Source organism: Lepisosteus platostomus, unplaced genomic scaffold, assembly GCF_059453375.1.
Source record: "Lepisosteus platostomus isolate fLepPlt1 unplaced genomic scaffold, fLepPlt1.hap1 Scaffold_29_H1, whole genome shotgun sequence".
Lineage (NCBI taxonomy): Eukaryota > Metazoa > Chordata > Actinopteri > Semionotiformes > Lepisosteidae > Lepisosteus > Lepisosteus platostomus.
The window spans coordinates 2,629,028-2,773,206 of record NW_028291657.1 but is presented as its reverse complement, the minus strand read 5'-3'; the positions used below and the strand labels follow the sequence as shown (position 1 = coordinate 2,773,206).

At 43.7% G+C, this 144,179-nt stretch overlaps 1 protein-coding gene across 1 annotated transcript; it reads right to left on the bottom strand.

Moving 5' to 3' along the window:
* Positions 1–89,148: 89,148 nt before the first annotated feature.
* Positions 89,149–135,950, bottom strand: LOC148635288 (uncharacterized; the record flags this gene model as incomplete). The annotated part of the gene is made up of 3 exons (XM_088623619.1): positions 135,480–135,950; positions 135,186–135,329; positions 89,149–90,198 (listed from the first exon to the last, which is right to left on the bottom strand). A coding segment is annotated over exon 3 (1,015 nt), but the record flags the coding sequence as incomplete, so codon positions are not given.
* Positions 135,951–144,179: the final 8,229 nt, after the last annotated feature.

The following is a 144,179-nucleotide window of genomic DNA, read 5'->3' as shown; positions in this document are numbered from 1 at the left end:
GAACCAGGATCATCTACAAAATGATCCAGACAGTCCACCACCTAAAAAACACAGCAGTTTCCGGAGGGGAGAACCAGGCACCCGCCAGCCTACGACGGAAGACAGAGGAACTCAAGCACCTCATAAGACCGGCCAACCCAACCGCACTCACATGTTTGAAGCTAGTAAGCAATGCCAAAAACTGGCTCCACACCTCATTGCAGATCCTCGAAGAGCACTACGAGGAAACTCTCACACATCTGTCCAGACGACTGGAGGACCTGGAGCTTCCCCGCTGGGAACAAGCTTTCGCGGTTGCCTCCAACTGGGCAAAGAAAAATTATGGGAGGAAAATACAGAAGGACACGTTGGACCATACACAAGCTATGGTTACTGCTACACTTAGCAACAAGGAATCCACTATCCCCACGTCTCCAAACAGATTCCAAATACTCGACACACTAATCAGGGAAGAGGTAAATGGCTCGGAAGAGACATACGTAACCCAGGCAGAATCCCATCCAGAACCAGTGAAGAGACACTGGGAAAGCAGACATCCAACCCAGAAATCTGGCCCCATGAGAGCCAGAGCATACACTCCGGAAATAGATGACTTTCCTCCGATCCCCATGCCACAAAGGATCCGAAGAGAGCAGAGAAGACAAGAGGGAACCTTGAGAAACACCCTAACTGGAATCTGTATCCCAAACAGCACCACCAGGGTACACCTCTCCCAGGACTCTAGCTCTGACCCTAACCTCAGCCCTAACCCTAACGCTTATACTGACGTTAACACCAACCCCGACACCAACCCTAACCCTAACCTTATCCCCAACCCTAATCCTAACCCTGACATTAACCCCGATCCTAACCCCGACCCTGATCCTAACCCTAACCCTAATACTAACACTGACATTAACCCTGATCCTAACCCCGACCCTGATCCTAACCCTAACCCTAATACTAACACTGACATTAACCCTGATCCTAACCCCGACCCTGATCCTAACCCTAACCCTAATACTAACACTGACATTAACCCTGATCCTAACCCCGACCCTGATCCTAACCCTAACCCTAATACTAACACTGACATTAACCCTGATCCTAACCCCGACCCTGATCCTAACCCTAACCCTAATCTTAACCCTGACATCAACCCTGATCCCAACCCCGACCCTGATCCTAACCCTGACTCCGACCCCGACTATTACCCCCCCACACCACCACCAGCCCAACCAAGATACAGACCACACCAACATGACAAGACCACAAGAAAGCTAACGGACTGGAAGCTGGAAACCCACAAACGCTGGCTCTGCATAGGGGACTCCAATTTATCAAGAATACCCCCCTATGAAAATCCAGATCTACAGATAGAAAGCTACCCAGGAGCATCATTTTACAATGCAGCAAACCTCCTACAACACACCCCCCGCAACACAGGAGTGGAGAAAATCATTCTGTCCTTTGGAATCAATAACAAGGCACAAAAAGCAAAGGAAACAGCCATCAAACAACTACAACAGATGCTACGGGAAGCTAAGGGAACCTTCCCATCTGCAGAAATATACATCCCACTGATGAATTACTCCAGAGACCTGGAACCAGGATTCAGGAAAAACCTGGACACAATAAACAATCACATACAGCAAAACATGCCATACCTCCCCAAACTGGAAGAAGCCCTTTTCAAGACAGAAAGAGATGGAATTCACTGGACCACCGCAACAGCTCAAAAAATGCTAGACCACTGGTCACAACATTTAAACTGGTAAGCCCCAAAGCCGCAGAACAAGATGGGGACAAGAACAACAAAAACATTGTAAATCTAAGCAACAACTTCCACCCCACAACTGAACAAATAAACCTCCTCAATAAGGGCTTATCATTTGTCCCCACAGTAGGGACAAAGAAAGGTCAGAAAACCCGACTGAAAAGTGAAATCCGACAATACCACCGTCGCCTTAAACTGACTGCCTTCTTTGAGGATAAAGACACCGACACAGAAAGGGTTCCCTTCCTGCCTAAATCCAGTTGGGAACCAAGGGAAAACCAACTGCCACCAGAAATCCAGGAAATAATCCAAGAGGACAACACAATTCTACAAAAACTCCGACCATACAGGGACTCACACAACATAACAAAGGAGGAAACCGTAGCCTTAAAACATTTAAAGGAAAACAAACATATAGTCATAAAACCAGCAGACAAAGGGAGTGCAATAGTTATCATGGATAGAGAACAATACATTGCAGAAGCACACAGACAATTAAATAATCAGGAACACTATACTACTTTGGAAGAACCGCTGTACAAACAAACAGCACTAGAAATAGGGCAAATCCTACAAACTCTGGTTGAACTAAAACACCTAACAAAAAAACAGGCATTCTACCTAAGAGGAGAGGAATCACCACGACCGAGGATCTTCTACCTCCTCCCAAAAATTCATAAAGCCCCAGAAACATGGCCACTCCCCTACGAAATTCCACCTGGGAGGCCCATAGTGTCCGACTGCAACAGTGAATCCTACAGAATAGCAGAATATCTAGACCATTTCCTCAACCCCATTTCTAAACACCACCCAAGTTACATCAAAGACACCTATGACTTTGTAGCCAAAGTCAAAAATGCTACAATACAACAGGAAGCCTTCCTGTTCACCATTGACATTGACAGTTTATACACCAACATTGAAACTACGGAGGGACTGAAAGCAGTCCAGGAGTGGTTTCTCAAATACCCTGACCGCAACAGACCAGAAACCCAAATTCTGAAGCTATTGGAAATTAGCCTCAACAAAAACGATTTTGAATTTGAAGAGCATCACTACTTACAAATAAAAGGAACTGCTATGGGGAAGCGCTTTGCTCCGGCCTATGCTGACATCTATATGGCCCATTGGGAAGCCACAGTATTCCCAAAATGCACACACAAACCTACACACTACTTCAGGTACCTCGATGACATCTGGGGAACCTGGACGCACGGCCCACAGGCCTTTCAAGAATTCATTAACACCCTCAACACACACCACAGGTCCATTAAACTCAAATACACCAAGCAGGAAAACCAGATAGATTTCCTAGACACCACCACGTACAAGGGTTCCTCCTTCAACAACACAGGCAAACTGGACATTAAGGTATATTTCAAAGACACGGACACACACGGCTTACTGCACAAAGACAGCTTCCATCCAAAACATACTTTCAAAGGACTGGTAAAATCACAACTCCTACGCTTCCACAAAATCTGCACACAACAACAAGACTTTGAGGAAGCCAAACACACACTCTTCCAAGCTCTACGCCTGAGAGGATACACACGAAGTTTCCTCAGAAATGTGGCACAAACATTTCTAAACAGAAAAACACCTGATGACAGCAAAATAATACCCCTCATCACAACATACTCCCAACTCAGCGTAATAACCAACCAAAAACTAAAGTCTACATTCACCACGATATTAGAAAACACAAACCTACTGAGGGAACACAAAATCATATCTGCATATAGAAAAAACAAAAACCTACAGGATTATTTAGTCCAAAGCAAACTAAAACCTGTACAAAACAGATCAAATACACCAAAAGCCAAACACTTCAAACAGAAAACAACGATCCAAAACAACAAAACCAAAGAAATTTTCCAGTTGCAAAGGGCGCTCTCAGAAAACACCAATAACGCTGTCTATGGCATCCAGTGCAAAACGTGCGGGGTGACCTATGTGGGGGAAACAGGTAACTCCATCCGAACCCGACTGGCACAACACAGGTACAACATCCGGAACCAGCGGGAAAGGAGGACTCACCTGGTGGCACACTTCCTACAGCACGGGCTGGAAGCGCTGGAGGCCACAGGACTGGAGAGCAACCCCAACTGGACAGAGATGGAAAGAAAGAAAAAGGAAACGGAGTGGATCAAAAGACTTCATACTACCTTTCCACAAGGCCTGAACATCAGAAAATAAACTGGGAGGGTTTCAGTCGTTGGAAGGAGAGTGCAACACTCCTTGTCCCAGATGGTCCCTTTTTAGAGAAAATCTGGGAGAAAGAGCTTTGTTCCCCTACCCTAACTAGCCAGATCCTACAGGGACTGGAACTCTTCACAGTCACTGTTTCAGCACTCAGGCAACAAACAAAAGAAGACCTAAAACCAATTGAAACTTTCACAGCCCACACACCAGTCCTACCAGGAAGGAAAACAAAAGACCCTAACGGCCTATTGAGAGGTTAACGGCCCATACATAATCCTAAGCAGGAAAGCAGAAACCCATTCACCCACTGAAACTGCACCTACAAACACAGAAACAAAAGGAATAGGATTCAAACCACCCCCCTGGGAGGAACTACACTCACCGCCCCTTTGAAAACAAGATAAAAACAGGCCAACAGGGACACAGTGCCCCATAACAACGCCTGAAGAAGACCCAGGCAGGTCGAAACGTCGCGACACAAAGAAAAGCAAGATTGCCTTTTCACGGAGCCACAGACTCTACAGAGGTAAATTGCCTAACAGTGGAAACCTAACGGTGCCAACGAAGCTTTAGGCATTTTACTGGTAAGTATGGATCGTTATGGTATGCGTCAACCCAGAGTTGACAACGCACGCTGCCGTACGGTCACTCTCCACACCGCCGCCCACACCGCCTACACACCAAACCACACCACATCAAACACATCAAACAGACAGGATACCTTCCAACTAGGAACCAGGATCATCTACAAAATGATCCAGACAGTCCACCACCTAAAAAACACAGCAGTTTCCGGAGGGGAGAACCAGGCACCCGCCAGCCTACGACGGAAGACAGAGGAACTCAAGCACCTCATAAGACCGGCCAACCCAACCGCACTCACATGTTTGAAGCTAGTAAGCAATGCCAAAAACTGGCTCCACACCTCATTGCAGATCCTCGAAGAGCACTACGAGGAAACTCTCACACATCTGTCCAGACGACTGGAGGACCTGGAGCTTCCCCGCTGGGAACAAGCTTTCGCGGTTGCCTCCAACTGGGCAAAGAAAAATTATGGGAGGAAAATACAGAAGGACACGTTGGACCATACACAAGCTATGGTTACTGCTACACTTAGCAACAAGGAATCCACTATCCCCACGTCTCCAAACAGATTCCAAATACTCGACACACTAATCAGGGAAGAGGTAAATGGCTCGGAAGAGACATACGTAACCCAGGCAGAATCCCATCCAGAACCAGTGAAGAGACACTGGGAAAGCAGACATCCAACCCAGAAATCTGGCCCCATGAGAGCCAGAGCATACACTCCGGAAATAGATGACTTTCCTCCGATCCCCATGCCACAAAGGATCCGAAGAGAGCAGAGAAGACAAGAGGGAACCTTGAGAAACACCCTAACTGGAATCTGTATCCCAAACAGCACCACCAGGGTACACCTCTCCCAGGACTCTAGCTCTGACCCTAACCTCAGCCCTAACCCTAACGCTTATACTGACGTTAACACCAACCCCGACACCAACCCTAACCCTAACCTTATCCCCAACCCTAATCCTAACCCTGACATTAACCCCGATCCTAACCCCGACCCTGATCCTAACCCTAACCCTAATACTAACACTGACATTAACCCTGATCCTAACCCCGACCCTGATCCTAACCCTAACCCTAATACTAACACTGACATTAACCCTGATCCTAACCCCGACCCTGATCCTAACCCTAACACTAACCCTGATCCTAACCCCGACCCTGATCCTAACCCTAACCCTAATACTAACACTGACATGAACCCTGATCCTAACCCCGACCCTGATCCTAACCCTAACCCTAATCTTAACCCTGACATCAACCCTGATCCCAACCCCGACCCTGATCCTAACCCTGACTCCGACCCCGACTATTACCCCCCCACACCACCACCAGCCCAACCAAGATACAGACCACACCAACATGACAAGACCACAAGAAAGCTAACGGACTGGAAGCTGGAAACCCACAAACGCTGGCTCTGCATAGGGGACTCCAATTTATCAAGAATACCCCCCTATGAAAATCCAGATCTACAGATAGAAAGCTACCCAGGAGCATCATTTTACAATGCAGCAAACCTCCTACAACACACCCCCCGCAACACAGGAGTGGAGAAAATCATTCTGTCCTTTGGAATCAATAACAAGGCACAAAAAGCAAAGGAAACAGCCATCAAACAACTACAACAGATGCTACGGGAAGCTAAGGGAACCTTCCCATCTGCAGAAATATACATCCCACTGATGAATTACTCCAGAGACCTGGAACCAGGATTCAGGAAAAACCTGGACACAATAAACAATCACATACAGCAAAACATGCCATACCTCCCCAAACTGGAAGAAGCCCTTTTCAAGACAGAAAGAGATGGAATTCACTGGACCACCGCAACAGCTCAAAAAATGCTAGACCACTGGTCACAACATTTAAACTGGTAAGCCCCAAAGCCGCAGAACAAGATGGGGACAAGAACAACAAAAACATTGTAAATCTAAGCAACAACTTCCACCCCACAACTGAACAAATAAACCTCCTCAATAAGGGCTTATCATTTGTCCCCACAGTAGGGACAAAGAAAGGTCAGAAAACCCGACTGAAAAGTGAAATCCGACAATACCACCGTCGCCTTAAACTGACTGCCTTCTTTGAGGATAAAGACACCGACACAGAAAGGGTTCCCTTCCTGCCTAAATCCAGTTGGGAACCAAGGGAAAACCAACTGCCACCAGAAATCCAGGAAATAATCCAAGAGGACAACACAATTCTACAAAAACTCCGACCATACAGGGACTCACACAACATAACAAAGGAGGAAACCGTAGCCTTAAAACATTTAAAGGAAAACAAACATATAGTCATAAAACCAGCAGACAAAGGGAGTGCAATAGTTATCATGGATAGAGAACAATACATTGCAGAAGCACACAGACAATTAAATAATCAGGAACACTATACTACTTTGGAAGAACCGCTGTACAAACAAACAGCACTAGAAATAGGGCAAATCCTACAAACTCTGGTTGAACTAAAACACCTAACAAAAAAACAGGCATTCTACCTAAGAGGAGAGGAATCACCACGACCGAGGATCTTCTACCTCCTCCCAAAAATTCATAAAGCCCCAGAAACATGGCCACTCCCCTACGAAATTCCACCTGGGAGGCCCATAGTGTCCGACTGCAACAGTGAATCCTACAGAATAGCAGAATATCTAGACCATTTCCTCAACCCCATTTCTAAACACCACCCAAGTTACATCAAAGACACCTATGACTTTGTAGCCAAAGTCAAAAATGCTACAATACAACAGGAAGCCTTCCTGTTCACCATTGACATTGACAGTTTATACACCAACATTGAAACTACGGAGGGACTGAAAGCAGTCCAGGAGTGGTTTCTCAAATACCCTGACCGCAACAGACCAGAAACCCAAATTCTGAAGCTATTGGAAATTAGCCTCAACAAAAACGATTTTGAATTTGAAGAGCATCACTACTTACAAATAAAAGGAACTGCTATGGGGAAGCGCTTTGCTCCGGCCTATGCTGACATCTATATGGCCCATTGGGAAGCCACAGTATTCCCAAAATGCACACACAAACCTACACACTACTTCAGGTACCTCGATGACATCTGGGGAACCTGGACGCACGGCCCACAGGCCTTTCAAGAATTCATTAACACCCTCAACACACACCACAGGTCCATTAAACTCAAATACACCAAGCAGGAAAACCAGATAGATTTCCTAGACACCACCACGTACAAGGGTTCCTCCTTCAACAACACAGGCAAACTGGACATTAAGGTATATTTCAAAGACACGGACACACACGGCTTACTGCACAAAGACAGCTTCCATCCAAAACATACTTTCAAAGGACTGGTAAAATCACAACTCCTACGCTTCCACAAAATCTGCACACAACAACAAGACTTTGAGGAAGCCAAACACACACTCTTCCAAGCTCTACGCCTGAGAGGATACACACGAAGTTTCCTCAGAAATGTGGCACAAACATTTCTAAACAGAAAAACACCTGATGACAGCAAAATAATACCCCTCATCACAACATACTCCCAACTCAGCGTAATAACCAACCAAAAACTAAAGTCTACATTCACCACGATATTAGAAAACACAAACCTACTGAGGGAACACAAAATCATATCTGCATATAGAAAAAACAAAAACCTACAGGATTATTTAGTCCAAAGCAAACTAAAACCTGTACAAAACAGATCAAATACACCAAAAGCCAAACACTTCAAACAGAAAACAACGATCCAAAACAACAAAACCAAAGAAATTTTCCAGTTGCAAAGGGCGCTCTCAGAAAACACCAATAACGCTGTCTATGGCATCCAGTGCAAAACGTGCGGGGTGACCTATGTGGGGGAAACAGGTAACTCCATCCGAACCCGACTGGCACAACACAGGTACAACATCCGGAACCAGCGGGAAAGGAGGACTCACCTGGTGGCACACTTCCTACAGCACGGGCTGGAAGCGCTGGAGGCCACAGGACTGGAGAGCAACCCCAACTGGACAGAGATGGAAAGAAAGAAAAAGGAAACGGAGTGGATCAAAAGACTTCATACTACCTTTCCACAAGGCCTGAACATCAGAAAATAAACTGGGAGGGTTTCAGTCGTTGGAAGGAGAGTGCAACACTCCTTGTCCCAGATGGTCCCTTTTTAGAGAAAATCTGGGAGAAAGAGCTTTGTTCCCCTACCCTAACTAGCCAGATCCTACAGGGACTGGAACTCTTCACAGTCACTGTTTCAGCACTCAGGCAACAAACAAAAGAAGACCTAAAACCAATTGAAACTTTCACAGCCCACACACCAGTCCTACCAGGAAGGAAAACAAAAGACCCTAACGGCCTATTGAGAGGTTAACGGCCCATACATAATCCTAAGCAGGAAAGCAGAAACCCATTCACCCACTGAAACTGCACCTACAAACACAGAAACAAAAGGAATAGGATTCAAACCACCCCCCTGGGAGGAACTACACTCACCGCCCCTTTGAAAACAAGATAAAAACAGGCCAACAGGGACACAGTGCCCCATAACAACGCCTGAAGAAGACCCAGGCAGGTCGAAACGTCGCGACACAAAGAAAAGCAAGATTGCCTTTTCACGGAGCCACAGACTCTACAGAGGTAAATTGCCTAACAGTGGAAACCTAACGGTGCCAACGAAGCTTTAGGCATTTTACTGGTAAGTATGGATCGTTATGGTATGCGTCAACCCAGAGTTGACAACGCACGCTGCCGTACGGTCACTCTCCACACCGCCGCCCACACCGCCTACACACCAAACCACACCACATCAAACACATCAAACAGACAGGATACCTTCCAACTAGGAACCAGGATCATCTACAAAATGATCCAGACAGTCCACCACCTAAAAAACACAGCAGTTTCCGGAGGGGAGAACCAGGCACCCGCCAGCCTACGACGGAAGACAGAGGAACTCAAGCACCTCATAAGACCGGCCAACCCAACCGCACTCACATGTTTGAAGCTAGTAAGCAATGCCAAAAACTGGCTCCACACCTCATTGCAGATCCTCGAAGAGCACTACGAGGAAACTCTCACACATCTGTCCAGACGACTGGAGGACCTGGAGCTTCCCCGCTGGGAACAAGCTTTCGCGGTTGCCTCCAACTGGGCAAAGAAAAATTATGGGAGGAAAATACAGAAGGACACGTTGGACCATACACAAGCTATGGTTACTGCTACACTTAGCAACAAGGAATCCACTATCCCCACGTCTCCAAACAGATTCCAAATACTCGACACACTAATCAGGGAAGAGGTAAATGGCTCGGAAGAGACATACGTAACCCAGGCAGAATCCCATCCAGAACCAGTGAAGAGACACTGGGAAAGCAGACATCCAACCCAGAAATCTGGCCCCATGAGAGCCAGAGCATACACTCCGGAAATAGATGACTTTCCTCCGATCCCCATGCCACAAAGGATCCGAAGAGAGCAGAGAAGACAAGAGGGAACCTTGAGAAACACCCTAACTGGAATCTGTATCCCAAACAGCACCACCAGGGTACACCTCTCCCAGGACTCTAGCTCTGACCCTAACCTCAGCCCTAACCCTAACGCTTATACTGACGTTAACACCAACCCCGACACCAACCCTAACCCTAACCTTATCCCCAACCCTAATCCTAACCCTGACATTAACCCCGATCCTAACCCCGACCCTGATCCTAACCCTAACCCTAATACTAACACTGACATTAACCCTGATCCTAACCCCGACCCTGATCCTAACCCTAACCCTAATACTAACACTGACATTAACCCTGATCCTAACCCCGACCCTGATCCTAACCCTAACACTAACCCTGATCCTAACCCCGACCCTGATCCTAACCCTAACCCTAATACTAACACTGACATGAACCCTGATCCTAACCCCGACCCTGATCCTAACCCTAACCCTAATCTTAACCCTGACATCAACCCTGATCCCAACCCCGACCCTGATCCTAACCCTGACTCCGACCCCGACTATTACCCCCCCACACCACCACCAGCCCAACCAAGATACAGACCACACCAACATGACAAGACCACAAGAAAGCTAACGGACTGGAAGCTGGAAACCCACAAACGCTGGCTCTGCATAGGGGACTCCAATTTATCAAGAATACCCCCCTATGAAAATCCAGATCTACAGATAGAAAGCTACCCAGGAGCATCATTTTACAATGCAGCAAACCTCCTACAACACACCCCCCGCAACACAGGAGTGGAGAAAATCATTCTGTCCTTTGGAATCAATAACAAGGCACAAAAAGCAAAGGAAACAGCCATCAAACAACTACAACAGATGCTACGGGAAGCTAAGGGAACCTTCCCATCTGCAGAAATATACATCCCACTGATGAATTACTCCAGAGACCTGGAACCAGGATTCAGGAAAAACCTGGACACAATAAACAATCACATACAGCAAAACATGCCATACCTCCCCAAACTGGAAGAAGCCCTTTTCAAGACAGAAAGAGATGGAATTCACTGGACCACCGCAACAGCTCAAAAAATGCTAGACCACTGGTCACAACATTTAAACTGGTAAGCCCCAAAGCCGCAGAACAAGATGGGGACAAGAACAACAAAAACATTGTAAATCTAAGCAACAACTTCCACCCCACAACTGAACAAATAAACCTCCTCAATAAGGGCTTATCATTTGTCCCCACAGTAGGGACAAAGAAAGGTCAGAAAACCCGACTGAAAAGTGAAATCCGACAATACCACCGTCGCCTTAAACTGACTGCCTTCTTTGAGGATAAAGACACCGACACAGAAAGGGTTCCCTTCCTGCCTAAATCCAGTTGGGAACCAAGGGAAAACCAACTGCCACCAGAAATCCAGGAAATAATCCAAGAGGACAACACAATTCTACAAAAACTCCGACCATACAGGGACTCACACAACATAACAAAGGAGGAAACCGTAGCCTTAAAACATTTAAAGGAAAACAAACATATAGTCATAAAACCAGCAGACAAAGGGAGTGCAATAGTTATCATGGATAGAGAACAATACATTGCAGAAGCACACAGACAATTAAATAATCAGGAACACTATACTACTTTGGAAGAACCGCTGTACAAACAAACAGCACTAGAAATAGGGCAAATCCTACAAACTCTGGTTGAACTAAAACACCTAACAAAAAAACAGGCATTCTACCTAAGAGGAGAGGAATCACCACGACCGAGGATCTTCTACCTCCTCCCAAAAATTCATAAAGCCCCAGAAACATGGCCACTCCCCTACGAAATTCCACCTGGGAGGCCCATAGTGTCCGACTGCAACAGTGAATCCTACAGAATAGCAGAATATCTAGACCATTTCCTCAACCCCATTTCTAAACACCACCCAAGTTACATCAAAGACACCTATGACTTTGTAGCCAAAGTCAAAAATGCTACAATACAACAGGAAGCCTTCCTGTTCACCATTGACATTGACAGTTTATACACCAACATTGAAACTACGGAGGGACTGAAAGCAGTCCAGGAGTGGTTTCTCAAATACCCTGACCGCAACAGACCAGAAACCCAAATTCTGAAGCTATTGGAAATTAGCCTCAACAAAAACGATTTTGAATTTGAAGAGCATCACTACTTACAAATAAAAGGAACTGCTATGGGGAAGCGCTTTGCTCCGGCCTATGCTGACATCTATATGGCCCATTGGGAAGCCACAGTATTCCCAAAATGCACACACAAACCTACACACTACTTCAGGTACCTCGATGACATCTGGGGAACCTGGACGCACGGCCCACAGGCCTTTCAAGAATTCATTAACACCCTCAACACACACCACAGGTCCATTAAACTCAAATACACCAAGCAGGAAAACCAGATAGATTTCCTAGACACCACCACGTACAAGGGTTCCTCCTTCAACAACACAGGCAAACTGGACATTAAGGTATATTTCAAAGACACGGACACACACGGCTTACTGCACAAAGACAGCTTCCATCCAAAACATACTTTCAAAGGACTGGTAAAATCACAACTCCTACGCTTCCACAAAATCTGCACACAACAACAAGACTTTGAGGAAGCCAAACACACACTCTTCCAAGCTCTACGCCTGAGAGGATACACACGAAGTTTCCTCAGAAATGTGGCACAAACATTTCTAAACAGAAAAACACCTGATGACAGCAAAATAATACCCCTCATCACAACATACTCCCAACTCAGCGTAATAACCAACCAAAAACTAAAGTCTACATTCACCACGATATTAGAAAACACAAACCTACTGAGGGAACACAAAATCATATCTGCATATAGAAAAAACAAAAACCTACAGGATTATTTAGTCCAAAGCAAACTAAAACCTGTACAAAACAGATCAAATACACCAAAAGCCAAACACTTCAAACAGAAAACAACGATCCAAAACAACAAAACCAAAGAAATTTTCCAGTTGCAAAGGGCGCTCTCAGAAAACACCAATAACGCTGTCTATGGCATCCAGTGCAAAACGTGCGGGGTGACCTATGTGGGGGAAACAGGTAACTCCATCCGAACCCGACTGGCACAACACAGGTACAACATCCGGAACCAGCGGGAAAGGAGGACTCACCTGGTGGCACACTTCCTACAGCACGGGCTGGAAGCGCTGGAGGCCACAGGACTGGAGAGCAAGCCCAACTGGACAGAGATGGAAAGAAAGAAAAAGGAAACGGAGTGGATCAAAAGACTTCATACTACCTTTCCACAAGGCCTGAACATCAGAAAATAAACTGGGAGGGTTGCAGTCGTTGGAAGGAGAGTGCAACACTCCTTGTCCCAGATGGTCCCTTTTTAGAGAAAATCTGGGAGAAAGAGCTTTGTTCCCCTACCCTAACTAGCCAGATCCTACAGGGACTGGAACTCTTCACAGTCACTGTTTCAGCACTCAGGCAACAAACAAAAGAAGACCTAAAACCAATTGAAACTTTCACAGCCCACACACCAGTCCTACCAGGAAGGAAAACAAAAGACCCTAACGGCCTATTGAGAGGTTAACGGCCCATACATAATCCTAAGCAGGAAAGCAGAAACCCATTCACCCACTGAAACTGCACCTACAAACACAGAAACAAAAGGAATAGGATTCAAACCACCCCCCTGGGAGGAACTACACTCACCGCCCCTTTGAAAACAAGATAAAAACAGGCCAACAGGGACACAGTGCCCCATAACAACGCCTGAAGAAGACCCAGGCAGGTCGAAACGTCGCGACACAAAGAAAAGCAAGATTGCCTTTTCACGGAGCCACAGACTCTACAGAGGTAAATTGCCTAACAGTGGAAACCTAACGGTGCCAACGAAGCTTTAGGCATTTTACTGGTAAGTATGGATCGTTATGGTATGCGTCAACCCAGAGTTGACAACGCACGCTGCCGTACGGTCACTCTCCACACCGCCGCCCACACCGCCTACACACCAAACCACACCACATCAAACACATCAAACAGACAGGATACCTTCCAACTAGGAACCAGGATCATCTACAAAATGATCCAGACAGTCCACCACCTAAAAAACACAGCAGTTTCCGGAGGGGAGAACCAGGCACCCGCCAGCCTACGACGGAAGACAGAGGAACTCAAGCACCTCATAAGACCGGCCAACCCAACCGCACTCACATGTTTGAAGCTAGTAAGCAATGCCAAAAACTGGCTCCACACCTCATTGCAGATCCTCGAAGAGCACTACGAGGAAACTCTCACACATCTGTCCAGACGACTGGAGGACCTGGAGCTTCCCCGCTGGGAACAAGCTTTCGCGGTTGCCTCCAACTGGGCAAAGAAAAATTATGGGAGGAAAATACAGAAGGACACGTTGGACCATACACAAGCTATGGTTACTGCTACACTTAGCAACAAGGAATCCACTATCCCCACGTCTCCAAACAGATTCCAAATACTCGACACACTAATCAGGGAAGAGGTAAATGGCTCGGAAGAGACATACGTAACCCAGGCAGAATCCCATCCAGAACCAGTGAAGAGACACTGGGAAAGCAGACATCCAACCCAGAAATCTGGCCCCATGAGAGCCAGAGCATACACTCCGGAAATAGATGACTTTCCTCCGATCCCCATGCCACAAAGGATCCGAAGAGAGCAGAGAAGACAAGAGGGAACCTTGAGAAACACCCTAACTGGAATCTGTATCCCAAACAGCACCACCAGGGTACACCTCTCCCAGGACTCTAGCTCTGACCCTAACCTCAGCCCTAACCCTAACGCTTATACTGACGTTAACACCAACCCCGACACCAACCCTAACCCTAACCTTATCCCCAACCCTAATCCTAACCCTGACATTAACCCCGATCCTAACCCCGACCCTGATCCTAACCCTAACCCTAATACTAACACTGACATTAACCCTGATCCTAACCCCGACCCTGATCCTAACCCTAACCCTAATACTAACACTGACATTAACCCTGATCCTAACCCCGACCCTGATCCTAACCCTAACCCTAATACTAACACTGACATTAACCCTGATCCTAACCCCGACCCTGATCCTAACCCTAACCCTAATACTAACACTGACATTAACCCTGATCCTAACCCCGACCCTGATCCTAACCCTAACCCTAATCTTAACCCTGACATCAACCCTGATCCCAACCCCGACCCTGATCCTAACCCTGACTCCGACCCCGACTATTACCCCCCCACACCACCACCAGCCCAACCAAGATACAGACCACACCAACATGACAAGACCACAAGAAAGCTAACGGACTGGAAGCTGGAAACCCACAAACGCTGGCTCTGCATAGGGGACTCCAATTTATCAAGAATACCCCCCTATGAAAATCCAGATCTACAGATAGAAAGCTACCCAGGAGCATCATTTTACAATGCAGCAAACCTCCTACAACACACCCCCCGCAACACAGGAGTGGAGAAAATCATTCTGTCCTTTGGAATCAATAACAAGGCACAAAAAGCAAAGGAAACAGCCATCAAACAACTACAACAGATGCTACGGGAAGCTAAGGGAACCTTCCCATCTGCAGAAATATACATCCCACTGATGAATTACTCCAGAGACCTGGAACCAGGATTCAGGAAAAACCTGGACACAATAAACAATCACATACAGCAAAACATGCCATACCTCCCCAAACTGGAAGAAGCCCTTTTCAAGACAGAAAGAGATGGAATTCACTGGACCACCGCAACAGCTCAAAAAATGCTAGACCACTGGTCACAACATTTAAACTGGTAAGCCCCAAAGCCGCAGAACAAGATGGGGACAAGAACAACAAAAACATTGTAAATCTAAGCAACAACTTCCACCCCACAACTGAACAAATAAACCTCCTCAATAAGGGCTTATCATTTGTCCCCACAGTAGGGACAAAGAAAGGTCAGAAAACCCGACTGAAAAGTGAAATCCGACAATACCACCGTCGCCTTAAACTGACTGCCTTCTTTGAGGATAAAGACACCGACACAGAAAGGGTTCCCTTCCTGCCTAAATCCAGTTGGGAACCAAGGGAAAACCAACTGCCACCAGAAATCCAGGAAATAATCCAAGAGGACAACACAATTCTACAAAAACTCCGACCATACAGGGACTCACACAACATAACAAAGGAGGAAACCGTAGCCTTAAAACATTTAAAGGAAAACAAACATATAGTCATAAAACCAGCAGACAAAGGGAGTGCAATAGTTATCATGGATAGAGAACAATACATTGCAGAAGCACACAGACAATTAAATAATCAGGAACACTATACTACTTTGGAAGAACCGCTGTACAAACAAACAGCACTAGAAATAGGGCAAATCCTACAAACTCTGGTTGAACTAAAACACCTAACAAAAAAACAGGCATTCTACCTAAGAGGAGAGGAATCACCACGACCGAGGATCTTCTACCTCCTCCCAAAAATTCATAAAGCCCCAGAAACATGGCCACTCCCCTACGAAATTCCACCTGGGAGGCCCATAGTGTCCGACTGCAACAGTGAATCCTACAGAATAGCAGAATATCTAGACCATTTCCTCAACCCCATTTCTAAACACCACCCAAGTTACATCAAAGACACCTATGACTTTGTAGCCAAAGTCAAAAATGCTACAATACAACAGGAAGCCTTCCTGTTCACCATTGACATTGACAGTTTATACACCAACATTGAAACTACGGAGGGACTGAAAGCAGTCCAGGAGTGGTTTCTCAAATACCCTGACCGCAACAGACCAGAAACCCAAATTCTGAAGCTATTGGAAATTAGCCTCAACAAAAACGATTTTGAATTTGAAGAGCATCACTACTTACAAATAAAAGGAACTGCTATGGGGAAGCGCTTTGCTCCGGCCTATGCTGACATCTATATGGCCCATTGGGAAGCCACAGTATTCCCAAAATGCACACACAAACCTACACACTACTTCAGGTACCTCGATGACATCTGGGGAACCTGGACGCACGGCCCACAGGCCTTTCAAGAATTCATTAACACCCTCAACACACACCACAGGTCCATTAAACTCAAATACACCAAGCAGGAAAACCAGATAGATTTCCTAGACACCACCACGTACAAGGGTTCCTCCTTCAACAACACAGGCAAACTGGACATTAAGGTATATTTCAAAGACACGGACACACACGGCTTACTGCACAAAGACAGCTTCCATCCAAAACATACTTTCAAAGGACTGGTAAAATCACAACTCCTACGCTTCCACAAAATCTGCACACAACAACAAGACTTTGAGGAAGCCAAACACACACTCTTCCAAGCTCTACGCCTGAGAGGATACACACGAAGTTTCCTCAGAAATGTGGCACAAACATTTCTAAACAGAAAAACACCTGATGACAGCAAAATAATACCCCTCATCACAACATACTCCCAACTCAGCGTAATAACCAACCAAAAACTAAAGTCTACATTCACCACGATATTAGAAAACACAAACCTACTGAGGGAACACAAAATCATATCTGCATATAGAAAAAACAAAAACCTACAGGATTATTTAGTCCAAAGCAAACTAAAACCTGTACAAAACAGATCAAATACACCAAAAGCCAAACACTTCAAACAGAAAACAACGATCCAAAACAACAAAACCAAAGAAATTTTCCAGTTGCAAAGGGCGCTCTCAGAAAACACCAATAACGCTGTCTATGGCATCCAGTGCAAAACGTGCGGGGTGACCTATGTGGGGGAAACAGGTAACTCCATCCGAACCCGACTGGCACAACACAGGTACAACATCCGGAACCAGCGGGAAAGGAGGACTCACCTGGTGGCACACTTCCTACAGCACGGGCTGGAAGCGCTGGAGGCCACAGGACTGGAGAGCAACCCCAACTGGACAGAGATGGAAAGAAAGAAAAAGGAAACGGAGTGGATCAAAAGACTTCATACTACCTTTCCACAAGGCCTGAACATCAGAAAATAAACTGGGAGGGTTTCAGTCGTTGGAAGGAGAGTGCAACACTCCTTGTCCCAGATGGTCCCTTTTTAGAGAAAATCTGGGAGAAAGAGCTTTGTTCCCCTACCCTAACTAGCCAGATCCTACAGGGACTGGAACTCTTCACAGTCACTGTTTCAGCACTCAGGCAACAAACAAAAGAAGACCTAAAACCAATTGAAACTTTCACAGCCCACACACCAGTCCTACCAGGAAGGAAAACAAAAGACCCTAACGGCCTATTGAGAGGTTAACGGCCCATACATAATCCTAAGCAGGAAAGCAGAAACCCATTCACCCACTGAAACTGCACCTACAAACACAGAAACAAAAGGAATAGGATTCAAACCACCCCCCTGGGAGGAACTACACTCACCGCCCCTTTGAAAACAAGATAAAAACAGGCCAACAGGGACACAGTGCCCCATAACAACGCCTGAAGAAGACCCAGGCAGGTCGAAACGTCGCGACACAAAGAAAAGCAAGATTGCCTTTTCACGGAGCCACAGACTCTACAGAGGTAAATTGCCTAACAGTGGAAACCTAACGGTGCCAACGAAGCTTTAGGCATTTTACTGGTAAGTATGGATCGTTATGGTATGCGTCAACCCAGAGTTGACAACGCACGCTGCCGTACGGTCACTCTCCACACCGCCGCCCACACCGCCTACACACCAAACCACACCACATCAAACACATCAAACAGACAGGATACCTTCCAACTAGGAACCAGGATCATCTACAAAATGATCCAGACAGTCCACCACCTAAAAAACACAGCAGTTTCCGGAGGGGAGAACCAGGCACCCGCCAGCCTACGACGGAAGACAGAGGAACTCAAGCACCTCATAAGACCGGCCAACCCAACCGCACTCACATGTTTGAAGCTAGTAAGCAATGCCAAAAACTGGCTCCACACCTCATTGCAGATCCTCGAAGAGCACTACGAGGAAACTCTCACACATCTGTCCAGACGACTGGAGGACCTGGAGCTTCCCCGCTGGGAACAAGCTTTCGCGGTTGCCTCCAACTGGGCAAAGAAAAATTATGGGAGGAAAATACAGAAGGACACGTTGGACCATACACAAGCTATGGTTACTGCTACACTTAGCAACAAGGAATCCACTATCCCCACGTCTCCAAACAGATTCCAAATACTCGACACACTAATCAGGGAAGAGGTAAATGGCTCGGAAGAGACATACGTAACCCAGGCAGAATCCCATCCAGAACCAGTGAAGAGACACTGGGAAAGCAGACATCCAACCCAGAAATCTGGCCCCATGAGAGCCAGAGCATACACTCCGGAAATAGATGACTTTCCTCCGATCCCCATGCCACAAAGGATCCGAAGAGAGCAGAGAAGACAAGAGGGAACCTTGAGAAACACCCTAACTGGAATCTGTATCCCAAACAGCACCACCAGGGTACACCTCTCCCAGGACTCTAGCTCTGACCCTAACCTCAGCCCTAACCCTAACGCTTATACTGACGTTAACACCAACCCCGACACCAACCCTAACCCTAACCTTATCCCCAACCCTAATCCTAACCCTGACATTAACCCCGATCCTAACCCCGACCCTGATCCTAACCCTAACCCTAATACTAACACTGACATTAACCCTGATCCTAACCCCGACCCTGATCCTAACCCTAACCCTAATACTAACACTGACATTAACCCTGATCCTAACCCCGACCCTGATCCTAACCCTAACACTAACCCTGATCCTAACCCCGACCCTGATCCTAACCCTAACCCTAATACTAACACTGACATGAACCCTGATCCTAACCCCGACCCTGATCCTAACCCTAACCCTAATCTTAACCCTGACATCAACCCTGATCCCAACCCCGACCCTGATCCTAACCCTGACTCCGACCCCGACTATTACCCCCCCACACCACCACCAGCCCAACCAAGATACAGACCACACCAACATGACAAGACCACAAGAAAGCTAACGGACTGGAAGCTGGAAACCCACAAACGCTGGCTCTGCATAGGGGACTCCAATTTATCAAGAATACCCCCCTATGAAAATCCAGATCTACAGATAGAAAGCTACCCAGGAGCATCATTTTACAATGCAGCAAACCTCCTACAACACACCCCCCGCAACACAGGAGTGGAGAAAATCATTCTGTCCTTTGGAATCAATAACAAGGCACAAAAAGCAAAGGAAACAGCCATCAAACAACTACAACAGATGCTACGGGAAGCTAAGGGAACCTTCCCATCTGCAGAAATATACATCCCACTGATGAATTACTCCAGAGACCTGGAACCAGGATTCAGGAAAAACCTGGACACAATAAACAATCACATACAGCAAAACATGCCATACCTCCCCAAACTGGAAGAAGCCCTTTTCAAGACAGAAAGAGATGGAATTCACTGGACCACCGCAACAGCTCAAAAAATGCTAGACCACTGGTCACAACATTTAAACTGGTAAGCCCCAAAGCCGCAGAACAAGATGGGGACAAGAACAACAAAAACATTGTAAATCTAAGCAACAACTTCCACCCCACAACTGAACAAATAAACCTCCTCAATAAGGGCTTATCATTTGTCCCCACAGTAGGGACAAAGAAAGGTCAGAAAACCCGACTGAAAAGTGAAATCCGACAATACCACCGTCGCCTTAAACTGACTGCCTTCTTTGAGGATAAAGACACCGACACAGAAAGGGTTCCCTTCCTGCCTAAATCCAGTTGGGAACCAAGGGAAAACCAACTGCCACCAGAAATCCAGGAAATAATCCAAGAGGACAACACAATTCTACAAAAACTCCGACCATACAGGGACTCACACAACATAACAAAGGAGGAAACCGTAGCCTTAAAACATTTAAAGGAAAACAAACATATAGTCATAAAACCAGCAGACAAAGGGAGTGCAATAGTTATCATGGATAGAGAACAATACATTGCAGAAGCACACAGACAATTAAATAATCAGGAACACTATACTACTTTGGAAGAACCGCTGTACAAACAAACAGCACTAGAAATAGGGCAAATCCTACAAACTCTGGTTGAACTAAAACACCTAACAAAAAAACAGGCATTCTACCTAAGAGGAGAGGAATCACCACGACCGAGGATCTTCTACCTCCTCCCAAAAATTCATAAAGCCCCAGAAACATGGCCACTCCCCTACGAAATTCCACCTGGGAGGCCCATAGTGTCCGACTGCAACAGTGAATCCTACAGAATAGCAGAATATCTAGACCATTTCCTCAACCCCATTTCTAAACACCACCCAAGTTACATCAAAGACACCTATGACTTTGTAGCCAAAGTCAAAAATGCTACAATACAACAGGAAGCCTTCCTGTTCACCATTGACATTGACAGTTTATACACCAACATTGAAACTACGGAGGGACTGAAAGCAGTCCAGGAGTGGTTTCTCAAATACCCTGACCGCAACAGACCAGAAACCCAAATTCTGAAGCTATTGGAAATTAGCCTCAACAAAAACGATTTTGAATTTGAAGAGCATCACTACTTACAAATAAAAGGAACTGCTATGGGGAAGCGCTTTGCTCCGGCCTATGCTGACATCTATATGGCCCATTGGGAAGCCACAGTATTCCCAAAATGCACACACAAACCTACACACTACTTCAGGTACCTCGATGACATCTGGGGAACCTGGACGCACGGCCCACAGGCCTTTCAAGAATTCATTAACACCCTCAACACACACCACAGGTCCATTAAACTCAAATACACCAAGCAGGAAAACCAGATAGATTTCCTAGACACCACCACGTACAAGGGTTCCTCCTTCAACAACACAGGCAAACTGGACATTAAGGTATATTTCAAAGACACGGACACACACGGCTTACTGCACAAAGACAGCTTCCATCCAAAACATACTTTCAAAGGACTGGTAAAATCACAACTCCTACGCTTCCACAAAATCTGCACACAACAACAAGACTTTGAGGAAGCCAAACACACACTCTTCCAAGCTCTACGCCTGAGAGGATACACACGAAGTTTCCTCAGAAATGTGGCACAAACATTTCTAAACAGAAAAACACCTGATGACAGCAAAATAATACCCCTCATCACAACATACTCCCAACTCAGCGTAATAACCAACCAAAAACTAAAGTCTACATTCACCACGATATTAGAAAACACAAACCTACTGAGGGAACACAAAATCATATCTGCATATAGAAAAAACAAAAACCTACAGGATTATTTAGTCCAAAGCAAACTAAAACCTGTACAAAACAGATCAAATACACCAAAAGCCAAACACTTCAAACAGAAAACAACGATCCAAAACAACAAAACCAAAGAAATTTTCCAGTTGCAAAGGGCGCTCTCAGAAAACACCAATAACGCTGTCTATGGCATCCAGTGCAAAACGTGCGGGGTGACCTATGTGGGGGAAACAGGTAACTCCATCCGAACCCGACTGGCACAACACAGGTACAACATCCGGAACCAGCGGGAAAGGAGGACTCACCTGGTGGCACACTTCCTACAGCACGGGCTGGAAGCGCTGGAGGCCACAGGACTGGAGAGCAAGCCCAACTGGACAGAGATGGAAAGAAAGAAAAAGGAAACGGAGTGGATCAAAAGACTTCATACTACCTTTCCACAAGGCCTGAACATCAGAAAATAAACTGGGAGGGTTGCAGTCGTTGGAAGGAGAGTGCAACACTCCTTGTCCCAGATGGTCCCTTTTTAGAGAAAATCTGGGAGAAAGAGCTTTGTTCCCCTACCCTAACTAGCCAGATCCTACAGGGACTGGAACTCTTCACAGTCACTGTTTCAGCACTCAGGCAACAAACAAAAGAAGACCTAAAACCAATTGAAACTTTCACAGCCCACACACCAGTCCTACCAGGAAGGAAAACAAAAGACCCTAACGGCCTATTGAGAGGTTAACGGCCCATACATAATCCTAAGCAGGAAAGCAGAAACCCATTCACCCACTGAAACTGCACCTACAAACACAGAAACAAAAGGAATAGGATTCAAACCACCCCCCTGGGAGGAACTACACTCACCGCCCCTTTGAAAACAAGATAAAAACAGGCCAACAGGGACACAGTGCCCCATAACAACGCCTGAAGAAGACCCAGGCAGGTCGAAACGTCGCGACACAAAGAAAAGCAAGATTGCCTTTTCACGGAGCCACAGACTCTACAGAGGTAAATTGCCTAACAGTGGAAACCTAACGGTGCCAACGAAGCTTTAGGCATTTTACTGGTAAGTATGGATCGTTATGGTATGCGTCAACCCAGAGTTGACAACGCACGCTGCCGTACGGTCACTCTCCACACCGCCGCCCACACCGCCTACACACCAAACCACACCACATCAAACACATCAAACAGACAGGATACCTTCCAACTAGGAACCAGGATCATCTACAAAATGATCCAGACAGTCCACCACCTAAAAAACACAGCAGTTTCCGGAGGGGAGAACCAGGCACCCGCCAGCCTACGACGGAAGACAGAGGAACTCAAGCACCTCATAAGACCGGCCAACCCAACCGCACTCACATGTTTGAAGCTAGTAAGCAATGCCAAAAACTGGCTCCACACCTCATTGCAGATCCTCGAAGAGCACTACGAGGAAACTCTCACACATCTGTCCAGACGACTGGAGGACCTGGAGCTTCCCCGCTGGGAACAAGCTTTCGCGGTTGCCTCCAACTGGGCAAAGAAAAATTATGGGAGGAAAATACAGAAGGACACGTTGGACCATACACAAGCTATGGTTACTGCTACACTTAGCAACAAGGAATCCACTATCCCCACGTCTCCAAACAGATTCCAAATACTCGACACACTAATCAGGGAAGAGGTAAATGGCTCGGAAGAGACATACGTAACCCAGGCAGAATCCCATCCAGAACCAGTGAAGAGACACTGGGAAAGCAGACATCCAACCCAGAAATCTGGCCCCATGAGAGCCAGAGCATACACTCCGGAAATAGATGACTTTCCTCCGATCCCCATGCCACAAAGGATCCGAAGAGAGCAGAGAAGACAAGAGGGAACCTTGAGAAACACCCTAACTGGAATCTGTATCCCAAACAGCACCACCAGGGTACACCTCTCCCAGGACTCTAGCTCTGACCCTAACCTCAGCCCTAACCCTAACGCTTATACTGACGTTAACACCAACCCCGACACCAACCCTAACCCTAACCTTATCCCCAACCCTAATCCTAACCCTGACATTAACCCCGATCCTAACCCCGACCCTGATCCTAACCCTAACCCTAATACTAACACTGACATTAACCCTGATCCTAACCCCGACCCTGATCCTAACCCTAACCCTAATACTAACACTGACATTAACCCTGATCCTAACCCCGACCCTGATCCTAACCCTAACCCTAACCCTAACCCTCAGAAATGTGGCACAAACATTTCTAAACAGAAAAACACCTGATGACAGCAAAATAATACCCCTCATCACAACATACTCCCAACTCAGCGTAATAACCAACCAAAAACTAAAGTCTACATTCACCACGATATTAGAAAACACAAACCTACTGAGGGAACACAAAATCATATCTGCATATAGAAAAAACAAAAACCTACAGGATTATTTAGTCCAAAGCAAACTAAAACCTGTACAAAACAGATCAAATACACCAAAAGCCAAACACTTCAAACAGAAAACAACGATCCAAAACAACAAAACCAAAGAAATTTTCCAGTTGCAAAGGGCGCTCTCAGAAAACACCAATAACGCTGTCTATGGCATCCAGTGCAAAACGTGCGGGGTGACCTATGTGGGGGAAACAGGTAACTCCATCCGAACCCGACTGGCACAACACAGGTACAACATCCGGAACCAGCGGGAAAGGAGGACTCACCTGGTGGCACACTTCCTACAGCACGGGCTGGAAGCGCTGGAGGCCACAGGACTGGAGAGCAACCCCAACTGGACAGAGATGGAAAGAAAGAAAAAGGAAACGGAGTGGATCAAAAGACTTCATACTACCTTTCCACAAGGCCTGAACATCAGAAAATAAACTGGGAGGGTTTCAGTCGTTGGAAGGAGAGTGCAACACTCCTTGTCCCAGATGGTCCCTTTTTAGAGAAAATCTGGGAGAAAGAGCTTTGTTCCCCTACCCTAACTAGCCAGATCCTACAGGGACTGGAACTCTTCACAGTCACTGTTTCAGCACTCAGGCAACAAACAAAAGAAGACCTAAAACCAATTGAAACTTTCACAGCCCACACACCAGTCCTACCAGGAAGGAAAACAAAAGACCCTAACGGCCTATTGAGAGGTTAACGGCCCATACATAATCCTAAGCAGGAAAGCAGAAACCCATTCACCCACTGAAACTGCACCTACAAACACAGAAACAAAAGGAATAGGATTCAAACCACCCCCCTGGGAGGAACTACACTCACCGCCCCTTTGAAAACAAGATAAAAACAGGCCAACAGGGACACAGTGCCCCATAACAACGCCTGAAGAAGACCCAGGCAGGTCGAAACGTCGCGACACAAAGAAAAGCAAGATTGCCTTTTCACGGAGCCACAGACTCTACAGAGGTAAATTGCCTAACAGTGGAAACCTAACGGTGCCAACGAAGCTTTAGGCATTTTACTGGTAAGTATGGATCGTTATGGTATGCGTCAACCCAGAGTTGACAACGCACGCTGCCGTACGGTCACTCTCCACACCGCCGCCCACACCGCCTACACACCAAACCACACCACATCAAACACATCAAACAGACAGGATACCTTCCAACTAGGAACCAGGATCATCTACAAAATGATCCAGACAGTCCACCACCTAAAAAACACAGCAGTTTCCGGAGGGGAGAACCAGGCACCCGCCAGCCTACGACGGAAGACAGAGGAACTCAAGCACCTCATAAGACCGGCCAACCCAACCGCACTCACATGTTTGAAGCTAGTAAGCAATGCCAAAAACTGGCTCCACACCTCATTGCAGATCCTCGAAGAGCACTACGAGGAAACTCTCACACATCTGTCCAGACGACTGGAGGACCTGGAGCTTCCCCGCTGGGAACAAGCTTTCGCGGTTGCCTCCAACTGGGCAAAGAAAAATTATGGGAGGAAAATACAGAAGGACACGTTGGACCATACACAAGCTATGGTTACTGCTACACTTAGCAACAAGGAATCCACTATCCCCACGTCTCCAAACAGATTCCAAATACTCGACACACTAATCAGGGAAGAGGTAAATGGCTCGGAAGAGACATACGTAACCCAGGCAGAATCCCATCCAGAACCAGTGAAGAGACACTGGGAAAGCAGACATCCAACCCAGAAATCTGGCCCCATGAGAGCCAGAGCATACACTCCGGAAATAGATGACTTTCCTCCGATCCCCATGCCACAAAGGATCCGAAGAGAGCAGAGAAGACAAGAGGGAACCTTGAGAAACACCCTAACTGGAATCTGTATCCCAAACAGCACCACCAGGGTACACCTCTCCCAGGACTCTAGCTCTGACCCTAACCTCAGCCCTAACCCTAACGCTTATACTGACGTTAACACCAACCCCGACACCAACCCTAACCCTAACCTTATCCCCAACCCTAATCCTAACCCTGACATTAACCCCGATCCTAACCCCGACCCTGATCCTAACCCTAACCCTAATACTAACACTGACATTAACCCTGATCCTAACCCCGACCCTGATCCTAACCCTAACCCTAATACTAACACTGACATTAACCCTGATCCTAACCCCGACCCTGATCCTAACCCTAACCCTAATACTAACACTGACATTAACCCTGATCCTAACCCCGACCCTGATCCTAACCCTAACCCTAATACTAACACTGACATTAACCCTGATCCTAACCCCGACCCTGATCCTAACCCTAACCCTAATCTTAACCCTGACATCAACCCTGATCCCAACCCCGACCCTGATCCTAACCCTGACTCCGACCCCGACTATTACCCCCCCACACCACCACCAGCCCAACCAAGATACAGACCACACCAACATGACAAGACCACAAGAAAGCTAACGGACTGGAAGCTGGAAACCCACAAACGCTGGCTCTGCATAGGGGACTCCAATTTATCAAGAATACCCCCCTATGAAAATCCAGATCTACAGATAGAAAGCTACCCAGGAGCATCATTTTACAATGCAGCAAACCTCCTACAACACACCCCCCGCAACACAGGAGTGGAGAAAATCATTCTGTCCTTTGGAATCAATAACAAGGCACAAAAAGCAAAGGAAACAGCCATCAAACAACTACAACAGATGCTACGGGAAGCTAAGGGAACCTTCCCATCTGCAGAAATATACATCCCACTGATGAATTACTCCAGAGACCTGGAACCAGGATTCAGGAAAAACCTGGACACAATAAACAATCACATACAGCAAAACATGCCATACCTCCCCAAACTGGAAGAAGCCCTTTTCAAGACAGAAAGAGATGGAATTCACTGGACCACCGCAACAGCTCAAAAAATGCTAGACCACTGGTCACAACATTTAAACTGGTAAGCCCCAAAGCCGCAGAACAAGATGGGGACAAGAACAACAAAAACATTGTAAATCTAAGCAACAACTTCCACCCCACATCTGAACAAATAAACCTCCTCAATAAGGGCTTATCATTTGTCCCCACAGTAGGGACAAAGAAAGGTCAGAAAACCCGACTGAAAAGTGAAATCCGACAATACCACCGTCGCCTTAAACTGACTGCCTTCTTTGAGGATAAAGACACCGACACAGAAAGGGTTCCCTTCCTGCCTAAATCCAGTTGGGAACCAAGGGAAAACCAACTGCCACCAGAAATCCAGGAAATAATCCAAGAGGACAACACAATTCTACAAAAACTCCGACCATACAGGGACTCACACAACATAACAAAGGAGGAAACCGTAGCCTTAAAACATTTAAAGGAAAACAAACATATAGTCATAAAACCAGCAGACAAAGGGAGTGCAATAGTTATCATGGATAGAGAACAATACATTGCAGAAGCACACAGACAATTAAATAATCAGGAACACTATACTACTTTGGAAGAACCGCTGTACAAACAAACAGCACTAGAAATAGGGCAAATCCTACAAACTCTGGTTGAACTAAAACACCTAACAAAAAAACAGGCATTCTACCTAAGAGGAGAGGAATCACCACGACCGAGGATCTTCTACCTCCTCCCAAAAATTCATAAAGCCCCAGAAACATGGCCACTCCCCTACGAAATTCCACCTGGGAGGCCCATAGTGTCCGACTGCAACAGTGAATCCTACAGAATAGCAGAATATCTAGACCATTTCCTCAACCCCATTTCTAAACACCACCCAAGTTACATCAAAGACACCTATGACTTTGTAGCCAAAGTCAAAAATGCTACAATACAACAGGAAGCCTTCCTGTTCACCATTGACATTGACAGTTTATACACCAACATTGAAACTACGGAGGGACTGAAAGCAGTCCAGGAGTGGTTTCTCAAATACCCTGACCGCAACAGACCAGAAACCCAAATTCTGAAGCTATTGGAAATTAGCCTCAACAAAAACGATTTTGAATTTGAAGAGCATCACTACTTACAAATAAAAGGAACTGCTATGGGGAAGCGCTTTGCTCCGGCCTATGCTGACATCTATATGGCCCATTGGGAAGCCACAGTATTCCCAAAATGCACACACAAACCTACACACTACTTCAGGTACCTCGATGACATCTGGGGAACCTGGACGCACGGCCCACAGGCCTTTCAAGAATTCATTAACACCCTCAACACACACCACAGGTCCATTAAACTCAAATACACCAAGCAGGAAAACCAGATAGATTTCCTAGACACCACCACGTACAAGGGTTCCTCCTTCAACAACACAGGCAAACTGGACATTAAGGTATATTTCAAAGACACGGACACACACGGCTTACTGCACAAAGACAGCTTCCATCCAAAACATACTTTCAAAGGACTGGTAAAATCACAACTCCTACGCTTCCACAAAATCTGCACACAACAACAAGACTTTGAGGAAGCCAAACACACACTCTTCCAAGCTCTACGCCTGAGAGGATACACACGAAGTTTCCTCAGAAATGTGGCACAAACATTTCTAAACAGAAAAACACCTGATGACAGCAAAATAATACCCCTCATCACAACATACTCCCAACTCAGCGTAATAACCAACCAAAAACTAAAGTCTACATTCACCACGATATTAGAAAACACAAACCTACTGAGGGAACACAAAATCATATCTGCATATAGAAAAAACAAAAACCTACAGGATTATTTAGTCCAAAGCAAACTAAAACCTGTACAAAACAGATCAAATACACCAAAAGCCAAACACTTCAAACAGAAAACAACGATCCAAAACAACAAAACCAAAGAAATTTTCCAGTTGCAAAGGGCGCTCTCAGAAAACACCAATAACGCTGTCTATGGCATCCAGTGCAAAACGTGCGGGGTGACCTATGTGGGGGAAACAGGTAACTCCATCCGAACCCGACTGGCACAACACAGGTACAACATCCGGAACCAGCGGGAAAGGAGGACTCACCTGGTGGCACACTTCCTACAGCACGGGCTGGAAGCGCTGGAGGCCACAGGACTGGAGAGCAACCCCAACTGGACAGAGATGGAAAGAAAGAAAAAGGAAACGGAGTGGATCAAAAGACTTCATACTACCTTTCCACAAGGCCTGAACATCAGAAAATAAACTGGGAGGGTTTCAGTCGTTGGAAGGAGAGTGCAACACTCCTTGTCCCAGATGGTCCCTTTTTAGAGAAAATCTGGGAGAAAGAGCTTTGTTCCCCTACCCTAACCCTAATACTAACACTGACATTAACCCTGATCCTAACCCCGACCCTGATCCTAACCCTAACCCTAATACTAACACTGACATTAACCCTGATCCTAACCCCGACCCTGATCCTAACCCTAACCCTAATACTAACACTGACATTAACCCTGATCCTAACCCCGACCCTGATCCTAACCCTAACCCTAATCTTAACCCTGACATCAACCCTGATCCCAACCCCGACCCTGATCCTAACCCTGACTCCGACCCCGACTATTACCCCCCCACACCACCACCAGCCCAACCAAGATACAGACCACACCAACATGACAAGACCACAAGAAAGCTAACGGACTGGAAGCTGGAAACCCACAAACGCTGGCTCTGCATAGGGGACTCCAATTTATCAAGAATACCCCCCTATGAAAATCCAGATCTACAGATAGAAAGCTACCCAGGAGCATCATTTTACAATGCAGCAAACCTCCTACAACACACCCCCCGCAACACAGGAGTGGAGAAAATCATTCTGTCCTTTGGAATCAATAACAAGGCACAAAAAGCAAAGGAAACAGCCATCAAACAACTACAACAGATGCTACGGGAAGCTAAGGGAACCTTCCCATCTGCAGAAATATACATCCCACTGATGAATTACTCCAGAGACCTGGAACCAGGATTCAGGAAAAACCTGGACACAATAAACAATCACATACAGCAAAACATGCCATACCTCCCCAAACTGGAAGAAGCCCTTTTCAAGACAGAAAGAGATGGAATTCACTGGACCACCGCAACAGCTCAAAAAATGCTAGACCACTGGTCACAACATTTAAACTGGTAAGCCCCAAAGCCGCAGAACAAGATGGGGACAAGAACAACAAAAACATTGTAAATCTAAGCAACAACTTCCACCCCACAACTGAACAAATAAACCTCCTCAATAAGGGCTTATCATTTGTCCCCACAGTAGGGACAAAGAAAGGTCAGAAAACCCGACTGAAAAGTGAAATCCGACAATACCACCGTCGCCTTAAACTGACTGCCTTCTTTGAGGATAAAGACACCGACACAGAAAGGGTTCCCTTCCTGCCTAAATCCAGTTGGGAACCAAGGGAAAACCAACTGCCACCAGAAATCCAGGAAATAATCCAAGAGGACAACACAATTCTACAAAAACTCCGACCATACAGGGACTCACACAACATAACAAAGGAGGAAACCGTAGCCTTAAAACATTTAAAGGAAAACAAACATATAGTCATAAAACCAGCAGACAAAGGGAGTGCAATAGTTATCATGGATAGAGAACAATACATTGCAGAAGCACACAGACAATTAAATAATCAGGAACACTATACTACTTTGGAAGAACCGCTGTACAAACAAACAGCACTAGAAATAGGGCAAATCCTACAAACTCTGGTTGAACTAAAACACCTAACAAAAAAACAGGCATTCTACCTAAGAGGAGAGGAATCACCACGACCGAGGATCTTCTACCTCCTCCCAAAAATTCATAAAGCCCCAGAAACATGGCCACTCCCCTACGAAATTCCACCTGGGAGGCCCATAGTGTCCGACTGCAACAGTGAATCCTACAGAATAGCAGAATATCTAGACCATTTCCTCAACCCCATTTCTAAACACCACCCAAGTTACATCAAAGACACCTATGACTTTGTAGCCAAAGTCAAAAATGCTACAATACAACAGGAAGCCTTCCTGTTCACCATTGACATTGACAGTTTATACACCAACATTGAAACTACGGAGGGACTGAAAGCAGTCCAGGAGTGGTTTCTCAAATACCCTGACCGCAACAGACCAGAAACCCAAATTCTGAAGCTATTGGAAATTAGCCTCAACAAAAACGATTTTGAATTTGAAGAGCATCACTACTTACAAATAAAAGGAACTGCTATGGGGAAGCGCTTTGCTCCGGCCTATGCTGACATCTATATGGCCCATTGGGAAGCCACAGTATTCCCAAAATGCACACACAAACCTACACACTACTTCAGGTACCTCGATGACATCTGGGGAACCTGGACGCACGGCCCACAGGCCTTTCAAGAATTCATTAACACCCTCAACACACACCACAGGTCCATTAAACTCAAATACACCAAGCAGGAAAACCAGATAGATTTCCTAGACACCACCACGTACAAGGGTTCCTCCTTCAACAACACAGGCAAACTGGACATTAAGGTATATTTCAAAGACACGGACACACACGGCTTACTGCACAAAGACAGCTTCCATCCAAAACATACTTTCAAAGGACTGGTAAAATCACAACTCCTACGCTTCCACAAAATCTGCACACAACAACAAGACTTTGAGGAAGCCAAACACACACTCTTCCAAGCTCTACGCCTGAGAGGATACACACGAAGTTTCCTCAGAAATGTGGCACAAACATTTCTAAACAGAAAAACACCTGATGACAGCAAAATAATACCCCTCATCACAACATACTCCCAACTCAGCGTAATAACCAACCAAAAACTAAAGTCTACATTCACCACGATATTAGAAAACACAAACCTACTGAGGGAACACAAAATCATATCTGCATATAGAAAAAACAAAAACCTACAGGATTATTTAGTCCAAAGCAAACTAAAACCTGTACAAAACAGATCAAATACACCAAAAGCCAAACACTTCAAACAGAAAACAACGATCCAAAACAACAAAACCAAAGAAATTTTCCAGTTGCAAAGGGCGCTCTCAGAAAACACCAATAACGCTGTCTATGGCATCCAGTGCAAAACGTGCGGGGTGACCTATGTGGGGGAAACAGGTAACTCCATCCGAACCCGACTGGCACAACACAGGTACAACATCCGGAACCAGCGGGAAAGGAGGACTCACCTGGTGGCACACTTCCTACAGCACGGGCTGGAAGCGCTGGAGGCCACAGGACTGGAGAGCAAGCCCAACTGGACAGAGATGGAAAGAAAGAAAAAGGAAACGGAGTGGATCAAAAGACTTCATACTACCTTTCCACAAGGCCTGAACATCAGAAAATAAACTGGGAGGGTTTCAGTCGTTGGAAGGAGAGTGCAACACTCCTTGTCCCAGATGGTCCCTTTTTAGAGAAAATCTGGGAGAAAGAGCTTTGTTCCCCTACCCTAACTAGCCAGATCCTACAGGGACTGGAACTCTTCACAGTCACTGTTTCAGCACTCAGGCAACAAACAAAAGAAGACCTAAAACCAATTGAAACTTTCACAGCCCACACACCAGTCCTACCAGGAAGGAAAACAAAAGACCCTAACGGCCTATTGAGAGGTTAACGGCCCATACATAATCCTAAGCAGGAAAGCAGAAACCCATTCACCCACTGAAACTGCACCTACAAACACAGAAACAAAAGGAATAGGATTCAAACCACCCCCCTGGGAGGAACTACACTCACCGCCCCTTTGAAAACAAGATAAAAACAGGCCAACAGGGACACAGTGCCCCATAACAACGCCTGAAGAAGACCCAGGCAGGTCGAAACGTCGCGACACAAAGAAAAGCAAGATTGCCTTTTCACGGAGCCACAGACTCTACAGAGGTAAATTGCCTAACAGTGGAAACCTAACGGTGCCAACGAAGCTTTAGGCATTTTACTGGTAAGTATGGATCGTTATGGTATGCGTCAACCCAGAGTTGACAACGCACGCTGCCGTACGGTCACTCTCCACACCGCCGCCCACACCGCCTACACACCAAACCACACCACATCAAACACATCAAACAGACAGGATACCTTCCAACTAGGAACCAGGATCATCTACAAAATGATCCAGACAGTCCACCACCTAAAAAACACAGCAGTTTCCGGAGGGGAGAACCAGGCACCCGCCAGCCTACGACGGAAGACAGAGGAACTCAAGCACCTCATAAGACCGGCCAACCCAACCGCACTCACATGTTTGAAGCAAGTAAGCAATGCCAAAAACTGGCTCCACACCTCATTGCAGATCCTCGAAGAGCACTACGAGGAAACTCTCACACATCTGTCCAGACGACTGGAGGACCTGGAGCTTCCCCGCTGGGAACAAGCTTTCGCGGTTGCCTCCAACTGGGCAAAGAAAAATTATGGGAGGAAAATACAGAAGGACACGTTGGACCATACACAAGCTATGGTTACTGCTACACTTAGCAACAAGGAATCCACTATCCCCACGTCTCCAAACAGATTCCAAATACTCGACACACTAATCAGGGAAGAGGTAAATGGCTCGGAAGAGACATACGTAACCCAGGCAGAATCCCATCCAGAACCAGTGAAGAGACACTGGGAAAGCAGACATCCAACCCAGAAATCTGGCCCCATGAGAGCCAGAGCATACACTCCGGAAATAGATGACTTTCCTCCGATCCCCATGCCACAAAGGATCCGAAGAGAGCAGAGAAGACAAGAGGGAACCTTGAGAAACACCCTAACTGGAATCTGTATCCCAAACAGCACCACCAGGGTACACCTCTCCCAGGACTCTAGCTCTGACCCTAACCTCAGCCCTAACCCTAACGCTTATACTGACGTTAACACCAACCCCGACACCAACCCTAACCCTAACCTTATCCCCAACCCTAATCCTAACCCTGACATTAACCCCGATCCTAACCCCGACCCTGATCCTAACCCTAACCCTAATACTAACACTGACATTAACCCTGATCCTAACCCCGACCCTGATCCTAACCCTAACCCTAATACTAACACTGACATTAACCCTGATCCTAACCCCGACCCTGATCCTAACCCTAACCCTAATACTAACACTGACATTAACCCTGATCCTAACCCCGACCCTGATCCTAACCCTAACCCTAATACTAACACTGACATTAACCCTGATCCTAACCCCGACCCTGATCCTAACCCTAACCCTAATCTTAACCCTGACATCAACCCTGATCCCAACCCCGACCCTGATCCTAACCCTGACTCCGACCCCGACTATTACCCCCCCACACCACCACCAGCCCAACCAAGATACAGACCACACCAACATGACAAGACCACAAGAAAGCTAACGGACTGGAAGCTGGAAACCCACAAACGCTGGCTCTGCATAGGGGACTCCAATTTATCAAGAATACCCCCCTATGAAAATCCAGATCTACAGATAGAAAGCTACCCAGGAGCATCATTTTACAATGCAGCAAACCTCCTACAACACACCCCCCGCAACACAGGAGTGGAGAAAATCATTCTGTCCTTTGGAATCAATAACAAGGCACAAAAAGCAAAGGAAACAGCCATCAAACAACTACAACAGATGCTACGGGAAGCTAAGGGAACCTTCCCATCTGCAGAAATATACATCCCACTGATGAATTACTCCAGAGACCTGGAACCAGGATTCAGGAAAAACCTGGACACAATAAACAATCACATACAGCAAAACATGCCATACCTCCCCAAACTGGAAGAAGCCCTTTTCAAGACAGAAAGAGATGGAATTCACTGGACCACCGCAACAGCTCAAAAAATGCTAGACCACTGGTCACAACATTTAAACTGGTAAGCCCCAAAGCCGCAGAACAAGATGGGGACAAGAACAACAAAAACATTGTAAATCTAAGCAACAACTTCCACCCCACAACTGAACAAATAAACCTCCTCAATAAGGGCTTATCATTTGTCCCCACAGTAGGGACAAAGAAAGGTCAGAAAACCCGACTGAAAAGTGAAATCCGACAATACCACCGTCGCCTTAAACTGACTGCCTTCTTTGAGGATAAAGACACCGACACAGAAAGGGTTCCCTTCCTGCCTAAATCCAGTTGGGAACCAAGGGAAAACCAACTGCCACCAGAAATCCAGGAAATAATCCAAGAGGACAACACAATTCTACAAAAACTCCGACCATACAGGGACTCACACAACATAACAAAGGAGGAAACCGTAGCCTTAAAACATTTAAAGGAAAACAAACATATAGTCATAAAACCAGCAGACAAAGGGAGTGCAATAGTTATCATGGATAGAGAACAATACATTGCAGAAGCACACAGACAATTAAATAATCAGGAACACTATACTACTTTGGAAGAACCGCTGTACAAACAAACAGCACTAGAAATAGGGCAAATCCTACAAACTCTGGTTGAACTAAAACACCTAACAAAAAAACAGGCATTCTACCTAAGAGGAGAGGAATCACCACGACCGAGGATCTTCTACCTCCTCCCAAAAATTCATAAAGCCCCAGAAACATGGCCACTCCCCTACGAAATTCCACCTGGGAGGCCCATAGTGTCCGACTGCAACAGTGAATCCTACAGAATAGCAGAATATCTAGACCATTTCCTCAACCCCATTTCTAAACACCACCCAAGTTACATCAAAGACACCTATGACTTTGTAGCCAAAGTCAAAAATGCTACAATACAACAGGAAGCCTTCCTGTTCACCATTGACATTGACAGTTTATACACCAACATTGAAACTACGGAGGGACTGAAAGCAGTCCAGGAGTGGTTTCTCAAATACCCTGACCGCAACAGACCAGAAACCCAAATTCTGAAGCTATTGGAAATTAGCCTCAACAAAAACGATTTTGAATTTGAAGAGCATCACTACTTACAAATAAAAGGAACTGCTATGGGGAAGCGCTTTGCTCCGGCCTATGCTGACATCTATATGGCCCATTGGGAAGCCACAGTATTCCCAAAATGCACACACAAACCTACACACTACTTCAGGTACCTCGATGACATCTGGGGAACCTGGACGCACGGCCCACAGGCCTTTCAAGAATTCATTAACACCCTCAACACACACCACAGGTCCATTAAACTCAAATACACCAAGCAGGAAAACCAGATAGATTTCCTAGACACCACCACGTACAAGGGTTCCTCCTTCAACAACACAGGCAAACTGGACATTAAGGTATATTTCAAAGACACGGACACACACGGCTTACTGCACAAAGACAGCTTCCATCCAAAACATACTTTCAAAGGACTGGTAAAATCACAACTCCTACGCTTCCACAAAATCTGCACACAACAACAAGACTTTGAGGAAGCCAAACACACACTCTTCCAAGCTCTACGCCTGAGAGGATACACACGAAGTTTCCTCAGAAATGTGGCACAAACATTTCTAAACAGAAAAACACCTGATGACAGCAAAATAATACCCCTCATCACAACATACTCCCAACTCAGCGTAATAACCAACCAAAAACTAAAGTCTACATTCACCACGATATTAGAAAACACAAACCTACTGAGGGAACACAAAATCATATCTGCATATAGAAAAAACAAAAACCTACAGGATTATTTAGTCCAAAGCAAACTAAAACCTGTACAAAACAGATCAAATACACCAAAAGCCAAACACTTCAAACAGAAAACAACGATCCAAAACAACAAAACCAAAGAAATTTTCCAGTTGCAAAGGGCGCTCTCAGAAAACACCAATAACGCTGTCTATGGCATCCAGTGCAAAACGTGCGGGGTGACCTATGTGGGGGAAACAGGTAACTCCATCCGAACCCGACTGGCACAACACAGGTACAACATCCGGAACCAGCGGGAAAGGAGGACTCACCTGGTGGCACACTTCCTACAGCACGGGCTGGAAGCGCTGGAGGCCACAGGACTGGAGAGCAAGCCCAACTGGACAGAGATGGAAAGAAAGAAAAAGGAAACGGAGTGGATCAAAAGACTTCATACTACCTTTCCACAAGGCCTGAACATCAGAAAATAAACTGGGAGGGTTTCAGTCGTTGGAAGGAGAGTGCAACACTCCTTGTCCCAGATGGTCCCTTTTTAGAGAAAATCTGGGAGAAAGAGCTTTGTTCCCCTACCCTAACTAGCCAGATCCTACAGGGACTGGAACTCTTCACAGTCACTGTTTCAGCACTCAGGCAACAAACAAAAGAAGACCTAAAACCAATTGAAACTTTCACAGCCCACACACCAGTCCTACCAGGAAGGAAAACAAAAGACCCTAACGGCCTATTGAGAGGTTAACGGCCCATACATAATCCTAAGCAGGAAAGCAGAAACCCATTCACCCACTGAAACTGCACCTACAAACACAGAAACAAAAGGAATAGGATTCAAACCACCCCCCTGGGAGGAACTACACTCACCGCCCCTTTGAAAACAAGATAAAAACAGGCCAACAGGGACACAGTGCCCCATAACAACGCCTGAAGAAGACCCAGGCAGGTCGAAACGTCGCGACACAAAGAAAAGCAAGATTGCCTTTTCACGGAGCCACAGACTCTACAGAGGTAAATTGCCTAACAGTGGAAACCTAACGGTGCCAACGAAGCTTTAGGCATTTTACTGGTAAGTATGGATCGTTATGGTATGCGTCAACCCAGAGTTGACAACGCACGCTGCCGTACGGTCACTCTCCACACCGCCGCCCACACCGCCTACACACCAAACCACACCACATCAAACACATCAAACAGACAGGATACCTTCCAACTAGGAACCAGGATCATCTACAAAATGATCCAGACAGTCCACCACCTAAAAAACACAGCAGTTTCCGGAGGGGAGAACCAGGCACCCGCCAGCCTACGACGGAAGACAGAGGAACTCAAGCACCTCATAAGACCGGCCAACCCAACCGCACTCACATGTTTGAAGCTAGTAAGCAATGCCAAAAACTGGCTCCACACCTCATTGCAGATCCTCGAAGAGCACTACGAGGAAACTCTCACACATCTGTCCAGACGACTGGAGGACCTGGAGCTTCCCCGCTGGGAACAAGCTTTCGCGGTTGCCTCCAACTGGGCAAAGAAAAATTATGGGAGGAAAATACAGAAGGACACGTTGGACCATACACAAGCTATGGTTACTGCTACACTTAGCAACAAGGAATCCACTATCCCCACGTCTCCAAACAGATTCCAAATACTCGACACACTAATCAGGGAAGAGGTAAATGGCTCGGAAGAGACATACGTAACCCAGGCAGAATCCCATCCAGAACCAGTGAAGAGACACTGGGAAAGCAGACATCCAACCCAGAAATCTGGCCCCATGAGAGCCAGAGCATACACTCCGGAAATAGATGACTTTCCTCCGATCCCCATGCCACAAAGGATCCGAAGAGAGCAGAGAAGACAAGAGGGAACCTTGAGAAACACCCTAACTGGAATCTGTATCCCAAACAGCACCACCAGGGTACACCTCTCCCAGGACTCTAGCTCTGACCCTAACCTCAGCCCTAACCCTAACGCTTATACTGACGTTAACACCAACCCCGACACCAACCCTAACCCTAACCTTATCCCCAACCCTAATCCTAACCCTGACATTAACCCCGATCCTAACCCCGACCCTGATCCTAACCCTAACCCTAATACTAACACTGACATTAACCCTGATCCTAACCCCGACCCTGATCCTAACCCTAACCCTAATACTAACACTGACATTAACCCTGATCCTAACCCCGACCCTGATCCTAACCCTAACCCTAACCCTAATACTAACACTAACCCTGATCCTAACCCCGACCCTGATCCTAACCCTAACCCTAATACTAACACTGACATGAACCCTGATCCTAACCCCGACCCTGATCCTAACCCTAACCCTAATCTTAACCCTGACATCAACCCTGATCCCAACCCCGACCCTGATCCTAACCCTGACTCCGACCCCGACTATTACCCCCCCACACCACCACCAGCCCAACCAAGATACAGACCACACCAACATGACAAGACCACAAGAAAGCTAACGGACTGGAAGCTGGAAACCCACAAACGCTGGCTCTGCATAGGGGACTCCAATTTATCAAGAATACCCCCCTATGAAAATCCAGATCTACAGATAGAAAGCTACCCAGGAGCATCATTTTACAATGCAGCAAACCTCCTACAACACACCCCCCGCAACACAGGAGTGGAGAAAATCATTCTGTCCTTTGGAATCAATAACAAGGCACAAAAAGCAAAGGAAACAGCCATCAAACAACTACAACAGATGCTACGGGAAGCTAAGGGAACCTTCCCATCTGCAGAAATATACATCCCACTGATGAATTACTCCAGAGACCTGGAACCAGGATTCAGGAAAAACCTGGACACAATAAACAATCACATACAGCAAAACATGCCATACCTCCCCAAACTGGAAGAAGCCCTTTTCAAGACAGAAAGAGATGGAATTCACTGGACCACCGCAACAGCTCAAAAAATGCTAGACCACTGGTCACAACATTTAAACTGGTAAGCCCCAAAGCCGCAGAACAAGATGGGGACAAGAACAACAAAAACATTGTAAATCTAAGCAACAACTTCCACCCCACAACTGAACAAATAAACCTCCTCAATAAGGGCTTATCATTTGTCCCCACAGTAGGGACAAAGAAAGGTCAGAAAACCCGACTGAAAAGTGAAATCCGACAATACCACCGTCGCCTTAAACTGACTGCCTTCTTTGAGGATAAAGACACCGACACAGAAAGGGTTCCCTTCCTGCCTAAATCCAGTTGGGAACCAAGGGAAAACCAACTGCCACCAGAAATCCAGGAAATAATCCAAGAGGACAACACAATTCTACAAAAACTCCGACCATACAGGGACTCACACAACATAACAAAGGAGGAAACCGTAGCCTTAAAACATTTAAAGGAAAACAAACATATAGTCATAAAACCAGCAGACAAAGGGAGTGCAATAGTTATCATGGATAGAGAACAATACATTGCAGAAGCACACAGACAATTAAATAATCAGGAACACTATACTACTTTGGAAGAACCGCTGTACAAACAAACAGCACTAGAAATAGGGCAAATCCTACAAACTCTGGTTGAACTAAAACACCTAACAAAAAAACAGGCATTCTACCTAAGAGGAGAGGAATCACCACGACCGAGGATCTTCTACCTCCTCCCAAAAATTCATAAAGCCCCAGAAACATGGCCACTCCCCTACGAAATTCCACCTGGGAGGCCCATAGTGTCCGACTGCAACAGTGAATCCTACAGAATAGCAGAATATCTAGACCATTTCCTCAACCCCATTTCTAAACACCACCCAAGTTACATCAAAGACACCTATGACTTTGTAGCCAAAGTCAAAAATGCTACAATACAACAGGAAGCCTTCCTGTTCACCATTGACATTGACAGTTTATACACCAACATTGAAACTACGGAGGGACTGAAAGCAGTCCAGGAGTGGTTTCTCAAATACCCTGACCGCAACAGACCAGAAACCCAAATTCTGAAGCTATTGGAAATTAGCCTCAACAAAAACGATTTTGAATTTGAAGAGCATCACTACTTACAAATAAAAGGAACTGCTATGGGGAAGCGCTTTGCTCCGGCCTATGCTGACATCTATATGGCCCATTGGGAAGCCACAGTATTCCCAAAATGCACACACAAACCTACACACTACTTCAGGTACCTCGATGACATCTGGGGAACCTGGACGCACGGCCCACAGGCCTTTCAAGAATTCATTAACACCCTCAACACACACCACAGGTCCATTAAACTCAAATACACCAAGCAGGAAAACCAGATAGATTTCCTAGACACCACCACGTACAAGGGTTCCTCCTTCAACAACACAGGCAAACTGGACATTAAGGTATATTTCAAAGACACGGACACACACGGCTTACTGCACAAAGACAGCTTCCATCCAAAACATACTTTCAAAGGACTGGTAAAATCACAACTCCTACGCTTCCACAAAATCTGCACACAACAACAAGACTTTGAGGAAGCCAAACACACACTCTTCCAAGCTCTACGCCTGAGAGGATACACACGAAGTTTCCTCAGAAATGTGGCACAAACATTTCTAAACAGAAAAACACCTGATGACAGCAAAATAATACCCCTCATCACAACATACTCCCAACTCAGCGTAATAACCAACCAAAAACTAAAGTCTACATTCACCACGATATTAGAAAACACAAACCTACTGAGGGAACACAAAATCATATCTGCATATAGAAAAAACAAAAACCTACAGGATTATTTAGTCCAAAGCAAACTAAAACCTGTACAAAACAGATCAAATACACCAAAAGCCAAACACTTCAAACAGAAAACAACGATCCAAAACAACAAAACCAAAGAAATTTTCCAGTTGCAAAGGGCGCTCTCAGAAAACACCAATAACGCTGTCTATGGCATCCAGTGCAAAACGTGCGGGGTGACCTATGTGGGGGAAACAGGTAACTCCATCCGAACCCGACTGGCACAACACAGGTACAACATCCGGAACCAGCGGGAAAGGAGGACTCACCTGGTGGCACACTTCCTACAGCACGGGCTGGAAGCGCTGGAGGCCACAGGACTGGAGAGCAACCCCAACTGGACAGAGATGGAAAGAAAGAAAAAGGAAACGGAGTGGATCAAAAGACTTCATACTACCTTTCCACAAGGCCTGAACATCAGAAAATAAACTGGGAGGGTTTCAGTCGTTGGAAGGAGAGTGCAACACTCCTTGTCCCAGATGGTCCCTTTTTAGAGAAAATCTGGGAGAAAGAGCTTTGTTCCCCTACCCTAACTAGCCAGATCCTACAGGGACTGGAACTCTTCACAGTCACTGTTTCAGCACTCAGGCAACAAACAAAAGAAGACCTAAAACCAATTGAAACTTTCACAGCCCACACACCAGTCCTACCAGGAAGGAAAACAAAAGACCCTAACGGCCTATTGAGAGGTTAACGGCCCATACATAATCCTAAGCAGGAAAGCAGAAACCCATTCACCCACTGAAACTGCACCTACAAACACAGAAACAAAAGGAATAGGATTCAAACCACCCCCCTGGGAGGAACTACACTCACCGCCCCTTTGAAAACAAGATAAAAACAGGCCAACAGGGACACAGTGCCCCATAACAACGCCTGAAGAAGACCCAGGCAGGTCGAAACGTCGCGACACAAAGAAAAGCAAGATTGCCTTTTCACGGAGCCACAGACTCTACAGAGGTAAATTGCCTAACAGTGGAAACCTAACGGTGCCAACGAAGCTTTAGGCATTTTACTGGTAAGTATGGATCGTTATGGTATGCGTCAACCCAGAGTTGACAACGCACGCTGCCGTACGGTCACTCTCCACACCGCCGCCCACACCGCCTACACACCAAACCACACCACATCAAACACATCAAACAGACAGGATACCTTCCAACTAGGAACCAGGATCATCTACAAAATGATCCAGACAGTCCACCACCTAAAAAACACAGCAGTTTCCGGAGGGGAGAACCAGGCACCCGCCAGCCTACGACGGAAGACAGAGGAACTCAAGCACCTCATAAGACCGGCCAACCCAACCGCACTCACATGTTTGAAGCTAGTAAGCAATGCCAAAAACTGGCTCCACACCTCATTGCAGATCCTCGAAGAGCACTACGAGGAAACTCTCACACATCTGTCCAGACGACTGGAGGACCTGGAGCTTCCCCGCTGGGAACAAGCTTTCGCGGTTGCCTCCAACTGGGCAAAGAAAAATTATGGGAGGAAAATACAGAAGGACACGTTGGACCATACACAAGCTATGGTTACTGCTACACTTAGCAACAAGGAATCCACTATCCCCACGTCTCCAAACAGATTCCAAATACTCGACACACTAATCAGGGAAGAGGTAAATGGCTCGGAAGAGACATACGTAACCCAGGCAGAATCCCATCCAGAACCAGTGAAGAGACACTGGGAAAGCAGACATCCAACCCAGAAATCTGGCCCCATGAGAGCCAGAGCATACACTCCGGAAATAGATGACTTTCCTCCGATCCCCATGCCACAAAGGATCCGAAGAGAGCAGAGAAGACAAGAGGGAACCTTGAGAAACACCCTAACTGGAATCTGTATCCCAAACAGCACCACCAGGGTACACCTCTCCCAGGACTCTAGCTCTGACCCTAACCTCAGCCCTAACCCTAACGCTTATACTGACGTTAACACCAACCCCGACACCAACCCTAACCCTAACCTTATCCCCAACCCTAATCCTAACCCTGACATTAACCCCGATCCTAACCCCGACCCTGATCCTAACCCTAACCCTAATACTAACACTGACATTAACCCTGATCCTAACCCCGACCCTGATCCTAACCCTAACCCTAATACTAACACTGACATTAACCCTGATCCTAACCCCGACCCTGATCCTAACCCTAACCCTAATACTAACACTGACATTAACCCTGATCCTAACCCCGACCCTGATCCTAACCCTAACCCTAATACTAACACTGACATTAACCCTGATCCTAACCCCGACCCTGATCCTAACCCTAACCCTAATCTTAACCCTGACATCAACCCTGATCCCAACCCCGACCCTGATCCTAACCCTGACTCCGACCCCGACTATTACCCCCCCACACCACCACCAGCCCAACCAAGATACAGACCACACCAACATGACAAGACCACAAGAAAGCTAACGGACTGGAAGCTGGAAACCCACAAACGCTGGCTCTGCATAGGGGACTCCAATTTATCAAGAATACCCCCCTATGAAAATCCAGATCTACAGATAGAAAGCTACCCAGGAGCATCATTTTACAATGCAGCAAACCTCCTACAACACACCCCCCGCAACACAGGAGTGGAGAAAATCATTCTGTCCTTTGGAATCAATAACAAGGCACAAAAAGCAAAGGAAACAGCCATCAAACAACTACAACAGATGCTACGGGAAGCTAAGGGAACCTTCCCATCTGCAGAAATATACATCCCACTGATGAATTACTCCAGAGACCTGGAACCAGGATTCAGGAAAAACCTGGACACAATAAACAATCACATACAGCAAAACATGCCATACCTCCCCAAACTGGAAGAAGCCCTTTTCAAGACAGAAAGAGATGGAATTCACTGGACCACCGCAACAGCTCAAAAAATGCTAGACCACTGGTCACAACATTTAAACTGGTAAGCCCCAAAGCCGCAGAACAAGATGGGGACAAGAACAACAAAAACATTGTAAATCTAAGCAACAACTTCCACCCCACAACTGAACAAATAAACCTCCTCAATAAGGGCTTATCATTTGTCCCCACAGTAGGGACAAAGAAAGGTCAGAAAACCCGACTGAAAAGTGAAATCCGACAATACCACCGTCGCCTTAAACTGACTGCCTTCTTTGAGGATAAAGACACCGACACAGAAAGGGTTCCCTTCCTGCCTAAATCCAGTTGGGAACCAAGGGAAAACCAACTGCCACCAGAAATCCAGGAAATAATCCAAGAGGACAACACAATTCTACAAAAACTCCGACCATACAGGGACTCACACAACATAACAAAGGAGGAAACCGTAGCCTTAAAACATTTAAAGGAAAACAAACATATAGTCATAAAACCAGCAGACAAAGGGAGTGCAATAGTTATCATGGATAGAGAACAATACATTGCAGAAGCACACAGACAATTAAATAATCAGGAACACTATACTACTTTGGAAGAACCGCTGTACAAACAAACAGCACTAGAAATAGGGCAAATCCTACAAACTCTGGTTGAACTAAAACACCTAACAAAAAAACAGGCATTCTACCTAAGAGGAGAGGAATCACCACGACCGAGGATCTTCTACCTCCTCCCAAAAATTCATAAAGCCCCAGAAACATGGCCACTCCCCTACGAAATTCCACCTGGGAGGCCCATAGTGTCCGACTGCAACAGTGAATCCTACAGAATAGCAGAATATCTAGACCATTTCCTCAACCCCATTTCTAAACACCACCCAAGTTACATCAAAGACACCTATGACTTTGTAGCCAAAGTCAAAAATGCTACAATACAACAGGAAGCCTTCCTGTTCACCATTGACATTGACAGTTTATACACCAACATTGAAACTACGGAGGGACTGAAAGCAGTCCAGGAGTGGTTTCTCAAATACCCTGACCGCAACAGACCAGAAACCCAAATTCTGAAGCTATTGGAAATTAGCCTCAACAAAAACGATTTTGAATTTGAAGAGCATCACTACTTACAAATAAAAGGAACTGCTATGGGGAAGCGCTTTGCTCCGGCCTATGCTGACATCTATATGGCCCATTGGGAAGCCACAGTATTCCCAAAATGCACAGACAAACCTACACACTACTTCAGGTACCTCGATGACATCTGGGGAACCTGGACGCACGGCCCACAGGCCTTTCAAGAATTCATTAACACCCTCAACACACACCACAGGTCCATTAAACTCAAATACACCAAGCAGGAAAACCAGATAGATTTCCTAGACACCACCACGTACAAGGGTTCCTCCTTCAACAACACAGGCAAACTGGACATTAAGGTATATTTCAAAGACACGGACACACACGGCTTACTGCACAAAGACAGCTTCCATCCAAAACATACTTTCAAAGGACTGGTAAAATCACAACTCCTACGCTTCCACAAAATCTGCACACAACAACAAGACTTTGAGGAAGCCAAACACACACTCTTCCAAGCTCTACGCCTGAGAGGATACACACGAAGTTTCCTCAGAAATGTGGCACAAACATTTCTAAACAGAAAAACACCTGATGACAGCAAAATAATACCCCTCATCACAACATACTCCCAACTCAGCGTAATAACCAACCAAAAACTAAAGTCTACATTCACCACGATATTAGAAAACACAAACCTACTGAGGGAACACAAAATCATATCTGCATATAGAAAAAACAAAAACCTACAGGATTATTTAGTCCAAAGCAAACTAAAACCTGTACAAAACAGATCAAATACACCAAAAGCCAAACACTTCAAACAGAAAACAACGATCCAAAACAACAAAACCAAAGAAATTTTCCAGTTGCAAAGGGCGCTCTCAGAAAACACCAATAACGCTGTCTATGGCATCCAGTGCAAAACGTGCGGGGTGACCTATGTGGGGGAAACAGGTAACTCCATCCGAACCCGACTGGCACAACACAGGTACAACATCCGGAACCAGCGGGAAAGGAGGACTCACCTGGTGGCACACTTCCTACAGCACGGGCTGGAAGCGCTGGAGGCCACAGGACTGGAGAGCAAGCCCAACTGGACAGAGATGGAAAGAAAGAAAAAGGAAACGGAGTGGATCAAAAGACTTCATACTACCTTTCCACAAGGCCTGAACATCAGAAAATAAACTGGGAGGGTTTCAGTCGTTGGAAGGAGAGTGCAACACTCCTTGTCCCAGATGGTCCCTTTTTAGAGAAAATCTGGGAGAAAGAGCTTTGTTCCCCTACCCTAACTAGCCAGATCCTACAGGGACTGGAACTCTTCACAGTCACTGTTTCAGCACTCAGGCAACAAACAAAAGAAGACCTAAAACCAATTGAAACTTTCACAGCCCACACACCAGTCCTACCAGGAAGGAAAACAAAAGACCCTAACGGCCTATTGAGAGGTTAACGGCCCATACATAATCCTAAGCAGGAAAGCAGAAACCCATTCACCCACTGAAACTGCACCTACAAACACAGAAACAAAAGGAATAGGATTCAAACCACCCCCCTGGGAGGAACTACACTCACCGCCCCTTTGAAAACAAGATAAAAACAGGCCAACAGGGACACAGTGCCCCATAACAACGCCTGAAGAAGACCCAGGCAGGTCGAAACGTCGCGACACAAAGAAAAGCAAGATTGCCTTTTCACGGAGCCACAGACTCTACAGAGGTAAATTGCCTAACAGTGGAAACCTAACGGTGCCAACGAAGCTTTAGGCATTTTACTGGTAAGTATGGATCGTTATGGTATGCGTCAACCCAGAGTTGACAACGCACGCTGCCGTACGGTCACTCTCCACACCGCCGCCCACACCGCCTACACACCAAACCACACCACATCAAACACATCAAACAGACAGGATACCTTCCAACTAGGAACCAGGATCATCTACAAAATGATCCAGACAGTCCACCACCTAAAAAACACAGCAGTTTCCGGAGGGGAGAACCAGGCACCCGCCAGCCTACGACGGAAGACAGAGGAACTCAAGCACCTCATAAGACCGGCCAACCCAACCGCACTCACATGTTTGAAGCTAGTAAGCAATGCCAAAAACTGGCTCCACACCTCATTGCAGATCCTCGAAGAGCACTACGAGGAAACTCTCACACATCTGTCCAGACGACTGGAGGACCTGGAGCTTCCCCGCTGGGAACAAGCTTTCGCGGTTGCCTCCAACTGGGCAAAGAAAAATTATGGGAGGAAAATACAGAAGGACACGTTGGACCATACACAAGCTATGGTTACTGCTACACTTAGCAACAAGGAATCCACTATCCCCACGTCTCCAAACAGATTCCAAATACTCGACACACTAATCAGGGAAGAGGTAAATGGCTCGGAAGAGACATACGTAACCCAGGCAGAATCCCATCCAGAACCAGTGAAGAGACACTGGGAAAGCAGACATCCAACCCAGAAATCTGGCCCCATGAGAGCCAGAGCATACACTCCGGAAATAGATGACTTTCCTCCGATCCCCATGCCACAAAGGATCCGAAGAGAGCAGAGAAGACAAGAGGGAACCTTGAGAAACACCCTAACTGGAATCTGTATCCCAAACAGCACCACCAGGGTACACCTCTCCCAGGACTCTAGCTCTGACCCTAACCTCAGCCCTAACCCTAACGCTTATACTGACGTTAACACCAACCCCGACACCAACCCTAACCCTAACCTTATCCCCAACCCTAATCCTAACCCTGACATTAACCCCGATCCTAACCCCGACCCTGATCCTAACCCTAACCCTAATACTAACACTGACATTAACCCTGATCCTAACCCCGACCCTGATCCTAACCCTAACCCTAATACTAACACTGACATTAACCCTGATCCTAACCCCGACCCTGATCCTAACCCTAACCCTAATACTAACACTGACATTAACCCTGATCCTAACCCCGACCCTGATCCTAACCCTAACCCTAATACTAACACTGACATTAACCCTGATCCTAACCCCGACCCTGATCCTAACCCTAACCCTAATCTTAACCCTGACATCAACCCTGATCCCAACCCCGACCCTGATCCTAACCCTGACTCCGACCCCGACTATTACCCCCCCACACCACCACCAGCCCAACCAAGATACAGACCACACCAACATGACAAGACCACAAGAAAGCTAACGGACTGGAAGCTGGAAACCCACAAACGCTGGCTCTGCATAGGGGACTCCAATTTATCAAGAATACCCCCCTATGAAAATCCAGATCTACAGATAGAAAGCTACCCAGGAGCATCATTTTACAATGCAGCAAACCTCCTACAACACACCCCCCGCAACACAGGAGTGGAGAAAATCATTCTGTCCTTTGGAATCAATAACAAGGCACAAAAAGCAAAGGAAACAGCCATCAAACAACTACAACAGATGCTACGGGAAGCTAAGGGAACCTTCCCATCTGCAGAAATATACATCCCACTGATGAATTACTCCAGAGACCTGGAACCAGGATTCAGGAAAAACCTGGACACAATAAACAATCACATACAGCAAAACATGCCATACCTCCCCAAACTGGAAGAAGCCCTTTTCAAGACAGAAAGAGATGGAATTCACTGGACCACCGCAACAGCTCAAAAAATGCTAGACCACTGGTCACAACATTTAAACTGGTAAGCCCCAAAGCCGCAGAACAAGATGGGGACAAGAACAACAAAAACATTGTAAATCTAAGCAACAACTTCCACCCCACAACTGAACAAATAAACCTCCTCAATAAGGGCTTATCATTTGTCCCCACAGTAGGGACAAAGAAAGGTCAGAAAACCCGACTGAAAAGTGAAATCCGACAATACCACCGTCGCCTTAAACTGACTGCCTTCTTTGAGGATAAAGACACCGACACAGAAAGGGTTCCCTTCCTGCCTAAATCCAGTTGGGAACCAAGGGAAAACCAACTGCCACCAGAAATCCAGGAAATAATCCAAGAGGACAACACAATTCTACAAAAACTCCGACCATACAGGGACTCACACAACATAACAAAGGAGGAAACCGTAGCCTTAAAACATTTAAAGGAAAACAAACATATAGTCATAAAACCAGCAGACAAAGGGAGTGCAATAGTTATCATGGATAGAGAACAATACATTGCAGAAGCACACAGACAATTAAATAATCAGGAACACTATACTACTTTGGAAGAACCGCTGTACAAACAAACAGCACTAGAAATAGGGCAAATCCTACAAACTCTGGTTGAACTAAAACACCTAACAAAAAAACAGGCATTCTACCTAAGAGGAGAGGAATCACCACGACCGAGGATCTTCTACCTCCTCCCAAAAATTCATAAAGCCCCAGAAACATGGCCACTCCCCTACGAAATTCCACCTGGGAGGCCCATAGTGTCCGACTGCAACAGTGAATCCTACAGAATAGCAGAATATCTAGACCATTTCCTCAACCCCATTTCTAAACACCACCCAAGTTACATCAAAGACACCTATGACTTTGTAGCCAAAGTCAAAAATGCTACAATACAACAGGAAGCCTTCCTGTTCACCATTGACATTGACAGTTTATACACCAACATTGAAACTACGGAGGGACTGAAAGCAGTCCAGGAGTGGTTTCTCAAATACCCTGACCGCAACAGACCAGAAACCCAAATTCTGAAGCTATTGGAAATTAGCCTCAACAAAAACGATTTTGAATTTGAAGAGCATCACTACTTACAAATAAAAGGAACTGCTATGGGGAAGCGCTTTGCTCCGGCCTATGCTGACATCTATATGGCCCATTGGGAAGCCACAGTATTCCCAAAATGCACACACAAACCTACACACTACTTCAGGTACCTCGATGACATCTGGGGAACCTGGACGCACGGCCCACAGGCCTTTCAAGAATTCATTAACACCCTCAACACACACCACAGGTCCATTAAACTCAAATACACCAAGCAGGAAAACCAGATAGATTTCCTAGACACCACCACGTACAAGGGTTCCTCCTTCAACAACACAGGCAAACTGGACATTAAGGTATATTTCAAAGACACGGACACACACGGCTTACTGCACAAAGACAGCTTCCATCCAAAACATACTTTCAAAGGACTGGTAAAATCACAACTCCTACGCTTCCACAAAATCTGCACACAACAACAAGACTTTGAGGAAGCCAAACACACACTCTTCCAAGCTCTACGCCTGAGAGGATACACACGAAGTTTCCTCAGAAATGTGGCACAAACATTTCTAAACAGAAAAACACCTGATGACAGCAAAATAATACCCCTCATCACAACATACTCCCAACTCAGCGTAATAACCAACCAAAAACTAAAGTCTACATTCACCACGATATTAGAAAACACAAACCTACTGAGGGAACACAAAATCATATCTGCATATAGAAAAAACAAAAACCTACAGGATTATTTAGTCCAAAGCAAACTAAAACCTGTACAAAACAGATCAAATACACCAAAAGCCAAACACTTCAAACAGAAAACAACGATCCAAAACAACAAAACCAAAGAAATTTTCCAGTTGCAAAGGGCGCTCTCAGAAAACACCAATAACGCTGTCTATGGCATCCAGTGCAAAACGTGCGGGGTGACCTATGTGGGGGAAACAGGTAACTCCATCCGAACCCGACTGGCACAACACAGGTACAACATCCGGAACCAGCGGGAAAGGAGGACTCACCTGGTGGCACACTTCCTACAGCACGGGCTGGAAGCGCTGGAGGCCACAGGACTGGAGAGCAACCCCAACTGGACAGAGATGGAAAGAAAGAAAAAGGAAACGGAGTGGATCAAAAGACTTCATACTACCTTTCCACAAGGCCTGAACATCAGAAAATAAACTGGGAGGGTTTCAGTCGTTGGAAGGAGAGTGCAACACTCCTTGTCCCAGATGGTCCCTTTTTAGAGAAAATCTGGGAGAAAGAGCTTTGTTCCCCTACCCTAACTAGCCAGATCCTACAGGGACTGGAACTCTTCACAGTCACTGTTTCAGCACTCAGGCAACAAACAAAAGAAGACCTAAAACCAATTGAAACTTTCACAGCCCACACACCAGTCCTACCAGGAAGGAAAACAAAAGACCCTAACGGCCTATTGAGAGGTTAACGGCCCATACATAATCCTAAGCAGGAAAGCAGAAACCCATTCACCCACTGAAACTGCACCTACAAACACAGAAACAAAAGGAATAGGATTCAAACCACCCCCCTGGGAGGAACTACACTCACCGCCCCTTTGAAAACAAGATAAAAACAGGCCAACAGGGACACAGTGCCCCATAACAACGCCTGAAGAAGACCCAGGCAGGTCGAAACGTCGCGACACAAAGAAAAGCAAGATTGCCTTTTCACGGAGCCACAGACTCTACAGAGGTAAATTGCCTAACAGTGGAAACCTAACGGTGCCAACGAAGCTTTAGGCATTTTACTGGTAAGTATGGATCGTTATGGTATGCGTCAACCCAGAGTTGACAACGCACGCTGCCGTACGGTCACTCTCCACACCGCCGCCCACACCGCCTACACACCAAACCACACCACATCAAACACATCAAACAGACAGGATACCTTCCAACTAGGAACCAGGATCATCTACAAAATGATCCAGACAGTCCACCACCTAAAAAACACAGCAGTTTCCGGAGGGGAGAACCAGGCACCCGCCAGCCTACGACGGAAGACAGAGGAACTCAAGCACCTCATAAGACCGGCCAACCCAACCGCACTCACATGTTTGAAGCTAGTAAGCAATGCCAAAAACTGGCTCCACACCTCATTGCAGATCCTCGAAGAGCACTACGAGGAAACTCTCACACATCTGTCCAGACGACTGGAGGACCTGGAGCTTCCCCGCTGGGAACAAGCTTTCGCGGTTGCCTCCAACTGGGCAAAGAAAAATTATGGGAGGAAAATACAGAAGGACACGTTGGACCATACACAAGCTATGGTTACTGCTACACTTAGCAACAAGGAATCCACTATCCCCACGTCTCCAAACAGATTCCAAATACTCGACACACTAATCAGGGAAGAGGTAAATGGCTCGGAAGAGACATACGTAACCCAGGCAGAATCCCATCCAGAACCAGTGAAGAGACACTGGGAAAGCAGACATCCAACCCAGAAATCTGGCCCCATGAGAGCCAGAGCATACACTCCGGAAATAGATGACTTTCCTCCGATCCCCATGCCACAAAGGATCCGAAGAGAGCAGAGAAGACAAGAGGGAACCTTGAGAAACACCCTAACTGGAATCTGTATCCCAAACAGCACCACCAGGGTACACCTCTCCCAGGACTCTAGCTCTGACCCTAACCTCAGCCCTAACCCTAACGCTTATACTGACGTTAACACCAACCCCGACACCAACCCTAACCCTAACCTTATCCCCAACCCTAATCCTAACCCTGACATTAACCCCGATCCTAACCCCGACCCTGATCCTAACCCTAACCCTAATACTAACACTGACATTAACCCTGATCCTAACCCCGACCCTGATCCTAACCCTAACCCTAATACTAACACTGACATTAACCCTGATCCTAACCCCGACCCTGATCCTAACCCTAACCCTAATACTAACACTGACATTAACCCTGATCCTAACCCCGACCCTGATCCTAACCCTAACCCTAATACTAACACTGACATTAACCCTGATCCTAACCCCGACCCTGATCCTAACCCTAACCCTAATCTTAACCCTGACATCAACCCTGATCCCAACCCCGACCCTGATCCTAACCCTGACTCCGACCCCGACTATTACCCCCCCACACCACCACCAGCCCAACCAAGATACAGACCACACCAACATGACAAGACCACAAGAAAGCTAACGGACTGGAAGCTGGAAACCCACAAACGCTGGCTCTGCATAGGGGACTCCAATTTATCAAGAATACCCCCCTATGAAAATCCAGATCTACAGATAGAAAGCTACCCAGGAGCATCATTTTACAATGCAGCAAACCTCCTACAACACACCCCCCGCAACACAGGAGTGGAGAAAATCATTCTGTCCTTTGGAATCAATAACAAGGCACAAAAAGCAAAGGAAACAGCCATCAAACAACTACAACAGATGCTACGGGAAGCTAAGGGAACCTTCCCATCTGCAGAAATATACATCCCACTGATGAATTACTCCAGAGACCTGGAACCAGGATTCAGGAAAAACCTGGACACAATAAACAATCACATACAGCAAAACATGCCATACCTCCCCAAACTGGAAGAAGCCCTTTTCAAGACAGAAAGAGATGGAATTCACTGGACCACCGCAACAGCTCAAAAAATGCTAGACCACTGGTCACAACATTTAAACTGGTAAGCCCCAAAGCCGCAGAACAAGATGGGGACAAGAACAACAAAAACATTGTAAATCTAAGCAACAACTTCCACCCCACATCTGAACAAATAAACCTCCTCAATAAGGGCTTATCATTTGTCCCCACAGTAGGGACAAAGAAAGGTCAGAAAACCCGACTGAAAAGTGAAATCCGACAATACCACCGTCGCCTTAAACTGACTGCCTTCTTTGAGGATAAAGACACCGACACAGAAAGGGTTCCCTTCCTGCCTAAATCCAGTTGGGAACCAAGGGAAAACCAACTGCCACCAGAAATCCAGGAAATAATCCAAGAGGACAACACAATTCTACAAAAACTCCGACCATACAGGGACTCACACAACATAACAAAGGAGGAAACCGTAGCCTTAAAACATTTAAAGGAAAACAAACATATAGTCATAAAACCAGCAGACAAAGGGAGTGCAATAGTTATCATGGATAGAGAACAATACATTGCAGAAGCACACAGACAATTAAATAATCAGGAACACTATACTACTTTGGAAGAACCGCTGTACAAACAAACAGCACTAGAAATAGGGCAAATCCTAAAAACTCTGGTTGAACTAAAACACCTAACAAAAAAACAGGCATTCTACCTAAGAGGAGAGGAATCACCACGACCGAGGATCTTCTACCTCCTCCCAAAAATTCATAAAGCCCCAGAAACATGGCCACTCCCCTACGAAATTCCACCTGGGAGGCCCATAGTGTCCGACTGCAACAGTGAATCCTACAGAATAGCAGAATATCTAGACCATTTCCTCAACCCCATTTCTAAACACCACCCAAGTTACATCAAAGACACCTATGACTTTGTAGCCAAAGTCAAAAATGCTACAATACAACAGGAAGCCTTCCTGTTCACCATTGACATTGACAGTTTATACACCAACATTGAAACTACGGAGGGACTGAAAGCAGTCCAGGAGTGGTTTCTCAAATACCCTGACCGCAACAGACCAGAAACCCAAATTCTGAAGCTATTGGAAATTAGCCTCAACAAAAACGATTTTGAATTTGAAGAGCATCACTACTTACAAATAAAAGGAACTGCTATGGGGAAGCGCTTTGCTCCGGCCTATGCTGACATCTATATGGCCCATTGGGAAGCCACAGTATTCCCAAAATGCACACACAAACCTACACACTACTTCAGGTACCTCGATGACATCTGGGGAACCTGGACGCACGGCCCACAGGCCTTTCAAGAATTCATTAACACCCTCAACACACACCACAGGTCCATTAAACTCAAATACACCAAGCAGGAAAACCAGATAGATTTCCTAGACACCACCACGTACAAGGGTTCCTCCTTCAACAACACAGGCAAACTGGACATTAAGGTATATTTCAAAGACACGGACACACACGGCTTACTGCACAAAGACAGCTTCCATCCAAAACATACTTTCAAAGGACTGGTAAAATCACAACTCCTACGCTTCCACAAAATCTGCACACAACAACAAGACTTTGAGGAAGCCAAACACACACTCTTCCAAGCTCTACGCCTGAGAGGATACACACGAAGTTTCCTCAGAAATGTGGCACAAACATTTCTAAACAGAAAAACACCTGATGACAGCAAAATAATACCCCTCATCACAACATACTCCCAACTCAGCGTAATAACCAACCAAAAACTAAAGTCTACATTCACCACGATATTAGAAAACACAAACCTACTGAGGGAACACAAAATCATATCTGCATATAGAAAAAACAAAAACCTACAGGATTATTTAGTCCAAAGCAAACTAAAACCTGTACAAAACAGATCAAATACACCAAAAGCCAAACACTTCAAACAGAAAACAACGATCCAAAACAACAAAACCAAAGAAATTTTCCAGTTGCAAAGGGCGCTCTCAGAAAACACCAATAACGCTGTCTATGGCATCCAGTGCAAAACGTGCGGGGTGACCTATGTGGGGGAAACAGGTAACTCCATCCGAACCCGACTGGCACAACACAGGTACAACATCCGGAACCAGCGGGAAAGGAGGACTCACCTGGTGGCACACTTCCTACAGCACGGGCTGGAAGCGCTGGAGGCCACAGGACTGGAGAGCAACCCCAACTGGACAGAGATGGAAAGAAAGAAAAAGGAAACGGAGTGGATCAAAAGACTTCATACTACCTTTCCACAAGGCCTGAACATCAGAAAATAAACTGGGAGGGTTTCAGTCGTTGGAAGGAGAGTGCAACACTCCTTGTCCCAGATGGTCCCTTTTTAGAGAAAATCTGGGAGAAAGAGCTTTGTTCCCCTACCCTAACTAGCCAGATCCTACAGGGACTGGAACTCTTCACAGTCACTGTTTCAGCACTCAGGCAACAAACAAAAGAAGACCTAAAACCAATTGAAACTTTCACAGCCCACACACCAGTCCTACCAGGAAGGAAAACAAAAGACCCTAACGGCCTATTGAGAGGTTAACGGCCCATACATAATCCTAAGCAGGAAAGCAGAAACCCATTCACCCACTGAAACTGCACCTACAAACACAGAAACAAAAGGAATAGGATTCAAACCACCCCCCTGGGAGGAACTACACTCACCGCCCCTTTGAAAACAAGATAAAAACAGGCCAACAGGGACACAGTGCCCCATAACAACGCCTGAAGAAGACCCAGGCAGGTCGAAACGTCGCGACACAAAGAAAAGCAAGATTGCCTTTTCACGGAGCCACAGACTCTACAGAGGTAAATTGCCTAACAGTGGAAACCTAACGGTGCCAACGAAGCTTTAGGCATTTTACTGGTAAGTATGGATCGTTATGGTATGCGTCAACCCAGAGTTGACAACGCACGCTGCCGTACGGTCACTCTCCACACCGCCGCCCACACCGCCTACACACCAAACCACACCACATCAAACACATCAAACAGACAGGATACCTTCCAACTAGGAACCAGGATCATCTACAAAATGATCCAGACAGTCCACCACCTAAAAAACACAGCAGTTTCCGGAGGGGAGAACCAGGCACCCGCCAGCCTACGACGGAAGACAGAGGAACTCAAGCACCTCATAAGACCGGCCAACCCAACCGCACTCACATGTTTGAAGCTAGTAAGCAATGCCAAAAACTGGCTCCACACCTCATTGCAGATCCTCGAAGAGCACTACGAGGAAACTCTCACACATCTGTCCAGACGACTGGAGGACCTGGAGCTTCCCCGCTGGGAACAAGCTTTCGCGGTTGCCTCCAACTGGGCAAAGAAAAATTATGGGAGGAAAATACAGAAGGACACGTTGGACCATACACAAGCTATGGTTACTGCTACACTTAGCAACAAGGAATCCACTATCCCCACGTCTCCAAACAGATTCCAAATACTCGACACACTAATCAGGGAAGAGGTAAATGGCTCGGAAGAGACATACGTAACCCAGGCAGAATCCCATCCAGAACCAGTGAAGAGACACTGGGAAAGCAGACATCCAACCCAGAAATCTGGCCCCATGAGAGCCAGAGCATACACTCCGGAAATAGATGACTTTCCTCCGATCCCCATGCCACAAAGGATCCGAAGAGAGCAGAGAAGACAAGAGGGAACCTTGAGAAACACCCTAACTGGAATCTGTATCCCAAACAGCACCACCAGGGTACACCTCTCCCAGGACTCTAGCTCTGACCCTAACCTCAGCCCTAACCCTAACGCTTATACTGACGTTAACACCAACCCCGACACCAACCCTAACCCTAACCTTATCCCCAACCCTAATCCTAACCCTGACATTAACCCCGATCCTAACCCCGACCCTGATCCTAACCCTAACCCTAATACTAACACTGACATTAACCCTGATCCTAACCCCGACCCTGATCCTAACCCTAACCCTAATACTAACACTGACATTAACCCTGATCCTAACCCCGACCCTGATCCTAACCCTAACCCTAATACTAACACTGACATTAACCCTGATCCTAACCCCGACCCTGATCCTAACCCTAACCCTAATACTAACACTGACATTAACCCTGATCCTAACCCCGACCCTGATCCTAACCCTAACCCTAATCTTAACCCTGACATCAACCCTGATCCCAACCCCGACCCTGATCCTAACCCTGACTCCGACCCCGACTATTACCCCCCCACACCACCACCAGCCCAACCAAGATACAGACCACACCAACATGACAAGACCACAAGAAAGCTAACGGACTGGAAGCTGGAAACCCACAAACGCTGGCTCTGCATAGGGGACTCCAATTTATCAAGAATACCCCCCTATGAAAATCCAGATCTACAGATAGAAAGCTACCCAGGAGCATCATTTTACAATGCAGCAAACCTCCTACAACACACCCCCCGCAACACAGGAGTGGAGAAAATCATTCTGTCCTTTGGAATCAATAACAAGGCACAAAAAGCAAAGGAAACAGCCATCAAACAACTACAACAGATGCTACGGGAAGCTAAGGGAACCTTCCCATCTGCAGAAATATACATCCCACTGATGAATTACTCCAGAGACCTGGAACCAGGATTCAGGAAAAACCTGGACACAATAAACAATCACATACAGCAAAACATGCCATACCTCCCCAAACTGGAAGAAGCCCTTTTCAAGACAGAAAGAGATGGAATTCACTGGACCACCGCAACAGCTCAAAAAATGCTAGACCACTGGTCACAACATTTAAACTGGTAAGCCCCAAAGCCGCAGAACAAGATGGGGACAAGAACAACAAAAACATTGTAAATCTAAGCAACAACTTCCACCCCACATCTGAACAAATAAACCTCCTCAATAAGGGCTTATCATTTGTCCCCACAGTAGGGACAAAGAAAGGTCAGAAAACCCGACTGAAAAGTGAAATCCGACAATACCACCGTCGCCTTAAACTGACTGCCTTCTTTGAGGATAAAGACACCGACACAGAAAGGGTTCCCTTCCTGCCTAAATCCAGTTGGGAACCAAGGGAAAACCAACTGCCACCAGAAATCCAGGAAATAATCCAAGAGGACAACACAATTCTACAAAAACTCCGACCATACAGGGACTCACACAACATAACAAAGGAGGAAACCGTAGCCTTAAAACATTTAAAGGAAAACAAACATATAGTCATAAAACCAGCAGACAAAGGGAGTGCAATAGTTATCATGGATAGAGAACAATACATTGCAGAAGCACACAGACAATTAAATAATCAGGAACACTATACTACTTTGGAAGAACCGCTGTACAAACAAACAGCACTAGAAATAGGGCAAATCCTACAAACTCTGGTTGAACTAAAACACCTAACAAAAAAACAGGCATTCTACCTAAGAGGAGAGGAATCACCACGACCGAGGATCTTCTACCTCCTCCCAAAAATTCATAAAGCCCCAGAAACATGGCCACTCCCCTACGAAATTCCACCTGGGAGGCCCATAGTGTCCGACTGCAACAGTGAATCCTACAGAATAGCAGAATATCTAGACCATTTCCTCAACCCCATTTCTAAACACCACCCAAGTTACATCAAAGACACCTATGACTTTGTAGCCAAAGTCAAAAATGCTACAATACAACAGGAAGCCTTCCTGTTCACCATTGACATTGACAGTTTATACACCAACATTGAAACTACGGAGGGACTGAAAGCAGTCCAGGAGTGGTTTCTCAAATACCCTGACCGCAACAGACCAGAAACCCAAATTCTGAAGCTATTGGAAATTAGCCTCAACAAAAACGATTTTGAATTTGAAGAGCATCACTACTTACAAATAAAAGGAACTGCTATGGGGAAGCGCTTTGCTCCGGCCTATGCTGACATCTATATGGCCCATTGGGAAGCCACAGTATTCCCAAAATGCACACACAAACCTACACACTACTTCAGGTACCTCGATGACATCTGGGGAACCTGGACGCACGGCCCACAGGCCTTTCAAGAATTCATTAACACCCTCAACACACACCACAGGTCCATTAAACTCAAATACACCAAGCAGGAAAACCAGATAGATTTCCTAGACACCACCACGTACAAGGGTTCCTCCTTCAACAACACAGGCAAACTGGACATTAAGGTATATTTCAAAGACACGGACACACACGGCTTACTGCACAAAGACAGCTTCCATCCAAAACATACTTTCAAAGGACTGGTAAAATCACAACTCCTACGCTTCCACAAAATCTGCACACAACAACAAGACTTTGAGGAAGCCAAACACACACTCTTCCAAGCTCTACGCCTGAGAGGATACACACGAAGTTTCCTCAGAAATGTGGCACAAACATTTCTAAACAGAAAAACACCTGATGACAGCAAAATAATACCCCTCATCACAACATACTCCCAACTCAGCGTAATAACCAACCAAAAACTAAAGTCTACATTCACCACGATATTAGAAAACACAAACCTACTGAGGGAACACAAAATCATATCTGCATATAGAAAAAACAAAAACCTACAGGATTATTTAGTCCAAAGCAAACTAAAACCTGTACAAAACAGATCAAATACACCAAAAGCCAAACACTTCAAACAGAAAACAACGATCCAAAACAACAAAACCAAAGAAATTTTCCAGTTGCAAAGGGCGCTCTCAGAAAACACCAATAACGCTGTCTATGGCATCCAGTGCAAAACGTGCGGGGTGACCTATGTGGGGGAAACAGGTAACTCCATCCGAACCCGACTGGCACAACACAGGTACAACATCCGGAACCAGCGGGAAAGGAGGACTCACCTGGTGGCACACTTCCTACAGCACGGGCTGGAAGCGCTGGAGGCCACAGGACTGGAGAGCAACCCCAACTGGACAGAGATGGAAAGAAAGAAAAAGGAAACGGAGTGGATCAAAAGACTTCATACTACCTTTCCACAAGGCCTGAACATCAGAAAATAAACTGGGAGGGTTTCAGTCGTTGGAAGGAGAGTGCAACACTCCTTGTCCCAGATGGTCCCTTTTTAGAGAAAATCTGGGAGAAAGAGCTTTGTTCCCCTACCCTAACCCTAACCCTAACCCTAACCCTAACCCTAGCCCTAGCCCTAACCCTAAACAAGATAAAAACAGGCCAACAGGGACACAGTGCCCCATAACAACGCCTGAAGAAGACCCAGGCAGGTCGAAACGTCGCGACACAAAGAAAAGCAAGATTGCCTTTTCACGGAGCCACAGACTCTACAGAGGTAAATTGCCTAACAGTGGAAACCTAACGGTGCCAACGAAGCTTTAGGCATTTTACTGGTAAGTATGGATCGTTATGGTATGCGTCAACCCAGAGTTGACAACGCACGCTGCCGTACGGTCACTCTCCACACCGCCGCCCACACCGCCTACACACCAAACCACACCACATCAAACACATCAAACAGACAGGATACCTTCCAACTAGGAACCAGGATCATCTACAAAATGATCCAGACAGTCCACCACCTAAAAAACACAGCAGTTTCCGGAGGGGAGAACCAGGCACCCGCCAGCCTACGACGGAAGACAGAGGAACTCAAGCACCTCATAAGACCGGCCAACCCAACCGCACTCACATGTTTGAAGCTAGTAAGCAATGCCAAAAACTGGCTCCACACCTCATTGCAGATCCTCGAAGAGCACTACGAGGAAACTCTCACACATCTGTCCAGACGACTGGAGGACCTGGAGCTTCCCCGCTGGGAACAAGCTTTCGCGGTTGCCTCCAACTGGGCAAAGAAAAATTATGGGAGGAAAATACAGAAGGACACGTTGGACCATACACAAGCTATGGTTACTGCTACACTTAGCAACAAGGAATCCACTATCCCCACGTCTCCAAACAGATTCCAAATACTCGACACACTAATCAGGGAAGAGGTAAATGGCTCGGAAGAGACATACGTAACCCAGGCAGAATCCCATCCAGAACCAGTGAAGAGACACTGGGAAAGCAGACATCCAACCCAGCAATCTGGCCCCATGAGAGCCAGAGCATATACTCCGGAAATAGATGACTTTCCTCCGATCCCCATGCCACAAAGGATCCGAAGAGAGCAGAGAAGACAAGAGGGAACCATGAGAAACACCCTAACTGGAATCTGTATCCCAAACAGCACCACCAGGGTACACCTCTCCCAGGACTCTAGCTCTGACCCTAACCTCAGCCCTAACCCTAACGCTTATACTGACGTTAACACCAACCCCGACACCAACCCTAACCCTAACCTTATCCCCAACCCTAATCCTAACCCTGACATTAACCCCGATCCTAACCCCGACCCTGATCCTAACCCTAACCCTAATACTAACACTGACATTAACCCTGATCCTAACCCCGACCCTGATCCTAACCCTAACCCTAATACTAACACTGACATTAACCCTGATCCTAACCCCGACCCTGATCCTAACCCTAACCCTAATACTAACACTGACATCAACCCTGATCCTAACCCCGACCCTGATCCTAACCCTGACTCCGACCCCGACTATTACCCCCCCACACCACCACCAGCCCAACCAAGATACAGACCACACCGACATGACAAGACCACAAGAAAGCTAACGGACTGGAAGCTGGAAACCCACAAACGCTGGCTCTGCATAGGGGACTCCAATTTATCAAGAATACCCCCCTATGAAAATCCAGATCTACAGATAGAAAGCTACCCAGGAGCATCATTTTACAATGCAGCAAACCTCCTACAACACACCCCCCGGAACACAGGAGTGGAGAAAATCATTCTGTCCTTTGGAATCAATAACAAGGCACAAAAAGCAAAGGAAACAGCCATCAAACAACTACAACAGATGCTACGGGAAGCTAAGGGAACCTTCCCATCTGCAGAAATATACATCCCACTGATTAATTACTCCAGAGACCTGGAACCAGGATTCAGGAAAAACCTGGACACAATAAACAATCACATACAGCAAAACATGCCATACCTCCCCAAACTGGAAGAAGCCCTTTTCAAGACAGAAAGAGATGGAATTCACTGGACCACCGCAACAGCTCAAAAAATGCTAGACCACTGGTCACAACATTTAAACTGGTAAGCCCCAAAGCCGCAGAACAAGATGGGGACAAGAACAACAAAAACATTGTAAATCTAAGCAACAACTTCCACCCCACAACTGAACAAATAAACCTCCTCAATAAGGGCTTATCATTTGTCCCCACAGTAGGGACAAAGAAAGGTCAGAAAACCCGACTGAAAAGCGAAATCCGACAATACCACCGTCGCCTTAAACTGACTGCCTTCTTTGAGGATAAAGACACCGACACAGAAAGGGTTCCCTTCCTGCCTAAATCCAGTTGGGAACCAAGGGAAAACCAACTGCCACCAGAAATCCAGGAAATAATCCAAGAGGACAACACACTTCTACAAAAACTCCGACCATACAGGGACTCACACAACATAACAAAGGAGGAAACCGTAGCCTTAAAACATTTAAAGGAAAACAAACATATAGTCATAAAACCAGCAGACAAAGGGAGTGCAATAGTTATCATGGATAGAGAACAATACATTGCAGAAGCACACAGACAATTAAATAATCAGGAACACTATACTACTTTGGAAGAACCTCTGTACCAACAAACAGCACTAGAAATAGGGCAAATCCTACAAACTCTGGTTGAACTAAAACACCTAACAAAAAAACAGGCATTCTACCTAAGAGGAGAGGAATCACCACGACCGAGGATCTTCTACCTCCTCCCAAAAATTCATAAAGCCCCAGAAACATGGCCACTCCCCTACGAAATTCCACCTGGGAGGCCCATAGTGTCCGACTGCAACAGTGAATCCTACAGAATAGCAGAATATCTAGACCATTTCCTCAACCCCATTTCTAAACACCACCCAAGTTACATCAAAGACACCTATGACTTTGTAGCCAAAGTCAAAAATACTACAATACAACAGGAAGCCTTCCTGTTCACCATTGACATTGACAGTTTATACACCAACATTGAAACTACGGAGGGGCTGAAAGCAGTCCGGGAGTGGTTTCTCAAATACCCTGACCGCAACAGACCAGAAACCCAAATTCTGAAGCTATTGGAAATTAGCCTCAACAAAAACGATTTTGAATTTGAAGAGCATCACTACTTACAAATAAAAGGAACTGCTATGGGGAAGCGCTTTGCTCCGGCCTATGCTGACATCTATATGGCCCATTGGGAAGCCACAGTATTCCCAAAATGCACACACAAACCTACACACTACTTCAGGTACCTCGACGACATCTGGGGAACCTGGACGCACGGCCCACAGGCCTTTCAAGAATTCATTAACACCCTCAACACACACCACAGGTCCATTAAACTCAAATACACCAAGCAGGAAAACCAGATAGATTTCCTAGACACCACCACATACAAGGGTTCCTCCTTCAACAACACAGGCAAACTGGACATTAAGGTATATTTCAAAGACACGGACACACACGGCTTACTGCACAAAGACAGCTTCCATCCAAAACATACTTTCAAAGGACTGGTAAAATCACAACTCCTACGCTTCCACAAAATCTGCACACAACAACAAGACTTTGAGGAAGCCAAACACACACTCTTCCAAGCTCTACGCCTGAGAGGATACACACGAAGTTTCCTCAGAAATGTGGCACAAACATTTCTAAACAGAAAAACACCTGATGACAGCAAAATAATACCCCTCATCACAACATACTCCCAACTCAGCGTAATAACCAACCAAAAACTGAAGTCTACATTCACCACGATATTAGAAAACACAAACCTACTGAGGGAACACAAAATCATATCTGCATATAGAAAAAACAAAAACCTACAGGATTATTTAGTCCAAAGCAAACTAAAACCTGTACAAAACAGATCAAATACACCAAAAGCCAAACACTTCAAACAGAAAACAACGATCCAAAACAACAAAACCAAAGAAATCTTCCAGTTGCAAAGGGCGCTCTCAGAAAACACCAATAACGCTGTCTATGGCATCCAGTGCAAAACGTGCGGGATGACCTATGTGGGGGAAACAGGTAACTCCATCCGAACCCGACTGGCACAACACAGGTACAACATCCGGAACCAGCGGGAAAGGAGGACGCACCTGGTGGCACACTTCCTACAGCACGGGCTGGAAGCGCTGGAGGCCACAGGACTGGAGAGCAACCCCAACTGGACAGAGATGGAAAGAAAGAAAAAGGAAACGGAGTGGATCAAAAGACTTCATACTACCTTTCCACAAGGCCTGAACATCAGAAAATAAACTGGGAGGGTTTCAGTCGTTGGAAGGAGAGTGCAACACTCCTTGTCCCAGATGGTCCCTTTTTAGAGAAAATCTGGGAGAAAGAGCTTTGTTCCCCTAACCCTAACCCTAACCCTAACCCTAACCCTAATACTAACACTGACACTGACATTAACCCTGATCCTAACCCCGACCCTGATCCTAACCCTGACTCCGACCCCGACTATTACCCCCCCACACCACCACCAGCCCAACCAAGATACAGACCACACCGACATGACAAGACCACAAGAAAGCTAACGGACTGGAAGCTGGAAACCCACAAACGCTGGCTCTGCATAGGGGACTCCAATTTATCAAGAATACCCCCCTATGAAAATCCAGATCTACAGATGGAAAGCTACCCAGGAGCATCATTTTACAATGCAGCAAACCTCCTACAACACACCCCCCGCAACACAGGAGTGGAGAAAATCATTCTGTCCTTTGGAATCAATAACAAGGCACAAAAAGCAAAGGAAACAGCCATCAAACAACTACAACAGATGCTACGGGAAGCTAAGGGAACCTTCCCATCTGCAGAAATATACATCCCACTGATTAATTACTCCAGAGACCTGGAACCAGGATTCAGGAAAAACCTGGACACAATAAACAATCACATACAGCAAAACATGCCATACCTCCCCAAACTGGAAGAAGCCCTTTTCAAGACAGAAAGAGATGGAATTCACTGGACCACCGCAACAGCTCAAAAAATGCTAGACCACTGGTCACAACATTTAAACTGGTAAGCCCCAAAGCCGCAGAACAAGATGGGGACAAGAACAAAAAAAACATTGTAAATCTAAGCAACAACTTCCAGCCCACAACTGAACAAATAAACCTCCTCAATAAGGGCTTATCATTTGTCCCCACAGTAGGGACAAAGAAAGGTCAGAAAACCCGACTGAAAAGCGAAATCCGACAATACCACCGTCGCCTTAAACTGACTGCCTTCTTTGAGGATAAAGACACCGACACAGAAAGGGTTCCCTTCCTGCCTAAATCCAGTTGGGAACCAAGGGAAAACCAACTGCCACCAGAAATCCAGGAAATAATCCAAGAGGACAACACAATTCTACAAAAACTCCGACCATACAGGGACTCACTCAACATAACAAAGGAGGAAACCGTAGCCTTAAAACATTTAAAGGAAAACAAACATATAGTCATAAAACCAGCAGACAAAGGGAGTGCAATAGTTATCATGGATAGAGAACAATACATTGCAGAAGCACACAGACAATTAAATAATCAGGAACACTATACTACTTTGGAAGAACCGCTGTACAAACAAACAGCACTAGAAATAGGGCAAATCCTACAAACTCTGGTTGAACTAAAACACCTAACAAAAAAACAGGCATTCTACCTAAGAGGAGAGGAATCACCACGACCGAGGATCTTCTACCTCCTCCCAAAAATTCATAAAGCCCCAGAAACATGGCCACTCCCCTACGAAATTCCACCTGGGAGGCCCATAGTGTCCGACTGCAACAGTGAATCCTACAGAATAGCAGAATATCTAGACCATTTCCTCAACCCCATTTCTAAACACCACCCAAGTTACATCAAAGACACCTATGACTTTGTAGCCAAAGTCAAAAATACTACAATACAACAGGAAGCCTTCCTGTTCACCATTGACATTGACAGTTTATACACCAACATTGAAACTACGGAGGGACTGAAAGCAGTCCGGGAGTGGTTTCTCAAATACCCTGACCGCAACAGACCAGAAACCCAAATTCTGAAGCTATTGGAAATTAGCCTCAACAAAAACGATTTTGAATTTGAAGAGCATCACTACTTACAAATAAAAGGAACTGCTATGGGGAAGCGCTTTGCTCCGGCCTATGCTGACATCTATATGGCCCATTGGGAAGCCACAGTATTCCCAAAATGCACACACAAACCTACACACTACTTCAGGTACCTCGACGACATCTGGGGAACCTGGACGCACGGCCCACAGGCCTTTCAAGAATTCATTAACACCCTCAACACACACCACAGGTCCATTAAAATCAAATACACCAAGCAGGAAAACCAGATAGATTTCCTAGACACCACCACATACAAGGGTTCCTCCTTCAACAACACAGGCAAACTGGACATTAAGGTATATTTCAAAGACACGGACACACACGGCTTACTGCACAAAGACAGCTTCCATCCAAAACATACTTTCAAAGGACTGGTAAAATCACAACTCCTACGCTTCCACAAAATCTGCACACAACAACAAGACTTTGAGGAAGCCAAACACACACTCTTCCAAGCTCTACGCCTGAGAGGATACACACGAAGTTTCCTCAGAAATGTGGCACAAACATTTCTAAACAGAAAAACACCTGATGACAGCAAAATAATACCCCTCATCACAACATACTCCCAACTCAGCGTAATAACCAACCAAAAACTAAAGTCTACATTCACCACGATATTAGAAAACACAAACCTACTGAGGGAACACAAAATCATATCTGCATATAGAAAAAACAAAAACCTACAGGATTATTTAGTCCAAAGCAAACTAAAACCTGTACAAAACAGATCAAATACACCAAAAGCCAAACACTTCAAACAGAAAACAACGATCCAAAACAACAAAACCAAAGAAATTTTCCAGTTGCAAAGGGCGCTCTCAGAAAACACCAATAACGCTGTCTATGGCATCCAGTGCAAAACGTGCGGGGTGACCTATGTGGGGGAAACAGGTAACTCCATCCGAACCCGACTGGCACAACACAGGTACAACATCCGGAACCAGCGGGAAAGGAGGACTCACCTGGTGGCACACCTCCTAATGCACGGGCTGGAAGCGCTGGAGGCCACAGGACTGGAGAGCAACCCCAACTGGACAGAGATGGAAAGAAAGAAAAAGGAAACTGAGTGGATCAAAAGACTTCATACTACCTTTCCACAAGGCCTGAACATCAGAAAATAAACTGGGAGGGTTTCAGTCGTTGGAAGGAGAGTGCAACACTCCTTGTCCCAGATGGTCCCTTTTTAGAGAAAATCTGGGAGAAAGAGCTTTGTTCCCCTACCCTAACCCTAACCCTAACCCTAACCCTAACCCCAACCCCAACCCAACCTATGTGGGGGAAACAGGTAACTCCATCCGAACCCGACTGGCACAACACAGGTACAACATCCGTAACCAGCGGGAAAGGAGGACTCACCTGGTGGCACACTTCCTACAGCACGGGCTGGAAGCGCTGGAGGCCACAGGACTGGAGAGCAACCCCAACTGGACAGAGATGGAAAAAAAGAAAAAGGAAACGGAGTGGATCAAAAGACTTCATACTACCTTTCCACAAGGCCTGAACATCAGAAAATAAACTGGGAAGGTTTCAGTCGTTGGAAGGAGAGTGCAACACTCCTTGTCCCAGATGGTCCCTTCTTACAGAAAATCTGGGAGAAAGAGCTTTGTTCCCCTACCCTAACCCTAACCCTAACCCTAACCCTAACCCTGACCCTGACCCTGACCCTGACCTGTACAAAACAGATCAAATACACCAAAGCCAAACACTTCAAACAGAAAACAACGATCCAAAACAACAAAACCAAAGAAATCTTCCAGTTGCAAAGGGCGCTCTCAGAAAACACCAATAACGCTGTCTATGGCATCCAGTGCAAAACGTGCGGGGTGACCTATGTGGGGGAAACAGGTAACTCCATCCGAACCCGACTGGCACAACACAGGTACAACATCCGGAACAAGCGGTAAAGGAGGCCTCACCTGGTGGCACACTTCCTACAGCACGGGCTGGAAGCGCTGGAGGCCACAGGACTGGAGAGCAACCCCAACTGGACAGAGATGGAAAGAAAGAAAAAGGAAACGGAGTGGATCAAAAGACTTCATACTACCTTTCCACAAGGCCTGAACATCAGAAAATAAACTGGGAGGGTTTCAGTCGTTGGAAGGAGAGTGCAACACTCCTTGTCCCAGATGGTCCCTTTTTAGAGAAAATCTGGGAGAAAGAGCTTTGTTCCCCTACCCTAACCCTAACCCTAACCCTAACCCTAACCCTAACCCTATACCCTATACCCTAACCCTAACCCTAACCTGATCAAAACAGATCAAATACACCAAAAGCCAAACACTTCAAAGAGAAAACAACGATCCAAAACAACAAAACCAAAGAAATCTTCCAGTTGCAAAGGGCGCTCTCAGAAAACACCAATAACGCTGTCTATGGCATCCAGTGCAAAACGTGCGGGGTGACCTATGTGGGGGAAACGGGTAACTCCATCCGAACCCGACTGGCACAACACAGGTACAACATCCGGAACAAGCGGTAAAGGAGGACTCACCTGGTGGCACACTTCCTACAGCACGGGCTGGAAGCGCTGGAGGCCACAGGACTGGAGAGCAACCCCAACTGGACAGAGATGGAAAGAAAGAAAAAGGAAACGGAGTGGATCAAAAGACTTCATACTACCTTTCCACAAGGCCTGAACATCAGAAAATAAACTGGGAGGGTTTCAGTCGTTGGAAGGAGAGTGCAACACTCCTTGTCCCAGATGGTCCCTTTTTAGAGAAAATCTGGGAGAAAGAGCTTTGTTCCCCTACCCTAACCCTAACCCAAACCCTAACCCTAACCCTAACCCTAACCCCTAACCCTAACCCCTAACCCTGACCCTGACCCTGACCCTGACCCTGACCTGTACAAAACAGATCAAATACACCAAAAGCCAAACACTTCAAACAGAAAACAACGATCCAAAACAACAAAACCAAAGAAATCTTCCAGTTGCAAAGGGCGCTCTCAGAAAACACCAAGAACGCTGTCTATGGCATCCAGTGCAAAACGTGCGGGGTGACCTATGTGGGGGAAACAGGTAACTCCATCCGAACCCGACTGGCACAACACAGGTACAACATCCGGAACAAGCGGTAAAGGAGGCCTCACCTGGTGGCACACTTCCTACAGCACGGGCTGGAAGCGCTGGAGGCCACAGGACTGGAGAGCAACCCCAACTGGACAGAGATGGAAAGAAAGAAAAAGGAAACGGAGTGGATCAAAAGACTTCATACTACCTTTCCACAAGGCCTGAACATCAGAAAATAAACTGGGAGGGTTTCAGTCGTTGGAAGGAGAGTGCAACACTCCTTGTCCCAGATGGTCCCTTTTTAGAGAAAATCTGGGAGAAAGAGCTTTGTTCCCCTACCCTAACCCTAACCCTAACCCCTAACCCCTAACCCTAACCCCAACCCCAACCCAACCTATGTGGGGGAAACAGGTAACTCCATCCGAACCCGACTGGCACAACACAGGTACAACATCCGTAACCAGCGGGAAAGGAGGACTCACCTGGTGGCACACTTCCTACAGCACGGGCTGGAAGCGCTGGAGGCCACAGGACTGGAGAGCAACCCCAACTGGACAGAGATGGAAAGAAAGAAAAAGGAAACGGAGTGGATCAAAAGACTTCATACTACCTTTCCACAAGGCCTGAACATCAGAAAATAAACTGGGAGGGTTTCAGTCGTTGGAAGGAGAGTGCAACACTCCTTGTCCCAGATGGTCCCTTTTTAGAGAAAATCTGGGAGAAAGAGCTTTGTTCCCCTACCCTAACCCTAACCCTAACCCTAACCCCCTGAAGCCTATGGGTAACAGGAAAGTCTCCGGCCCTGGTGAGGTTCCGGCTGTGGACCGCCCGGAAGCACAGAGTGATTCCTTGTTTGCCCCCACCCCGCCTCAGGATGGTCATGAGAGGCCCTGCGAGAGGCCGGGCAGGAGGGGCTCAAGAGTACGCAAACCTAAGGACAGGACTGTCCTCCCCATGGTGGCGACCCCTCCAGGGCAATGCCCTTCTCATGCCAATAGGAAGGAACACTTTCAGTTGCAAGAGGAGCTACGAAAAGTGGCCGAGGCAGAGGCCGCGCTGAAGGAGGAGCATCGCCGGAGGGAGGCCAGTCTGCAGGATGTGATGCGCCGGAAGGAGGCCATGATGAAGGACGAGATTCGCCAGAAGGAGGCCATGATGCAGGCGAAGCTCTTTAGAGCTCAGGAGGAGCTGAGGATGGTTCAGAGAGAGATGGAAGACTCCAGAGAGGTGGCCGGAAGGGAAAATAGAGGACTCCTGACCCGAAGGAAGACACTCCAGGCGAGGCAGAGCGAGCTTCGCCCCAGAGGACCGTGGGCCAACCACTGCTCTAAGGCCGTGCCTCTTCTGACCTGCAGAATGGAGAAGCAAAAAGCCTTCACTCCAAGGAAAGCCCTTCCTTTCAAAGGAGACAACCTTGATTATGGTTCTCCAATGGAAGACGGCGGATGCGCAGAATCGCACTTTCCCTCTGCGCTTTCCATCAGGAGAGACGTCAAGTGAGCCCTTACAGCCGTGGGCTAGAAGACGTCCCCTGTGGAAGGAGAAAGTACCTCAAGAAAGCAAGGCTCCCTGAAAGTGACGTGTCAGCGGCACAGGCTGCGCAGGCCCACTTCAGAAATAACACCGCATGTCTGGATGAACAAACTCTGTCAGTGGAAAACAGATATTTGTCACCTACAAGTCTGATGTGCCCTATCGCTGAGCAATTTCCATATGAGAATAGCCAGAGTGGAAACCCTCAGCTGGTGCCCTGTGAACTGTGTCACAGGAAGTTTGCTGTAGAGAGGTTGGAGAAACACAGCAAGATCTGCAAGAAGCTTCAGAATTCAAAGAGGAAGGTTTTTGACTCTTTCAAGCACAGGGCCAAGGGAACAGAACTGGAGACATACATCCATAAGAAGAAGGTTAGACCGCCAATCGTGGTAAGGGCTATCCTTACACTCTTTCCAAGCTTCCCTTGTTTTCTCCTAGTGTCAGACTCAGCTTATAAATCAATGTAAACAATAAATAAGTGTTTTATGAAGTACTCTACTGAAAAACTGCCGCAAAGGCACATTTGCCAGACAGAATAAATGGGTCTTAGTGACCTCTAAATTCTGTTGTAAAAATCTACATGAGATATCAAGCAAATAGCACTCACGGGAAACAAAACCATAACTAAATTGTACTCTCTACCCAATGACATGAAAGGTAGGCCCAGAAAGCTACGTTATTACTGTATTGATATTTTCTTGCCTTGTGAATGGTTTGCGACCAGACTGTGTACGCAGTGCTAGTCTGGACTTTTTCTGGAAGCTGTTTCATTGGTTTCATTTCCTGTTCCCAGCTGAGAAAGAACAACTGGAGGCAGAAGCACGAGGATTTCATTCGGAGCATCAAATAGGCCAGGGAGGTGCAGCAGGTGATCACGCAAGGAGGGAAGGTTGTGAACCTGCCCCAGCCCCCCGCGAATCCAAACCCCGACTACGTGCCCTGCCCTCACTGCGGCCGGCGCTTTGCCCCCAGGCCGGCACAGAGGCACATCCCCAAGTGTCAGCACATCACGAGCCGCCCCCCTCCTCCTCCTCACAGATGAAAACTGATGTGAAGAAGAGTAAAAGAGTCATGATCTTGGCTCACGACTCACGTCCTGCTTTTTCTTTTTAGAAATATATTTAGCACAGTTCATCCGTATGATGATAAAAAAAATGTTACCTTGTTTTAATAAAATGATTTTTTTTTGGTGGACTGGTGTTTGCGTAACTGTGGTTATTTCAGTTTTTTCCCTTGCGAAAATGTGTGTCGACCGTGAAAATAAATTTCAAGCTGTTCTTATCATTCATACACATTGACCTCCTAAAAATAATTGTTCAACCTGGAACGTACAATTAGCAGGCAATAGAACAGGTCACATTGGCCTTGGAACCATCAAAAAGTAGTATTCACACATTCTCGGCATCAATTTTCCTTAAAAACAACTGAAAAAGCAAGGTAAAGAGTGATTGATTTTTTTAATGAAAGTTATTTGATTTAATTTATTTAATTTTCATAATATTTGAAATATGTTGGGATTAATGTGACTCAATATTATCTGCAGCTCTTACACTCCAGGCACCTGATAAAGTGGAACGCAGTGTCTTTGCCTTACATGGCGCTCAGCTCTTCCTCAATCCCAGCAGAAGCAGCAGCCTCCTGGTCCTTCCTCATGCACAGCTTAAAATGCAACACCGAGTAATACAACAAACAACAGGGAAAACCATTCACGATCAGACACATCCGTTGATTGCTGGCTCAGTAAAGGGACATTGCTGTGGTCCACGCATGAATCTGTTTTCTAAGTGCCTTATCCAATACAGTGTTGAGGCCAGTTTTCCCAGAAGCCATCTAAAGGGGAACACACAATAACTTATAAAACCTCCAATTTACATCACAAAATAGACTACATTTCAAGGTTAAAGAATTACCATGTTCTGCGATTCAGAACGAGGCAGCAAAACTTCATGTAATCTGATGTGGCCCTGTGACATTGTAAAGGAGCAGGCTTGTGAATACATCTCGTTTAATCCAATGGAAATATTGCTCTCAACTTTTTTACGTTTTTGCCAATAAATAATATTACATTGTTAACTCTGCATAAAGAACCTTGGAATGGAACGTTTTTTGCAGTGAAATGTTTGCTGCATAACCTATACCTTTTCTCTCCTACATCACATTGCATTAGTCATTACAGTGATTAGTGAGCAGGAAGGGCTGCATCACATCGCAATTTGTGTGGAACTTGAATGCGAATTTGTTACAACATGGCGTAACTTACAGTACTTTCACAAAATTCATGATTTTGTGCTCAATTTTGAGTTTGTAAAGTTTTTCTATAATGTCAATGATTTTATTTTGTGACTGAAATTAAATACTTTTGTGTCTGCAAAATTGGGACTGTAGTTCCACCTTAACCTACTAGTACTGTATGTCTTTGGACTGTGGGAAGAAACTGGAGCACCTGGAAGAAATCCACACAAATGAAGGGAGAACATACAATTCCATCCAGACTGCACCCCAGGAATTGAACCCAGGACCCCAGCTCTGTGAACCACAGTGCCACCTCATTGCTATAGTCACTATAATTAATGTCAAAACTCATTTGCAAATGAGCAGCCTGGGATCCAAAAGGATCAAGACAAGGATCCAAACAAAGCACTATCCCAAAGCTTGGCTTTGTACAGTATATCATACAGGGCTTGATGCAGAAGGCAGATAATCTAAGTCCATGCAATAATTGCTAAGGGAAAGTGACTTTGTGTTTTTGGAGGGAAGTCACTCAACATGGAGCTGTGTTAGTGAAATGATTGTTCTGATGTACGGCTGATGTCCAAACACTGAAAACATGATTGTGTATGCAATCGCACTCCCGAACTCCATTGGGTATGGTTAAAATAACTTTTTATAGTTCATCACATTCAAAGTGTGTGTACCTGATGAAAGTGTAACACGCATTTGGAGGAGTTATTCAGGATTTTCTTTCATTCAACTATTTCAAGACCCATTATTTTCAGATGTTGTAGTATACGTGAATAATGAAAGGCCTTTATATTACACAATGAAGGAATGACTTCGCAGGTGTGAAGAATAAAAGATTAATTCAGCTCACTTTGGGGAGTTTCACAATGGCCCTCCTTAAAGAAATGTGGGTTTGATTAAAGGAGTGAAGAAAAAGCTGAATAATATTTGCTTCTGTAAACGTAATCATCTCAAAATATGGTTGAAGAAATTGAAGAAGGTTAAACATAATCCAAAACGTATACGGTCAATTTAAGTACAACCAGAATTCTAGTGTTTATGCAATGCATCTGTGGGTTGATATGAAATACGGCCGTTCTTAAACTAAACGAGGTTATCGAGAGCATATTCCGAGTACGGCTGTGGCCAGTTGTACTTTGAACTGCGAGGACCGTATCTTATCCTGAACTGGCTGTGCGAATACCGTCCTCTGCTGGCAGAAGGAATAGATTACAACGGCACTGTATTGGCGATTAGTCCTATTGCTAGAATATTGAAACAACAAGGAGTCCGCGGAGTCAAGCAATGCTGAATGAACAAGTACCTGAAATTCAATAGGATTTTGTGTATTGATTACAAATAGGTGTGAAATTCTCATGTACAGTGGTATTCATGGATTCCTTACACAAGCAGCCGTTGTTATGATACTTTCGTAATCTGAATATAAATCTTTTATCTACTTGAAACTGTAATTATTGAATAGATTAATGTCTTTGAAATGCTTCATTAACTGGGCAGTTTCCATGTTTGGAAATGTTTTTATTTTGATTGCTGATTGCTAGATACTGTATGTTTAATAGGCATGCTGTTAATATTTTCTACAAGAGCCAAATAAGACAGTTATGCTGTAGTAAGTTCTATATAAGTTATATAACATAAGTTATATTTTGTTCTGAGGTCAATTTGAATCTCATACTAAATTACTGGTGTCCTTTTATCTGAGAAACACTACCTGATTGATCACCTGATGCCTAGAAATTTGCATGCACAGTAGCCCAGCGTTTAGCATTGCTAGCTCACAGTGCTGAGGCCCTGGGTACACTTCTGGACCTGGGGTGCTATCTGTATGGAGCTTGTATGTTCTCCCCATGTTTGCATGACTTTGCTTTGGGTGCTCCGGCTTCCTCCCACAGTTCAAAGAACTACTGGTAGGTTAATTGGCTTCTGGGATAATTGGTGAGTGTCTGTGTCTTCCCTGCATTGGACTACCATCCAGTCCCAGGTATCTCCTGCTTATTACTTTCTGAGGCTCTGGCTCCCCCGTGCCCCGCGACCCCCTGACCCCCTGACCCTGAATTGGATGAAGCGGTTAGAAAATGGGTGGTTTCTGTTATGCTCTGGTCATGCTCTGCCATAGCAACAACTTGTAAAAAATGCAGATGCTAGGATTTAACTCAAAGAAGGAGCTCAGATCACTGTGTTGGCATCACTGTACAGGTGTCCGGTGTGTTTTAGAACATATGTTAAAATCTTATTTACTAACTTCTAGACTTTTTACCCCCCATATCAGCCTGCAGGTGCACAGTGGTCTGTGGACACCCTCCTTGCTCTGTCGTAAAACAGGAAATAAAAAGCAACTGGTTTTGACTTTAATGCACTGAGACTGTGGAACTCACAGAACTCTCTTGTCAGAAAGGCAGCTTCTAACAGCTTTTAAGTGAAGACTAAGAACACTTTTCTATTTTATTAAAATAGATGATATATGTTTTGTTTAAATATATGTTATAAATGTTAAAACGACAGCTCGTATAAGCTTGTATTTTTACCTTTCGATCATTTTTAGAATTGCTTTGAGTTGCTTTTACCATGATAAACAGTACAAAATATGAGGTGTTGAACTTGTCAAAAGTTTTAAAGCGCTTTATGACGTAAAGTGTGATGACAGTCCTTGGCGGTCTATGTAACAATTCTTCTTGAAGTAGGTCATCAGGCCAACAGTATATAAACATTACAGCTCAAGTGCTTTTGTATCTGAACGCTTTTAGGTAAGTAATTTAGCAGCTGCGGTATTAATCGTGATTTTAATGGCAAATTCAATTGCAGGTAAAATAAAAATGGCGGATAACTTTCTTTCTAGCTTTGTGAAGCGGTCGCGCCACATTATACATATATACCATAATAAGAAACATAATATGTACAATAGAATTTTTCACTTTAAGCTGGCATTATCCAGAACCGGGTCAGGGCCCGGACCCGGACCGTGCAGTGTGGTCCGTCGGCCTTCTAAAGATGTTTAGGAGATCGAGGCGCCCTTGGATTTGATTAGAAACTTGCATAATTTCTTAACTTGACCCCATTATCCTAAAAAAAAAAACGGCCAGGCCCAGACCAAAGCATGAAGGCTGCGAGGATCGGGGGACTCTCATTTTTGGTCACAGCGTACAGTAGTAGATCAGTAACCTCTGTTTATCGTGATAACATTTAATTATTTTCCAGTACTTTTTTAAATGATAAAACACATTGTCTCGCCAGTTTTGCTAAAGATACAGTTTTAGTGTTTACGCATAAATTTGTAAGCCGTAGGTTTAAATCTCGTGTTCTTATTTGCCTCATTTTCATCGTAAGAGAGGCGCTCGTTTGCGATTTACGCGCTGAATATTGTAAGCAGAGGAGCCTTAAGGCACAGCCTCGCCTTAACACCATCGTTTGCATTGTTATTGTCATCCAGAAAAGCAGTCGTAAGAAAATGAATCTGTGCCAGCTCCGAACATTAAAAAAACTATATCTAGACTGCAAATACATCCCAATCTTACTATCAACACGTTTTAAGAGCCCTCTCCTTTCCACCGGTATACAAGCTAAGAGAGAAATGTTGGAAATCCCATCTGAAGTAGCCCTCGTCTCAGCTTCGGAGCTGTGAGCGATGGGGATCATAATTAAAAGGGGTACAGTTACTTTGAAAATGTGTATGTGATACTTAAATTTAAATAAAATAAAAAGATAAATTATATAACACAGACTGCTATCAATGTCCATGTGTTTAAGACGTATGAATCGGTTTTAAATCAGGCACACCCCTTTACTTCTCACAAATCCAACTGGAGTCTCAGTCCATCGTCGCGATGAATTAGGAGCTCAGATGTAGGCTAAGTGATTGCAATTTACTTATTTAAAAGAACCACTTCAAATCAAAAGGGAGACATTTTGTAATGGTAGTTATCGTATTATACAGTATACGTAATTGAAGATATACAGTACATAAAGGGTATGAATAGGTGTGAGCTTTTACTGTATATTTAATATTTTATCTGACCCATTTGCAGAAACCGCCTTCTCAGATTTAGTTAAGTGGTCTGCCACCATAAAGACAGAAAAATATAATGACATCCTGTTACATTAACTGTAAAATAAACGCCGTAACTGCGGCCATATGAAAATTTGGATAAAGATTATACAAACATCCTAAGGAGCTCTATGACATATGAGCGTCGTAATAATGGTTGGTGACCTGACGTAACAGTGCTCCCTGAATTACGTGATCTGTATTTACCCAAATACAGATATATCACATAGGGAGATGCAGTCAAACATTGCATTGCTATCGTCGTGGTGAACTATTTCTCCGCTGTTTGAGACTTGTTTGGTAAGTGTCATCAAATATTCTTGTCAATTTGTAGCGAAATCGATATACTGTATCATAATCCTTCAGCTATCTATAATGTAGTGAAACGGCTAATTAATATTGATAAATTCCCTTATTCACAGTGACTTTTGCTCAAACCCCTGTTGCATAATAGGTTAACTTTATATAAAAAACATTTATATCATAGATATAATACAAGCTTTGAAATGAAATAGTACATTTCCAGGTTTCAGTTAAACATTTTTAAAAAAGCTCATGACTTTAAGCATTCTGAACATTGAGAATGTTATTTGGGAAACAAATGTTTATTATAATGTTTATGTTTAGGATCTGTCTCCTACTGAGTCAGCATGCAGCATTCAACACCATTAGGCTTAATATTAAAAAGTTGTGTATTTCCTGAATTGTTTTTTTTATTCTTTTCTATTAGACCATACTAGACTGTGCAGGATATCATTTATTTGCCATTTTTGCCTTTTCCAGATACCTGGGAAACAAAGCTCATATCTCATTTGCCAATGGAGCCCAGTCCTAAGCCTGGTGCTCTGTCCCCCTCCCCGAAGGACACAGACTCGAATCGACCCGCGCCCTTAAGGCGACAGGATCTGATCTCCACGTACTGCCCGCCTCCCAAGATACAGCTTCTGAAGGACACCTTCCAAGAGAAACTGATGCAGGAAAAGGAGAAAAAAATGATCGCCATATACAATCGACGGCAGGAGGCGGCTCTACAGAAGATGAGAAAATCTTTCCAATATGTCAAATACGCTGCGGAGAAGAAGACGGGGAACAGCTATCGCTTCCAAACCCAACAGGGCCCCGAGAAGAACATTGTGGGGTATGATCGGTCTTACCCCCTGAAGCCTATGGGTAACAGGAAAGTCTCCGGCCCTGGTGAGGTTCCGGCTGTGGACCGCCCGGAAGCACAGAGTGAATCCTTGTTTGCCCCCACCGTGCCTCAGGATGGTCATGAGAGGCCGGGCAGGAGGGACTCAAGAGTACGCAAACCTAAGGACAGGACTGTCCTCCCCATGGTGGCGACCCCTCCAGGGCAATGCCCTTCTCATGCCAATGGGAAGGAGCACTTTCAGTTGCAAGAGGAGCTACGAAAAGTGGCCGAGGCAGAGGCCGCGCTGAAGGAGGAGCATCGCCGGAGGGAGGCCAGTCTGCAGGATGTGATGCGCCGGAAGGAAGCCATGATGAAGGACGAGATTCGCCAGAAGGAGGCCATGATGCAGGCGAAGCTCTTTAGAGCTCAGGAGGAGCTGAGGATGGTTCAGAGAGAGATGGAAGAGTCCAGAGAGGTGGCCGGAAGGGAAAATAGAGGACTCCTGACCCGAAGGAAGACACTCCAGGCGAGGCAGAGCGAGCTTCGCCCCAGAGGACCGTGGGTCAACCACCGCTCTAAGGCCGTGCCTCTTCTGACCTGCAGAATGGAGAAGCAAAAAGCCTTCACTCCAAGGAAAGCCCATCCTTTCAAAGCAGACAACCTTGATTATGGTTCTCCAATGGAAGACGGCGGATGCGCAGAATCGCACTTTCCCTCTGCGCTTTCCCATCAGGAGAGACGTCAAGTGAGCCCTTGCAGCCGTGGGCTAGAAGACGTCCCCTGTGGAAGGAGAAAGTACCTCAAGAAAGCAAGGCTCCCTGAAAGTGACGTGTCAGCGGCACAGGCCGCGCAGGCCCACTTCAGAAATAACACTGCATGTCTGGATGAACAAACTCTGTCAGTGGAAAACAGATATTTGTCCCCTACAAGTCTGATCTGCCCTATCGCTGAGCAATTTCCATATGAGAATAGCCAGAGTGGAAACCCTCAGCTGGTGCCCTGTGAACAGTGTCACAGGAAGTTTGCTGTAGAGAGGTTGGAGAAACACAGCAAGATCTGCAAGAAGCTTCAGAATTCAAAGAGGAAGGTTTTTGAATCTTTCAAGCACAGGGCCAAGGGAACAGAACTGGAGACATACATCCATAAGAAGAAGGTTAGACCGCCAATCGTGGTAAGGGCTATCCTTAAACTCTTTCCAAGCTTCCCTTGTTTTCTCCTAGAGTCAGACTCAGCTTATAAATCAATGTAAACAATAAATAAGTGTTTTATGAAGTACTCTTCTGAAAAACTGCCGCAAAGGCACATTTGCCAGACAGAATAAATGGGTCTTAGTGACTTCTGAATTCTGTTGTAAAAATCTACATGAGATATCAAGCAAATAGCACTCACGGGAAACAAAACCATAACTAAATTGTACTCTCTACCCAATGACATGAAAGGTAGGCCCAGAAAGCTAAGTTATTACTGTATTAATATTTTCTTGCCTTGTGAATGGTTTGCGACCAGACTGTGTACGCAGTGCTAGTCTGGACTTTTTCTGGAAGCTGTTTCATTGGTTTCATTTCCTGTTCCCAGCTGAGAAAGAACAACTGGAGGCAGAAGCACGAGGATTTCATTCGGAGCATCAAATAGGCCAGAGAGGTGCAGCAGGTGATCACGCAAGGAGGGAAGGTTGTGAACCTGCCCCAGCCCCCCGCGAATCCAAACCCCGACTACGTGCCCTGCCCTCACTGCGGCCGGCGCTTTGCCCCCAGGCCGGCACAGAGGCACATCCCCAAGTGTCAGCACATCAGGAGCTGCCCTCCTCCTCCTCCTCACAGATGAAAACTGATGTGAAGAAGAGTAAAAGAATCATGATCTTGGCTCACGACTCACGTCCTGCTTTTTCTTTTTAGAAATATATTTAGCACAGTTCATCCGTATGATGATAAAAAAAATGTTACCTTGTTTTAATAAAATGATTTTTTTTTGGTGGACTGGTGTTTGCGTAACTGTGGTTATTTCAGTTTTTTCCCTTGCGAAAATGTGTGTCGACCGTGAAAATAAATTTCAAGCTGTTCTTATCATTCATACACCTTGACCTCCTAAAAATAACTGTTCAACCTGGAACGTACAATTAGCAGGCAATAGAACAGGTCACATTGGCCTTGGAACCATCAAAAAGTAGTATTCACACATTCTCGGCATCAATTTTCCTTTAAAACAACTGAAAAAGCAAGGTAAAGTGTGATTGATTTTTTTAATGAAAGTTATTTGATTTAATTTATTTAATTTTCATAATATTTGAAATATGTTGGGATTAATGTGACTCAATATTATCTGCAGCTCTTACACTCCAGGCACCTGATAAAGTGGAACGCAGTGTCTTTGCCTTACATGGCGCTCAGCTCTTCCTCAATCCCAGCAGAAGCAGCAGCCTCCGGGTCCTGCCTCATGCACAGCTTAAAATGCAACACCGAGTAATACAACAAACAACAGGGAAAACCATTCACGATCAGACACATCCGTTGATTGCTGGCTCTCAGTAAAGGGACATTGCTGTGGTCCACGCATGAATCTGTTTTCTAAGTGCCTTATCCAATACAGTGTTGAGGCCAGTTTTCCCAGAAGCCATCTAAAGGGGAACACACAATAACTTGTAAAACCTCCAATTTACATCACAAAATAGACTACATTTCAAGGTTAAAGAATTACCATGTTCTGCGATTCAGAACGAGGCAGCAAAACTTCCTGTAATCTGATGTGGCCCTGTGACATTGTAAAGGAGCAGGCTTGTGAATACATCTCGTTTAATCCAATGGAAATATTGCTCTCAACTTTTTTACGTTTTTGCCAATAAATAATATTACATTGTTAACTCTGCATAAAGAACCTTGGAATGGAACGGTTTTTGCAGTGAAATGTTTGCTGCATAACCTATACCTTTTCTCTCCTACATCACATTGCATTAGTCATTAAAGTGATTAGTGAGCAGGAAGGGCTGCATCACATCGCAATTTGTGTGGAACTTGAATGCGAATTTGTTACAACATGGCGTAACTTACAGTACTTTCACAAAATTCATGATTTTGTGCTCAATTTTGAGTTTGTAAAGTTTTTCTATAATGTCAATGATTTTATTTTGTGACTGAAATTAAATACTTTTGTGTCTGCAAAATTGGGACTGTAGTTCCACCTTAACCTACTAGTACTGTATGTCTTTGGACTGTGGGAAGAAACTGGAGCACCTGGAAGAAATCCACACAAATGAAGGGAGAACATACAATTCCATCCAGACTGCACCCCAGGAATTGAACCCAGGACCCCAGCTCTGTGAACCACAGTGCCACCTCATTGCTATAGTCTCTATAATTAATGTCAAAACTCATTTGCAAATGAGCCGCCTGGGATCCAAAAGGATCAAGACAAGGATCCAAACAAAGCACTATCCCAAAGCTTGGCTTTGTACAGTATGTCATACAGGGCTTGATGCAGAAGGCAGATAATCTAAGTCCATGCAATAATTGCTAAGGGAAAGTGACTTTGTGTTTTAGGAGGGAAGTCACTCAACATGGAGCTGTGTTAGTGAAATGATTGTTCTGATGTACGGCTGATGTCCAAACACTGAAAACATGATTGTGTATGGAATCGCACTCCCGAGCTCCATTGGGTATGGTTAAAATAACTTTTTATAGTTCATCACATTCAAAGTGTGTGTACCTGATGAAAGTGTAACACGCATTTGGAGGAGTTATTCAGGATTTTCTTTCATTCAACTATTTCAAGACCCATTATTTTCAGATGTTGTAGTATACGTGAATAATGAAAGGCCTTCATATTACACAATGAAGGAATGACTTCGCAGGTGTGAAGAATAAAAGATTAATTCAGCTCACTTTGGGGAGTTTCACAATGGCCCTCCTTATAGAAATGTGGGTTTGATTAAAGGAGTGAAGAAAAAGCACTTAATAATATTTGCTTCTGTAAACGTAATCATCTCAAAATATGGTTGAAGAAATTGAAGAAGGTTAAACATAATCCAAAACGTATAAGGTCAATTTAAGTACAACCAGAATTCTAGTGTTTATGCAATGCATCTGTGGGTTGATATGAAATACGGCCGTTCTTAAACTAAACGAGGTTATCGAGAGCATATTCCGAGTATGGCTGTGGCCAGTTGTACTGTGAACTGCGAGGACTGTATCTTATCCTGAACTGGCTGTGCGAATACCGTCCTCTGCTGGCAGAAGGAATAGATTACAACGGCACTGTATTGGCGATTAGTCCTATTGCTAGAATATTGAAAAAACAAGGAGTCCGCGGAGTCAAGCAATGCTGAATGAACAAGTACCTGAAATTCAATAGGATTTTGTGTATTGATTACAAATAGATGTGAAATTCTCATGTACAGTGGTATTCATAGATTCCTTACAAAAGCAGCCGTTGTTATGATACTTTCGTAATCTGAATATAAATCTGTTATCTACTTGAAACTGTAATTATTGAATAGATTAATGTCTTTGAAATGCTTCATTAACTGGGCAGTTTCCATGTTTGGAAATGTTTTTATTTTGATTGCTGATTGCTAGATACTGTATGTTTAATAGGCATGCTGTTAATATTTTCTACAAGAGCCAAATAAGACAGTTATGCTGTAGTAAGTTCTATATAAGTTATATAACATAAGTTATATTTTGTTCTGAGGTCAATTTGAATCTCATACTAAATTACTGGTGTCCTTTTATCTGAGAAACACTACCTGATTGATCACCTGATGCCTAGAAATTAGCATGCACAGTAGCCCAGCGTTTAGCATTGCTAGCTCACAGTGCTGAGGCCCTGGGTACACTTCTGGACCTGGGGTGCTATCTGTATGGAGCTTGTATGTTCTCCCCATGTTTGCATGAGTTTGCTTTGGGTGCTCCAGCTTCCTCCCAAAGTTCAAAGAACTACTGGTAGGTTAATTGGCTTCTGGGATAATTGGTGAGTGTCTGTGTCTTCCCTGCATTGGACTACCATCCAGTCCCAGGTATCTCCTGCTTATTACTTTCTGAGTCTCTGGCTCCCCCGTGACCCCCCGACCCCCTGACCACCTGACCCTGAATTGGATGAAGCGGTTAGAAAATGGGTGGTTTCTGTTATGCTCTGGTCATGCTCTGCCATAGCAACAACTTGTAAAAAATGCAGATGCTAGGATTTAACTCAAAGAAGGAGCTCAGATCACTGTGTTGGCATCACTGTACAGGTGTCCGGTGTGTTTTAGAACATATGTTAAAATCTTATTTACTAACTTCTAGACTTTTTACCCCCCATATCAGTCTGCAGGTGCACAGTGGTCTGTGGACACCCTCCTTGCTCTGTCGTAAAACAGGAAATAAAAAGCAACTGGTTTTGACTTTAATGCACTGAGACTGTGGAACTCACAGAACTCTCTTGTCAGAAAGGCAGCTTCTAACAGCTTTTAAGTGAAGACTAAGAACACTTTTCTATTTTATTAAAATAGATTATATATGTTTTGTTTAAATATATGTTATAAATGTTAAAACGACAGCTCGTATAAGCTTGTATTTTTACCTTTCGATCATTTTTAGAATTGCTTTGAGTTGCTTTTACCATGATAAACAGTACAAAATATGAGGTGTTGAACTTGTCAAAAGTTTTAAAGCGCTTTATGACGTAAAGTGTGATGACAGTCCTTGGCGGTCTATGTAACAATTCTTCTTGAAGTAGGTCATCGGGCCAACAGTATATAAACATTACAGCTCAAGTGCTTTTGTATCTGAACGCTTTTAGGTAAGTAATTTAGCAGCTGCGGTATTAATCGTGATTTTAATGGCAAATTCAATTGCAGGTAAAATAAAAATGGCGGATAACTTTCTTTCTAGCTTCGTGAAGCGGTCGCGCCACATTATACATATATACAATAATAAGAAACATAATATGTACAGTAGAATTTTTCACTTTAAGCTGGCATTATCCAGAACCGGGTCAGGGCCCGGACCCGGACCGTGCAGTGTGGTCCGTCGGCCTTCTAAAGATGTTTAGGAGATCGAGGCGCCCTTGGATTTGATTAGAAACTTGCATAATTATCCTAAAAAAAAAACGGCCAGGCCCAGACCAAAGCATGAAGGCTGCAAGGATCGGGGGACTCTCATTTTTGGTCACAGCGTACAGTAGTAGATCAGTAACCTCTGTTTATCGTGATAACCTTTAATTATTTTCCAGTACTTTTTTAAATGATAAAACACATTGTCTCGCCAGTTTTGCTAAAGATACGGTTTTAGTGTTTACGCATAAATTTGTAAGCCGTAGGTTTAAATCTCGTGTTCTTATTTGCCTCATTTTCATCGTAAGAGAGGCGCTCGTTTGCGATTTACGCGCTGAATATTGTAAGCAGAGGAGCCTTAAGGCACAGCCTCACCTTAACACCATCATTTGCATTGTTATTGTCATCCAGAAAAGCAGTCGTAAGAAAATGAATCTGTGCCGGCTCCGAACATTAAAAAAACTATATCTAGACTGCAAATACATCCCAATCTTACTATCAACACGTTTTAAGAGCCCTCTCCTTTCCACCGGTATACAAGCTAAGAGAGAAATGTTGGAAATCCCATCTGAAGTAGCCCTCGTCTCAGCTTCGGAGCTGTGAGCGATGGGGATCATAATTAAAAGGGGTACAGTTACTTAGAAAATGTGTATGTGATACTTAAATTTAAATAAAATAAAAAGATAAATTATATAACACAGACTGCTATCAATGTCCATGTGTTTAAGACGTATGAATCGGTTTTAAATCAGGCACACCCCTTTACTTCTCACAAATCCAACTGGAGTCTCAGTCCGTCGTCGCGATGAATTAGGAGCTCAGATGTAGGCTAAGTGATTGCAATTTACTTATTTAAAAGAACCACTTCAAATCAAAAGGGAGACATTTTGTAATGGTAGTTATCGTATTATACAGTATACGTAATTGTAGATATACAGTACATAAAGGGTATGAATAGGTGTGAGCTTTTACTGTATATTTAATATTTTATCTGACCCATTTGTAGAAACCGCCTACTCAGATTTAGTTAAGTGGTCTGCCACCATAAAGACAGAAAAATATAATGACATCCTGTTACATTAACTGTAAAATAAACGCAGTAACTGCGGCCATATGAAAATTTGGATAAAGATTATACAAACATCCTAAGGAGCTCTATGACATATGAGCGTCGTAATAATGGTTGGTGACCTGACGTAACAGTGCTCCCTGAATTACGTGATCTGTATTTACCCAAATACAGATATATCACATAGGGAGATGCAGTCAAACATTGCATTGCTATCGTCGTGGTGAACTATTTCTCCGCTGTTTAAAACTTGTTTGGTAAGTGTCATCAAATATTCTTGTCAATTTGTAGCGAAATCGATATACTGTATCATAATCCTTCAGCTATCTATAATGTAGTGAAACGGCTAATTAATATTGATAAATTCCCTTATTCACAGTGACTTTTGCTCAAACCCCTGTTGCATAATGGGTTAATTTTATATAAAAAACATGTATATCATAGATATAATACAAGCTTTGAAATGAAATAGTACATTTCCAGGTTTCAGTTAAACATTTTTAAAAAAGCTCATGACTTTAAGCATTCTGAACATTGAGAATGTTATTTGGGAAACAAATGTTTATTATAATGTTTATGTTTAGGATCTGTCTCCTACTGAGTCAGCATGCAGCATTCAACACCATTAGGTTTAATATTAAAAAGTTGTGTATTTCCTGAATTGTTTTTTTTATTCTTTTCTATTAGACCATACTAGACTGTGCAGGATATCATTTATTTGCCATTTTTGCCTTTTCCAGATACCTGGGAAACAAAGCTCATATCTCATTTGCCAATGGAGCCCAGTCCTAAGCCTGGTGCTCTGTCCCCCTCCCCGAAGGACACAGACTCGAATCGACCCGCGCCCTTAAGGCGACAGGATCTGATCTCCACGTACTGCCCGCCTCCCAAGATACAGCTTCTGAAGGACACCTTCCAAGGGAAACTGATGCAGGAAAAGGAGAAAAAAATGATCGCCATATACAATCGACGGCAGGAGGCGACTCTACAGAAGATGAGAAAATCTTTCCAATATGTCAAATACGCTGCGGAGAAGAAGACGGGGAACAGCTATCGCTTCCAAACCCAACAGGGCCCCGAGAAGAACATTGTGGGGTATGATCGGTCTTACCCCCTGAAGCCTATGGGTAACAGGAAAGTCTCCGGCCCTGGTGAGGTTCGGGCTGTGGACCGCCCGGAAGCACAGAGTGATTCCTTGTTTGCCCCCACCCCGCCTCAGGATGGTCATGAGAGGCCCTGCGAGAGGCCGGGCAGGAGGGACTCAAGAGTACGCAAACCTAAGGACAGGACTGTCCTCCCCATGGTGGCGACCCCTCCAGGGCAATGCCCTTCTCATGCCAATGGGAAGGAGCACTTTCAGTTGCAAGAGGAGCTACGAAAAGTGGCCGAGGCAGAGGCTGAAGGAGGAGCATCGCCGGAGGGAGGCCAGTCTGCAGGATGTGATGCCCCGGAAGGAGGCCATGATGAAGGACGAGATTCGCCAGAAGGAGGCCATGATGCAGGCGAAGCTCTTTAGAGCTCAGGAGGAGCTGAGGATGGTTCAGAGAGAGATGGAAGACTCCAGAGAGGTGGCCGGAAGGGAAAATAGAGGACTCCTGACCCGAAGGAAGACACTCCAGGCGAGGCAGAGCGAGCTTCGCCCCAGAGGACCGTGGGCCAACCACTGCTCTAAGGCCGTGCCTCTTCTGACCTGCAGAATGGAGAAGCAAAAAGCCTTCACTCCAAGGAAAGCCCTTCCTTTCAAAGGAGACAACCTTGATTATGGTTCTCCAATGGAAGACGGCGGATGCGCAGAATCGCACTTTCCCTCTGCGCTTTCCCATCAGGAGAGACGTCAAGTGAGCCCTTGCAGCCGTGGGCTAGAAGACGTCCCCTGTGGAAGGAGAAAGTACCTCAAGAAAGCAAGGCTCCCTGAAAGTGACGTGTCAGCGGCACAGGCCGCGCAGGCCCACTTCGAATGAAATGCTCCGAATGAAATCCTCGTGCTTCTGCCTCCAGTTGTTCTTTCTCAGCTGGGAACAGGAAATGAAACCAATGAAACAGCTTCCAGAAAAAGTCCAGACTAGCACTGCGTACACAGTCTGGTCGCAAACCATTCACAAGGCAAGAAAATATCAATACAGTAATAACGTAGCTTTCTGGGCCTACCTTTCATGTCATTGGGTAGAGAGTACAATTTAGTTATGGTTTTGTTTCCCGTGAGTGCTATTTGCTTGATATCTCATGTAGATTTTTACAACAGAATTCAGAAGTCACTAAGACCCATTTATTCTGTCTGGCAAATGTGCCTTTGCGGCAGTTTTTCAGAAGAGTACTTCATAAAACACTTATTTATTGTTTACATTGATTTATAAGCTGAGTCTGACTCTAGGAGAAAACAAGGGAAGCTTGGAAAGAGTTTAAGGATAGCCCTTACCACGATTGGCGGTCTAACCTTCTTCTTATGGATGTATGTCTCCAGTTCTTTTCCCTTGGCCCTGTGCTTGAAAGAGTCAAAAACCTTCCTCTTTGAATTCTGAAGCTTCTTGCAGATCTTGCTGTGTTTCTCCAACCTCTCTACAGCAAACTTCCTGTGACACTGTTCACAGGGCACCAGCTGAGGGTTTCCACTCTGGCTATTCTCATATGGAAATTGCTCAGCGATAGGGCACATCAGACTTGTAGGGGACAAATATCTGTTTTCCACTGACAGAGTTTGTTCATCCAGACATGCAGTGTTATTTCTGAAGTGGGCCTGCGCGGCCTGTGCCGCTGACACGTCACTTTCAGGGAGCCTTGCTTTCTTGAGGTACTTTCTCCTTCCACAGGGGACGTCTTCTAGCACACGGCTGCAAGGGCTCACTTGACGTCTCTCCCGATGGGAAAGCGCAGAGGGAAAGTGCGATTCTGCGCATCCGCCGTCTTCCATTGAACCATAATCAAGGTTGTGTCCTTTGAAAGGAAGGGCTTTCCTTGGAGTGAAGGCTTTTTGCTTCTCCATTCTGCAGGTCAGAAGAGGCACGGCCTTAGAGCGGTGGTTGACCCACGGTCCTCTGGGGCGAAGCTCGCTCTGCCTCGCCTGGAGTGTCTTCCTTCGGGTCAGGAGTCCTCTATTTTCCCTTCCGGCCACCTCTCTGGAGTCTTCCATCTCTCTCTGAACCATCCTCAGCTCCTCCTGAGCTCTAAAGAGCTTCGCCTGCATCATGGCCTCCTTCTGGCGAATCTCGTCCTTCATCATGGCCTCCTTCCGGGGCATCACATCCTGCAGACTGGCCTCCCTCCGGCGATGCTCCTCCTTCAGCGCGGCCTCTGCCTCGGCCACTTTTCGTAGCTCCTCTTGCAACTGAAAGTGCTCCTTCCCATTGGCATGAGAAGGGCATTGCCCTGGAGGGGTCGCCACCATGGGGAGGACAGTCCTGTCCTTAGGTTTGCGTACTCTTGAGCCCCTCCTGCCCGGCCTCTCGCAGGGCCTCTCATGACCATCCTGAGGCGGGGTGGGGGCAAACAAGGAATCACTCTGTGCTTCCGGGCGGTCCACAGCCGGAACCTCACCAGGGCCGGAGACTTTCCTGTTACCCATAGGCTTCAGGGGGTAAGACCGATCATACCCCACAATGTTCTTCTCGGGGCCCTGTTGGGTTTGGAAGCGATAGCTGTTCCCCGTCTTCTTCTCCGCAGCGTATTTGACATATTGGAAAGATTTTCTCATCTTCTGTAGAGCCGCCTCCTGCCGTCGATTGTATATGGCGATCATTTTTTTCTCCTTTTCCTGCATCAGTTTCTCTTGGAAGGTGTCCTTCAGAAGCTGTATCTTGGGAGGCGGGCAGTACGTGGAGATCAGATCCTGTCGCCTTAAGGGCGCGGGTCGATTCGAGTCTGTGTCCTTCGGGGAGGGGGACAGAGCACCAGGCTTAGGACTGGGCTCCATTGGCAAATGAGATATGAGCTTTGTTTCCCAGGTATCTGGAAAAGGCAAAAATGGCAAATAAATGATATCCTGCACAGTCTAGTATGGTCTAATAGAAAAGAATAAAAAAAACAATTCAGGAAATACACAACTTTTTAATATTAAACCTAATGGTGTTGAATGCTGCATGCTGACTCAGTAGGAGACAGATCTTAAACATAAACATTATAATAAACATTTGATTCCCAAATAACATTCTCAATGTTCAGAATGCTTAAAGTCATGAGCTTTTTTAAAAATGTTTAACTGAAACCTGGAAATGTACTATTTCATTTCAAAGCTTGTATTATATCTATGATATAAATGTTTTTTATATAAAATTAACCCATTATGCAACAGGGGTTTGAGCAAAAGTCACTGTGAATAAGGGAATTTATCAATATTAATTAGCCGTTTCACTACATTATAGATAGCTGAAGGATTATGATACAGTATATCGATTTCGCTACAAATTTACAAGAATATTTGATGACACTAACCAAACAAGTCTCAAACAGCGGAGAAATAGTTCACCACGACGATAGCAATGCAATGTTTGACTGCATCTCCCTATGTGATATATCTGTATTTGGGTAAACCATTATTACGACGCTCATATGTCATAGAGCTCCTTAGGATGTTTGTATAATCTTTATCCAAATTTTCATATGGCCGCAGTTACGGCGTTTATTTTACAGTTAATGTAACAGGATGTCATTATATTTTTCTGTCTTTATGGTGGCAGACCACTTAACTAAATCTGAGTAGGCGGTTTCTACAAATGGGTCAGATAAAATATTAAATATACAGTAAAAGCTCACACCTATTCATACCCTTTATGTACTGTATATCTACAATTACGTATACTGTATAATACGATAACTACCATTACAAAATGTCTCCCTTTTGATTTGAAGTGGTTCTTTTAAATAAGTAAATTGCAATCACTTAGCCTACATCTGAGCTCCTAATTCATCGCGACGACGGACTGAGACTCCAGTTGGATTTGTGAGAAGTAAAGGGGTGTGCCTGATTTAAAACCGATTCATACGTCTTAAACACATGGACATTGATAGCAGTCTGTGTTATATAATTTATCTTTTTATTTTATTTAAATTTAAGTATCACATACACAATTTCAAAGTAACTGTACCCCTTTTAATTATGATCCCCATCGCTCACAGCTCCGAAGCTGAGACGAGGGCTACTTCAGATGGGATTTCCAACATTTCTCTCTTAGCTTGTATACCGGTGGAAAGGAGAGGGCTCTTAAAACGTGTTGATAGTAAGATTGGGATGTATTTGCAGTCTAGATATAGTTTTTTTAATGTTCGGAGCTGGCACAGATTCATTTTCTTACGACTGCTTTTCTGGATGACAATAACAATGCAAACGATGGTGTTAAGGCGAGGCTGTGCCTTAAGGCTCCTCTGCTTACAATATTCAGCGCGTAAATCGCAAACGAGCGCCTCTCTTACGATGAAAATGAGGCAAATAAGAACACGAGATTTAAACCTACGGCTTACAAATTTATGCGTAAACACTAAAACCGTATCTTTAGCAAAACTGGCGAGACAATGTGTTTTATCATTTAAAAAAGTACTGGAAAATAATTAAATGTTATCACGATAAACAGAGGTTACTGATCTACTACTGTACGCTGTGACCAAAAATGAGAGTCCCCCGATCCTCGCAGCCTTCATGCTTTGGTCTGGGCCTGGCCGTTTTTTTTTTAGGATAATGGGGTCAAGTTAAGAAATTATGCAAGTTTCTAATCAAATCCAAGGGCGCCTCGATCTCCTAAACATCTTTAGAAGGCCGACGGACCACACTGCACGGTCCGGGTCCGGGCCCTGACCCGGTTCTGGATAATGCCAGCTTAAAGTGAAAAATTCTATTGTACATATTATGTTTCTTATTATGGTATATATGTATAATGTGGCGCGACCGCTTCACGAAGCTAGAAAGAAAGTTATCCGCCATTTTTATTTTACCTGCAATTGAATTTGCCATTAAAATCACGATTAATACCGCAGCTGCTAAATTACTTACCTAAAAGCGTTCAGATACAAAAGCACTTGAGCTGTAATGTTTATATACTGTTGGCCTGATGACCTACTTCAAGAAGAATTGTTACATAGACCGCCAAGGACTGTCATCACACTTTACGTCATAAAGCGCTTTAAAACTTTTGACAAGTTCAACACCTCATATTTTGTACTGTTTATCATGGTAAAAGCAACTCAAAGCAATTCTAAAAATGATCGAAAGGTAAAAATACAAGCTTATACGAGCTGTCGTTTTAACATTTATAACATATATTTAAACAAAACATATATCATCTATTTTAATAAAATAGAAAAGTGTTCTTAGTCTTCACTTAAAAGCTGTTAGAAGCTGCCTTTCTGACAAGAGAGTTCTGTGAGTTCCACAGTCTCAGTGCATTAAAGTCAAAACCAGTTGCTTTTTATTTCCTGTTTTACGACAGAGCAAGGAGGGTGTCCACAGACCACTGTGCACCTGCAGGCTGATATGGGGGGTAAAAAGTCTAGAAGTTAGTAAATAAGATTTTAACATATGTTCTAAAACACACCGGACACCTGTACAGTGATGCCAACACAGTGATCTGAGCTCCTTCTTTGAGTTAAATCCTAGCATCTGCATTTTTTACAAGTTGTTGCTATGGCAGAGCATGACCAGAGCATAACAGAAACCACCCATTTTCTAACCGCTTCATCCAATTCAGGGTCAGGGGGTCAGGGGGTCGCGGGGCACGGGGGAGCCAGAGCCTCAGAAAGTAATAAGCAGGAGATACCTGGGACTGGATGGTAGTCCAGTGCAGGGAAGACACAGACACTCACCAATTATCCCAGAAGCCAATTAACCTACCAGTAGTTCTTTGAACTGTGGGAGGAAGCCGGAGCACCCAAAGCAAACTCATGCAAACATGGGGAGAACATACAAGCTCCATACAGATAGCACCCCAGGTCCAGAAGTGTACCCAGGGCCTCAGCACTGTGAGCTAGCAATGCTAAACGCTGGGCTACTGTGCATGCTAATTTCTAGGCATCAGGTGATCAATCAGGTAGTGTTTCTCAGATAAAAGGACACCAGTAATTTAGTATGAGATTCAAATTGACCTCAGAACAAAATATAACTTATGTTATATAACTTATATAGAACTTACTACAGCATAACTGTCTTATTTGGCTCTTGTAGAAAATATTAACAGCATGCCTATTAAACATACAGTATCTAGCAATCAGCAATCAAAATAAAAACATTTCCAAACATGGAAACTGCCCAGTTAATGAAGCATTTCAAAGACATTAATCTATTCAATAATTACAGTTTCAAGTAGATAAAAGATTTATATTCAGATTACGAAAGTATCATAACAACGGCTGCTTGTGTAAGGAATCCATGAATACCACTGTACATGAGAATTTCACACCTATTTGTAATCAATACACAAAATCCTATTGAATTTCAGGTACTTGTTCATTCAGCATTGCTTGACTCCGCGGACTCCTTGTTGTTTCAATATTTTAGCAATAGGACTAATCGCCAATACAGTGCCGTTGTAATCTATTCCTTCTGCCAGCAGAGGACGGTATTCGCACAGCCAGTTCAGGATAAGATACGGTCCTCGCAGATCAAAGTACAACTGGCCACAGCCGTACTCGGAATATGCTCTCGATAACCTCGTTTAGTTTAAGAACGGCCGTATTTCATATCAACCCACAGATGCATTGCATAAACACTAGAATTCTGGTTGTACTTAAATTGACCGTATACGTTTTGGATTATGTTTAACCTTCTTCAATTTCTTCAACCATATTTTGAGATGATTACGTTTACAGAAGCAAATATTATTCAGCTTTTTCTTCACTCCTTTAATCAAACCCACATTTCTTTAAGGAGGGCCATTGTGAAACTCCCCAAAGTGAGCTGAATTAATCTTTTATTCTTCACACCTGCGAAGTCATTCCTTCATTGTGTAATATAAAGGCCTTTCATTATTCACGTATACTACAACATCTGAAAATAATGGGTCTTGAAATAGTTGAATGAAAGAAAATCCTGAATAACTCCTCCAAATGCGTTAAACTTTCATCAGGTACACACACTTTGAATGTGATGAACTATAAAAAGTTATTTTAACCATACCCAATGGAGCTCGGGAGTGCGAGTGCTTTGTTTGGATCCTTGTCTTGATCCTTTTGGATCCCAGGCTGCTCATTTGCAAATGAGTTTTGACATTAATTATAGTGACTATAGCAATGAGGTGGCACTGTGGTTCACAGAGCTGGGGTCCTGGGTTCAATTCCTGGGGTGCAGTCTGGATGGAATTGTATGTTCTCCCTTCATTTGTGTGGATTTCTTCCAGGTGCTCCAGTTTCTTCCCACAGTCCAAAGACATACAGTACTAGTAGGTTAAGGTGGAACTACAGTCCCAATTTTGCAGACACAAAAGTATTTAATTTCAGTCACAAAATAAAATCATTGACATTATAGAAAAACTTTACAAACTCAAAATTGAGCACAAAATCATGAATTTTGTGAAAGTACTGTAAGTTACGCCATGTTGTAACAAATTCGCATTCAAGTTCCACACAAATTGCGATGTGATGCAGCCCTTCCTGCTCACTAATCACTGTAATGACTAATGCAATGTGATGTAGGAGAGAAAAGGTATAGGTTATGCAGCAAACATTTCACTGCAAAAAACGTTCCATTCCAAGGTTCTTTATGCAGAGTTAACAATGTAATATTATTTATTGGCAAAAACGTAAAAAAGTTGAGAGCAATATTTCCATTGGATTAAACGAGATGTATTCACAAGCCTGCTCCTTTACAATGTCACAGGGCCACATCAGATTACATGAAGTTTTGTTGCCTCGTTCTGAATCGCAGAACATGGTAATTCTTTAACCTTGAAATGTAGTCTATTTTGTGATGTAAATTGGAGGTTTTATAAGTTATTGTGTGTTCCCCTTTAGATGGCTTCTGGGAAAACTGGCCTCAACACTGTATTGGATAAGGCACTTAGAAAACAGATTCATGCGTGGACCACAGCAATGTCCCTTTACTGAGCCAGCAATCAACGGATGTGTCTGATCGTGAATGGTTTTCCCTGTTGTTTGTTGTATTACTCGGTGTTGCATTTTAAGCTGTGCATGAGGCAGGACCCGGAGGCTGCTGCTTCTGCTGGGATTGAGGAAGAGCTGAGCGCCATGTAAGGCAAAGACACTGCGTTCCACTTTATCAGGTGCCTGGAGTGTAAGAGCTGCAGATAATATTGAGTCACATTAATCCCAACATATTTCAAATATTATGAAAATTAAATAAATTAAATCAAATAACTTTCATTAAAAAAATCAATCACTCTTTACCTTGCTTTTTCAGTTGTTTTTAAGGAAAATTGATGCCGAGAATGTGTGAATACTACTTTTTGATGGTTCCAAGGCCAATGTGACCTGTTCTATTGCCTGCTAATTGTACGTTCCAGGTTGAACAATTAATTTTAGGAGGTCAAGGTGTATGAATGATAAGAACAGCTTGAAATTTATTTTCACGGTCGACACACATTTTCGCAAGGGAAAAAACTGAAATAACCACAGTTACGCAAACACCAGTCCACCAAAAAAAAATCATTTTATTAAAACAAGGTAACATTTTTTTTATCATCATACGGATGAACTGTGCTAAATATATTTCTAAAAAGAAAAAGCAGGACGTGAGTCGTGAGCCAAGATCATGACTCTTTTACTCTTCTTCACATCAGTTTTCATCTGTGAGGAGGAGGAGGGGGGCGGCTCCTGATGTGCTGACACTTGGGGATGTGCCTCTGTGCCGGCCTGGGGGCAAAGCGCCGGCCGCAGTGAGGGCAGGGCACGTAGTCGGGGTTTGGATTCGCGGGGGGCTGGGGCAGGTTCACAACCTTCCCTCCTTGCGTGATCACCTGCTGCACCTCCCTGGCCTATTTGATGCTCCGAATGAAATCCTCGTGCTTCTGCCTCCAGTTGTTCTTTCTCAGCTGGGAACAGGAAATGAAACCAATGAAACAGCTTCCAGAAAAAGTCCAGACTAGCACTGCGTACACAGTCTGGTCGCAAACCATTCACAAGGCAAGAAAATATCAATACAGTAATAACGTAGCTTTCTGGGCCTACCTTTCATGTCATTGGGTAGAGAGTACAATTTAGTTATGGTTTTGTTTCCCGTGAGTGCTATTTGCTTGATATCTCATGTAGATTTTTACAACAGAATTCAGAGGTCACTAAGACCCATTTATTCTGTCTGGCAAATGTGCCTTTGCGGCAGTTTTTCAGAAGAGTACTTCATAAAACACTTATTTATTGTTTACATTGATTTATAAGCTGAGTCTGACTCTAGGAGAAAACAAGGGAAGCTTGGAAAGAGTTTAAGGATAGCCCTTACCACGATTGGCGGTCTAACCTTCTTCTTATGGATGTATGTCTCCAGTTCTGTTCCCTTGGCCCTGTGCTTGAAAGAGTCAAAAACCTTCCTCTTTGAATTCTGAAGCTTCTTGCAGATCTTGCTGTGTTTCTCCAACCTCTCTACAGCAAACTTCCTGTGACACAGTTCACAGGGCACCAGCTGAGGGTTTCCACTCTGGCTATTCTCATATGGAAATTGCTCAGCGATAGGGCACATCAGACTTGTAGGGGACAAATATCTGTTTTCCACTGACAGAGTTTGTTCATCCAGACATGCGGTGTTATTTCTGAAGTGGGCCTGCGCAGCCTGTGCCGCTGACACGTCACTTTCAGGGAGCCTTGCTTTCTTGAGGTACTTTCTCCTTCCACAGGGGACGTCTTCTAGCCCACGGCTGTAAGGGCTCACTTGACGTCTCTCCTGATGGGAAAGCGCAGAGGGAAAGTGCGATTCTGCGCATCCGCCGTCTTCCATTGGAGAACCATAATCAAGGTTGTCTCCTTTGAAAGGAAGGGCTTTCCTTGGAGTGAAGGCTTTTTGCTTCTCCATTCTGCAGGTCAGAAGAGGCACGGCCTTAGAGCAGTGGTTGGCCCACGGTCCTCTGGGGCGAAGCTCGCTCTGCCTCGCCTGGAGTGTCTTCCTTCGGGTCAGGAGTCCTCTATTTTCCCTTCCGGCCACCTCTCTGGAGTCTTCCATCTCTCTCTGAACCATCCTCAGCTCCTCCTGAGCTCTAAAGAGCTTCGCCTGCATCATGGCCTCCTTCTGGCGAATCTCGTCCTTCATCATGGCCTCCTTCTGGCGCATCACATCCTGCAGACTGGCCTCCCTCCAGCGATGCTCCTCCTTCAGCGCGGCCTCTGCCTCGGCCACTTTTCGTAGCTCCTCTTGCAACTGAAAGTGTTCCTTCCCATTGGCATGAGAAGGGCATTGCCCTGGAGGGGTCGCCACCATGGGGAGGACAGTCCTGTCCTTAGGTTTGCGTACTCTTGAGCCCCTCCTGCCCGGCCTCTCGCAGGGCCTCTCATGACCATCCTGAGGCGGGGTGGGGGCAAACAAGGAATCACTCTGTGCTTCCGGGCGGTCCACAGCCGGAACCTCACCAGGGCCGGAGACTTTCCTGTTACCCATAGGCTTCAGGGGGTAAGACCGATCATACCTCACAATGTTCTTCTCGGGGCCCTGTTGGGCTTGGAAGCGATAGCTGTTCCCCGTCTTCTTCTCCGCAGCGTATTTGACATATTGGAAAGATTTTCATCTTCATCTGAGAAGTCATGAGCTTTTTTAAAAATGTTTAACTGAAACCTGGAAATGTACTATTTCATTTCAAAGCTTGTATTATATCTATGATATAAATGTTTTTTATATAAAATTAACCCATTATGCAACAGGGGTTTGAGCAAAAGTCACTGTGAATAAGGGAATTTATCAATATTAATTAGCCGTTTCACTACATTATAGATAGCTGAAGGATTATGATACAGTATATCGATTTCGCTACAAATTGACAAGCATATTTGATGACACTTACCAAACAAGTTTTAAACAGCGGAGAAATAGTTCACCACGACGATAGCAATGCAATGTTTGACTGCATCTCCCTAGGTGATATACCTGTATTTGGGTATATACAGATCACGTAATTCAGGGAGCACTGTTACGTCAGGTCACCAACCATTATTACAACGCTCATATGTCATAGAGCTCCTTAGGATGTTTGTATAATCTTTATCCAAATTTTCATATGGCCGCAGTTACGGCGTTTATTTTACAGTTAATGTAACAGGGTGTCATTATATTTTTCTGTCTTTATGGTGGCAGACCACTTAACTAAATCTGAGTAGGCGGTTTCTACAAATGGGTCAGATAAAATATTAAATATACAGAAAAAGCTCACACCTTTTCATACCCTTTATGTACTGTATATCTTCAATTACGTATACTGTATAATACGATAACTACCATTACAAAATGTCTCCCTTTTGATTTGAAGTGGTTCTTTTAAATAAGTAAATTGCAATCACTTAGCCTACATCTGAGCTCCTAATTCATCGCAACGACGGACTGAGACTCCAGTTGGATTTGTGAGAAGTAAAGGGGTGTGCCTGTTTTAAAACCGATTCATACGTCTTAAACACATGGACATTGATAAGCAGTCTGTGTTATATAATTTATCTTTTTATTTTATTTAAATTTATCACATACACATTTTCAAAGTAACTGTACCCCTTTTAATTATGATTCCCATCGCTCACAGCTCCGAAGCTGAGACGAGGGCTACTTCAGATGGGATTTCCAATATTTCTCTCTTAGCTTGTATACCGGTGGAAAGGAGAGCGCTCTTAAAACGTGTTGATAGTAAGATTGGGATGTATTTGCAGTCTAGATATAGTTTTTTTAATGTTCGGAGCCGGCACAGATTCATTTTAATCGCAAACGAGCGCCTCTCTTACGATGAAAATGCGGCAAATAAGAACACGAGATTTAAACCTACGGCTTACAAATTTATGCGTAAACACTAAAACCGTATCTTTAGCAAAACTGGCGAGACAATGTGTTTTATCATTTAAAAAAGTACTGGAAAATAATTAAAGGTTATCACGATAAACAAAGGTTACTGATCTACTACTGTACGCTGTGACCAAAAATGAGAGTCCCCCGATCCTCGCAGCCTTCATGCTTTGGTCTGGGCCTGGCCGTTTTTTTTTTAGGATAATGGGGTCAAGTTAAGAAATTATGCAAGTTTCTAATCAAATACAAGGGCGCCAGCTTAAGGTGAAAAATTCTACTGTACATATTATGTTTCTTATTATGGTATATATGTATAATGTGGCGCGACCGCTTCACGAAGCTAGAAAGAAAGTTATCCGCCATTTTTATTTTACCTGCAATTGAATTTGCCATTAAAATCACGATTAATACCGCAGCTGCTAAATTACTTACCTAAAAGCGTTCAGATACAAAAGCACTTGAGCTGTAATGTTTATATACTGTTGGCCCGATGACCTACTTCAAGAAGAATTGTTACATAGACCGCCAAGGACTGTCATCACACTTTACGTCATAAAGCGCTTTAAAACTTTTGACAAGTTCAACACCTCATATTTTGTACTGTTTATCATGGTAAAAGCAACTCAAAGCAATTCTAAAAATGATCGAAAGGTAAAAATACAAGCTTATACGAGCTGTCGTTTTAACATTTATAACATATATTTAAACAAAACATATATCATCTATTTTAATAAAATAGAAAAGTGTTCTTAGTCTTCACTTAAAAGCTGTTAGAAGCTGCCTTTCTGACAAGAGAGTTCTGTGAGTTCCACAGTCTCAGTGCATTAAAGTCAAAACCAGTTGCTTTTTATTTCCTGTTTTACGACAGAGCAAGGAGGGTGTCCACAGACCACTGTGCACCTGCAGACTGATATGGGGGGTAAAAAGTCTAGAAGTTAGTAAATAAGATTTTAACATATGTTCTAAAACACACCGGACACCTGTACAGTGATGCCAACACAGTGATCTGAGCTCCTTCTTTGAGTTAAATCCTAGCATCTGCATTTTTTACAAGTTGTTGCTATGGCAGAGCATGACCAGAGCATAACAGAAACCACCCATTTTCTAACCGCTTCATCCAATTCAGGGTCAGGTGGTCAGGGGGTCGCGGGGCACGGGGGAGCCAGAGCCTCAGAAAGTAATAAGCAGGAGATACCTGGGACTGGATGGTAGTCCAATGCAGGGAAGACACAGACACTCACCAATTATCCCAGAAGCCAATTAACCTACCAGTAGTTCTTTGAACTGTGGGAGGAAGCCGGAGCACCCAAAGCAAACTCATGCAAACATGGGGAGAACATACAAGCTCCATACAGATAGCACCCCAGGTCCAGAAGTGTACCCAGGGCCTCAGCACTGTGAGCTAGCAATGCTAAACGCTGGGCTACTGTGCATGCTAATTTCTAGGCATCAGGTGATCAATCAGGTAGTGTTTCTCAGATAAAAGGACACCAGTTATTTAGTATGAGATTCAAATTGACCTCAGAACAAAATATAACTTATGTTATATAACTTATATAGAACTTACTACAGCATAACTGTCTTATTTGGCTCTTGTAGAAAATATTAACAGCATGCCTATTAAACATACAGTATCTAGCAATCAGCAATCAAAATAAAAACATTTCCAAACATGGAAACTGCCCAGTTAATGAAGCATTTCAAAGACATTAATCTATTCAATAATTACAGTTTCAAGTAGATAACAGATTTATATTCAGATTACGAAAGTATCATAACAACGGCTGCTTGTGTAAGGAATCCATGAATACCACTGTACATGAGAATTTCACACCTATTTGTAATCAATACACAAAATCCTATTGAATTTCAGGTACTTGTTCATTCAGCATTGCTTGACTCCGCGGACTCCTTGTTGTTTCAATATTCTAGCAATAGGACTAATCGCCAATACAGTGCCGTTGTAATCTATTCCTTCTGCCAGCAGAGGACGGTATTCGCACAGCCAGTTCAGGATAAGATACGGTCCTCGCAGTTCACAGTACAACTGGCCACAGCCGTACTCTGAATATGCTCTCGATAACCTCGTTTAGTTTAAGTTTCATATCAACCCACAGATGCATTGCATAAACACTAGAATTCTGGTTGTACTTAAATTGACCTTATACGTTTTGGATTATGTTTAACCTTCTTCAATTTCTTCAACCATATTTTGAGATGATTACGTTTACAGAAGCAAATATTATTCAGTGCTTTTTCTTCACTCCTTTAATCAAACCCACATTTCTTTAAGGAGGGCCATTGTGAAACTCCCCAAAGTGAGATGAATTAATCTTTTATTCTTCACACCTGCGAAGTCATTCCTTCATTGTGTAATATGAAGGCCTTTCATTATTCACGTATACTACAACATCTGAAAATAATGGGTCTTGAAATAGTTGAATGAAAGAAAATCCTGAATAACTCCTCCAAATGCGTGTTACACTTTCATCAGGTACACACACTTTGAATGTGATGAACTATAAAAAGTTATTTTAACCATACCCAATGGAGCTCAGGAGTGCGATTGCATACACAATCATGTTTTCAGTGTTTGGACATCAGCCGTACATCAGAACAATCATTTCACTAACACAGCTCCATGTTGAGTGACTTCCCTCCAAAAACACAAAGTCACTTTCCCTTAGCAATTATTGCATGGACTTAGATTATCTGCCTTCTGCATCAAGCCCTGTATGATATACTGTACAAAGCCAAGCTATGGGATAGTGCTTTGTTTGGATCCTTGTCTTGATCCTTTTGGATCCCAGGCGGCTCATTTGCAAATGAGTTTTGACATTAATTATAGTGACTATAGCAATGAGGTGGCACCGTGGTTCACAGAGCTGGGGTCCTGGGTTCAATTCCTGGGGTGCAGTCTGGATGGAATTGTATGTTCTCCCTTCATTTGTGTGGATTTCTTCCAGGTGCTCCAGTTTCTTCCCACAGTCCAAAGACATACAGTACTAGTAGGTTAAGGTGGAACTACAGTCCCAATTTTGCAGACACAAAAGTATTTAATTTCAGTCACAAAATAAAATCATTGAGATTATAGAAAAACTTTATAAACTCAAAATTGAGCACAAAATCATGAATTTTGTGAAAGTACTGTAAGTTACGCCATGTTGTAACAAATTCGCATTCAAGTTCCACACAAATTGCGATGTGATGCAGCCCTTCCTGCTCACTAATCACTGTAATGACTAATGCAATGTGATGTAGGAGAGAAAAGGTATAGGTTATGCAGCAAACATTTCACTGCAAAAAACGTTCCATTCCAAGGTTCTTTATGCAGAGTTAACAATGTAATATTATTTATTGGCAAAAATGTAAAAAAGTTGAGAGCAATATTTCCATTGGATTAAACGAGATGTATTCACAAGCCTGCTCCTTTACAATGTCACAGGGCCACATCAGATTACAGGAAGTTTTGCTGCCTCGTTCTGAATCGCAGAACATGGTAATTCTTTAACCTTGAAATGTAGTCTATTTTGTGATGTAAATTGGAGGTTTTACAAGTTATTGTGTGTTCCCCTTTAGATGGCTTCTGGGAAAACTGGCCTCAACACTGTATTGGATAAGGCACTTAGAAAACAGATTCATGCGTGGACCACAGCAATGTCCCTTTACTGAGAGCCAGCAATCAACGGATGTGTCTGATCGTGAATGGTTTTCCCTGTTGTTTGTTGTATTACTCGGTGTTGCATTTTAAGCTGTGCATGAGGCAGGACCCGGAGGCTGCTGCTTCTGCTGGGATTGAGGAAGAGCTGAGCGCCACGTAAGGCAAAGACACTGCGTTCCATTTTATCAGGTGCCTGGAGTGTAAGAGCTGCAGATAATATTGAGTCACATTAATCCCAACATATTTCAAATATTATGAAAATTAAATAAATTAAATCAAATAACTTTCATTAAAAAAATCAATCACACTTTACCTTGCTTTTTCAGTTGTTTTAAAGGAAAATTGATGCAGAGAATGTGTGAATACTACTTTTTGATGGTTCCAAGGCCAATGTGACCTGTTCTATTGCCTCCTAATTGTACGTTCCAGGTTGAACAATTATTTTTAGGAGGTCAAGGTGTATGAATGATAAGAACAGCTTGAAATTTATTTTCACGGTCGACACACATTTTCGCAAGGGAAAAAAACTGAAATAACCACAGTTACGCAAACACCAGTCCACCAAAAAAAAAAATCATTTTATTAAAACAAGGTAACATTTTTTTTATCATCATACGGATGAACTGTGCTAAATATATTTCTAAAAAGAAAAAGCAGGACGTGAGTCGTGAGCCAAGATCATGACTCTTTTACTCTTCTTCACATCAGTTTTCATCTGTGAGGAGGAGGAGGAGGGCGGCTCCTGATGTGCTGACACTTGGGGATGTGCCTCTGTGCCGGCCTGGGGGCAAAGCGCCGGCCGCAGTGAGGGCAGGGCACGTAGTCGGGGTTTGGATTCGCGGGGGGCTGGGGCAGGTTCACAACCTTCCCTCTTTGCGTGATCACCTGCTGCACCTCCCTGGCCTATTTGATGCTCCGAATGAAATCCTCGTGCTTCTGCCTCCAGTTGTTCTTTCTCAGCTGGGAACAGGAAATGAAACCAATGAAACAGCTTCCAGAAAAAGTCCAGACTAGCACTGCGTACACAGTCTGGTTGCAAACCATTCACAAGGCAAGAAAATATCAATACAGTAATAACTTAGCTTTCTGGGCCTACCTTTCATGTCATTGGGTAGAGAGTACAATTTAGTTATGGTTTTGTTTCCCGTGAGTGCTATTTGCTTGATATCTCATGTAGATTTTTACAACAGAATTCAGAAGTCACTAAGACCCATTTATTCTGTCTGGCAAATGTGCCTTTGCGGCAGTTTTTCAGAAGAGTACTTCATAAAACACTTATTTATTGTTTACATTGATTTATAAGCTGAGTCTGACTCTAGGAGAAAACAAGGGAAGCTTGGAAAGAGTTTAAGGATAGCCCTTACCACGATTGGCGGTCTAACCTTCTTCTTATGGATGTATGTCTCCAGTTCTGTTCCCTTGGCCCTGTGCTTGAAAGAGTCAAAAACCTTCCTCTTTGAATTCTGAAGCTTCTTGCAGATCTTGCTGTGTTTCTCCAACCTCTCTACAGCAAACTTCCTGTGACACAGTTCACAGGGCACCAGCTGAGGGTTTCCACTCTGGCTATTCTCATATGGAAATTGCTCAGCGGTAGGGCACATCAGACTTGTAGGGGACTGTTGTAACAGAAGAAATAAGGTTCTTGATCCCGAGATGAAGTAAAACAAATGAGTTTATTGCATGCAAGGAACAATAAAGCCGAAGTCTTGTTTCCCGCAAGAAACAACAAAACCGAAGTATTGTTAGCCGTACTGTTACAAACTTTTGGGTTATATAGTGTTTTCTTCTCCGTTTCTGACGTCACTTGGTCTGATGGTAAAGAGGGGGGTTCATGGTATTTGGCCAGTTTACGATGTTCTGGACAAATGGTCAGTTTAAGATTACACCCAGGGGGGTTCCTAGCTTGCATCTGCAGTCCTTATCAGTTAACCCCCTTTCCTGCCATAAACCCCAGCTTGTGACTTAGAAGTCTAAACCCCCTACAGAAAGGATTAAATTCAAACCCCCGTCTTCACATCATTCTTCAATGTCAAGTGGCAAATGTTGACTGGTGATGTTATGTGAATCATAGGAAATGGTCATTTTTCAATCGAGTCTATATTTCTCAGAATTTGAGACAGAGAGGTCAATCTCTGCAATCCGAGCTGAGGGCATTTCTTGGAATGGAAAGGTAAGAGCAACGTGTTCTTTGATTTCTCTTAAGACTCTTCGCCAGATTTTACGATGAAAAATGTAAATAATAATAACAAACATTATTTGATATAGTGCCTTGAAAGGTGGCTTCTTTACAGAATGACAAAACCAACTACAATAAATAATACACAAGATATGCACGATGACAATACACAGTTAGAGGAAACAGTAGATGGTCATTGTCAGTGTACTCTGAAGGTAGTTTTCCAATATTTTGGAACGGGGTAAAAGAGGCCACCTCTACTAGAATCTTTGTCCTAACCAAAAATGTAACAAAGTATAATAATAATATTAAAAATAATAATGATAAACTTTATCTATAGAGCACCTTTCATACAAATAGTGCTTTGGTGCTTTAAAAACCAAACGTAAAAATAAAATATTAAAATTGAGAGATATACTTTCAGTTGTAAAGGAAAATACAGCAATACAGTAAAGCAACATACATGTCAATTAAATAAATAAAAATTAGGAAAGTCGTAATAAAATAAGAACAATTAAACAGAACTAAAAAAAGAAACAGAAATAGAAAGAACAAAGAACCACTTTAACTAAAAGCAACATTTTCAAATGTTTTTCAAAACAATGTACCGAGCTTGACTGCCTAATAAAAAGTGGAAGTGAGTTTCATAATTTAGAAGCATAAAAACAAAAAGCAGCCTCTCCACTCTTTCTGCATTTCACATGTGGTATTTGCAGTAGGCCAGTATGTGCAGATCTCAGGTCACGTATAGGAACATATGATGACAGACATTCAGTAAGGTACAGACGTGCTAGGTCGCTTAAAGCTTTAAAAACAAGTAAAAGAACTTTCAAATTTATCCTCGATAATACAGGTGACCAGTGAAGTTTTTTCAAAACAGGAATGATATTCTCTTTCTTGTATTTGTTAGGATCTGTGCTACTGCATTTCGAACAAGTAGTAAGGGATTTATTGTTTTCTTGGGAAGCTCACAAAACAGAGCAATAAAATCATATCCATATCAATGTGAGCAATGGAGAAGTCAAATTAACGTGTCTAAATATCATCTAGTTCTATCCCAGGGAAGAGGGCTGTTGCCTACACAGACGACAAGACACAAAACGCTCAACTGTGCAAAACACGCATAAGGACATCAGTCAGGAGGAACAAGGTAAAGTGTTTTTTCTTCTTCACCATGGTCATGTAGTTTCACTCCAAGCACTATCATATGAAATAACTGTGGAAACGACCTCCCCAACATTTTGGGTTGTTGCATTTTGCTTCAATGAATTTTAACCTTTTCTTTTAGACATTAAGAGGAAGGACACATTCACCCTTGGTAGAGATTCAGTTGTTCTATGAGATGTCAAGGTGAGAATTAACCACTTCAGGGATAAGTCAATCCACATAACTGAAAAAGGGGCAATGAACAGGATATGGGGATTTTGCTAGTTATAAAGTACAATAATCATCATTACATGATCTAAGACTACTGAAGTATAAGCTGTGTCCCTGACTCATTAATTAGCAAATTCAGCTTTGTAGAGTGCAGCTACTATCTATTCAGTGGCATTTCCTTAAAACAATTGTATTCCCACATTCTGAATATGGAGTGAGATCATGTAGAGAATGTTGGACTTGTAATAACTAATTGAAGGATAATAATAATCAACGAAAGTGCTTAAAAGTATCAACAAATGCCTTCAAAGTACTTGACACGTACTTTGCTTTCAAAAGTGAAACATAATTAATGCTTACGTAAGATTTCTCTTGACTTCTCAGGAGTATACTAACTCCAAGGACAAGTAACATCACAAACCATTATTTAAGTGCTGATGTTGGAGCTGCAATACTACTACCAAGACAAAAAATGATACAGGTAACACTGCTTTCAGATTTCTAAGAATTGCTAAAATAGTATGTTTACAGAGCATTCAGAGTTGAGAATATGACAAGTTCCTACCATCTCAAACACTGCCAATCTAGAACAAAAAGAAAGTACTTGAACGCCTGCAGTAATCGAACACAAACCAGAACATATCAGTGCATGACAAGGAAATGTAGTCACAAAATGATTCTACCCTTTCAAGTCCCAAAAAGGACCGAGGAACTTACCGGAGGCGATACCTGGATTTCAAACAGAGTACAATGTAGCCACTGTAGGGGAGAAGATCACAGAGAGCTCTTCTCAGATTGCTCAGAGTCAGCCCCAGCACCCTGTCCTGACTGAAGCAGACAAAGTGGTCAAACAGGTAGGTAGAAATGAGTAAGGAACAGAGAGTATGGTTATTCTTGCATTGTTTTGTTCGTCTGTCAAAGAAAAGAGTGCTTCTGACTTCTGTCAATGTTCATCTTTATTTTAGGAGAAGAACAAACGGTGGTATCACACTTTGCTCAAGTGTATGATACCATGTGTGTACAGCAGACATCACCAAAGGAACAGGAGACACCTGAGTAGAGAACAAGAATATGAAAAGACTGATGAAAAAAAGCACCAGGAGAAATCCATTGAATATGCACAATCTCGTCCAGTATTTCAATGAAAAGTTTCAGTGTTGTTTTTAGTGTCGTCGTATTGCATACATTTAAAACAATGTGTCTTATTTAATGAACAATTTCATTTACTTTAGTAAAAAGTGTTGTTTACTGTAGTCCTAGCATGGATGCAATTGTTAGAAAAAACGGGAATGAAAAACTGAATGTTTCATACAATATGGGTTTGTGTTAACCCACACACCTAAGTGAAATGTTTGATTACGTTTACAAGACATAACACATAGTTCAGTTGAGTGTGAAAGGGAACAACAGAGAAAGTCACAAACAAAACATTTGTGAAGGACTTGATGAATGTTTTTTCTTTAGAAATGACAAAAAATAAAGAATTTTTCAACAAGATGTCTTTCTATAGCGAGTTTCATTTGAGATAGTCTTTTCTTAGACGTGCAAGAGTGGTATTCCCTACAACTTATTCCCCAATTTGATCATTCTCAGAAATTAGGAGACGGAAACCACACCTACTGTAATATTAGACCTTGTAACAAGGCAACTAGGTTTCAATGGCTTAAAAGGTGCAGAAAGAGGCTCATGTATAATGACCTCCAGTGTCCCACAGGTTTCCCAAATCATTTCTTAGAGTATGGAAAAAGAGGAAATAAAGTGTCTACAGAAAGCGTATACCCCCTTGAACTTTGTTCAGTTTGTTGCGCCAGTGCCCGAGTTTCATGCAATTAAATGAGGACCTCTATCTCACACCACATATGTTATACTTTCAATGGGAAAAAAGGAAATATTACAATTGTATACATTTTCACCCACATGTTAATATTTGGTAGAAGCCCTTTTCACATCAATTTCAGCTGTGAGTCTGTTGGTAATGGGCTCCACCACCTCTGCACCAACAAGATTTGATAATATTTGAGAATTTCAGAAGTCTGTCTGGTTTAGCTGAAGAATCAGCTAAGGTAAGTTTCAGGAAGAGCATCTGATTTCTTTCAATAAAGCAGAACAGAGAAAAAACACACAATACAAAATCATGAGAATTTGTATCCATATGACACTTTGACTCGAATACTTTTATCAGACCTACACAGAGTATATACTGTACACACTTTTTCAGCCCAGGTTTATACATTTGGATCTGCCATTTGTAGGTGTTTTTGTGTCTTAGCTCAACACTGTGAAACCTGTAGTTACAAACATGGAGGATGAAGACATGAAGACATATATTGTACCTCTGACCGGCCTACCTTCCAAGAGGTGAAAGATGAAACTTTTCCTTTATCGTCAACTCAGTGAATGTCTCTAAACTTTCGAAAGCTGTAACAAAGAATAAGTTAAAAAACTTATTTTCATTGGACCCACAGAAAAGTCAAAGTTGTCCATAGAAATGCCCGTCTAAATCAGAAATCTACAGCACAAAGGCAGTGGCCTTTCGGGACATAAAAATGAAATCAGACTTTACTCAGACGAATTGCCCTTGGTCACGGACATCTTGCTATCAGTCACTACAAAGATGTTTTCTCTCGTGCCATGGCTTGCCTGACTTGCTTCTTCTGCTGGATGGCTTCTGGTCGCTGGTCAGGATCGACAGCCAGCATGTCCTGGAGCAGTGTCCTTAGCTCCGTGCTTATGGCTCTATTTACTTTCAGGGGGATGTGGAACTGCAGCCAGGGGTTCTCATCCAGGGCCTCTCCAACAGGCCCTGACAGACATATGCTCCTGTATCGGAAACACACTTTAGTTCAATTCTAAAATATTTCTCATAGGACTGAAGGAACCTTTCTAAAGATTCACATCTCTAAAGATCTAACCTGGACTGTGAACACTGACTCTATCATGAAGAAGGCTCAGCAGCGCCTCTATTTCTTAAGGTGCCTCAAGCGATGGGGGATGCCAATACATGTGTTGGTGAACTTCTACCGCTGCACTATCGAGAGCGTCCTCACCAACGGGATCACCGTGTGGTATGGCAACACCTCTTCGCGAGAAAGAAAGGCACTGCAGAGAATGGTCAATATGGCCCAGAAGATCATTGGCTGCGGTCTCACCGAGATTAAACAGCTCTATGAGGACCGCTGCCGTGGTAGAATTCTGGCCATCACAGAGGACAGTCACCACCCCGGGCATGAGCTCTTCACCCCACTGCCCTCAGGCAAGAGATATAAGAGCATACGGACACTTACCACTAGATTCTTCAATAGCTTCTATCCACAAGCAGTGAGACTGGCGAACACATTTAGCCATCCCCCTCGGACCACACCCACACCATCACCATCTACCTCATTGTAATTTATTTATTGTACGTCTTCAGTCATTGTTTACATGTCTGTATTGTTTACATTCAAACTGCCTGCATGTTTACTTGCACATTGTCTATTGTTTGCACATTGTCTTGATGCACTGTTTGCACTTTGTTTTGTTTTTACACTTGTTTTACAATCGAGAGACTTTCTGTAAGTAAGAATTCCATTGTACCAGTACCGGTTACATATGGCAATAAAGTTCAAGTTCAAGTTCAAGTTCAAGTTCTTTGCCTGTTAAGAGTTAACAATTAGGTCCTCAAGAACTGTTTTACGGTTTTCTACACTCCTGGCTGGCCAAGGTCTCTTTAAGGTCTCTTAAGTGGAGGTGTAACTCATGTATCCTACATGTGATTTAGCAACATGAAAGGGAATAGCTTCTTATCGGATTATGGTCTTGGTTAACTGCCTAAGGCTGACCTAAGTGCCTAACTTTCTGACTTTCTTTATACCTTATATGTTAAGAAGCTTCTTCTGACCAATCAGAAATGTATGCTTTATGTATGAACATTTTGCTCATCAAAGTGAGTGAGAGACAAGGTTAACAGAAATTAGCCACGGCAGTAAATGACAGCATATTTTTGGGTTCTTAAATGGTCTCTACCTGGCACACCTGCAGTGCAAACTGACACACACTGTTTAGAGAAACAGCTACTCTATTACTAATATTAATGAAACATTTCTTATTCTATGGAACAAAAACAAACAGTAAAACTAAAACACAGATCTCTTAGCTTCCTATTTCATGAACCAGATGACTGAATGACCAAGCCTAACTAGTAGCCAGAACCCCAGTTAACCCTCCGTAACACAAAGTTGAACCACACGACAGGAACTCTTTCAAACTGAGTGAAAATCATAAATGGATCCATAACTTTACATCAATTTACTATGTTGTGCCAATACCTGCATTTACATTTAGAACGAATGATGTCATAGAACCAGCATCACACCAGTTCCAGGTGTCTCCAAGGAGACAACAGAACTTCAGTTGTGTTTGCTAAAATACACACTTTGAAACATACTGTAACACTTAGTTAACATGTCTGGTTTAGTTGAAGAATCGGCTAAGGTAAGTTTCAGGCTTTAATGGTGGGATGGCACCTGTGCTTTTTTCCCCCAACCGCTAGAATATGATTCGCACCAAACCCAAAAGAAATACTGCACAGTTCAGGAACTTCATCAACCTAGCAACTGTAAAATAAGCTTACAAACAACTGAATTGAAATGCCAAAAAGTTAAGAGAAAGGCACAAACTATGTTTACTTGGGGTTTACAAAATTAAAGCTAACTAAAACTGTAATGATAAACAATCATGCTGCCAATGGACAGAGAAATATCATGTTTTTTGAATAATGTATTATTTGTTACATAGGAACCCAGTATAAGGGAATCCCTTGCGATCCTGTCTGCAGAGATAAAGGTAAGTATTGTTTTCTCTTTAGCTCTGTCACTCCAAGAAATATAATGAACATAAATATATTTGCCAATCTTTTCATAGTAATCCAAACAACTCTGCGTGTATCTGACATTTGTAATATTTATCTACCGCAGTATAACTCTTCTGGCAAGGCGATTGGTATTGTACCTTGAAAGAAAACTGATTGGAAATGTCATGTACTCTATGGTTTCTATTGATGTCAAGTGGCAAATGTTGACTGGTGATGTTATGTGAATCTTAGGAAATGGTCATTTTTCAATCGAGTCTATGTTTCTCAGAATTTGAGACAGAGAGGTCAATCTCTGCAATCCGAGCTGAGGGCATTTCTTGGAATGGAAAGGTAAGAGCAACGTGTTCTTTGATATTCTCTTAAGACTCTTCGCCAGATTTAACGATGAAAAATGTAAATAATAATAACAAACATTATTTTATATAGTGCCTTGAAAGGTGGCTTCTTTACAGAATGACAAAACCAACTACAATAAATAATACACAAGATATGCATGATGACAATACACAGTTAGAGGAGACAGTAGATGGTCATTGTCAGTGTATTCTGAAGGTAGTTTTCCAATTTTTTGGAACGGGGTAAAAGAGGCCACCTCTACTAGAATCTTTGTCCTAACCAAAAATGTAACAAAGTATAATAATAATATTAAAAATAATAATAATAAACTTTATCTATAGAGCACCTTTCATACAAATAGTGCTTTGGTGCTTTAAAAACCAAGCGTAAAAATAAAATATTAAAATTGAGAGATATACTTTCAGTTGTAAAGGAAAATACAGCAATACAGTAAAGCAACATACATGTCAATTAAATAAATTAAAATTAGGAAAGTCGTAATAAAATAAGAACAATTAAAGAGAACTAAAAAAAGAAACAGAAATAGAAAGAACAAAGAACCACTTTAACTAAAAGCAACATTTTCAAATGTTTTTTAAAACAATGTACCGAGCTTGACTGCCTAATAAAAAGTGGAAGTGAGTTTCATAATTTAGAAGCATAAAAACAAAAAGCAGCCTCTCCACTCTTTCTGCATTTCACATGTGGTATTTGCAGTAGGCCAGTATGTGCAGATCTCAGGTCACGTATAGGAACATATGATGACAGACATTCAGTAAGGTACAGACGTGCTAGGTCGCTTAAAGCTTTAAAAACAAATAAAAGAACTTTCAAATTTATCCTAGATAATACAGGTGACCAGTGAAGTTTTTTCAAAACAGGAATGATATTCTCTTTCTTGTATTTGTTAGGATCTGTGCTACTGCATTTCGAACAAGTAGTAAGGGATTTATTGTTTTCTTGGGAAGCCCACAAAACAGAGCATTATAATGATATCCACATCAATGTGAGCAATGGAGAAGTCAAATTAACGTGTCTAAATATCATCTAGTTCTATCCCAGGGAAGAGGGCTGTTGCCTACACAGACGACAAGACACAAAACGCTCAACTGTGCAAAACACGCATAAGGACATCAGTCAGGAGGAACAAGGTAAAGTGTTTTTTCTTCTTCACCATGGTCATGTAGTTTCACTCCAAGCACTGTCATATGAAATAACTGTGGAAACGACCTCCCCAACATTTTGGGTTGTTGCATTTTGCTTCAATGAATTTTAACCTTTTCTTTTAGACATTAAGAGGAAGGACACATTCACCCTTGGTAGAGATTCAGTTGTTCTATGAGATGTCAAGGTGAGAATTAACCACTTCAGGGATAAGTCAATCCACATAACTGAAAAAGGGGCAATGAACAGGATATGGGGATTTTGCTAGTTATAAAGTACAATAATCATCATTACATGATCCAAGACTACTGAAGTATAAGCTGTGTCCCTGACTGATTAATTAGCAAATTCATCTTTGTAGAGTGCAGCTACTATCTATTCAGTGGCATTTCCTTAAAACAATTGTATTCCCACATTCTGAATATGGAGTGAGATCATGTAGAGAATGTTGGACTTGTAATAACTAATTGAAGGATAATAATAATCAACGAAAGTGCTTAAAAGTATCAACAAATGCCTTCAAAGTACTTGACACGTACTTTGCTTTCAAAAGTGAAACATAATTAATGCTTACGTAAGATTTCTCTTGACTTCTCAGGAGTATACTAACTCCAAGGACAAGTAACATCACAAACCATTATTTAAGTGCTGATGTTGGAGCTGCAATACTACTACCAAGACAAAAAATGATACAGGTAACACTGCTTTCAGATTTCTAAGAATTGCTAAAATAGTATGTTTACAGAGCATTCAGAGTTGAGAATATGACAAGTTCCTACCATCTCAAACACTGCCAATCTAGAACAAAAAGAAAGTACTTGAACGCCTGCAGTAATCGAACACAAACCAGAACATATCAGTGCATGACAAGGAAATGTAGTCACAAAATGATTCTACCCTTTCAAGTCCCAAAAAGGACCGAGGAACTTACCGGAGGCGATACCTGGATTTCAAACAGAGTACAATGTAGCCACTGTAGGGGAGAAGATCACAGAGAGCTCTTCTCAGATTGCTCAGAGTCAGCCCCAGCACCCTGTCCTGACTGAAGCAGACAAAGTGGTCAAACAGGTAGGTAGAAATGAGTAAGGAACAGAGAGTATGGTTATTCTTGCATTGTTTTGTTCGTCTGTCAAAGAAAAGAGTGCTTCTGACTTTTGTCAATGTTCATCTTTATTTTAGGAGAAGAACAAACGGTGGTATCACACTTTGCTCAAGTGTATGATACCATGTGTGTACAGCAGACATCACCAAAGGAACAGGAGACACCTGAGTAGAGAACAAGAATATGAAAAGACTGATGAAAAAAAGCACCAGGAGAAATCCATTGAATATGCACAATCTCGTCCAGTATTTCAATGAAAAGTTTCAGTGTTGTTTTTAGTGTCGTCGTATTGCATACATTTAAAACAATGTGTCTTGTTTAATTAACAATTTGATTTACTTTAGTAAAAAGTGTTGTTTACTGTAGTCCTAGCATGGATGCAATTGTTAGAAAAAACGGGAATGAAAAACTGAATGTTTCATACAATATGGGTTTGTGTTAACCCACACACCTAAGTGAAATGTTTGATTACGTTTACAAGACATAACACATAGTTCAGTTGAGTGTGAAAGGGAACAACAGAGAAAGTCACAAACAAAACATTTGTGAAGGACTTGATGAATGTTTTTTCTTTAGAAATGACAAAAAATAAAGAATTTTTTATCCAAGATGTCTTTCTATAGCGAGTTTCATTTGAGATAGTCTTTTCTTAGAAGTGCAAGAGTGGTATTCCCTACAACTTATTCCCCAATTTGATCATTCTCAGAAATTAGGAGACGGAAACCACACCTACTGTAATATTAGACCTTGTAACAAGGCAACTAGGTTTCAATGTCTTAAAAGGTGCGGAAAGAGGCTCATGTATAATGACCTCCAGTGTCCCACAGGTTTCCCAAATCATTTCTTAGAGTATGGAAAAAGAGGAAATAAAGTGTCTACAGAAAGCGTATACCCCCTTGAACTTTGTTCAGTTTGTTGCGCCAGTGCCCGAGTTTCATGCAATTAAATGAGGACCTCTATCTCACACCACATATGTTATACTTTCAATGGGAAAAAAGGAAATATTACAATTGTATACATTTTCACCCACATGTTAATATTTGGTAGAAGCCCTTTTCACATCAATTTCAGCTATGAGTCTGTTGGTAATGGGCTCCACCACCTCTGCACCAACAAGATTTGATAATATTTGAGAATTTCAGAAGTCTGTCTGGTTTAGCTGAAGAATCAGCTAAGGTAAGTTTCAGGAAGAGCATCTGATTTCTTTCAATAAAGCAGAACAGAGAAAAAACACACAATACAAAATCATGAGAATTTGTATCCATATGACACTTTGACTCGAATACTTTTATCAGACCTACACAGAGTATATACTGTACACACTTTTTCAGCCCAGGTTTATACATTTGGATTTGCCATTTGTAGGTGTTTTTGTGTCTTAGCTCAACACTGTGAAACCTGTAGTTACAAACATGGAGGATGAAGACACGAAGACATATATTGTACCTCTGACCGGCCTACCTTCCAAGAGGTGAAAGATGAAACTTTTCCTTTATCGTCAACTCAGTGAATGTCTTTAAACTTTCGAAAACTGTAACAAAGAATAAGTTAAAAAACTTATTTTCATTGGACCCACAGAAAAGTCAAAGTTGTCCATAGAAATGCCCGTCTAAATCAGAAATCTACAGCAGAAAGGCAGTGGCCTTTCGGGACATAAAAATGAAATCAGACTTTACTCAGACGAATTGCCCTTGGTCACGGACATCTTGCTATCAGTCACTACAAAGATGTTTTCTCTCGTGCCATGGCTTGCCTGACTTGCTTCTTCTGCTGGATGGCTTCTGGTCGCTGGTCAGGATCGACAGCCAGCATGTCCTGGAGCAGTGTCCTTAGCTCCGTGCTTTTGGCTCTATTTACTTTCAGGGGGATGTGGAACTGCAGCCAGGGGTTCTCATCCAGGGCCTCTCCAACAGGCCCTGACAGACATATGCTCCTGTATCGGAAACACACTTTAGTTCAATTCTAAAATATTTCTCATAGGACTGAAGGAACCTTTCTAAAGATTCACATCTCTAAAGATCTAACCTGGACTGTGAACACTGACTCTATCATGAAGAAGGCTCAGCAGCGCCTCTATTTCTTAAGGTGCCTCAAGCGATGGGGGATGCCAATACATGTGTTGGTGAACTTCTACCGCTGCACTATCGAGAGCGTCCTCACCAACGGGATCACCGTGTGGTATGGCAACACCTCTTCGCGAGAAAGAAAGGCACTGCAGAGAATGGTCAATATGGCCCAGAAGATCATTGGCTGCGGTCTCACCGAGATTAAACAGCTCTATGAGGACCGCTGCCGTGGTAGAATTCTGGCCATCACAGAGGACAGTCACCACCCCGGGCATGAGCTCTTCACCCCACTGCCCTCAGGCAAGAGATATAAGAGCATACGGACACTTACCACTAGATTCTTCAATAGCTTCTATCCACAAGCAGTGAGACTGGCGAACACTTTTAGCCATCCCCCTCGGACCACACCCACACCATCACCATCTACCTCATTGTAATTTATTTATTGTACGTCTCCAGTCATTGTTTACATGTCTGTATTGTTTACATTTAAACTGCCTGCATGTTTACTTGCACATTGTCTATTGTTTGCACATTGTCTTGATGCACTGTTTGCACTTTGTTTTGTTTTTACACTTGTTTTACAATCGAGAGACTTTCTGTAAGTAAGAATTCCATTGTACCAGTACCGGTTACATATGGCAATAAAGTTCAAGTTCAAGTTCAAGTTCAAGTTCTTTGCCTGTTAAGAGTTAACAATTAGGTCCTCAAGAACTGTTTTACGGTTTTCTACACTCCTGGCTGGCCAAGGTCTCTTTAAGGTCTCTTAAGTGGAGGTGTAACTCATGTATCCTACATGTGATTTAGCAACATGAAAGGGAATAGCTTCTTATCGGATTATGGTCTTGGTTAACTGCCTAAGGCTGACCTAAGTGCCTAACTTTCTGACTTTCTTTATACCTTATATGTTAAGAAGCTTCTTCTGACCAATCAGAAATGTATGCTTTATGTATGAACATTTTGCTCATCAAAGTGAGTGAGAGACAAGGTTAACAGAAATTAGCCACGGCAGTAAATGACAGCATATTTTTGGGTTCTTAAATGGTCTCTACCTGGCACACCTGCAGTGCAAACTGACACACACTGTTTAGAGAAACAGCTACTCTATTACTAATATTAATGAAACATTTCTTATTCTATGGAACAAAAACAAACAGTAAAACTAAAACACAGATCTCTTAGCTTCCTATTTCATGAACCAGATGACTGAATGACCAAGCCTAACTAGTAGCCAGAACCCCAGTTAACCCTCCGTAACACAAAGTTTAACCACACGACAGGAACTCTTTCAAACTGAGTGAAAATCATAAATGGATCCATAACTTTACATCAATTTACTATGTTGTGCCAATACCTGCATTTACATTTAGAACGAATGATGTCATAGAACCAGCATCACACCAGTTCCAGGTGTCTCCAAGGAGACAACAGAACTTCAGTTGTGTTTGCTAAAATACACACTTTGAAACATACTGTAACACTTAGTTAACATGTCTGGTTTAGTTGAAGAATCGGCTAAGGTAAGTTTCAGGGTTTAATGGTGGGATGGCACCTGTGCTTTTTTCCCCCAACCGCTAAAATATGATTCGCACCAAACCCAAAAGAAATACTGCACAGTTCAGGAACTTCATCAACCTAGCAACTGTAAAATAAGCTTACAAACAACTGAATTGAAATGCCAAAAAGTTCAGAGAAAGGCACAAACTATGTTTACTTGGGGTTTACAAAATTAAAGCTAACTAAAACTGTAATGATAAACAATCATGCTGCCAATGGACAGAGAAATATCATGTTTTTTGAATAATGTATTATTTGTTACATAGGAACCCAGTATAAGGGAATCCCTTGCGATCCTGTCTGCAGAGATAAAGGTAAGTATTGTTTTCTCTTTAGCTCTGTCACTCCAAGAAATATAATGAACATAAATATATTTGCCAATCTTTTCATAGTAATCCAAACAACTCTGCGTGTATCTGACATTTGTAATATTTATCTACCGCAGTATAACTCTTCTGGCAAGGTGATTGGTATTGTACCTTGAAAGAAAACTGATTGGAAATGTCATGTACTCTATGGTTTCTATTGATGTCAAGTGGCAAATGTTGACTGGTGAAGTTATGTGAATCTTAGGAAATGGTCATTTTTCAATCGAGCCTATGTTTCTCAGAATTTGAGACAGAGAGGTCAATCTCTGCAATCCGAGCTGAGGGCATTTCTTGGAATGGAAAGGTAAGAGCAACGTGTTCTTTGATATTCTCTTAAGACTCTTCGCCAGATTTAACGATGAAAAATGTAAATAATAATAACAAACATTATTTTATATAGTGCCTTGAAAGGTGGCTTCTTTACAGAATGACAAAACCAACTACAATAAATAATACACAAGATATGCATGATGACAATACACAGTTAGAGGAGACAGTAGATGGTCATTGTCAGTGTATTCTGAAGGTAGTTTTCCAATTTTTTGGAACGGGGTAAAAGAGGCCACCTCTACTAGAATCTTTGTCCTAACCAAAAATGTAACAAAGTATAATAATAATATTAAAAATAATAATAATAAACTTTATCTATAGAGCACCTTTCATACAAATAGTGCTTTGGTGCTTTAAAAACCAAGCGTAAAAATAAAATATTAAAATTGAGAGATATACTTTCAGTTGTAAAGGAAAATACAGCAATACAGTAAAGCAACATACATGTCAATTAAATAAATAAAAATTAGGAAAGTCGTAATAAAATAAGAACAATTAAAGAGAACTAAAAAAAGAAACAGAAATAGAAAGAACAAAGAACCACTTTAACTTAAAGCAACATTTTCAAATGTTTTTTTAAAACAATGTACCGAGCTTGACTGCCTAATAAAAAGTGGAAGTGAGTTTCATAATTTAGAAGCATAAAAACAAAAAGCAGCCTCTCCACTCTTTCTGCATTTCACATGTGGTATTTGCAGTAGGCCAGTATGTGCAGATCTCAGGTCACGTATAGGAACATATGAAGACAGACATTCAGTAAGGTACAGACGTGCTAGGTCGCTTAAAGCTTTAAAAACAAGTAAAAGAACTTTCAAATTTATCCTAGATAATACAGGTGACCAGTGAAGTTTTTTCAAAACAGGAATGATATTCTCTTTCTTGTATTTGTTAGGATCTGTGCTACTGCATTTCGAACAAGTAGTAAGGGATTTATTGTTTTCTTGGGAAGCCCACAAAACAGAGCATTATAATCATATCCACATCAATGTGAGCAATGGAGAAGTCAAATTAACGTGTCTAAATATCATCTAGTTCTATCCCAGGGAAGAGGGCTGTTGCCTACACAGACGACAAGACACAAAACGCTCAACTGTGCAAAACACGCATAAGGACATCAGTCAGGAGGAACAAGGTAAAGTGTTTTTTCTTCTTCACCATGGTCATGTAGTTTCACTCCAAGCACTGTCATATGAAATAACTGTGGAAACGACCTCCCCAACATTTTGGGTTGTTGCATTTTGCTTCAATGAATTTTAACCTTTTCTTTTAGACATTAAGAGGAAGGACACATTCACCCTTGGTAGAGATTCAGTTGTTCTATGAGATGTCAAGGTGAGAATTAACCACTTCAGGGATAAGTCAATCCACATAACTGAAAAAGGGGCAATGAACAGGATATGGGGATTTTGCTAGTTATAAAGTACAATAATCATCATTACATGATCTAAGACTACTGAAGTATAAGCTGTGTCCCTGACTGATTAATTAGCAAATTCATCTTTGTAGAGTGCAGCTACTATCTATTCAGTGGCATTTCCTTAAAACAATTGTATTCCCACATTCTGAATATGGAGTGAGATCATGTAGAGAATGTTGGACTTGTAATAACTAATTGAAGGATAATAATAATCAACGAAAGTGCTTAAAAGTATCAACAAATGCCTTCAAAGTACTTGACACGTACTTTGCTTTCAAAAGTGAAACATAATTAATGCTTACGTAAGATTTCTCTTGACTTCTCAGGAGTATACTAACTCCAAGGACAAGTAACATCACAAACCATTATTTAAGTGCTGATGTTGGAGCTGCAATACTACTACCAAGACAAAAAATGATACAGGTAACACTGCTTTCAGATTTCTAAGAATTGCTAAAATAGTATGTTTACAGAGCATTCAGAGTTGAGAATATGACAAGTTCCTACCATCTCAAACACTGCCAATCTAGAACAAAAAGAAAGTACTTGAACGCCTGCAGTAATCGAACACAAACCAGAACATATCAGTGCATGACAAGGAAATGTAGTCACAAAATGATTCTACCCTTTCAAGTCCCAAAAAGGACCGAGGAACTTACCGGAGGCGATACCTGGATTTCAAACAGAGTACAATGTAGCCACTGTAGGGGAGAAGATCACAGAGAGCTCTTCTCAGATTGCTCAGAGTCAGCCCCAGCACCCTGTCCTGACTGAAGCAGACAAAGTGGTCAAACAGGTAGGTAGAAATGAGTAAGGAACAGAGAGTATGGTTATTCTTGCATTGTTTTGTTCGTCTGTCAAAGAAAAGAGTGCTTCTGACTTTTGTCAATGTTCATCTTTATTTTAGGAGAAGAACAAACGGTGGTATCACACTTTGCTCAAGTGTATGATACCATGTGTGTACAGCAGACATCACCAAAGGAACAGGAGACACCTGAGTAGAGAACAAGAATATGAAAAGACTGATGAAAAAAAGCACCAGGAGAAATCCATTGAATATGCACAATCTCGTCCAGTATTTCAATGAAAAGTTTCAGTGTTGTTTTTAGTGTCGTCGTATTGCATACATTTAAAACAATGTGTCTTGTTTAATGAACAATTTCATTTACTTTAGTAAAAAGTGTTGTTTACTGTAGTCCTAGCATGGATGCAATTGTTAGAAAAAACGGGAATGAAAAACTGAATGTTTCATACAATATGGGTTTGTGTTAACCCACACACCTAAGTGAAATGTTTGATTACGTTTACAAGACATAACACATAGTTCAGTTGAGTGTGAAAGGGAACAACAGAGAAAGTCACAAACAAAACATTTGTGAAGGACTTGATGAATGTTTTTTCTTTAGAAATGACAAAAAATAAAGAATTTTTCAACAAGATGTCTTTCTATAGCGAGTTTCATTTGAGATAGTCTTTTCTTAGAAGTGCAAGAGTGGTATTCCCTACAACTTATTCCCCAATTTGATCATTCTCAGAAATTAGGAGACGGAAACCACACCTACTGTAATATTAGACCTTGTAACAAGGCAACTAGGTTTCAATGGCTTAAAAGGTGCAGAAAGAGGCTCATGTATAATGACCTCCAGTGTCCCACAGGTTTCCCAAATCATTTCTTAGAGTATGGAAAAAGAGGAAATAAAGTGTCTACAGAAAGCGTATACCCCCTTGAACTTTGTTCAGTTTGTTGCGCCAGTGCCCGAGTTTCATGCAATTAAATGAGGACCTCTATCTCACACCACATATGTTATACTTTCAATGGGAAAAAAGGAAATATTACAATTGTATACATTTTCACCCACATGTTAATATTTGGTAGAAGCCCTTTTCACATCAATTTCAGCTGTGAGTCTGTTGGTAATGGGCTCCACCACCTCTGCACCAACAAGATTTGATAATATTTGAGAATTTCAGAAGTCTGTCTGGTTTAGCTGAAGAATCAGCTAAGGTAAGTTTCAGGAAGAGCATCTGATTTCTTTCAATAAAGCAGAACAGAGAAAAAACACACAATACAAAATCATGAGAATTTGTATCCATATGACACTTTGACTCGAATACTTTTATCAGACCTACACAGAGTATATACTGTACACACTTTTTCAGCCCAGGTTTATACATTTGGATCTGCCATTTGTAGGTGTTTTTGTGTCTTAGCTCAACACTGTGAAACCTGTAGTTACAAACATGGAGGATGAAGACATGAAGACATATATTGTACCTCTGACCGGCCTACCTTCCAAGAGGTGAAAGATGAAACTTTTCCTTTATCGTCAACTCAGTGAATGTCTTTAAACTTTCGAAAACTGTAACAAAGAATAAGTTAAAAAACTTATTTTCATTGGACCCACAGAAAAGTCAAAGTTGTCCATAGAAATGCCCGTCTAAATCAGAAATCTACAGCAGAAAGGCAGTGGCCTTTCGGGACATAAAAATGAAATCAGACTTTACTCAGACGAATTGCCCTTGGTCACGGACATCTTGCTATCAGTCACTACAAAGATGTTTTCTCTCGTGCCATGGCTTGCCTGACTTGCTTCTTCTGCTGGATGGCTTCTGGTCGCTGGTCAGGATCGACAGCCAGCATGTCCTGGAGCAGTGTCCTTAGCTCCGTGCTTATGGCTCTATTTACTTTCAGGGGGATGTGGAACTGCAGCCAGGGGTTCTCATCCAGGGCCTCTCCAACAGGCCCTGACAGACATATGCTCCTGTATCGGAAACACACTTTAGTTCAATTCTAAAATATTTCTCATAGGACTGAAGGAACCTTTCTAAAGATTCACATCTCTAAAGATCTAACCTGGACTGTGAACACTGACTCTATCATGAAGAAGGCTCAGCAGCGCCTCTATTTCTTAAGGTGCCTCAAGCGATGGGGGATGCCAATACATGTGTTGGTGAACTTCTACCGCTGCACTATCGAGAGCGTCCTCACCAACGGGATCACCGTGTGGTATGGCAACACCTCTTCGCGAGAAAGAAAGGCACTGCAGAGAATGGTCAATATGGCCCAGAAGATCATTGGCTGCGGTCTCACCGAGATTAAACAGCTCTATGAGGACCGCTGCCGTGGTAGAATTCTGGCCATCACAGAGGACAGTCACCACCCCGGGCATGAGCTCTTCACCCCACTGCCCTCAGGCAAGAGATATAAGAGCATACGGACACTTACCACTAGATTCTTCAATAGCTTCTATCCACAAGCAGTGAGACTGGCGAACACGTTTAGCCATCCCCCTCGGACCACACCCACACCATCACCATCTACCTCATTGTAATTTATTTATTGTACGTCTCCAGTCATTGTTTACATGTCTGTATTGTTTACATTTAAACTGCCTGCATGTTTACTTGCACATTGTCTATTGTTTGCACATTGTCTTGATGCACTGTTTGCACTTTGTTTTGTTTTTACACTTGTTTTACAATCGAGAGACTTTCTGTAAGTAAGAATTCCATTGTACCAGTACCGGTTACATATGGCAATAAAGTTCAAGTTCAAGTTCAAGTTCAAGTTCTTTGCCTGTTAAGAGTTAACAATTAGGTCCTCAAGAACTGTTTTACGGTTTTCTACACTCCTGGCTGGCCAAGGTCTCTTTAAGGTCTCTTAAGTGGAGGTGTAACTCATGTATCCTACATGTGATTTAGCAACATGAAAGGGAATAGCTTCTTATCGGATTATGGTCTTGGTTAACTGCCTAAGGCTGACCTAAGTGCCTAACTTTCTGACTTTCTTTATACCTTATATGTTAAGAAGCTTCTTCTGACCAATCAGAAATGTATGCTTTATGTATGAACATTTTGCTCATCAAAGTGAGTGAGAGACAAGGTTAACAGAAATTAGCCACGGCAGTAAATGACAGCATATTTTTGGGTTCTTAAATGGTCTCTACCTGGCACACCTGCAGTGCAAACTGACACACACTGTTTAGAGAAACAGCTACTCTATTACTAATATTAATGAAACATTTCTTATTCTATGGAACAAAAACAAACAGTAAAACTAAAACACAGATCTCTTAGCTTCCTATTTCATGAACCAGATGACTGAATGACCAAGCCTAACTAGTAGCCAGAACCCCAGTTAACCCTCCGTAACACAAAGTTTAACCACACGACAGGAACTCTTTCAAACTGAGTGAAAATCATAAATGGATCCATAACTTTACATCAATTTACTATGTTGTGCCAATACCTGCATTTACATTTAGAACGAATGATGTCATAGAACCGGCATCACACCAGTTCCAGGTGTCTCCAAGGAGACAACAGAACTTCAGTTGTGTTTGCTAAAATACACACTTTGAAACATACTGTAACACTTAGTTAACATGTCTGGTTTAGTTGAAGAATCGGCTAAGGTAAGTTTCAGGGTTTAATGGTGGGATGGCACCTGTGCTTTTTTCCCCCAACCGCTAGAATATGATTCGCACCAAACCCAAAAGAAATACTGCACAGTTCAGGAACTTCATCAACCTAGCAACTGTAAAATAAGCTTACAAACAACTGAATTGAAATGCCAAAAAGTTCAGAGAAAGGCACAAACTATGTTTACTTGGGGTTTACAAAATTAAAGCTAACTAAAACTGTAATGATAAACAATCATGCTGCCAATGGACAGAGAAATATCATGTTTTTTGAATAATGTATTATTTGTTACATAGGAACCCAGTATAAGGGAATCCCTTGCGATCCTGTCTGCAGAGATAAAGGTAAGTATTGTTTTCTCTTTAGCTCTGTCACTCCAAGAAATATAATGAACATAAATATATTTGCCAATCTTTTCATAGTAATCCAAACAACTCTGCGTGTATCTGACATTTGTAATATTTATCTACCGCAGTATAACTCTTCTGGCAAGGCGATTGGTATTGTACCTTGAAAGAAAACTGATTGGAAATGTCATGTACTCTATGGTTTCTATTGATGTCAAGTGGCAAATGTTGACTGGTGAAGTTATGTGAATCTTAGGAAATGGTCATTTTTCAATCGAGCCTATGTTTCTCAGAATTTGAGACAGAGAGGTCAATCTCTGCAATCCGAGCTGAGGGCATTTCTTGGAATGGAAAGGTAAGAGCAACGTGTTCTTTGATATTCTCTTAAGACTCTTCGCCAGATTTAACGATGAAAAATGTAAATAATAATAACAAACATTATTTTATATAGTGCCTTGAAAGGTGGCTTCTTTACAGAATGACAAAACCAACTACAATAAATAATACACAAGATATGCATGATGACAATACACAGTTAGAGGAGACAGTAGATGGTCATTGTCAGTGTATTCTGAAGGTAGTTTTCCAATTTTTTGGAACGGGGTAAAAGAGGCCACCTCTACTAGAATCTTTGTCCTAACCAAAAATGTAACAAAGTATAATAATAATATTAAAAATAATAATAATAAACTTTATCTATAGAGCACCTTTCATACAAATAGTGCTTTGGTGCTTTAAAAACCAAGCGTAAAAATAAAATATTAAAATTGAGAGATATACTTTCAGTTGTAAAGGAAAATACAGCAATACAGTAAAGCAACATACATGTCAATTAAATAAATAAAAATTAGGAAAGTCGTAATAAAATAAGAACAATTAAAGAGAACTAAAAAAAGAAACAGAAATAGAAAGAACAAAGAACCACTTTAACTTAAAGCAACATTTTCAAATGTTTTTTTAAAACAATGTACCGAGCTTGGCTGCCTAATAAAAAGTGGAAGTGAGTTTCATAATTTGGAAGCATAAAAACAAAAAGCAGCCTCTCCACTCTTTCTGCATTTCATATGTGGTATTTGCAGTAGGCCAGTATGTGCAGATCTCAGGTCACGTATAGGAACATATGAAGACAGACATTCAGTAAGGTACAGACGTGCTAGGTCGCTTAAAGCTTTAAAAACAAGTAAAAGAACTTTCAAATTTATCCTAGATAATACAGGTGACCAGTGAAGTTTTTTCAAAACAGGAATGATATTCTCTTTCTTGTATTTGGTAGGATCTGTGCTACTGCATTTCGAACAAGTAGTAAGGGATTTATTGTTTTCTTGGGAAGCCCACAAAACAGAGCATTATAATCATATCCACATCAATGTGAGCAATGGAGAAGTCAAATTAACGTGTCTAAATATCATCTAGTTCTATCCCAGGGAAGAGGGCTGTTGCCTACACAGACGACAAGACACAAAACGCTCAACTGTGCAAAACACGCATAAGGACATCAGTCAGGAGGAACAAGGTAAAGTGTTTTTTCTTCTTCACCATGGTCATGTAGTTTCACTCCAAGCACTGTCATATGAAATAACTGTGGAAACGACCTCCCCAACACTTTGGGTTGTTGCATTTTGCTTCAGGGAATTTTAACCTTTTCTTTTAGACATTAAGAGGAAGGACACATTCACCCTTGGTAGAGATTCAGTTGTTCTATGAGATGTCAAGGTGAGAATTAACCACTTCAGGGATAAGTCAATCCACATAACTGAAAAAGGGGCAATGAACAGGATATGGGGATTTTGCTAGTTATAAAGTACAATAATCATCATTACATGATCTAAGACTACTGAAGTATAAGCTGTGTCCCTGACTGATTAATTAGCAAATTCATCTTTGTAGAGTGCAGCTACTATCTATTCAGTGGCATTTCCTTAAAACAATTGTATTCCCACATTCTGAATATGGAGTGAGATCATGTAGAGAATGTTGGACTTGTAATAACTAATTGAAGGATAATAATAATCAACGAAAGTGCTTAAAAGTATCAACAAATGCCTTCAAAGTACTTGACACGTACTTTGCTTTCAAAAGTGAAACATAATTAATGCTTACGTAAGATTTCTCTTGACTTCTCAGGAGTATACTAACTCCAAGGACAAGTAACATCACAAACCATTTTTTAAGTGCTGATGTTGGAGCTGCAATACTACTACCAAGACAAAAAATGATACAGGTAACACTGCTTTCAGATTTCTAAGAATTGCTACAATAGTATGTTTACAGAGCATTCAGAGTTGAGAATATGACAAGTTCCTACCATCTCAAACACTGCCAATCTAGAACAAAAAGAAAGTACTTGAACGCCTGCAGTAATCGAACACAAACCAGAACATATCAGTGCATGACAAGGAAATGTAGTCACAAAATGATTCTACCCTTTCAAGTCCCAAAAAGGACCGAGGAACTTACCGGAGGTGATACCTGGATTTCAAACAGAGTACAATGTAGCCACTGTAGGGGAGAAGATCACAGAGAGCTCTTCTCAGATTGCTCAGAGTCAGCCCCAGCACCCTGTCCTGACTGAAGCAGACAAAGTGGTCAAACAGGTAGGTAGAAATGAGTAAGGAACAAAGAGTATGGTTATTCTTGCATTGTTTTGTTCGTCTGTCAAAGAAAAGAGTGCTTCTGACTTTTGTCAATGTTCATCTTTATTTTAGGAGAAGAACAAACGGTGGTATCACACTTTGCTCAAGTGTATGATACCATGTGTGTACAGCAGACATCACCAAAGGAACAGGAGACACCTGAGTAGAGAACAAGAATATGAAAAGACTGATGAAAAAAAGCACCAGGAGAAATCCATTGAATATGCACAATCTCGTCCAGTATTTCAATGAAAAGTTTCAGTGTTGTTTTTAGTGTCGTCGTATTGCATACATTTAAAACAATGTGTCTTGTTTAATTAACAATTTGATTTACTTTAGTAAAAAGTGTTGTTTACTGTAGTCCTAGCATGGATGCAATTGTTAGAAAAAACGGGAATGAAAAACTGAATGTTTCATACAATATGGGTTTGTGTTAACCCACACACCTAAGTGAAATGTTTGATTACGTTTACAAGACATAACACATAGTTCAGTTGAGTGTGAAAGGGAACAACAGAGAAAGTCACAAACAAAACATTTGTGAAGGACTTGATGAATGTTTTTTCTTTAGAAATGACAAAAAATAAAGAATTTTTCAACAAGATGTCTTTCTATAGTGAGTTTCATTTGAGATAGTCTTTTCTTAGAAGTGCAAGAGTGGTATTCCCTACAACTTATTCTCCAATTTGATCATTCTCAGAAATTAGGAGACGGAAACCACACCTACTGTAATATTAGACCTTGTAACAAGGCAACTAGGTTTCAATGGCTTAAAAGGTGCAGAAAGAGGCTCATGTATAATGACTTCCAGTGTCCCACAGGTTTCCCAAATCATTTCTTAGAGTATGGAAAAAGAGGAAATAAAGTGTCTACAGAAAGCGTATACCCCCTTAATAAATTATGCTAATATTAAATTCGATTCTGCTCTGAGAATGTAGGGGGAAGGAAAAATGCCAGTGGTCTTTCCACTGATGAACTTGTGCCTGATGAACACCACTGCGTCACACCACACAGCTGCAAGTGCACCTCACTGTGCCCGGCCACCACTGCATCACACAACTGCAAGTGCACCTCACTGTGCCCGGCCACCACTGCATCACACAACTGCCAGCGCACCTCACCGTGCCAGGCCACCACTGCGTCACACAGCTGCCAGCGCACCTCACCATGCCAGGCCACCACTGCGTCACACAGCTGCCAGCGCACCTCACCATGCCCAGCCACCACTGCATCACACAGCTGCAAGCGCACCTCAAAGTTCCCAGCCACTACTGAATCACACCACACAGGTGGCAGCGCACCGTACCAGACCACCACTGCGTCACACAGGTGCCAGTGCACCTCACCGTGCCCGGCCACCACTTCATCATACAACTGCCAGTACACCTGACCGTGCAAGGCCACCACTGAGTCACACAGCTGCCAGCACACCTCACCATGCCAGGCAACCACTGCGTCACACCACACAGCTGCCAGTGCACCTCACCGTGCCAAGCCACCACTGCATCACACAGCTGCCAGCACACCTCACCGAGCATGGCCACAGCTGCATCACGCAGCTGCCAGCGCACCTCACCGTATTCTGCCACAGCTGCCAGCGCACCTCACCGTGCCAGGCCACCACTACGTCACACATCTGCCAACGCACCTCACCGTGCCCAGCCACCACTGCGTCACACAGCTGCCAGCGCACCTCACCGTGCCAGGCCACCACTTCATCATACAACTGCCAGTACACCTGACCGTGCAAGGCCACCACTGCGTCACACAGCTGCCAGCGCACCTCACCGTGCCAGGCCACCACTGCGTCACACAGCTGCCAGCACACCTCACAGTGCCAGACCACCACTGCGTCAAACCACAAAAGTGCCAGTGCACCTCACTGTGCCTAGCAGCCTCTGCATCACACAGCTGAAAGCACAACTCACCGTGCCAGGACACCACTGTGTCACACCACACAGCTGCCAGTGCACCTCACCATGCCAGGCCACCACTGCGTCACACCACACAGCTGCCAGCACACCTCACCATGCCAGGCACCCACAGAGTCACACCACACATCTGCCAGCACACCTCACCGTGCCGGGCCACCACTGCGTCACACCACACAGCTGCCAGTGCACCTCAGCATGCCAGGCCGCCACTGAGTCACACCACACAGCCACCAGCGCACCTCACCTTGCCAGGCCGCCACTGAGTCACGCCACACAGCCACCAGCGTACCTCACCGTGCCAAGCCACCACTGCGTCACACAGCTGCCAGCACACCTCACCGAGCATGGCCACAGCTGCATCACGCAGCTGCCAGCGCACCTCACCGTATTCTGCCACAGCTGCCAGCGCACCTCACCATGCCAGGCCACCACTACGTCACACATCTGCCAACGCACCTCACCGTGCCCAGCCACCACTGCGTCACACAGCTGCCAGCACACCTCACCGTGCCCGGCCACCACTTCATCATACAACTGCCAGTACACTTGACCGTGCAAGGCCACCACTGCGTCACACAGCTGCCAGCGCACCTCACCGTGCCAGGCCACCACTGCGTCACACAGCTGCCAGCACACCTCACAGTGCCAGGCCACCACTACGTCAAACCACACAAGTGCCAGTGCACCTCACTGTGCCTAGCAGCCTCTGCATCACACAGCTGAAAGCACAACTCCACTGAGTCACGCCACACAGCCACCAGCGCACCTCACCGTGCCACGCCAGCACTGAGTCACGCCACACAGCCACCAGCGCACCTCACCGTGCCAGGCCACCACTGAGTCACGCCACACAGCCACCAGCGCACCTAACCGTGACAGGCCAGCACTGAGCCACGCCACACAGCCACCAGCGCACCTCACCGTGCCAGGCCACCACTGCGTCACACATCTGCCAACGCACCTCACCGTGCCAGGCCACCACTACGTCAAACCACACAGCCGCCAGTGCACCTCACCGTGCCCAGCCACCACTGCGTCACACAGCTGCCAGCGCACCTCACCATAACAGGCCACCACTACGTCAAACCACACAGCCGCCAGTACACCTCACCGTGACAGGCCACCACTGAGTCACACCACACAGCCGCCAGCGCACCTCACTGTGCCAGGCCACCATGCGTCACACAACTGAAAGCGCACCTCACCATGCCAAGCCACCACTGCATCACACAGCTGCCAGCACACCTCACCGTACCAGGCCACAACTGCGTCACACAGATGCCAGCACACCTCACCGAGCCCGGCCACAGCTGCATCACACAGCTGCCAGCGCACCTCACCGTACCCTGCCACAGCTGCGTCATACAGCTGCCAGCGCACCTCACCGTGCCAGGCCACCACTGCGTCACACCACACAGCTGCCAGCGCACCTCACCGTGCCAGGCCACCACTGCGTCACACAGCTGCCAGCGCACCTCACCGTGCCAGGCCACCACTGCGTCACTCCACACAGCCGCCAGCGCACATCACTGTGCCAGGCCACCACTGCGTCACACAGCTGAAATCGCACTTCACCGTGCCAAGCCACAACTGCGTCACACAGCTGCCAGCAGACCTCACCGTGCCCGGCCACCACTGCATCACACAGCTGCCAGCGCACCTCTCCATACCAGGCCACCACTACATCAAACCACACAGGTGCCAGTGCACCTCACTGTGCCCAGCAGCCACTGCATCACACAGCTGAAAGCACAACTCACCGTGCCAGGACACCACTGTGTCACACCACACAGCTGCCAGTGCACCTCACCGTGCCAGGCCACCACTGCGTCACACCACACAGCTGCCAGTGCACCTCAGCGTGTCAGGCCGCCACTGCGTCACACCACACAGCCACCAGCGCACCTCACCGTGCAAGGCCACCACTGTGTCACACCACACAGATGCCAGTGCACCTCACCGTGCCAGGCCACCACTTCATCATAGAATTTCCAGCGCACCTCAAAGTACCCGGCCACCAATGCGTCATTCCACACAGCTGCCAGCGCACCTCACCGTGCCAGGCCACCACTGCGTCACACCACACAGCTGCCAGTGCACCTCACCGTGCAAGGCCACCACTGCATCACACACCTGCCAGAACACCTGAGCGTGCAAGGCCACCACTGCGTCACACAGCTGCCAGCGCACCTTACCATGCCAGGCCACCACTGCGTCACACCACACAGCTGCCAGCGCACCTCACCGTGCCAGGCCACCACTGCGTCAGACCACACACAGCTGAAAGCGCACCTCACCGTGCCAAGCCACCACTGCGTCAAACAGCTGCCAGCACACCTCACCGTGCCAGGCCACCACTGCATCACACAGCTGCCAGCGCACCTCACCGTACCAGGCCACCACTGCGTCATACAGCTGCCAGCGCACCTCACCATGCCAGCCACCACTGCGTCACACCACACAGCTGCCAGCGCACCTCAACGTGCCAGGCCACCACTGCATCCCACAGCTGCCAGCACACCTCATGCCTTGTTATGTGAAACTTCTCTTTTTAGGAGAATTACAATTTGTGAACCACAATTCACGCTCAACCACATCACTGATCTACTACACATACCTCAGGATGGTGACGTCACTGCCTTTCATATGGAAACATTTTGACACCGCGCTCAACAATCTTAGGAAGATCACAAAACAAGCCTGCTAGCCTGGATTTTACCTAAAAAAATCACGCCCGAGAAAGTGAAGTACTGTAGCATTAACTAGCAAAGGTGTATTGCAGACATAGGCATAGTACGTAATACAGGCTTTATGAAATCTAATAATATTGTTTCGGCTGTGAATCCTTCTTCAGCTGTGAGGGTCTTCAGCTCATAATGAAACGCTTAGAGTTTGCAATGTACGGCGCTCTGAACGAGTTCAACTTTAATGCAGAAAAAATGGATTTCCCAGAAGCTATACTGATTCTTATGGAAGCCCGTTTCCGCCAGGGAGTAGAAAAAATGCGCCCTGGTATTCTCTGGGATGCAGTGCAGTTAAAACTGTTCACTGTTACTGACCATACTGCCTGCCTGCGGGCACTTTTCCTTTCCGTGGGGGAGGGTGGACTGTCTTTCATTAGAAGGTTAGTCTATTCTACTCGGAGAATGTAGAGGGGGTGGAAAGTGCCCGCGGTCATTTAATTAGTATTACAATTCGCACTGATTCCCTTGCGAAGATATGGACATAAGAATATTCGTGCTTGGTCAAAAAATGCCATAAAAACGACAAAATGAAGGCTGTGAAAACATTCACAATGTGCTGTATACACAAAGCACGTGTTCTCACAACTCGAGGAGGTTTCGTGAAAACTTTATATCGTCACACAAAATGTTACAAAGAATGTGGACCAGGGTAATACTTTGAGTTTACAGCTTGTCCAAGGTCATTCATTATTAATACTATTAGGGATATCTTCGGTAAAGACTGACAGCAGGAACATTCCTGTTCTTTACTCAGCAGCTTATTAAAAACAGGGTGTTCAAAACGTTTTTTTTTTTTACCCAGAAGAGTGACACAGCTTCGCGTTGTGAATCTGTTATTCCGTATTTACAAAGAAAGTGGAATACAGTAATACTACCTGCTATATAGATACATATTTTTAGATATTCAGATCCTTAAATTAATATCATTATTCATTTCTTTAGATACGTGATTCCATACTATATTCCCTATTACAAAACCAATAATTCCAGTCCTGAAATCTGATTGGCTGACACACATTCGAAGAACATACTGTAACACTTAGTTAACATGTCTGGTTTAGTTGAAGAATTGGCTAAGGTAAGTTTCAGGGTTTAATGGTGGGATGGCACCTGTGCTTTTTCCCCCCAACCGTTAGAATATGATTTGCACAAAACCCAAAAGAAATACTGCACAGTTCAGGAACCTAGCAACTGTAAAATAAGCTTAAAAACAACTGAACTGAAATGCAAAAAAGTTCAGAGAAAGGCACAAAATATGTTTACTTGGGGTTTAAAAAATTAAAACTAACTAAAACATTCCAAACAGAAGCCGGCCTACCTTCTTTTCTTTGTACCTGATAAAGATGAGGATGGCTTTAAAGATACAGCTAAACTTTTGCAGAACCATTCAAGCGCATTGTTACTGTTTGCTGTAGAAGCCAAAAATATGAGAATCTCAAAATCTAAAAATCTCATGGCGTCAGAATGTACAACTTTAAAAAAATAAATAATAATAATAATAAACATTAATTTATATAGCGCCTTGAAAGGTGGCGTCTTAATAGAATGACAAAACCAACAACAATAAATAATACACAAGATATGCATGCTGACAATACACAGTTAGAGGAGACAGTAGATGGTGGTACTAAACACAGTGAGAGCAGAAGGATAAAGAACAGGGGTGAGTTTCCCGAAAACAACTAATCTTAGAGACTTTCAAGCAACTTTAGGATGTACGTATGTACGTATGTAAACAATCGATTGACAATTCTTTCATTATATGGTGTCGGTTTTGGTCCTTCAGTGGGATGAAATAAAGTTGTGAAAAGGAATATGAAGTAAACTTGACATCATAGTTTAAGCAAAAGCATATAGATAGGCACAAAAAGGGACCTTATTGTTTCTAAGAGCAAAGAAAAGAAATGACTGACATGCCGTAAAAGAAAACCAAGATTAACTGCGTGGACAGTGTATGCGTCCCGCACGACGTCCTTGATTTAAAGCAATATTTTTTGGCGCACTTCCATAGTTAAGAATCAATATTTCATGAGAAAAAACTGTTATTTAGAGTTATTGGGTGTACTGGAACTCAATGGAAACATTAACTACTAAGTTTGGCATGTGTCACTCAACAAATACAGGACCTATAATCAAATTTAAAAACAAGTACATCTAAGCTTTACCGTCAACAATCACGACAGAACATCAAACGGTGTTGGAACTACGCGGTATCGACCGCGGGTTTGGGTGCGGAATGGAGCAGGCGTGGGACTCAGGAATGGGGCTGAACAACACATTTATTAACTCGAATCGGGAAAGGTACACACACAGGGACAGGGGTTACAGCGCTGCACCTTCACTAACACACACACACACACACACCTGAAGGGAAGAGACTGTATCCCAGCCTCCGTCCCGCTATACAGTCCGGTAGAACCCAGGTGCTGTTCTCAGCCTGCCTTGCGTGCGCATGACTAAAGCGCCCTGCGTGGCGCTACATTATAAATACATGTTAGGCCCAATGATTTCACTTAAATAATGCATTGCTGCATTTCATACTGAAAATAATATCATCTAGTCAAGTATAAAAATGAATATGAAATATACCCAGGATGACTCATAAATTCATCACTGTATAAATAAATGTTCTTTTTTCGAATTTCCTCTGACACAGTACAACACAATATCAAAGTCCTTCATATAAACTCTTAGTGTCCTGTATTCCCAGAGGATGCCCCTGCCGTGAAGTGACTGTGCTCTGTCTGGCGATCTCTGGCGCTCAGGGTGGGCAGGAGGAGGCCAGTTTAAGAAGCACTTAGTGATGAACGAGCGGGTCGGGGAGCACGTAGATGACGAAGGATTTAACGTGCTACTTCAGTTACGATGGGTTTTGGGAAACACTCGTCAATTAACGATCGAGCTTAAGAGCGAGTTTACGATGTTCTTAGCGCTACGATGCTTTCGGGAAACAGAATCATAATATCTAGAAGGATTACCATATATAAAAATAGAAAGAATGATATATGATATATACAAGTAATTATATCATATCATATATTATTAACACCATACCCACCATCTATGTACATTCACATTACCACACATATCAGATCAATATCAAATCAATCACAATGATTAGAATGCGCGCAGAAATCGCCCCTTTCTCTTCCCATCTTTCAGCACATTATACGTCCTCTCCACGATACAAGCCGATATCCGTTATCTTACTCTACAATGCACCTTTTTCCGTGTTGTACGTTAACATTTGGTTCATAAAATCGACACACCTGAAATACTAAATAAGAAAGAAAACAATTATAACACAACAGATGACAGAGCCTCTAGAACAGAAAACCCGTTGGCGTCACACACGCTGAATGTCTCTCTCTCTCCTGCTCAGCAAAACACAACATGTGGGTCAACACCGTGTGAGGCATTAAACATCACCTTCGTGCATTACCGCGATTCATCTGGCACACAACTGTACTACTACAGAAATAATATATATAATGTCGCCACACGAATCTGTAATGAAAATAAAATTAAAAATGCCGCTGGCGTCTCACCCGACTGGCGGCCACAGCGCGTCTGAGGGCTCCCCAGAGAAACGAGCCGCCTGTGACCCCAGGGGCACCTTCACTGGCGCCCCGCCACCAACAAACCCCAAGGGCTGTCGCAAAGCCAACTCCATACAGAAAAACGGAACTCATCTGGGGGAAGTTCACAAAATAAAATAATAAAATAAAAGATGACATCATATAACCACGGCTCAACGCAGCTGGCTACACGTGTGAGAAGGTGCAGTACTTGAAGTGCGCTGGGCAAACTTCCGAGGTCAAATTCTTCCAGCACGGTTGTACCTTTAAAGCGGAGACGACGGCACCGAAATTTTTTGGCGCGCCTTCTCTTTAAAGCCCTGGCCAAATATGAAGACAGTACGTACAGTTATAATTCAAACGGAATTAAAAACTACACATCCCAGTTACCATGGTGGTGCTTGTGATCATTGCGTTTAACCAACGAAACAGGGCGAAAAATCAGTCACATGACTTTGGGGCAGAGTTTCGAAAGCTTAACCTATCAGCAACAAAGCGAAATTTACACGATAGGCTACCTCAAACTGTCAGTTACACGACTGTGTATGTCGCTTAAGCCACTCCTATTTGGCATTTTAGTTATGGAGGCGAGAAGACGCCCCCCCCCCCTCTCTGGGTGCCTGATTTGCCGCCATCTTTAACCGCTTCGTGTCCAAATCGCAGTAGCTACGCGTACGAAATAAAGTTCATCCCAGCTACAAAACATATATATTTTTGTGGTAAGAGGGAGCAAAACATCAGTATTTACTGCTATTAATTAGTGTATGATTTATAGTTGAAATCTGAGCCTAAATATAAAGTCAAAATCTCGACAAAGCAATGTAGGAAATACAGAGAAAATAAATCCTTTCTGACATCTAAAATCAGTTTCGATCAAGGTCTCTAAAACGAACAAGAAAAAGAGGATTTTCGGAGGGCAATTACGCTGTATTTATATAGAATAAGTGATTTATGAGCAATCTAATTTCTTGTTCGTTTAAAACAGTGAAATATCAGCTGCAAAAGATCGCCCCAGAAACAGCACTCTCTCTGCCTGTCATAGACGTTCAGGAAAGGCTGAATGAAGTCATGGTGATCAATAATAACAGTTGTAGGACAAGAAACAAAAGATAGTGAAAACTTAAGATTTTTAAGGCTAAAACTCAAATTCATTCTACAAATTAAGGCAAATGAAAATTCACGACGTTAAAGTGCTAGAGGTGTAAAAAAATACAAAAATGCACATGAGCAAAAAGTTTTAGAAATGGAGCAAACAGAATAAAAGCCATGCCTATAGTGCAGAAGAGGGATGCAGGAACACTTGCTTAGATATACAACAACATTATTTTATTAAACCTTTACAATTTCTTGCATTAGTAATTATCTTTTCGCATACCCCAGCTTGCTCTCCATGAGATACACAGACACACAGATGAAAGAGATAGGGAGAGAGCCTGTGGTCAGAGTACAGGGTCAGCCATTGTACAGCGCCCCTGGAGCAGTTGGGGTTAAGGGCCTTGCTCAGCAGCCCAACGGAGTAGGATTCTTCTGCTGGGTGCGGGATTTATTGTTAAATTATTACTTTAAATGAATACTTTGAGTTACTGAAACAGCCCGCTAATAAAATTGTCGCAATTTTGTTCTCGTTTGGAAGAGAGAATCAAAAATGAGACATAATGATGGTTTCCGGCTTAGACCTTTAAAGGTACCCCCATCACGGAAGAATTTGACCTCGGAACGTTTACCCAGCGTAATATTGTATTTCATTTCACTTTGACCGATTGTCTTTAAATCAATTGTTGTCAGAATATCCCCACCTCCAAACAAGAACAAAATTGCAACGATTTTATTAACTGGCTGTTTCAGTAACTTAAAGTACATATTTAAAGTAATAATTTAACAAGATATGTAAATGTTTTAAGATATGTATATGTTGTGAATGTCTGTAGATTGTATCTTATGATTTAAATACTTTTATTTTTTCACAATCTGGCAATGCCAGACAGAATTCAAATGGCCTTGCAGATCAGAAAATCAAGGAACAAAACAATTATTGCGCCCAGCTCCTCAATGGGATAGCTTTAACTTGCTAATGCGTTGGTGTAACAGTCCGGGTGTGGCAAGCTTCTAATGTCTCCAGACTTCGCGAAAGGAACCCGTCTTTCATAGGCACTCTTTCCCCTAGTTTAACAGTCTGTCCAGAAACAAAACATTCCTGTTAAACAAGAGGAATGTAAAACAAATTGTACAAAAGTAAAAAACAATTACTTTTTGACAATGAAAACTGGTGTGTATCTCTCTCTTTGCTGGTGCGCGGGCGCGGTGGGGTGCTGTACCACCCACACAGAACATTAAAGTGTCCCTTTCCATTCAATGGGTGTCTGAGTTGCTGTGTCCTATCTTCTGACAGTCGCTGTTGTGAATGTCTGCAGAGTGTATCTTATTTTTAGCATTGTAGCGCTTTCGCCCTGGGGGGCGGCTGAAGAACACCCGGCTGGGGTGCGCGGTGAGGGGCAGGACAGGAGTGGTCAGGGCGGGGTTTAGGTAGGCCGCTGACTATTGCAGCTGCCACACAGTGAAAGGGGCATACGGGCTGGGGAGATCGCCCGTTTTCCATGTAAATAGTTCCCTGGTTCCGCACCCCTCTCTCCCTCCCTCTCCAGATACAGCTGTATGAGCTCCACCAGTCAGGACAGGAGGCTCTACTGTACGCACAGAGGGGTGGTAGAGGGGAACAAGTTGCAAGCCGTGGGGTTGAAGCTGATACCCTGGATCCTCTCCAGACACAGCTGTATGAGCTCCACCAGTCAGGAAGGAGGCTCTACTGTACACAGAGAGGGGTGGGAGGGGGGAACAAGCTACCCAGCCATGGGGTTGAAGCTGATACCCTGGATCCTCTCGAGACACAGCTGTATGAGCTCCACCAGTCATGAAGGAATGCTCTACTGTACACAGAGAGGGGTGGGAGGGGGGAACAAGCTACCCAGCCATGGGGTTGACCCTGATACCATGGATCCTCTCCAGACACAGTTGTATGAGCTCCACCAGTCAGGACAGGAGCCTCTACTGTACAGAGAGAGGTGCGGGAGGGGGGAACAAGCTGATACCCTGGCTTCTCACACAAACCTTAAAATCACGTAATAGGTTTATTCCATGCTGAAAAAAAGAAGAAAGAATACACATTCCATAGGAATCAGTGCCTTTATATAGCGCCTTTAAAGGTGGCTTCTCAAAGTGCCTTACGGGATAAAAACAACAAAAACAAAAACAATATTTTTTTCCATTGCACTTTGACAGATCATCTTTAAATCAATTGTTGATTTAAAGTTTGACAGTAAATGTTTATATTGTAAAGCATACAGCCGCCATTTCTTTCTAAAAATTAAAAAAATTGTTTGCGCAGTCTAAGAGGGGGGGGGGGGTCTGCTGACAATCCCCCATACACTCAAGTGAAATATTAATAACCCCAATGTAAACAGCGTATTTACAATTTGTTGATAATAAAAATGTTAAGTTCTCTAAGACTTTGTGATACTTTACCCAGGGAGCTGTGTAAGCATGCGTGGTGACTATTCATTGTTATTAAAAAATGACTTAGATTCGAACATGTTGTGATATTTAGAAATATAAAAAGTCAATTAATTGTCCATAATATTGCTATTTTATTTCTTCAAAGAAATGCTTGTTAAAAGAAAAGTCATGGCACAGGCTGGATTTGAACAGCCAACCTCTCGCTTACAAGTTCAGCACATGAATAGAATTATATCATTATTAATTTCTTTAGATATGCGATTCCATATTATATTCCCTATTAATCAAATTCTAAAAGTATGCTTGTTTGCTCCTGTATTGAGCGTATTTGCAGAAAAGCTTAAAACTACCACTTTTTATACACATGTTATTTCACGTTAGTTAAAGACTTCGATGCTTAATATTGTTTAGGGAGAAATGGAATACTGGTGTGTATTTTTGTACCGAGACCAGCCATATACAGTTTACATACTGTAATACTGTATGTTTATGTTCCAAAATTAATATCGTTTATGGCCTTCACACGCGTTATGCTCCTATTCTTTTTATGCTCAGCTACTAAGATTTCCCTTCAGTGGTAAAATTCCATATAAATATTTAATACTTAAACGGGCACAGTAAAGACATTAAATATACATATACATACTGTATACAGTACAGTTTGCATACAGTAATATGTTTATGTTCCTAAATCAATATCTCTTATGAGCATGCAAAAGGCATGGTGAATTGGAGATTCTCAAAAATGACTGTACTTTGCATGATTGGAAACAAATGCGTGATTGGATCAACGAAATGCTGTGGTGTTACTTTTACAAAGACGGTCAATGAAAAAAAGAATGTGGACCAGGGCAATACTTTGAGTTTACAGCTTGTCCAAGGTCATTCATTAGAACATGTGGTATTATGCGGTACTATGCGAGAATACACGGTATTAATATGGTAACTTGTGTTACACCGCGATAAGCACACCGCAAAATAATGCGGTATCGCCCGCTTGTTTTGAATGGCTGCATCTGTATATCCCTGCTAGTGATGATGACCATGGTCACCTCACCCTCGCAATACACCGGCTGAAAGAACTTTAGAACAGGGTAAATCAAGAACAGGGCATTGGCAATGAGTTCCCCTTCTTTTCATGGTTAAAATCATTTTTTGGGTCTTGGGGACTGTTTTTCTTAAAGCTATTCATGCCTGTTGTAGTGTTTTTGCTGTTGTGCTGTTGTCTGACTAGGGTGACCCCTATGAGGACTCTGTGGTATGAACACATTTAAGGATAAAAAGGAGGGAATGTAATGAAAAGTTACTGAGAAAAAGTGTTTTATTCTATGTTGTTTACGGACAGAGCTGTGCAGCAGAAGCAGCTGGATACTTAGAACAAAGTGTGATAGCACCCAACTTGTCAAGGGCACAGGATGTTTTAATACTGTTTATCTCGGCTGCTTGAAGAAGGGAGTGTGAGAAACCATTTGAATAACTGCTCTTCTTTGCTTAAAGGAAAAACCTATAAGGAATGGAAAATGACTGCTTTGCCTGTCCTTGAAGTGTTGCATCAGCTTAAAAAAGATATAAAACAAGGGGTCTCCCTGCTTGCTTTTGAATCAGCTTTCACTTCTCTGCGCAGACAGGTGATGGCTTTTTCCCATATTGCAAAATGAATAAAGACCTTACTGAGTGAATGAGAATACCTCTCCTGGCTAAATCCCTTACAACTTGTTCGAAATGCAGTACGGCCATATTTCATATCAACCCACAGATGCATTGCATAAACACTAGAATTCTGGTTGTACTTAAATTGACCTTATATGTTTTGGATTGTGTTTAACCTTCTTCAATTTCTTTCATTTCTTCAACCATATTTTGAGATGATTACGTTTACAGAAGCAAATATTATTCAGTGCTTTTTCTTCACTCCTTTAATCAAACCCACATTTCTATAAGGAGGGCCATTGTGAAACTCCCCAAAGTGAGCTGAATTAATCTTTTATTCTTCACACCTGCAAAGTCATTCCTTCATTGTGTAATATAAAGGCCTTTCATTATTCACGTATACTACAACATCTGAAAATAATAGGTCTTGAAATAGCTGAATGAAAGAAAATCCTGAATAACTCCTCCAAATGCGTGTTACACTTTCATCAGGTACACACACTTTGAATGTGATGAACTATAAAAAGTTATTTTAACCATACCCAATGGAGCTCGGGAGTGCGATTGCATACACAATCATGTTTTCAGTGTTTGGACATCAGCCGTACATCAGAACAATCATTTCACTAACACAGCTCCATGTTGAGTGACTTCCCTCCAAAAACACAAAGTCACGTTCCCTTAGCAATTATTGCATGGACTTAGATTATCTGCCTTCTGCATCAGGCCCTGTATGATATACTGTACAAAGCCAAGCTTTGGGAAAGTGCTTTGTTTGGATCCTTGTCTTTATCCTTTAGGATCCCAGGCTGCTCATTTGCAAATGTGTTTTGACATTAATTATAGTGACTATAGCAATGAGGTGGCACTGTGGTTCACAGAGCTGGGGTCCTGGGTTCAATTCCTGGGGTGCAGTCTGGATGGAATTGTATGTTCTCCCTTCATTTGTGTGGATTTCTTCCAGGTGCTCCAGTTTCTTCCCACAGTCCAAAGACATACAGTACTAGTAGGTTAAGTTGGAACTACAGTCCCAATTTTGCAGACACAAAATTATTTAATTTCAGTCACAAAATAAAATCATTGACATTATAGAAAAAACTTTACAAACTCAAAATTGAGCACAAAATCATTAACTTGGTGAAAGTACTGTAAGTTACGCCATGTTGTAACAAATTCGCATTCAAGTTCCACACAAATTGCGATGTGATGCAGCCCTTCCTGCTCACTAATCACTGTAATGACTAATGCAATGTGATGTAGGAGAGAAAAGGTATAGGTTATGCAGCAAACATTTCACTGCAAAAAACGTTCCATTCCAAGGTTCTTTATGCAGAGTTAACAATGTAATATTATTTATTGGCAAAAACGTAAAAAAGTTGAGAGCAATATTTCCATTGGATTAAACGAGATGTATTCACAAGCCTGCTCCTTTACAATGTCACAGGGCCACATCAGATTACAGGAAGTTTTGCTGCCTCGTTCTGAATCGCAGAACATGGTAATTCTTTAACCTTGAAATGTAGTCTATTTTGTGATGTAAATTGGAGGTTTTACAAGTTATTGTGTGTTCCCCTTTAGATGGCTTCTGGGAAAACTGGCCTCAACACTGTATTGGATAAGGCACTTAGAAAACAGATTCATGCGTGGACCACAGCAATGTCCCTTTACTGAGAGCCAGCAATCAACGGATGTGTCTGATCGTGAATGGTTTTCCCTGTTGTTTGTTGTATTACTCGGTGTTGCATTTTAAGCTGTGCATGAGGCAGGACCCGGAGGCTGCTGCTTCTGCTGGGATTGAGGAAGAGCTGAGCGCCATGTAAGGCAAAGACACTGCGTTCCACTTTATCAGGTGCCTGGAGTGTAAGAGCTGCAGATAATATTGAGTCACATTAATCCCAACATATTTCAAATATTATGAAAATTAAATAAATTAAATCAAATAACTTTCATTAAAAAAATCAATCACTCTTTACCTTGCTTTTTCAGTTGTTTTTAAGGAAAATTGATGCCGAGAATGTGTGAATACTACTTTTTGATGGTTCCAAGGCCAATGTGACCTGTTCTATTGCCTGCTAATTGTACGTTCCAGGTTGAACAATTATTTTTAGGAGGTCAAGGTGTATGAATGATAAGAACAGCTTGAAATTTATTTTCTCGGTCGACACACATTTTCGCAAGGGAAAAAACTGAAATAACCACAGTTACGCAAACACCAGTCCACCAAAAAAAAATCATTTTATTAAAACAAGGTAACATTTTTTTTATCATCATATGGATGAACTGTGCTAAATATATTTCTAAAAAGAAAAAGCAGGACGTGAGTCGTGAGCCAAGATCATGACTCTTTTACTCTTCTTCACATCAGTTTTCATCTGTGAGGAGGAGGAGGGGGGCGGCTCCTGATGTGCTGACACTTGGGGATGTGCCTCTGTGCCGGCCTGGGGGCAAAGCGCGGGCCGCAGTGAGGGCAGGGCACGTAGTCGGGGTTTGGATTCGCGGGGGGCTGGGGCAGGTTCACAACCTTCCCTCCTTGCGTGATCACCTGCTGCACCTCCCTGGCCTATTTGATGCTCCGAATGAAATCCTCGTGCTTCTGCCTCCAGTTGTTCTTTCTCAGCTGGGAACAGGAAATGAAACCAATGAAACAGCTTCCAGAAAAAGTCCAGACTAGCACTGCGTACACAGTCTGGTCGCAAACCATTCACAAGGCAAGAAAATATCAATACAGTAATAACGTAGCTTTCTGGGCCTACCTTTCATGTCATTGGGTAGAGAGTACAATTTAGTTATGGTTTTGTTTCCCGTGAGTGCTATTTGCTTGATATCTCATGTAGATTTTTACAACAGAATTCAGAGGTCACTAAGACCCATTTATTCTGTCTGGCAAATGTGCCTTTGCGGCAGTTTTTCAGAAGAGTACTTCATAAAACACTTATTTATTGTTTACATTGATTTATAAGCTGAGTCTGACTCTAGGAGAAAACAAGGGAAGCTTGGAAAGAGTTTAAGGATAGCCCTTACCACGATTGGCGGTCTAACCTTCTTCTTATGGATGTATGTCTCCAGTTCTGTTCCCTTGGCCCTGTGCTTGAAAGAGTCAAAAACCTTCCTCTTTGAATTCTGAAGCTTCTTGCAGATCTTGCTGTGTTTCTCCAACCTCTCTACAGCAAACTTCCTGTGACACAGTTCACAGGGCACCAGCTGAGGGTTTCCACTCTGGCTATTCTCATATGGAAATTGCTCAGCGGTAGGGAAGATCAGACTTGTAGGGGACAAATATCTGTTTTCCTCTGACAGAGTTTGTTCATCCAGACATGCGGTGTTATTTCTGAAGTGGGCCTGCGCGGCCTGTGCCGCTGACACGTCACTTTCAGGGAGCCTTGCTTTCTTGAGGTACTTTCTCCTTCCACAGGGGACGTCTTCTAGCCCACGGCTGCAAGGGCTCACTTGACGTCTCTCCTGATGGGAAAGCGCAGAGGGAAAGTGCGAATCTGCGCATCCGCCGTCTTCCATTGGAGAACCATAATCAAGGTTGTCTCCTTTGAAAGGAAGGGCTTTCCTTGGAGTGAAGGCTTTTTGCTTCTCCATTCTGCAGGTCAGAAGAGGCACGGCCTTAGAGCGGTGGTTGGCCCACGGTCCTCTGGGGCGAAGCTCGCTCTGCCTCGCCTGGAGTGTCTTCCTTCGGGTCAGGAGTCCTCTATTTTCCCTTCCGGCCACCTCTCTGGAGTCTTCCATCTCTCTCTGAACCATCCTCAGCTCCTCCTGAGCTCTAAAGAGCTTCACCTGCATCATGGCCTCCTTCTG